Source organism: Mustelus asterias, chromosome 4, assembly GCF_964213995.1.
Source record: "Mustelus asterias chromosome 4, sMusAst1.hap1.1, whole genome shotgun sequence".
Lineage (NCBI taxonomy): Eukaryota > Metazoa > Chordata > Chondrichthyes > Carcharhiniformes > Triakidae > Mustelus > Mustelus asterias.
Window position 1 is genome coordinate 126,504,707 of NC_135804.1, and position 142,202 is coordinate 126,646,908.

At 45.6% G+C, this 142,202-nt stretch overlaps 1 protein-coding gene across 2 annotated transcripts; it reads left to right on the top strand.

The window, feature by feature from the left end:
* The first annotated feature begins 25,525 nt into the window (after positions 1-25,525).
* Positions 25,526-79,223, top strand: LOC144492391 (putative G-protein coupled receptor 174). Of its 2 annotated transcripts, none has more exons than XM_078210398.1 (3): positions 25,526-25,937; positions 35,935-36,063; positions 75,829-79,223. In XM_078210398.1, the coding sequence occupies exon 3, from the start codon at positions 75,886-75,888 to the stop codon at positions 76,846-76,848; it is 963 nt and encodes a 320-aa protein (XP_078066524.1). In that variant the 5' UTR covers positions 25,526-25,937; positions 35,935-36,063; positions 75,829-75,885; the 3' UTR covers positions 76,849-79,223. The 2 variants fall into 2 exon arrangements, with proteins under 2 accessions (XP_078066524.1, XP_078066525.1); XM_078210399.1 differs by having other exon boundaries at positions 25,562-26,002; positions 75,829-78,863.
* The last annotated feature ends 62,979 nt before the right edge of the window (positions 79,224-142,202 follow it).

Sequence of the window (142,202 nt, forward strand, 5' to 3'; positions counted from 1 at the left end):
AGCCTCAGATAGAAGGCAAACCTTGGCAGCCTGGCTGAAGAAATGCTGAATCAAGGCCGCCCTAGTGTGCCTGCTTCCCTGAAGGTTCCTCATTTCAGTCTCTTTGTTCTTGCCGTCTGCCTGTCCGGGATCCCCATCCGAGTCTTCCTTGGATTCCTCCTCTGAGGCAGATGCACCTGCCTCAGTGTCCTCCTGGTCTAGTAGTTCCCACCTAAACAGAGCAAAATATTGCAGAGCATAGCAGACAACAATGATGAGCAGAGCGGTGCATGCATTGGAGCCCCATTTTCAGCAGACTTGTTGTCCTCTTCACCAATACAGGAGGCATTGCAGCGATTGTATCTCTCCCCTCTCCTCTGCCTCTGTCCTCGTGTCCCTGAGTGGCTTCACCTTTTCAAAGGTAGCCCATGTCACCCAGCAACCATCTGTCAAGGTGAGCTGAAGTTGTGAACAGCCTTGGCACCTGTTAATGTCTCATTGCATTGTGGGATATCTCGCAGAAACCTTCAGAATCTAGGTGATGTCGACACAAACGATTTGGCCATTCAGCGATACCCTTCTTATTGACAATGGTGACTGACTGGCCAGCTGATATCTTGATGTCCACATAGGTGCAATCAATGGCACCCTGGATGTAAGGGAATCCTGCAACAGCAATGAAGCCTCTGGCCCACTCAGCCTGGCTGAGTGGTCAGCCCTGAAATGGGTGAATGTTCTCACCCATTGAACAGAGTGTTAGTGTGCAGCTGATTGGGAGACTCTGCAAAGATCACCCCCTGACCCCTGGTAAGATCCGGAGGCAAAGAGGTTTGTGCCACGGTGCCCTTTAAAGCCATGGGCATCAGGTGTCCACCCATACAATTCGAGGCTGTCTCCACCCAACCATCTGGCAGATGGAAGGGATGGTCTCTCTTGAAAGGCAGAGCCTTCTGCGGCACTGGACCTCGGTCATGTGGGGGTAGTTGGATTGTTGCCTGTACATATTGGCATCTGGATAGTGGTGTCCTCTGTGAGCCTGCCCCCCCACCCCACCCCCCCTCCCACCCCACTCTCCCTGAGCACTGTGCGCCAGCACCTCTCCGCTGAGGTCTCCTCTCTCTTTGTCTCCTGTCCTCCTCAGAAGAGGTGCTCCCTGATAAGTAGACTATACCCATCTGCAGAAATGCAAATGGAGTTGACCCATGTGTGGTGAACCACTGTAATACTGTCTGTATATGGGATATGCCTGGGAACGCCCCTGCTGCCTCAATCCGGGGCTCCGCCCTCCTCGGGGTATAAAGGTGGCTGCTCTCTGCCCCTTTTGCCTCAGTTTGGGTTAGCTATCGGTTTGGGAGTGCTTCTGTTCTTGTTAATAAAAGCCTGTTGTTCCGCAACATCTAGTCTTTGCGTGAATCAATGGTGCATCAATTTTATTAACAAAATTTTGAAATGGAGCAACTCCTGAAACCTGACAAATTGGACTTGGATCCGCAGGCAGTTGGCGCCTCAAACTCTTTTGATCACTGGCTGCGCTGTTTTGAGACCTTCATCGCCTCCTCCTCCTCCGTCGTCGTAACCGACATCGACACGTGCTCCACGCCCGCGTCAGCGCTCACGTCTTCGTGCTGATCCGAGACGCAGAGACTTACCAGGAGGCAATCGATCTCCTCAAGAGCCAGGACAACCGGCAGCCGAACGAGGTCTACGCCAGACACCTGCTGGCCACTCGCAGACAGCAGCCCCGGGGAATCAACTGAGCAATTCCTGCGTGAACTGCGTGCACTCGGCAGAGCCTGCAACTGCAAGGCCGTTTCAGCCGCCCAAAACGCCGACGACCTGATCAGAGATGCCTTTGTCGCGGGCATCAGGTCGACCTATGTCCGGCAGCGTCTGCTGGAACAAGGTGGGCTGGACCTGAAGAAAACTATGGAACTTGCCGGCTCACTGGAGGTAGCGTTCCGGAACCTCGAGGCCTACACCCCCGACTATGAGGGCGCACCGTGGACACTGCGACCGCAGCCATCGCTGTGCCCGGGAGGGCCGCAAACCTATGCCACGCCCCGTCCCGAAGCCGAACTGACCACTGCGGCAGTCCCCGGAGGCCCGAGGTGCTACTTCTGCGGCCTGGAGAAGCACCCACGACGACGCTGCCCGGCAAAAGACGCAATCTGCTCTGGCTGCGGTAAGAAGGGTCATTACCTGAAAGTTTGCAGGGCAAAATCGGCCCCCAGGCCCAGCAGCGCCGCATGCGATCCGCGGGAGGGACTGCCTTCGACGCCATCGACCGGGTGCGATCTGTGGGTGCCGCCATTTTCGACGCCAGCGGCCGCGTGCGACCCACGGAGGCCGCCATCTTGGACACCATCAGCCACGCGCGATCCATCTTGGGTAATGTCAGCCGAGTCACGGGGGCCGCCATTTTGGGAACCATCCACTGCATCGCTTTACCCGACAGTGGCCTCGGTCGAGTTGAACCAGTCCAGGCCTCACCAACTCGCCTGGTCGATGATGGAAATCAAGGTAAACGACCACACTACTAACTGCTTATTTGACAGTGGGAGTACGGAGAGTTTCATCCACCCTAACACGGTGAGGCGCTACGCACTGCCAGTACTGCCAATGCAGCAATCAATCTCCATGGCTTCGACGTCCCGGTCAGTGAATGTCCTCGGGTACTGTGTAGCAAATCTGACTACGGGGCACAGTGTACAACAAGTGCAGGCTCCTCGTGCTGCCACAGCTCTGCGCTGCCATTCTACTGGGTCTAGATTTCATGTGCCACCTGGGGAGCGTCACCATGGTGTATAATGGGCCTTTTCCCCCAATCTCCGTCCAAAATCCACAGCCAACAGACTAGCCACTGCGCACCACCTGTGGTCTCTCGACCCTCAAAGTCGCCCCTCCCTCGCTCTTTGAGCACCTCACCCCTGACTGCAAGCCCATTGCCACCAAAAACAGACGGTACAGCGCTGGAGATAGAGCGTTCATCAAGTCCGAGGTCCAACGCCTCCTCGGGGAGGGGATCATTGAGGCCAGCACCAGCCCCTGGAGGGCCCAAGTGGTGGTTGTCAAGACTGGGGAGAAACTTCGCATGGCCATTGACTACAGTCAGACCATCAACACGTAGCTGGACGCGTATCCCCTTCCCCGCATCTCTGACATGGTCAATCAGATTGCACAATATCGGGTGTTCTCCACCATTGATTTGAAGTCTGCATACCACCAGCTTCCTATCTGCCCGGAAGACCGCCAATACACCGCCTTCAAGGCAGATGGCCGTCTCTACCATTTCCTTCGGGTCCCCTTCGGCGTCACCAACCGGGTCTCGGTTTTCCAGCGTGAGATGGACCGAATGGTGGAACAGAACGGGTTGCGGGCCACCTTCCCGCACCTGGATAATGTCACCATCTGCGGCCACGATCAGCAGGACCACGACGCCAACCTCCAAAAATTCCTCCACACGGTGGCACTCCTCAACCTGACCTACAATAAGGAGAAGTGTGTATTCCGCACGCGCCGCCTCGCCATCCTTGGTTGTGTTGTGGAGAACGGGGTCATCGGCCCCGACCCCGCCCGTATGCGTCCCCTCCTGGAACTTCCCCTCCCCACCACTCTCAAAGCGCTGAGGAGATGCCTAGGCTTCTTCTCACACTACGCCCAGTGGGTCCCCAATTATGCGGACAAAGCCCGTCCGCTCATGAAATCCACATCTTTTCCCCTAGCGGCGGAGGCCCGGCTGGCCTTTGACCGCATCAAAGCGGATATCAAGAAGGCCACGATGCACGCTGCAGACAAATCCACCCCATTCCAGGTGGAGAGCGATGCGTCTGACTTTGCCCTAGCCGCCACTCTTAACCAGGCAGGCAGACCCGTGGCCTTCTTCTTGCGCACCCTCCAGGGCCCTGAAATTCGACACTCCTCTGTCGAAAAAGAGGCACAAGCCATCGTGGAGGCTGTGTGACACTGGCGCCACTACTTTGCTGGCAAATGGTTCACCTTGCTCACCGACCAACGGTCCGTTGCCTTTATGTTCAGTAACGCGCAGCGGGGCAAAATCAAGAACGATAAGATTTTGAGGTGGAGGATCGAGCTCTCCACCTACAATTACGACATTTTATACTGGCCTGGGAAGCTCAATGAGCCCCCAGACGCCCTGTCCCAGGGGACCTGTGCCAGCGCAAACCTAGACCGGTTACAGACTCTCCACGATGACCTCTGCCACCCGGGGGTTAACAGGTTCTTCCATTTCATCAAGGTCTGGAACCTGCCATATTCCATTGAGGAAGTCAGGTCTGTAACCAGGCACTGCCAAGTCTGCGCAGAGTGCAAGCTGCACTTCTACCGGCCGGACAGAGCGCACCTCATCAAAGCCACCCGCCCTTTCGAACGCCTGGGTGTTGACTTCAAAGGTCCCCTCCCCTCCTCTGACCACAACGTATACTTCCTCAACATCGTTGACGAGTATTCGCGGTTCCCCTTTGCTATTCCCTGCCCGAATATGACCTCGGCCACGGTCGTCAGGGCCCTGCACAGCCTCTTCACCCAGTTTGGTTTCCCCAGCTATATTCATAGCGACCGGGGTTCCTCTTTTATGAGTGACGAGCTGCGCCAGTACCTACTCTCCAAAGGCATAGCCTCGAGTAGGACCACCAGCTACAACCCCAGGGGGAATGGACAGGTGGAGAGGGAGAATGCGACAGTCTGGAAGGCCGTTTTATTAGCTCTCTGGTCTAAGGGTCTTCCAGTCTCCCGCTGGCAAGAGGTCCTCCCTGATGCGCTACACTCAATTAGGTCACTACTGTGCACGGCTACCAACGCCACCCCTCATCAACGAATGTTTGTTTCCCCAGGAAGTCCTCCTCGGGGACCTCACTGCCGTCGTGGCTGATGTCCCCTGGCTCTTTCCTGCTCCGGAAGCACGTGCGGACCCATAAGTTGGACACCCTGGTCGAAACGGTCCGGCTCCTCCATGCCAACCCCCAATACGCCTTTGTGGCGTATCACGACGGGCGGGAGGACACGGTCTCCATTCGCGATCTGGCTCCCGCAGGTACTACGTCCCACGGCCCCTCACCCCCAGCTCCCAACGTCGTCCATGATGCACCAGAGTCGCAGCACGCTCATTTAGCCCCCGTGTATGGCACGCCTGAGCCCCAGGAGCAGCCTCCACACACCCGGCAGTCTGAAGGCGCTACGGACGGCTCCACCGGTTATGGACTGGCGTCTGACCCATCACCGCGGCCTCCTGAACCGGCACCACGGCTGACATTGCGGCGGTCGCAGCGGCAGATCAAGCCCCCGGAGAGACTGAACTTGTAACTTGAATCAATAACTTGTGACTGTTGTTCCACCATCTCGCCCCCGCCGAACTCTTTTTTAAACAGGGGGTGAATGTGGTGAACCACTGTAATACTGTCTGTATATGGGATACGCCTGGGCACGCCCCTGCTGCCTCAATCCGGGGCTCCGCCCTCCTTGGGGTATAAAGGTGGCTGCTCTCCGCCCCTTTTGCCTCAGTTCGGGTTAGCCATCGGTTTGGGAGTGCTTCTGTTCTTGTTAATAAAAGCCTGTTGTTCCGCAACATCTAGTCTTTGCGTGAATCAATGGTGCATCACCATGCACTGTAGGTGCCAAAGGGTTGAAAATCTCAGAGAGATCTTACAAGACTGAAATGTCCTAAAAAGTCCAGACCTCAAAGGAAAGCAGTGAAAATGTTCAGAAACTTCAGTATAAGCCCAACTCAGCCAGCTTTTTGTTACAATCCCAGTTGATGTTTAAATGGATGGAAAGATCCCAGAATGGAACCCTGGCTCAAAAGACTTCTTACTTTGTGTTCATAAAACATGGTGGAACAGCATCACAGCACTGCTAATTAGTTTTAACTAAAAGAAAAAAAACATTTATTAAACATGCAAAAGTTAGATTACAATGCAAAGCTCCTTTACTCCCCCTTTATTTTAACAATTACACACAGGCTTTAGGATTAACACGGATTATAAAGAGCATTTTAAGATACAATGGCCTCATTAACACACAAGATGATTATGGTAAAACACACTCCTCTCTGAACCCAAGTGAATGTCTATGGATTTCTCCTCAAAGTCCTCCCAAATTAATCTTATACCATGAGTCACCTCATCTCACTGAACTCCAGCTTCCACAAGTGTCAAATTCCTCTTTTAAAAGTCACGCTTTCAGGTTTTATACCTTTCCCTTTGGGATTCCTTCGTCTTAAAGGCTTTTACACAAGCTCCGGTGTCCAGCCATGGATTTCCGGAATTATTTCAAATAGTGTCTCCCTAACTATAATAATTTATCATGAAGCTCAGCACTACTGCAGATATCCCTCTGGCCTCTCACGATCCATTGCCATTTCAACTCTCTGAGTTTACTGAACAGTAGTCTGCTCTAGTTCCCAGTTTCCTCTGTTACATTAACTCGAAGCTTCTTGGAAGCTTCTCTTCATTTGCCTAGTATCCTTAACTAGCTGGGTTTATGTCTTTGGCACCTGTTTTCTTAACCATTACGCCATAACATGGCTCTTCTTCGGGCAAGGCTGATGAAGGTGTGCCCTTTTTAGCCTTCTGAAACCAACTGCTTCCAGCAGAGCTGTGCTCCCTACCTATTTCCAACTGAAATCAAATTAGCTAAAGTCAAACTTAAAAGTCCTCTATCTTACAAGGCCCAATTGCTGATCAACCACTGCCGGTTTATTTATTCTCCATGCTGCAGCCCTCTCGAAATGCAATAGAATCACAGTTGGAATGGAAACCAACCCCCACACACATAACACCCTTGTCCAGCATGAATCTCAATAACCCTTTGAGGCACAGAAACAGTAAATTAAACCCACTTCAAACTATACTTTATTACTAATATTTACAAAAACAAACATAAATCCCTCTATGTTTAAAATAAAGACTATCTTTATTTTCCGAACACTTTCCTCCTGCTTGCTTTTATCCTACACTTGGATGACAAATTGGCGAAAACAGATTGCTCATCTGCCCATGCGCCACCCTAAAAATTGCACGGGCAATGTAAACTCCTGATTAATTGGTGTTTAAATCATTTGTACTGGCCGTCTTTATTGTCATGATGTGGAGATGCCGGCGTTGGACTGGGGTAAGCACAGTAAGAAGTCTCACAACACCAGGTTAAAGTCCAACAGGTTTATTTGGTAGCAAATACCATAAGCTTTCGGAGCAGAGCTCCTTCGTCAGATGGAGTGGAGATATCCACTCCATCTGACGAAGGAGCTCTGCTCCGAAAGCTTATGGTATTTGCTACCAAATAAACCTGTTGGACTTTAACCTGGTGTTGTGAGACTTCTTACTGTCTTTATTGTTGTCAGGCACACATCTGAAGTGCACTTGTACCCACTGACTAAAATATTGTGTGAGTGCGTGATCACGTCGAGATGCACACCCGACATCATCTCAGATAATTTCACGCGCTTATGGGTCCTATACGTGTCAGAACTTTTGATGTAAAATTTGAGCCAAAGACACTTCTGGTAACACTGGATGGCTGTTTCGAATTTCACACTTATGAAAGAGTGCAGAAAAGATTTACTGGGATGCTACCGGGACTTGATGGTTTGAGTTATAAGGAGAGGCTGGATAGACTGGGACATTTTTCTCTGGAGCGTAGGAGGCTGAGGGGTGATCTTATAGCGGTCGATAAAATAATGAGGGGCATAGATCAGCTAGATAGTCAATATCTTTTCCCAAAGGTAGGGGAGTCTAAAACTAGAGGGCATGGGTTTAAGGTGAGAGGGAAAGAGATACAAAAGGGTCCACTTCTGGCAGCTTGTTCCAGACACACACCACCCTCTGTGTGAAAAAATTGCCCCTCTGGATCCTTTTTTCACACAGAGGGTGGTGAGTGTCTGGAACAAGCTGCCAGAGGTAGTAGTAGAGGCAGGTACAATTTTGTCTTTTAAAAAGCATTTAGACAGTTACATGGGTAAGACGGGTGTAAAGGGATATCGGTCAAATGCAGGCAATTGGGACTAGCTTAGGGGTTTAGAATAAAGGGCGGCATGGACAAGTTGGGCCAAAGGGCCTGTTTCCATTGACTCTATGACTCTATGACTTTGTCTCAACTCAACTCAAAACTGGCCTCGTAACATCTTCTCCACTCAGCCACCTCAACTCAGCTCAAAACCTTTCCTTAAATATCCTTTTCCTTTTTCATCTCCAATTCCATTGTCCTCTAGCACCTCTTTGAATTCAATTTTTACAAAATATAAAGATCTTTCATGTTTTCATATTGCCTCCATTTGCAGGTGAAATAAAATTTAATAACCTTCACTTGTTTACTTATGAAATCTTTGTAAGTTGTAAAAGTCCCTTAAACTCCCCTTTGAAATATAACTGCTAAAAAGTCAAGTCCCTACATATCTCCTAATGCAACCTTTTAAAATCCAACCTGTTTACTTGTAAATCCTCCTTCATCATAACCTCTCATTATAAATGCAAGCACCTTGGGTGACATGGTGACATAGTGATAAGCACTGCTGCCTCACAGTGCCCAGGGACTGGGGTTCAATTCCAGCCTCGGGTCACTATCTAGGTAGAGGTTCCCATTCTCCCTTTGTCTGTGTGGGTTTCCTTTGGGTGCTCCGGTTTCCTCCCACACTCCAAAGATGTGTGGGTTGGGTTGATTGGCCATGCTAAATTGCTCCTAAGTGTCAGGGAACTAGCAGGGTAAATATGTGGGGTTAAGGGGATAGGGCATGGGTGGGATTGTTGGCAGTGCAGGCTCAATGGGCTGAATGGCCTCCTTCTGCACTGTAGATATTATTCTATTCTATGATACCTTTTATCTCTCAACACTCCCAGACAAGCTGTCTTTATTCACATTCATCCAGTTTAATGAAATCATGTACACATGCACAGACACACAGTCTTCTTTACAGAGTACCACTGTATTCCCAAAAATATTAAAAATAATAACATCCATTTTCATGAAGGTCCCACAAAAATAAATGACCAGTTAATCAGTTTTTGGTGGTGATTGGGGAAACGTACTCTAAACAGTAACATGGAATCTTTAGGTTCACATGGGTGGTCAGACAGAACAGTACAAAAGTTCTTCAGGATTGTACTTTAGCCTTGCCTTGGTTATGAATTGAAGGCAGCTCTTCACACTCACAACTCTGTGATTCAGAGGTGTTGCAGAACCCAGTTAACATTTCAGCGTTTCTTTTTACACCCCCAGTTATGAGGTTTTTCTCCTTAAACTGACTATCAAGGGAAGTGACCTCTGCAGTGCTGAACTAACCAGATTCCCAACTCCCCTTTCCAACTGGGGGTTGTCCATCTTGTATTAAATTTGGGTTCTCTGTAAAGTGGCTGGAGGATTCTTCACATTTGGGCCGTCAATGTCTCATTCCAATACTGGAAGCTCTCCAATATGCTTCTGCAGACTCTATTTGCCATAAATGGCCAGAAAGATAGGACCTTTTTAACCACAAGCATGGCTACACAGGATGTGATGAAATTCACAGTACATTCACATCATTTAAGATGCACATTTGTTTGGCAACTTAAAATTAGATTTCCTGTCTACTTGAAGGGAGATGGGTCTCAGTAGTTTAGCAAGGTAATTGATTGAAAGAAGGGTGATGCAATGATTTGTACATCATCACTTCAGTTCTCGGAAAGTGGGGGCAGTTATACACGTTCATGGTGTTTTCTTACCGATAGTTGCAAATGTCATAAGTACATGTAAGTCCACCATCAGCAATGGGATCATGTCCAGATAATCTAGTTCAGTGGTGTTGGTTGAGGGACAAATAATAGAATCATAAATTCCCTACAGTGCAGAAGAAGGCCATTTGGCCCATCGAGTCTGCACTGACAACAATCCCACCCAGACCTTATCCCCATAACCCTATGTATTTAATTCATAAGTTCATAAGATATAGGAGCAGAATTAGGCCATTCAGCCCATCGAGTCTTCTCCACCATTCGATCCTCTACCCCATTTTTCTGCCTTCTCCCCATAACCCTATTTACCCTGCTTACCCCCTTGACACGAAGGGACAAATTAACATTTTAAATATTGTGGGAAGAACTGATTGGCTCTTCTTTGCATGACACCATAGGATCTTTTATATTCACCTGAGAGTGCACATGAGTCCTTTATAGTGCAGTACTCCCTTACTAGCATGGAACAAAACAGAAGTTTGCAGTTTGGAATTATTTCTACTGCAATGAAAATGGAGGAACACACATGCTGGTGTTCCTCTAGATCAAGTTTGGAGTTGGGGTCCGTGGTCCATTGGTGTAACCCAATAGGTTGGAATGCAACATGTTGTGTCAGCTTGAGCAACCGAAGGGCTGATCCGCAAGTGTTTGTCACCCGATCTTTGTCTGTGGATGATCAACAGTTGAGAATTGAGGGGAGGTGAGTGGGGCAACTCAGACACTGCATGGACATACAAAGCGAGAGCTGGTCCTTTGATGGACGAAGAACGTGGCCAATTGTGTGGAGAGCTGCATATAATTATGTAAGCTGCAGTGCGATGTCCTAAGCTGGTTATAGGACCCTGTTTGTGATTTCAATCATAAATGGACAGATGATGTACTTTCTGTATCCTGCCCATTGACATGAGGAGTGGCTGAACCGATGCTCCTTTTTGGCACTCCACTAGAAGTACAAAAATCTTTCAGGGAGAATTCTTGTGGGGCAAAGCAGAGCAGAAATTCTCAGCCAAATGCCAAAAACAAATTGGCCACCTACTGCTGGCCCACCTTTGTTATCGGTGCAGAATTGGCTACCCAACCTCCCAGAATGCATCTGCTAGCCTGGCCATCAAAGTAGCCAGACAGTTTCTTGTACTCCCCCCACGCCCCCCACCCCCCTCCGCCTCTCCACCAGAACAGATCAGCTACAGTGGAGGTCCCTGTGGCAGCTCACTGAGATACATTTGAATATATCCCAAATATGGACACTGGCCTCAGGCGAGTACCTCCAACATTGCCACTCCAGTCGCATTGTGCTCATTCTGGGCAGAAGTCAGAAACTCCTACCTTTCACCTTATCTTGTCATTCCACATCGAGTTGTGTTTAAATCTGTTAGTTTGGAATACAGCAGTTAAGTGATTATGTTACTGGGCGAGTCATCCAGAGTCCTTCTGACTCCCAATATTTTTGAAACTGGAGTTCAAATTTTCAAAATTCACAATGGGAAGTAAAAAGATGGTATCAGTAAAAATAATCATTAACTGTCATAAAACCATAGCTATTTTGTTAATGTAATTTGTGAAAGGAAACCTGCCCTCATTACTCCACCTGGATTTAATGCCATTCCTACATCAATGTGGTTGACACTTGGCCGCCCTTTGCCTGACAAGACCCTCAGTATTAAATCAAGATAATTAGGAATGGGCAATTAATGCCACTTTGCCAGCAACACCCAGATCCTGAGAATGAATAATAAGAAAAAGATATTGAGTTCTGGATACATCTCAGTAAAGAACTTTAAAATCCATTTCCTGAAGGAGCAAGTTTTCAGAGGTAGTTAGTTTGAAAACACACCAAATAATTTTTTTAAAATCTTGGCTGGAGTTGAGCAGAAAGTGTGATGAAGCAGACAGTCGTGTGATGGACTAGGTGCTGTTATTAAATTATCCTTTTTAGACCGGGACGCAAAAGGTCAGCCTGCATTACGATCATTCCAATTATGTTCACCGTCTGTTCAATGTTTGCTTCCCTTTTTCTTCATTTGGGTCAGCCTTCCATGGTCGTGGCATAATGAGCTGCTTTTGATTCAAATTGAGGTGGTGTGGAATGGCTCAGAATTATGTCAATCAATTTTTGGAGGAAGTTCGTCAATTGTTGAGGATTTGGGGAACATATTGATGCAAAAATAAGAGCTGACAGGAAGGTGGACAACGCACCATGTACACAGGCATTTGCCCTAATTTATGTTTAACATTGCAACAGTTCTTGGCCTAACTTGATGGTCAGTCTTGAAGAAATCTGACATCCCCAAACGGGCTAAAACAAGGATGCTAAATGTTACTTTAGCCACAAAAGAGCTACTATGGTAAGTATTCTCCCTTTGAAAATATCAGAGGTAATTCAATACCCCACACAAAGGGTTAAACAAAATAGGAAAGCATCGCAATGTTAACTGACTTAAGTTGCATCTGCACCCACTGCCAACTGAGTGAAAGTCAATCCTTTCCTCTTTCACCCCTAAGGCTGTCTGTAACAAAGTGAATTAACGCTGTATTCCAATAGGCTCACATGGCCTTATCAGATTGTGGTCCAACGTTTCTGCAGGTTTGTGCAAAGACTGTACCCAAACTCTTCCTGTGTTATAAAATGTTGAGCCAAATTTGGGAATGATGCCAGTTCTCAGCAAGATTCAAGTTCTAATGTAAATTAACCCTCTGTTTATTAGCCAGTCACCATTGGGAAACAGCAGGCATGTTGGATAAAAAGTCACCGTGTGGAGCGAATGGGAACAACATATTGCTGCCCATTGGTGGTGGGAGTGAGCTTGAAGAATCAACCTCACCTTTGCCCTCGGTTTCTGCCATCCTAAATTATCTATGCTAGCCAGTGATTAAAAAAGCTACGCTGTATCAAAGCACTGTCGGATGCCTTTTGTTGTCACACTGCTAGCTTTACCAACGCTAGTGGAAACGATCCCACAAGCCAAGCAATGCATGTGCAAGGACTAAACATTAGGAGGGTAATGGAACAATGGTGATCTTTAATTGTGAGAGAATAATGGGTGAGGCCCATTAGGGCCAAAGGAGATGATATATACTTAGATGCACAGAGGAAGGATAGAATTTTTATGAGCACTTTGTATTGGTGTTTACTAATGAAGAGCATGTTATCAGTAGAAGTGGAAATAGTAGAGGAAATGGGTGGAGTGAAAATCAATAGGCAGGATGTAATGGAAAGGTTGGCTATGCTTAAAGTGGGTAATAAGTCACCTGGTCCAAATGACTTGCATTCCATGTTGATAAAGGAAGTGGGACAGGGGTGGCAGAAAGGCTTGCCACAATCTTCCAACCTTCTCCAGATATGGGGGAAGTGCCAGAGGATTAGAGAGTGGCAAATGTGACGCCTTTAGTCAAGAAAGAGTACAAAAACATTCCTAGTAACAACAGGCATGTCAGTTTAACATTAATGGTGGGCAAGATGTTACAATCCCAGGTGATGTTGTAGTTGGATGGGAACATATCAGAATGGAAACCTGGCTCCAAAAAACTTTTACTTTATTCATAAAACATGGAGGAACAGAGTCACAAGACCGCAAATTAGTTTCAACAACAAGAAAGAAAAAGATTTATTAAACATGAAAAGTTGGTTATATTGCAAAACTCCTTTACTCCCCCTTTAGTTTAACAATTGCACACAGGTTTTAGGATTAACATGGATTACAAAGAACATCTTATACTACAATGGTCTCATTAACAGACAAAGTCCCCTTTAAGCACAAAAGATGACTGTCGGGAAACATAATTCTCTCTGAACTCAAGTGAATGTCTGTGGATTTCCCCTCAAAATCCCAGATGATTTTTATACTGTGAGCCATTTTGTCTCATTGAACTCTGGATCACAAAAGTGAATTCAAATTCCTCTTTCAAAAGTCACACTTTCAAATCTTTGAAATTATGCTTTCCCTCCGCTGCTCCCATCAATGTTTCGCTTTCAGTTTTTATACCTCTCCATTAAGGTTCCCTTTGTCTTAAAGGCTTTTACACAACTTCTGAGGTCCAGCCACAGATTTCCACAATTATTTCAAATAATGTCTCCCGAACTGGAGTAATTTCTCACATACCTTAGACTACTTCAGATATCTCTCTGGCCTCTCATGATCCATTGCCTTTGATTTTATTGAACAGTAATCTGTTCTAGTTCTCAGTTTCCTCTGTTCTGTTAACTCCAGCCTTCTTGGTAATTTCTCTTCCTTTCTCTAGTTACTTTAACTAGCTGTACTTTACGTTTCTGGCATCTGTTTTCTCATCCATTGCTCCATAATATGGCTTTTCTTCTAGCAAGGCTGAAAGAGAGGTTCCCTCATTAGCTTTCTAAAACTGCTTCTAGCAGAGCTGTGGGATAATAATCTGCTGGGTTATTTACTCTTCACACCGTAGCCCTCACAGTTGGAATTCAAACCAATCCCTGCACATGCAAACACCTTTGTCCAATGTGAATCCAACTCTAAGTTTTACCCTTCTGTGCAAGCAACATTATGTTAAACCCATTTAAAACTATACCTTATTTCTAATGTTTACCAATACAAATATAAGTCACTTAAAACTACCTTTGTTTTCCTAATACTAAAGATTTATTTACACTGGTGTTACATCCACTTTACACAAACTTAACATGACAAATATCTAACCATGTAAGTTATTACCTCATGCAAGTACAATTTTCTTAGTTCACATTTACACATCATATTGCATAATTAGAATTATTTACCCAAATCGAAGACAATAACTTCAATAGCAACATCAGAATCTATACATGGTAACATTATCATAACTCAAGTCTTGTGTTTCTTTTTCTTCTGATTTTCAGTTTTCAACTCAGAAAAGAATGTTTCATTTAAGCCGACAGTGCAACTGTCCTTTTCACCACCTGTAGGCGTGGTTCCACTCTCAAACGCACTTTCCAATTCACGTGGTAAATTTGCATTTCGATTTAACACAATCAAAATGTCATTTTTGTGCATTAACACCTCTTTTCTTCTCTTGTGAAAATCTTTTAGCTGTTCCAAGAATACTTCTCACTCAAAATAGTGCCGTTCTCTTGCTTTGTTTATACTTTCAACTTTTCGTGATCTTGTCATTTCTCCCAATTGCATTACAAATGAGTTTGTTTCAATTCAGTTTGAGCCATGTTAATTGCTTCCCGTGAAGTTTCATATTTCGTTCGACTCCTTGAACCATTTTGCACAAGTTCTGAGCTATCTGACCCAGTTCTGTGGGACAGTGGGGGCGGCACGGTGGTACAGTGGGGGCAGCATGATGGCACCGTGGGCAGCACGGTGGCACAGTGGTTAGCACTGCTGCCTCACAACGCAAGGGACCCGGGCTCAATTTCCGGCTTGGGTCACTGTCTGTGTGGAGCTTGCACGTTCTCCTCGTGTCTGCGTGGGTTTCCTCCGGGTGCTCCCGTTTCCTCCCACACTCCAAAGATGTACAGGTTAGGTGGATTGGCAATGCTCAATTGCCCCTTAAGGTCAGGGGGATTTGTTAGGGTAAATGGGGATAGGGCCTGGGTGGGATCGTGGTCGGTGCAGGCTCGATGGGCCAAATGGCCTCCTTCTGCACTGTAGGATTCTATGATTCTATTACACAGTTTGAATGGTCTTTCGCAAACTATTCAGTTCCTTTTCTTCCAACTACTACATCTGATGTAGTATTAGAACGATCATTTTGTAATGTCAGCACTTCTGCTTGATAATTCATACTTTCCAATCTCAAAAGTACTTCAGTTGTTTCCTTATTGTCCATTACTGACTTTGATACTGAAGAAGGGAAAGGGTTAATGTTTTTTGTACTCAATGTATTTTGTACCTAAAGGGTTAATGTATTTTGTACCTAAAAGGTTGAACATTGTACTTAGAATGTATCACAAGCATAACCCTTCATTGTGGCTAATCTCCTCAGGTTTATACTGCTTTCCCTCAGGTTTATACTGTTTTTGACATGAATAAAGTTATTCTTGTTTGTACTGCTTCTGACATTAATACCAGTTAACTTTTATTTTTATAACAATAAATAGTCAAATGTAAATGTGAATGTGTTTGTGAAGTCTTACCTTTCCTACAAGTTTGTGTGTGGTTTGCGGAAGACAGCGAATCCATGGTGTGGAGCGCGATATCAGCCGTTTGAAGAGGAACTCCCGCTGGGGCAGCTGGAAGAGCGTCGGAACTTCAAAGGGGAACCGCGGGAAGAGCAGGAAACAGAAGACCTGCGCTTCATGTGCTGAGGATGCCAGATACACTGGTTTATGGTCAAGAAGCTATCAATGTATTTTTTGTGGTTGGTCTGGAAGCTTGTTTCATGACCAGCAGTTGTAAATTGTATTTCCGAGTCGTGACTGGTCTGGGGTTGATTCATGACCAGTATTAGAAGCCATGCTGTATATATATCCCCACTTTTCTGTGTTCAGAGAGAACTTTGGCTTCCGCTTTCAAGGGGTCAAGTTCTCCTGCAAGCCTGTGAGAATAAAGCCTTACTGTATTTTGACTCAGACTAGCCTCAGAGGTATTCTTACAGACTTCAATACATTAATGATATTAATTGATTAATTGAATCAGCTCTTTGCTCGACTGTATCAGTATTCAACGATGAATTTTTATTCACAGGAACAGCTTTCAAATTGTGACACTCCATATCTTCTTCAATCTCTTCATTTTGCTTTGAAGTTCACAAAACTCATTATCCTTCTCACAACAAAGTTCTAACAGTTTATGAGCTTTGCTTTTTAATTCTGCATTCAACCAATTATTCTGATTTACCTTCTTGTTCATGGCTTTTTCCACAATACTTCATAAATACTTCTAATGCTTGAAGTTCACCAAGTTTTCAACTGAACAACAACCTATGCTAAGTTTGCTTTTTCGAGTTTATCCTTTAGACAGTTCAAGTCCTCAGTCAAATGTTCTACTTTTATTGACTGATATTCAGCTGTTTTTGTGATATATGTATATGTATATATATATAGTGTTGCATGGGGAGGTGATGGCCTAGTGATATTATTGCTGGACTATTAATCCAGGAACTCAGCCAATGTTCTGGGGACCTGGGTTTGAATCCCGCCATGGCAGAAGGTGGAATTTGAATTCAATTTTTAAAAATCTGGAATTAAGAATCTACTGATGACTGTGAAACCATCGTCGATTGTCGGAAAAACCCATCTGGTTCACTAATTTCCTTTAGGGAAGGAAATCTGCCGTCTTTACCTGGTCTGGCCAATATGTGACTCCGGAGCCACAGCAATGCGGTTGACTCTCAACTGCCCTCGGGCAACTAGGGATGAGCAATAAATGCTGGCCAGCCAGCGACGCCCGCGTCTCACAAATGAATTTTTAAAAATGTTGAGTTTGGGGTGTGGACTGCCCCTTTATGAGTGCTGGTCAGGTGACCCCTGGGCAATTAGTTCTTCCCAGTGTGGGATGCAGTTGCGCAGTCTTAGACCTGACTCTGAATCAGTGCACACATCAGTAAAGAGCTCCCAGTGTTCAAGTTACCAAGCCTACCTTATGACACTTTATGTGTCCTTAGTCCATAGGAGCATGTATACCAACTCTTATCAGTTCTCTTTTCTCATTTGCAAACTCCTCTTCCAAATGTGAAATTTTCTGTATTAATCAGGGTTTTCCTTCATTTGCCTATTATCTGCAATATGTGTCTCATTTTCCTCCACAGTAGTTCCCAAACATTTGTTACCGCCATCATGATCAACTGCTTGAGAGAAAGTCTGTAAGAGTTTTAACACCAGGTTAAAGTCCAACAGGTTTATTTGGTAGCAAAAACCATTAGCTTTCGGAGCACTGCTCCTTCGTCAGATGGAGTGGAAATGTGCTCTCAAACAGGGCACAGAGACACAGAAATCAAGCTACAGAATACTGATTAGAATGCGAATCCCTACAGCCAGCCAGGTCTTAAAGACACAGACAATGTGGGTGGAGGGAGCTCTCCACCCACATTGTCTGTATCTTTAAGATCGGGCTGGCTGTAGGGATTCACATTCTAATCAGTATTCTGTAGCTTGATTTCTGTGTCTCTGTGCCCTGTTTGAGAGCACATTTCCACTCCGTCTGACGAAGGAGCAGCGCTCCGAAAGCTAGTGGTGTTTGCTACCAAATAAACCTGTTGGACTTTAACCTGGTGTTGTTAAAACGCTTACTGTGTTCACCCCAGTCCAACGCCGGCATCTCCACATCGAGAGAAAGTCTACCAGCTTCTGAGAGCAGCTAGGGATAGATGATAAATGAAGTCCTGAAAGCAAGTTTAAAAAGTAGAATCTATCAGCAGCTGTAATATTAATTCATGTTAAATAATCCCATGTCGGCTGTCACTGAAATGATCAATGGGCTGTGTTTTTGGACATCCCAGACATTGATAAATGCACTCTTAGGATAGTCATCCAGTGTGAAAATAGACTGAATTTTATTAACATTGCAGTCAGTTTCATGGCTTGGCCATTCATGGACTAACCTTGCAACCAAGCAAGCAACATTAAACGCAATCATACTAAATACACAGCTGGCTAGTTCCACTTTCAATATTTGTTTCTTCAACAGCACTTAAAAGTTAAAGTTTATTTATTAGTGTCACAAGTAAGGCTTGCATTAACACTGCAATGAAGTTACTATGAAATTCCCCTAGTCGCCTCACTCCGGCACCTATTCACGTCAATGCAGCTAACCAGTACATCTTTCAGACTGTGGGAGGAAACTGGAGCTCCCAGACGAAACCCACGCCAGCACGGGGAGAACGTGGAGACGATGCACAGACAGTGACCCAAGCCGGGAATCGAACCCGGGCCCCTAGCGCTGTGGGGTGGCAATGCTAACCACTCGCAAACCTGCAACCTCTACCATTTGGAAGAACAAGAACAGCAGGCGCATGAGAGCACCACCACCTGCAAGTTCTCCTCCAGACCACACGCCATTCCAACTTGGAAGTATATTGCCGCTCCTTCACTGTCACTGGGACAAAATCCTTAAACTCATTTCCTAATAGCACCGTGGGTGTGTTTATGCCAGAGGGACTGCAGCACCTCAACAAGATGGAGCATCACCACTTTCTCCAGGGCAATTAGGCACTGGTAGTAAATGCTGGCCTTGCCAGTGATGCCCAATTCCACCAAATGAATGCTTGTATTTTCCGGGTCTATTTTGAAGCGTAGTAAGCAGAAGACAAAAGGAATGGATTTTTCTCACACCAACATTGGGGATAAGGAGCTTTACCATGATGGGGAGTGTGGTGAATGCTTGGGGGGGTAGTTGGGGAGGGGGGATCTCAGGGGATCGATAAGCTGGGGGGGTGGGTGATGGAGGTCTGGAGGCCACCAGGCTTTAAGCAGAGGGCTCCCCTTGTCAGTAGGGGGCTTCTGGCAGTGACATTCCCCCCAACCCAAGATCCAGCTATGAGCTATGTTTATTTATGTGTTTCTCCGCTCAAGCTATCATCTGCCCAGCAGCCTATAAATTGAGGCCTGGTGGGAAAAGGCCCTTAAGTGACTATTAAGTGACCACAGAAGGATATTAATTTATTCAAGGCTGGGCTTCCTCCCCCCCTCACCTCCTCTTCCCTTAAGTTCCTGCCCGCCCCACTCTAAAAATCCCCACCTCACAGTGAGAGGGGAGCATAAAATTCTGGCCATGGTGTTTCCTAATTTAGTTCATCTCCTAGCCAGGTGAACTTCTATTGGCAGCCATTACAAAACATTTTCTTCCACCTTGCTGCATAGATGTAAATTCCAGTTGAAAATAGTTATTTTTCAAGCTTTGAGGAAGTTTCAGAAACTCTGAAACAGATACATGACCAGTTGCCATGCTTCTATCCCTATTCAAGGTCTCATGCTTGGTTCATTAGGGTTAGTGATTACTGAGCAGGGCTATTAAAATTCAAAGAAATACTCAAGTCCTACATGCAACTGACTCTGCTGGAAGATTTTTGAAGCAAGTGAAGAACTAGGATGACCACATGTCGAACCCTCCAGAAGTATAGATATTGTAGGAAAGATTTTCAAGAATAGACAATCTCATCAAGTGCCTAAGGGATAATCACCAGATCAAGGACAAGCACGCAACCAACTTCTGATTTCCCTAAAACATTTTTACACCTCTTTTACGACTCAGTGAATCAAGAACTATAAAAGTGAATTTCCACAAAGGTTCTTAATTGTATGTTGCTATCTTGGAAAGCTGTAAAACCCAGAAATCCATGCCCTTACTTCTATCCCATTGCATAAACCTTTAACTCAGTGTTTTCGCCTATCTTATATACTGTTTCTTGTGGGTCATAGAATCCCTACAGTAAAGAAGGAGGCCATTTGGCCCATCGAGTCTGCACCGACAACCATCCCACCCAGGCCCAATTCCCGTAGTCCCACATATTTACCCCGTTAATCCCTCTAATCTACACATCCTGGGACTCTAAGGGGCAATTTAGCATGGCCAATGCACCTAACTCGCACATCTTTGGACTGTGGGAGGAAATTGGAGCACCCGGAAGAAACCCACGCTGACATGGGGAGAACATGCAAACTCCACACAGACAATGATTCAAGCTGGGAATCGAATCCAGGTCTCTGTAGCTGCGACACAGCAGTGTTAACCACTGTGCCACTGTGCTGCCCTGTAGGGTTACATTTCCTTCTCCATTTTCCTGTAGTTTTTCCTGTACTGTTTTTGTGATCCCCTAGAAACCGATAACTTTAAAAAAGATAATTGCATTTTCAGTAACTGACTAGAAGGATCACACACGATTTCACATGTTAAGACTTTTACAGTATCAAATACATTCAAAACAATGTTGACTAGACACTACTTTTTTCCGGCAACCTAAACCCGAAATAACAGATATGTATACCTCATTTAACTTTTAAGGTGACCGAAATTCCCACGCCACAGTTACTCTGTGGACCTCTCATTCTCAGGGACCTGTCCAAAGCTATACTCAGCTCCAGATGTCTGGCTTCCTATTCCCTTTCCAGTCAGATAACTTGCAACCCCTGAAACTAGTTACATGGTGACAGTTAGCCTGGAGACTAATCCCTCTCATCAAAGCTCGGTGTATCTTCCATGGTCATTTAAATCCTCATGAATAGGGCCTCTTCAATCTGAGCTTGAGCTCCCACACACATTCTGAATGGTGCACAATAGAAACCAGCTGCCTCTATCTCTCTGCTCTCTCTATCTCAAATTCTTGCAGACTGACCTCTGTGTCAGGTTCAAGGGTATCTTAAGAAAAGTCCTGTAACTGATCGTACTATAGTTTCCTATGGACTTCTCCCTTCCTAAAGCAATCTTCATGGCAAAATGAATCACATAGGCCTCTTATAAAGGTAGAAGTATTAATTAGCTATCCTTCAGACCCCAACTCAATTCAATCTTGTAATTATGTGGACAGTTTAAAGTACAACCATTTAGAAAGCTTGTCATTCCTGACACCTCCCTCTTAGACTTGGAGACTAAGGGCGGAAATTTACCATCCTACCCACCATGGCAATCATAGCAGGCCGGACATGGACCATGCAAAGGTCCGTTGACCTCAGGTGGGGTTTTCCAGCTTTGGGATTAGCGCAACTGGAAAATCCCACCTTAATAGTCCACCCAAAGGCAGGACAAATGCTCTTCCCATTATCATTTTGCACCTTCTTCCCAGTAAGATAACTTGTACCTCACTGTCCCCATAGCAACCAAGGGTCCAGACTTGATGCCAAGCAGGAGTCGGAACAGGTCACATGACTGTACTCACTACTCCATTTTATCTCAAAGTAAACAGTTGTAAAACAGAACAAACTTATAAATTTCATTTTCGTAACAATTTTCTAAATCCTGTTTCTGCAAACTGTTGTGTAAGCATTCCAAGAAAAGGCAGTGCAAGGATAAAGGAATTGACAACATGTTTTTTCTGTATTTTAATTTCTCCAATTATGGCTTTTACAGAAAGCAGCTATGGTTAGATTAGAAATCTTAGCGAATCTAAAGAAATTAAGTGGGTTACTTGGAAAACTTAACACCACTAAATATGTGATGGAGAGATAAATGTGATGAGTTAAATATGTCCCAATGGAACACAGAAAAGAAGTAGAAAAGGATAAGGATTGCTAGACATTCACTGAAAGGTCCAATCAATAGGAATTATACAAAATTTGTTAAACTCCTATATCTATCTTCTGGAGATAAAATCCTACCTCAAAAGCCAATCATTCAAACCTCACATAAAGCAAATATCATTTGGAGTATTTTATGCCGTTTGTGTACCTTACATTTGTTGTGATGGGTTTCAGGAGGGGAGTCATTCTCCCTGACTGGAGAGGGAATTCACAGACATTGTAAGACACCAGAATTAATAGGAATAGATATCTTGGTACCGAAACCCGGGACCCCCTTGCAATGTGAGATTTAACAGGACTTAAAGGGAGTTGAGGAATGACTTTTTCCCACAGAGGGTGTTGTGTACATGGAATGAGCTGCCAGAACATGTGGGTACAATTACAACATTTAAAATACATTTGGACAGGTACATGGATAGGAAAGGTTTAGAGGGATTTGGATCAAATGCAGGCAAATGGGACTAGTTCAGTTTAGGAAGCCTGGTCAGGCATGGACGAGTTGGGCCGAAGAGTCTGTTTCCATGCTGGAATGTAGGGATGATGGTCATCTGTTGCGTTTTCATGACAGGAGCCTTATCACAGAGGGTATGTGCGCTGCCATCAGTCAGACGGAGTTCAATGCTCACAGATGCCATGTGAAGATAATGGGCTGCCCTCATTGGGTGTCCTCTTCATCCTGCAAGAATCTAACAGCAATGAGCATGACCCGAGCTCGTCTGCCATCTCTGGACCTCGCCAAGGCCTCATGGCCAACGTCTTGACCTTTGAGGACTTCTACAGCTTCATCCCCTTCAAGTGCCACACTCCTCCAATTCCTCCTCAGTCAGTTCCTCCCACCTCTCCTCCCGCCCCACCGTTATAGAGCCAGGTTGAGTAGGGCACAGCAGGTGGCCATGATGCGTGATACCCTTTGTGGATTGAATTGCAGGGCTCGACCAGCCTGGCTCAGGCACCGGAACCTCATCTTCAGCATTTGCCTGGTTTGTGTGTGACCAAAGTACGAGTTGCAGCATGAGCCTCGCTGTATCCTGTCTCAGCTGCACTCTGTGGCCTCTGCCTAGACGTCATCAGCCACATCTTCAGTGGGTAGCCATTGACCCCAAGGAGCCAACCCTGCAACCTCTGTGAACCCTGAAAGATAGTAAGAAGTTTAACAACACCAGGTTAAAGTCCAACAGGTTTATTTGGTAGCAAAGCCACACAAGCTTTCGGAGCTCCAAGCCCCTTCTTCAGGTGAGTCATCTTTCAGGTGAACCCTGAAAGATGTCAGGGATCTGAGAGTGGCTGAGAATGCAGGAGTTGTGCACGCCCCGGGGAAACTGTGCATACGCCTGCAGGATGCAACTCGTGTGGTTGCAGACAGCTGAACTGAAGCATTTGTAGTTCATGTAGCTGACAGCTTGATGCCACAGAGTTCTGCATGCCACATGGATGCAGCTGATGGCACTCTGCACCTGTGGAAAACCAGATATCTCTACCAATCCCATTGCTTTTTCTTCCTGTCTTGCCTGATCCCAGTCAAAATGCACAAAGTTGTGTGACCTCCCTAAGATTGCATCCAGGACTCCCTTTTTGTGCGGAGGCTTGTGAAATCCTGCAGTGGTCACCTGTGGAGCCCTCAATTAATGTGTACAAATTGAGCGCCGCATTCACTTTCAGCGATGCTGGTACTGAGTGCCCAGAAGAGCATCCACCCTAGCATCTGACACTACCAGAAGGACGTGGAAGCTTTGGAGAGAATGCAAAGAAGGTTCACCAGGATGTTGCCAGGTCTCGAGGGTGCTGGCTATGAGGAGTGGTTGAGTAAACTAGGATTGTTTTCACTGGAAAGAAGAAGGCTGAGGGGAGACCTAATAGCGATCTACAAAATTATAGTCAGAGGCTTTTTCCTAGGTTGGAAGTGTCAATTACAAGGGGACACAGGTTCAAGGTGAGAAGGGGAAAGTTTAAAGGAGATGTGTGGGCAAGTTTTTCATGCAGAAAGTGGTGGGTGCCTGGAAAGCATTGCCAGAGGAGGTGGTGGAAGCAGGCACATTAGCAACATTGATGAGGCATCTGGATGGGTACAAGAATAGGGAAGGAATAATGGAATATGGACCGAGTAAGGGCAGAAGGTTTTTTTCTTCAGTTTAGTTAGGGCATTATGATCGGCACAGGCTTGGAGGGCCAAAGGGCCTGTTTCTGTGTTGTACTTTTTTTTGTTCTTTGTTCTTATAAGCCTCTTTTTTTTTACCCTACCCTAAATCAGAGATGAGTTTTGAAATAAAAACAGAAAATGCTTGAAAAACTCACCTTGCACTGTTTAAGAGGGGGTGCAGCAGGCACAGCAAAATAGGAGGTCACTTTGGAGCTAATATCTTGGGCACAAGACAAAGGGAGTGCTAATGGTAGTACTAATAACTGAAGAAGGTGCTGATAGTGGTATAAAGGTAAGAGATTGGAATGTGTTAATAGCAGGACAAGGGTCAGCACTCTGTGATGCGCATCAATTGGACACGAGGCACGAAGCTTCGGTAAAAGAAGGCTTTTATTAACTAACAATGGAACTAACAGAACTTTAACACACTATCCCAGACTGAAGAGGTCCCGCCCGAGCAGGGGGTCTTATACCTCTCCCAGGAGGCAGAGCCCGACTGGGATGTGCCACAACGGTAACAACCACAGGTGTATCAATCCCACCCTAGCCCAACAACAACATTAGAACAACCCAACAACAACATTAGAACAATCCCACAGTGGGAACCAACGATGGTTCACCACACTCTGTGTAAGCAAAACTTGGGTGGCACAGTGGTTAGCACTGCTGCCTCACAGCGCCAGGGACCTGGATTTGATTCCCGGCTTGGGTCACTGTCTGTGTGGAGTTTGTACATTCTCCCTGTGTCTGCGTGGGTTTCCTCCGGGTGCACTGGTTTCCTCCCACAGTCTGAAAGACGTGCTGGTTAGCTGCATTGACCCGAACAGGTGCCGGAGCGTGGCGACTAGGGGAATTTCACAGTAACTTCATTGCAGTGTTAATGTAAGCGTTACTTGTGACTAATAAATAAACTTTAAACTTAAGAACAAGTGACAGATGGCCCTGCGGGGGAAGGGGTGGGGGTGGTTGGAACAAAAAAATTGATTGAGGGTCAAGACAGTGGAGAGAGTTGATGGTCTGAATTTGTTGAACTCAATGTTAAGTCAAGAAGGTTGTAAGGTGCGGAATGGGAAGATGAGGTGCTGTTCTTCCAGTTTGTCTTGGGCTTCAATGGAACATTTCAGCAGTAAGAAGTCTCACAACACCAGGTTAAAGTCCAACAGGTTTATTTGGCAGCACGAGCTTTCGCAGCACTGCCCCTTCAAATAAACCTGTTGGACTTTAACTTGGTGCTTACCAGTCCAACGCCAGCATCTCCACATCATGACATTTCAGCAGGCCATGGACGGGCATGTGGACAAGATGGTGAGTTGAAATGGCAAGTCAGGATCTTGCCATGCTTGCTGAGTGAGCAAAAGTATTTTTTGCTGTTCAAAGATAATTTGGCATAATTTAAAAAGAAATCCAAAAAAAAAATTTTTGCCGATTGTTTTCACCCAGTGGACATGTTTATTTATTAAATGTGGAAGGAACTCGCTCTCTTTTGATTTGTAGAAATCAGTTTCGGCCACGCCTTATTTTTGAACAGAAGTGGGGGGAGTTTTTGTACGATAATCCGGGCGGCTCAGTGACAAAGTTACGGTTTCAAGCCAAAACAATATCTGGTTAAAAGGGGAAAGCGAGTCTTTTTACGAAAACAGCGTTGTTCTTTGAGACACACGCAACATCTCTGGGGCGCTTTACAAGTTGTGGTTGCGCCCTGATGCTTTGCACCGATGCATTATAGCTCAAGATAACTAGTGATAATTGCTGGAGACGTGTTCAACACGTCATGACAGTTCAGACTGGCAGAGCCAATTCTGCTGTGGTTGCTTCAGCTTGGGCAACTTCCCTTCTGAATAGTGAGTGTGATCCCCGAGTGCTGGTGCGCTCAGTGGCGAGTCCACACCAAGGTGTGCCTCGCAGCTCAGAACACAGCTTCGTCCAGTTTGACTCGTTTGCCTGCCTCGGAGACGCTTCTTGCTCTGTGCAAGCGTGGGTGAGTGAACAACCTGCAGAAAAGCAGAACATTCAACCGACAGAATTCTGCTCACCAGCTTCTGTGTGAGTGTAAAAATAATGAAGGGCAGTTGAACCTGTTTAAAAAGTGGATCAGGTTGTAGTTTTAAAAAGAGAGTGGGTACAACGTTGAATGTGAATTCAGTATGATTGTACCACAGGGCCATTTCGAAATGTCAGTTTTGTTGAGGGTTGCATGTGAATTTCGAGCCGGGACATGCATCGAAGGGCCGGATTAAACATGAGAAGGAATAAAATTAGCATTGCGCGCGTCTTGCAACTGTAAAGCTTAATCGTGCATATAAAAAGGAAGTCTGAAGAATTGTGAGTCTGGTTTCCAAAATGAATATTTTCGAACAAGGGATTAAAGTTAGTTGGGCGCAAGGATTCTCCGTGCACATATTTAACAGCAGAAACTGAGCTACCTGCAATAGCTCCACTGGAACTGATATAATGAATGGCTCGGTCTAAAGTGGTATCTTGCTGTCAAACATTGCTGAATTTATTTTTCAAATTCTATACGTTTTTCCACATTCTATATGTGGATGCTGGGACAGTGAGTAAATTTAAAGAGGAGTTGGAAAGATTTTTAATTGGTAATGGGTTGAAGGGTTATGGGGAGAAGGCAAGAAAATGGGGATGAGGAGTATAGCAGCCGTGATTGACTCGATGGGCTGAATGGCCTAATTCTGCTCCTATATCTTATGAATTATATGTTTTTCCACATTCTAAATGAATTTATTTTCCACATTCTGTATGTTGGCACATTCATTGTTCAGTCCAAATTGGTTGGCACCATGTGTATGTGTGCTGTTCAAACCAGCTTGCAGAAGCGACTGATGTCATTGGGGTGGATGCAACTTTTAACCGCCGAAACACACAAAAGAAAATTCCTGAGGGAGCCTTCTGTAGGACTGAGAAGTTGGAAGCAGATGTTGACTTGTCTGCATAGATGCTGACTGATCTGTGCTGCTTTTTTAATGCTTTTTATGAAGCTCTTTAGTGTTTGTGGTTTCTCTTTCTCAATGTAAGTATTGGCGCGGTTAGCTGAGATGATCAGTGTGTCACTCAAAGTAATGGCAACAGAGCCAGTTCAATTCCTGCTCCCGCTGAGGTAGACTTGGGACCTGCCTCCTTGCCCTGCCCAAGGGTGGGAAACAATGGTAAACTAGCACTGACAAAAAAACTGCCAACCAGATGGCTCTGAATGAAACAAGAGCAGACAATGAGACAAGGACCCGTCTTCAGACAGAACACAGATACTATGTAACTGAGCATCTTAACGGTCATTCTCATATGGGGAGGACATTTACAGAGTCAGACCTGATCAGGTATCACCTACTCTCGGTTATTTATTAATTAATTTGTTTATTTATGAACCTCTCATTAACTGGTCCTTGTTTAAATAATAGAAAATGAACATACAAAATAAGAGTAGGCCACTCGGCCCATCAAATCTGCTCTGCCATTCAGTAAGATCATGGCTGGTCTGATTGTAACCTCAACCCCAGATTGCTGCCGACCACCAATAACGTTTCACCCCCGTGTTAATCAAGAATCTATCTAGCTCAAACTTAAAAATCATAGAATCATAAAATATTCAAAGATTCTGCTTCCACTGCCTTTTGAGGAAGAGAGTTTCAGAGACTCACAACCCTCTGAGAGGAAAATTCTCCTCATCTCTGACTCCAATGTAAATCATTCACTTTATCAGCCCAGATCTATATTTCATCCAATACATTTTTGGAAATAATTGGAATAGAGATTTCTCTTCTATGATTTACATTTACAACCAGCTTCCCATCCATACACTTCCCACTGCCTCGGAAAAGCAGCCAGCATAATTAAGGACCCCACGCACCTCGGACATTCTCTCTTCCACCTTCTTCCGTTGGGAAAAAGATACGAAAGTCTGAGGTCACCTACCAACTGACTCAAAAACAGCTTCTTCCCTGCAGTCATCAGACTTTTGAATGGACCTATCTTGCATTAAGTTGATCTTTCTCTGCACTGTAACACTGCAATCTGCACTCTCTCACTTCCTTCTCTAGGAACGGTATGCTTTGTCTGTATAGCGTGCAAGAAACAATACTTTTCACTGTATGCTAATACATGTGACAATAATAAGTCAAATCAAATCAAAATTTGAGATGGTTTTCCCCCATAGAAACATTCAGCTCCTTTTGCTAACATGTACTTCACACAAGAGTTATGCACTTTCTGGAGATCCATATCTTTTTAAGTGTCTCTTTTAACTGACACATGTCTGTATGGTGAATTAGAACACTGCCTGGAAAATAGAATCTTAAATAATAGATATTTAAAAGTTAATTGCATTCTCATCATTGTGTTCTGAAAGCCTAACCTTTACCCCCAGAATCACTACGCCACTACTTATTTCCAGTGTGGAGAACACATTTATCTATTTTCTGTGTGGGATTGAGAGGGGCACTATTTTATCGCTGGCTGCAGCTGTCATTGCATGGTTTGAGGAGGCAGAGCAAGCTATGGTCCTGAAATTCTGCCTTTAATGTCAGTCTGAAATTCCTCTGCTTGCTGTTTTAACAGTCAAGAACCATTTTATCTGAAATAGATTGGTGTCTCTGCTCAAAGAGTGGGGAGAGAAATTTCAGACCAACACAAGGTTCGTACTTGGGGCAGACATCGCATCAGGTCGAAAGGAAGTGAGTTAACACACACCATTGTCCATATCTTCTCTGGGAATGGTGAGGGAGATTCTTTAGAGTTTTAGGTTTCCCCTTGTTGGATCTGGGTTCTTCTCTTTAATGCTGCTATTATGGGAGTGGGTGGTGCTGGTGGGGAGTGTCTAGCCATCAAGAACGAGGGGTGGGTGTGATGGACAAGCTTGTCTTTTGCCCCCGGTTATTTTAAATGCCTGATGATTAAATTGAAAGGCAATCAAGTTGCAAGTGGTGGTACGGTGGCACAGTGGTTAGCATTGCTGCTTCACAGCTCTGGGGACCTGGGTTTGATTCTGCCTTTGGATAAGATGCTCATTCGGAGAGTTAGCGCAGATCCGATGGGCCAACTTATTTATTTAATTTATTATTAGTCACAAGTAAGGCTTACATTAACACTGCAATGAAGTCACTGTGAAATTTCCCTAGTCGCCACGCTCTAGCGCCTGTTCGGGTCAATGCACCTAACCAGCGCGTCTTTCAGACTGTGGGAGGAAACCGGAGCACCCGGAGGAAACCCATGCAGTCATGGGGAGAATGTGCAAACTCCACGCAGACAGTGACCCAAGCTGGGAATCGAACCCGGGTCCCTGGCGCTGTGAGGCAGCAGTGCTAACCACTATGCTATCGTGCCTTCTTTGCACTGCAGGGATTCTGTGGTTCTTGAATGAAGTGATCACATTCAATCAGGCAACAGAAGACAGCAGGGGCCATACTAAACACACAAGAGGATTATTACATCCACATTGAAACCACTGGCTTTAAATTTATTGTATTCCTAAATTTTCATGATCACTTTTTCTCACCTTGTAATCATTTTGTCTCCCTCCGTCCTCTGGCTAATGGAGCGGTGAGTAAGTGAATCATTAGCCACATTCATTGCACAGCTGGGACGATCACTGTGACAAATATGTACAAAACATTACTGAAAGGGTGGCAGACACCTGCGAACAGGAAAACCAAATAGTTCAATTCAAACCACACTGCATCATTTAACATTGGGAAGCATGGTGGGTAGATGGAGATGCAGACTAATGATGACTTAACAGAATTACAAAGCTGACTCAAGTGGCTGAATAGCCTACTCCTCTTCCTGTGTTCCTGGCTCTGATTTGTGCTATAAAATTCTGAGAAATATTTGTCAACATAACCCCAGGTTTACTTGTAGAAATGATTATATACATTTACAAAGGCTGCAAGGAGTAAGTGAGATTGCGAAGACGAAGTGATGTTACAGTGAGCGTCACAGACAACAGTGATCTTCACTGTCACTGGATCAAATTCCTGGAACTCAGAATCATAGAATCCCTACAGTGCAGAAGGAGGCCATTCGGCCCATTGAGTCTGCACCGACCACAATCGCACCCAGGCCCTATTCCTGCAATCCCACATATTTACCCTGCTAATCCCCGTGACGCTAAGGGACAATTTAGCATGGCCAATCCACCTAATCTGCACATCTTTGGATTGTGGGAAGAAACCACACCACCCGGAGGAAACCCATGCAGACACGAGGAGAACGTGCAAACTCCACACAGTGACCCGAGGCTGGAATCGAACCTGGGTCCCTTGTGCTGTGAGGCAGCAGAGTTAACCACGACGTCACAGTGCCGTCCTGCGTTACAGCACTGTGTGTATCCCTACACCACATGGACTCCAGTGGTTCAGGAGGGCAGCGCACCACCACCTTCTCAAGAGCAATTAGAGATAGGCAATAAATGCTGGTCTAGCCAGCAATGCCCACACCCAGAGAAAGAATAAATTAAAAAAATATATAGGTTGGAGTTTGAACAGAGTTGTATAGAAAGCTCCACCTTTCTTGTCAGTAAGAAACAAATGCACAACATTTGGCCGGGCACATTGATTACTTTCAACAATAATACTACGAGTTAATAATCATAGGATCATAGAATGACATAAAACAAGTGAGGACCACTTGATCCATTGTGCCTGTGTTCGCTCTTTGAAACAGTGAATAATATATGCTATCTTTAGAGATGAAACAGTAAGAAATACATGTTGGAGTTACACATAGACTGAAACTTTCACAACTGCTATAAGGCTGGTGAGTTTCATATCAGTTGTCAGCCCCCAGGTTGTGGAAGTGCAGCAATTCTACAAGGCCAGCTGGCTGTTATCCATCAGTTACTAGATTTTTGTCACATTAGATTATTTCTGTTGTTACACATGCCAATAAACACAGTAAGAGGTCGGTTTTCTTTTGCATAGTTGACACAGGTGATCATGTGGATGGAATGATGAGTAAGTTTGCAGATGACACCAAAATTGGTAGGATGGTTAATAGTGAAGAAGAAGAAAGTCATAGGTTACAAGAAGATATAAATGAGTTGATCAGATGGGCAGAGAAGTGGCCTGATAACTGTGAGGTGATGCACTTTGGAAGAAATAACAAGACAAAGGAGTATTTAATGAATGACAAGACATCAGGAAGCTCAGAGGAACAGATGGATCTTGAGGTACTTATTCACAGATCACTGAAGTAGGCAGAGCAGGTGAATAGGATAGTTAAGAGGGCATATGGAACACTTGCTTTTATCAGTCAAGGCGTAGAGTATAAGAGCACGGAGGTAGTGTTGGAGCTGTAAAGAACGTTGGTTAAGCCACAGCTGGAATACTGTGTTCCATTCTGTTTCCCCTCGCTATAGGAAGGATGTGATTGTACTAGAAGGGGTACAGAGGAGATTTACCAGGATGTTGTCTGGGATGGAGCATTTGAGCTATAAGGAGAGACGAGATAAGCTTGGATTGTTTCCTCTAGTGCAGAGAAGGCTCGGGGGGACATGATTGTAATGTATAAGATTATTAGGGGCATGGACAGGGTGAATGGGAAGCAGCTGTTCCCCTTGGTTCAGGGGTCAATCATGAGGGTGAATACTTTTAGGGTGAGGGACAGGGATTCAGAGGGGATGTGAGAGAAAAAACTTACTCGGAGGGTGATGGGAATCTGGAATGCACTGCCTGGGAAAGTAGTGGAGGCCACCTTTACAACCTTTAAAAAGTATTTGGATGAGCACTTGAAACATCTTAACATTCAAGGATATGGGACGAGTGCTGAAAAATGGGATTAACATGACTTTAGTAGTAGTTATTGTTGGTGCAGACTGAATGGGCTGAAGGACCTTTTTCGCACTGTACAACTCTATGACAACCTTTTGGAAATTAGGCCAAGGGATCTGAGAAGTGCGTCAATATTAGAAGATAGTCCTGGCGGCTCACATTAGTGTTTGCCTCGGAACCACCAAATAGAAAAGTTTGAAAACCACAGCTTTAGTTTGATGAGTTGCTATTATTATTGGCTTGTCTTTAATAAAGTGGATAACGGACAAAATGTGGCAGTGCGAAGGTTAAGATTTGAAAGTGGCACATCTGTTTCTTATCAAATACTTTCATGATCTCATTTGAGGTGGGGCGGCACGGTAGCACGGTGGTTAGCACTGCTGCCTCACAGCGCCAGGGACCTGAGTTCGATTCCTGGCTTGGGTCACTGTCTGCATTGAGTTTGTATGTTCTCCCTGTGTCTGCGTGGGTTTCCTCTGGGTGCTCTGGTTTCCTCCCACAGTCCAAAGGTGAGCTGGTTAGGTGGATTGGCCATGCTAAATTGCCTCAGTGTCAGAGCGACTAGCTAGGGTAAATACATGGGGTTATGGGGATAGGGCATGGGTGGGATTGGGGTCAGTGCAGACTCAATGGGCCAAATGGCCTCCTTCAGCACTGTAGGGATTCTATGAATACTTTATGTCCCATCGTTTAGCTGATATCTAATATGGGAAGAACTTCCACTGATATAATTGTCTTCCACATCCACATTATCTCCTAAAGTGCTTTACAGCTAATTAAATACATTAGGAGTGCAATCATCATTGTTCTGTAGACACATGCAGCAGCCATTTATTACATAATGAGGGCCAGCAGCCAACAAATTAGATAAACATAAAATAAAACAGAAAATCCTGGATAGATTCAGCAGATATACCAGCATCTGTGAAGAGCGAAACAGAGCTGATGGCTGAAATGTTACAGCTCCTTAGAGGGCAGGCTGGGCAGTGGCATGGGAAGTCGGTGAATGGTCTTTTCACTGCTACATTGTCTTGCCAGAGATGGGAAAAGGGGCAGGCAACCTGGCCACCTGGTGCCCAGCTGAGCCACTGACGTCACCAATTAGGGGCATTTGGTCAGTGACAGGTACCACATGGAGATAATGCCAGGTAAACCCTGGTAAAGTAAAGTAAAAGTAAAGTTTATCTATTAGTCACAAGTAGGTTTACATTAACACTACAATGAGTTACTGTGAAAATCCCCTAGTCGCCACACTCCAGTACCTGTTCGGGTTCACTCAGGAATAATTTAACCTGGCCAATCCACCTAACCAGCATATCTTTTGGACTGTGGGAGGAAACCGGAGCACCCGGAGGAAACCCACGCAGACACGGGGAGAACGTGCAGACTCCGCACAGACAGTGACCCAAGCCGGGAATCGAACCCAGATCCCTGGCGCTGTGAGGCAGCAGTGCTAACCAGAGTGCCACCCACCCACATAACCTCCCTGTTTGTTCCAGGTGGGCACTCTGGACCACAGAGGAGCTTTCCTGGCAATGGCTACCCCCTCACCATGGCCACCACCTTCCCTCAGTGAACTAACCTGCTGAAGCCTGGCTGATAAGCCCTGGTGCCTCCAGGCTCCAGGTGGCCACTATTAGTGTTGGCACTGGTGAGGGGACTGAGCTGCTGGCCTTCTGATCTGGCTCTTGTGGGTGGACAGCCATCCTTCCTTGGACAGTCGCGCCCGTTGGCACTGCTCTTGGCCCAGTGGCAGGACTCTTGCCACCTCGAAAAATCTTCAACTGGTCTTTGAGGCCTGTTTCTGACCAAGGGTCACAGATCTGAAATGTCGACATTGTTTCTTTTTTCACAGTTGCTGTCGGAATTGCTAAGTATTTCCAGCATTTTATTTCAAATTTCCAGCAGCTGCCATACTTCACTTTTGTAAATGTTCTAAACAACCAGTTAATCCATTTTCAGTCGCGTTGCTTGAGAGGTGAGTGTTGGCTGTTGGCCAGGTTACTGGGAAAACTGACCTGCTCTACTTTCAGTAGTTCTGTACTATCTTTCACATTCATGCCTTAACTTAGCATCTCAGCTGAAACGTGCCATCTCCAAAAATACGACACTACCTTCAGCGCTGCATCCTGTGCCAGCCTCGATTGGGTCACTGTTGCAAAACAGTTGCAGTGTGCTATTTTCGGAGTGCAGGGGCTGTTATGTTAGCAAATGCAGCAACCTTTCTGAAGCAGTACCGTTCCACACATAACCACGAGAGAAACCTCTAGTTAGTCAGCATAGAAACATAGAAGATAGGAGCAGGAGGAGGCCATTTGGCCCTTCGAGCCTGCTCCACCATTCATTATGATCATGGCTGATCATCCAACTCAATAGCCTAATCCTGCTTTCTCCCCATAATCTTTGATCCCATTCGCCCCAAGTGCTATATCCAGCTGCCTCTTGAATACATTCAATGTTTTGGCATCACCACTCTTTGAGTGAAGAAATGTCTCCTCACCTCCGTCCTAAATGGTCTACCCTGAATCCTCAGACTGTGACCCCTGGTTCTGGACTCCCCCACCATCAGGAATATCCTCCCTGCATCTACCCTATTTAGTCCTGTTCAAATTTTATAAGTCTCAATGAGATCCCTCCTCATTCATCTGACTCCAGCGAAAACCTAGTCAATTTCTCTTCATATATCAGTCCCTCCATCCCCGGAATCAGCCTGGTAAACCTTTGCTGCACTCCCTCGAGAGTCAGAACATCCTTCCTCAGAAAAGGAGACCAAAACTGCACACAATACTCTAGGTGTGGCCTCACCAAGGCCCTGTATAGTTGTAACAACAAATCCCTGCTCCTGGACTCAAAATCTCTCGCAATGAAGGCCAACACGCCATTTGTCTTCCTTCCAGCCTGCTGCACCTTCAGCGACTGGTGCACAAGGACACCCAGGTCCTGTTACACACACCCCTCTCCCAATTTACAGCCATTCAGGTAGTAATCTGCCTTCTTGTTTTTGCTTCCAAAGTGAATAACCTCACATTTATCCAAATTATACTGGATCTGCCATTGATTAGCCCACTCACCTAGCCTGTCCAGATCATTCTGAAGGATCTCTGCATCCTCATCACCATTCACCCTCCCACCCAACTTGGTATCATCTGCAAACTTTGAGATGTTACATTTTGTTCCCTCATCCAAATCACTAATATATCTATTGTGAATATATTGGGGTCCCAGCACTGATCCCTGTGGCACCCCATTAGTTACTGCCTGCCAATTTGAAAAGCACCCATTAATTCCTACTTTTTGTTTCCTCTCTGCCAATCAGTTTTCTATCCTTCTCAATACATTTCCTCCAATCCCATGCACTTTAATCTTGCATCTGCTGATGGATTTGCCCTTCTCGTTTTAACAGTCAGAGTCAAACCAAAATTGTTTCTTTTGGGGATTGACAGGTGATGTACCACAGGAGTTTGTAATTCCCGTCAAAAGATCTCACTTTTGACCGTTGCTTTGTGCGGAGTTAACTAAAGGATTGTCTCAATAAATAGCCTCAGTACTCCTGAATTCCGTCTCCTTTTGCTACTTAACTATTCCCTTAGATATAACTTACATTCGCTTTCCTCCATATGCTGAGGCTATATAGTAAGCTAGTATTCACTAGCAGCGCTGTGAGATATGTCTGATCAGAGATATTAGAATCAGTCTCTGGCATAAGTCAGCTATAGAGTGGGGGAGAAAGTTGGCTTGTTGGAAGTTGATATACTGACCTGTAATATATGTGTGTGAGGTTGTGACAATTTCCTCACAAAAATGAAATTCACCCCTTGTGAGTTATATAGATCCTTCACAGTTGTGGTCAAATCCAGAACGTGATGGTAATAAGTGGGTTGGTTAACTCGGGGCGGCATGATGACACAGTGGTTAGCACTGCTGCCTCACAGCGCCAGGGACCTGGGTTCAATTCTCGGCTTGGGTCATTGTCTGTGTAGAGTTTGCACGTTGTCCTCATGTCTGTGTGGATTTCCTCCGGGTGCTCCAGTTTCCTCCCACAGTCTGAAAGATGTGCTGGTTAGGTGCATAGACCTAAACAGGTGTCGGAATGTGGCAACTCGGGGAATTTCACAGTAACTTCATTGCAGTGTTAATGTAAGCTTGACTTATAGTAATAAATAAACTTTACCTTGCTTTTTGCATTGTTTGCTTTTTCAGCATTGTGCTAGCCCCCATCATTCACATTCCTGATACCAAACCTCTTCCATCGGTCAGAGCCAAGGTGCAGGTTTCCTTGTCGTTGGTCAGAGTTTCCTGTGGCTGGCAAGTGCCTAACCATCCTTGTAGGTAAGATACATATTCCTGTTTTTCCATTTTCTGCTGGTGCTTGAATTAACCCTGCGCCTAAAAATTAAACCCTGGAGTAGATGCAGTGCAAACTCACCAGAATGACATTGGAAAAGTAAGGATGGGACAAATTGCGTAGATTTGCCTTGTGTTCCCTTGAGAATGGAAGATTAAGGGGTGAGCTTAAATGGCACAGAAGAGGAGTTGAGGCCGGCAGAAATCAGAGATGATAGTATTCTATGACGGGGAAGGTCTAAAGGGCCCAGTGGCCTACTCCTGCTTTTATTTCTTGTGTTGTGTTCTTGTCTTGTGTGTTCTTGTGTTGTGTGTTCTTGTGAGCTAATTGAAGTGTTTAAGATGAATGATGGATTTGATAGGGCAAACTGTCTACTCTGGAAATCCAGATCTGGAGGTGCAACCATGCAATTTGAACTGGGCCACAGCAGAAGTGATCTGAAAAAGCATAACTTCACACAAAAGCTAGTGGAGATCTGGGATCCTCTCCCCCAAAAAGATGCTTAATTGAAAATTTCAGAGTTGAGATTGATCACATTCGTTTTGTTATATTAAAGGATTTGGAACTAATGCAGATTGATGGAATAGAAATAGATAATTTCCATTCTAATTGAATTGCAGAACAGACTTGAAGGATTAAATGACCTACTCCTGTTCCTCAATGTAGAAAAACATCCCTATCGACTCTGAGAGCCTCACTGCCATTTTATGCTCTAACGATCATTGACTGGCATAATGTGGGATTCTGCCCTCAATCGGGAGGATATCTCACCTTGGACAGCTGCCGAGCTATCAGATTGGCTGACAGCTCTCCAGTCCCTCCAGCAACAGCGCTGCAGTGGCTGGAAGAGACGCTGCACAGAGCTGCCAAGGTCCCAGGAACTGGAGGGGCAGGTAAGTGTCATGGGTTTGCTCCAGGGATGGGGAAGGCCTCGAGGGGGGGGGGGGGGGGGGGGGTGGAGGCGGTTGTGATGGGTGTGAAGGAGCATAAAAGTCTGGTCATTGGATCCTATTTCTGTCTGATTCTGCAAATAGACAGCATAAAACATCAGATGAGTAGAGCACTTCCAGCCTCACAATGCAGCTGGGTCATCTCATGCCGACAACTAATTCTTCAATAGTCTGAAGAAAAGCTGTCGCCACCCCCCCCTCCCGCCCCCCCCCCCCCTCACCCACCCCCCCATCCCTGCCCCCACCTGCCCCCCCGAATTATACCAGAAATGTAATATGTCATTAACTTTCAACTTTCAGACTATTTGAATAATTGGTCACTGCCCCTCGCCAGGGACATAATCAGATTTATGCCCTGAGAACCCCATTTACATTAATTTTATTACAGTTGAATATGATTAACCACCCCCTCCACCTTCTTTTCAAACCTCGCCAACATCTGGTCGCCTCATTACAGGAAGGATGTGGAAAAGATTGAAAGGGCGCAGAGGCGATTTACAAGGATGTTGCCTGGATTGAGTGGCATGCCTTATGAGGATAGGCTGAGGGAGCTCGGTCTTTTCTCCTTGGAGAGACGTAGGATGAGAGGAGACCTAATAGAGGTATATAAGATGTTGAGAGGTATAGATCGGGTGGACTCTCAGAGGCTTTTTCCCAGGGTGGAAATGGCTGCTGCGAGAGGACACAGGTTTAAGGTGCTGGGGGGTAGGTACAGGGGAAATGTTAGGGGGAAGTTTTTCACACAGAGGGTGGTGGGCGAGTGGAATCGGCTGCCGTCAGTGATGGTGGAGGCAAACTCAATAGGGTCTTTTAAGAGACTCCTGGATGAGTACATGGGACTTAATAGGATGGAGGGTTATAGGTAGGCCTAGAAGGTTGGGATATGTTAGGCACAATTTGTGGGGCCGAAGGGCCTGTTTTGTGCTGTAGTTTTTCTATGTTTCTATCAGCAAAGTTTACAACAAGTTCACCCAGAAGTGAACCTTTCATGGGGACCCTCAAGTATCTACGAGATGTGTATAGCCCTGGGGAATAGAGACATAGCCAGACAGTGCCAAACTGGCAGTGCCAGAGGCAGACCCCCTAGGGGACATGTGTATGTAGTGGAGAGGGAGAGCGCATTCAATGAAGGCGGGGAGGAAATGCTAGTGATGACTGTAGGGGTGGATGGGCAGGAGGACAGAGAGAGATGCCGGCATTGATGGGGGTGGAGCTGGAGAGCAATGCTGGTGTTGATCAGAGAGATAGGGGAGAGAGCTGCCGGCGATGACAATTTGGGGAACTGCGCGGGAGCTCCTAATACATAGAAACATAGAAACCAGAAGCAAGAAGCAGGAGTAGGCCATTCGGCCCTTTTAGCCTGCTCCATCGTTCATTATGATCATGGCTGATCAACAAATTCAATATCCTGATCCCTCTTTCTCCCCTTGTACCTTGATCCCTTTAGCCCCAAGAGCTTTTTCTAATTTCTTCTTGAAATCACACAAGGTTTTGGCCTCAAACACAATGTTTTGGCTTCTGTGATGTGGTCGGGGGGCTGGTTACTTTTAGCTCTTATCAAGGAGTCCGATCTCTGTGGAGCTACCTTTATTGGCATGTTTGGGCTCCTTCCCTCAAAATGATGACATGAAACACCTGTTCCTTTTTGACAAAGTGTCATAAGATCTGGAGAGAAACGTCAGTTTTCAGTCAGAACCTGACAATGTGCTATATTTTGGTAAGATTCCACCCAGTATTTATATGGCTGGTCCAATTCAGTTTCTGGTCAATGGTAACCTCTCAGGATGTAATGCCACTGAATGTCAAGATGGTTGTGCCAGTCCTGTGCTGCCCAGTATCATTACGCTCTTGTGGTGGGCACAACTCTACATCTGCCTCTGTCTTTGACCCACTGGATCTTGTGAAATCAGTTCCCCCAGTTTGATACGGTAGCGCAGTGGTTATATTACTGGACTAGTAACCCAGAAGCATTGACAAATCATTTGGAGGTATCAAGTCAAAACACACCACGGCAGATGGAGAATTCACATTGAATTAAAAGCCTGCATCCAAATTGGTGATTATGAAATCACTGCCTAGTCATATTTCACTCCTGTCTTTAAGGAAGGAAATCGTTCCTAACCCAGTCTGGGCTGCACGTGACTTCAAATCCACAGCAATGTTTTCTCTGAACTGAGCTGGCAGGATTACATTGTATTCAAGAATGTGGCCCTCCACCACTTTCTCAAGAGCATATAACGATGGGAAAAAAATGTTGATGTGGAGATGCCGGCGTTGGACTGGGGTAAGCACAGTAAGAAGTCTCACAACACCAGGTTAAAGTCCAACAGGTTTATTTGGTAGCAAATACCATAAGCTTTCGGAGCTTGCTGCTCCTTCGTCAGATGGAGTGGTCTCTTTTATCAGTAACCCCCACAGCTCTCCCCTGGTCTTGCATAATCTCACCAGCTGTTCTGTCTGGAGACAATACACATCTCTTTAACCTGTGTTTAATGTTCCCTCCAACCACATTATCTGTACCTTTTAAGACCTGGCTGGCTGTAGAGATTTGCATTCTAATTAGTATTCTGTAACTTGATTTCTGTGTCTGTGCACTGTTGGAGAACAGAGACCACTCCATCTGATGAAGGAGCAGCAAGCTCCGAAAGCTTATGGTATTTGCTACCAAATAAACCTGTTGGACTTTAACCTGGTGTTGTGAGACTTCTTACTCAAAAAATGTTGGCCATGCCAGCAATATCAGCATTCTGCGAATGAATAAAAAAACTGTCTTTACCAGAAAAATGTGTTAATGCTGAGAGATTTGATTGCTGGAACCTTGGCAGCCGGCTGTGTTACACTGGCTGTTGACCATCCTGCCATGCCTTCTTTCATGGAATGCCACTCCAAACATGATTCCCTTCTCAATTAGGTGGCAGCAGGCAATGACTTATTGTAGTTGCACTATTGAATTCATTGTCTCAGTTTCTTTTGGGAGTTGAAGCCTCAATGTGTGCTAATCCTCTGCTGAAGTGTGAAATTACACCTCTGGTTGCAGATAAGGACTTTGGTGCACCTATGGATGGGTACAGAGGCTGCTGGTGCAGCCAGACCCTGCTTGATTCTCAAACAACATCAAAAGCCAGCTGGTCACAGCACGATTGCCCTCTTCTCCTTCCCTCAAAATGCTGAGATGCTGGTGGCCGAGGGGCCACCATTGGGAAAGAAAGGCCACAGAGCAATTTAACCTGGGCTCCAGAAACCAGAATCAGCAGACAAAGGAAAGAAAGCCTTGTAGAAGTGGATTGGCCTTAAAATAGGAATTTAATCTTTTCACTTTGCCCTTTGTAACTTCTGCCTGCAGCTGACCCCCTGACCCTGAATTTCCATTATATATGGGCCTGATTTAGGACTGCCGACACTGATTAGACTCATTCCTACAGCATGGCATCCCACCTCCAATCACCTTGCTACCACATTGTTGCCTTTGGTTACCTGAGCATCCAATCCTCGTCTTGTACAGCCACCTCACCGCAACTATAAAGCAAGCATACAATTCATTTCCTGGCTCTTGGTTGTGTCAGTTTTCTGGAGATTGTGATCTCGTGCCGTACCAGCAGCAAAAAAAGATGGAGCAGACATCGTTACATCAGGCATGAATTTGAATTGTTTCCATTGGCATTTTCCCGCAGCCACCTCTAATCCCACCGGAAACACACGTCTGATACATTCCGACATTACAGCTCTGCCATGGTCAATAAACAGGCTGATTGGAGTTGGAGACTGGCTATGCTGTTCCGAGCGTTTCATTGTATAGAAATCCAGTCGAGGGCTCCCTTGCTTGTTTCCATGCTATTGGATCCTTCCCAGTCACTGCACAAGTCTGCCTCAAGGGAGTGATAACTGCTTTGTTTGTAAAAGACAATGCAATCATTACTACTAGCCTTGTGGAGGAGCAGCATTAACTGGACAGGGCACATGACCTTCTCTGGCTGGGTGGCTTCTTTCGAGTTCAAAGGCTTGCACTTGACACCCAGATCAAAACTGAGAGTTATCAAGACCTTTCTGAAGAAGGTGAGTTTGCATTTGGATAATATTAGGGTGTTATCTAATGACAAAGCTATTACTACAGAATGAGAAATAGGAAGTAACGGTGACAGCACAGGAGGAGGCAGGCTTTCTGCTAAAACAATGCACAGGTCCCATTCTCAGGGCGGCACGGTGGCACGATGGTTGGCACTGCTGCCTGACAGCGCCAGGGATCCATGTTCGATTCCTGGCTTGGGTCACTGCCTGTGTGGAGTTTGCACATTCTCCCCATGTATGCGTAGGTTCCTTCCGGGTGTTCCGGTTTCCTCCCACTGTCCGAAAGACGAGCTGGTTAGATGCAATGGCCATGCTAAATTCTCCCTCAGTGTACCTGAACCGATGCCAGAGTATGGCGACTAGGGGATTTTCATGATAACTTCATTACAGTGTTAATGTAAGCCTACTTGTGACACTAATAAATAAACTTTAAACTTTCCTGTCCTCTCCTGTAACCTCGCATTCGTCCTCTCTTCACCTGCATATCTTCCAATTCTCTTTTGAAAACCTCAGTTGAATCTGATTTCACTATAATCTCAGGCAGTATTCTAGAATATTATGACTCGTGTAAAGATTTTTTCCTCGAGTGCCTTTGGTTCTTTAGGCAAGTAACTTAAATCTATATCCTCTGGTCTTAGGGCCTTCAGCCAATGGGAAAAGTTTCTACTCTGTGCTCGGTGAGGGCACGGTCTAATTATTGGCTGTTGCCACTTGTTGTCCAGGTGCAACAAGTTATCGTGTCCTAAACCTACCCTTCACACACTATGATGCCTCATTCTGCTGTCATCACTGACATTGAAGTATTGCTTCAATATACTGGTTCACACCTTATACATTTCTACAAGATTCCTCCTCATTTAGTGCCTTTCAAGAACAAGGCCTCCCAAACTTGCTCTCACTGCTCATGCTGTGTGTAAGATGGTTGTGCAGTTCCCTAAATTTAAATCGCAGAATGCAGAAGTAGTTAGAATTAGAAAGATTGGGGAAAAATAGACATATTACGGGAAAATAGTGAATAATCTCAGAAATGACAAAAAAGGCGGCATCAGAGATAGCATCAGAAATAGTGCCAAAAATATTACCAAAATAGCATCAAAATGATACTAGAAATACCTTCTTGAAGATAGTTTTGCACAAGAGGCTACTATAGAATCCCTATAGTGCAGAAGAAGGCCATTTGGCCCATTGAATCTGCATTGAAAGAGCATCTTACCCAGGTTCCCCCCATCCCCATAACCCTGTGCATTTACCATGGCTAGCCCACCTAGCCTACACATCTTTTGACACTAAGGGACAATTTCTTTTAGCTTGGCCAATCCACCTAACTTGCACATCCTTGGACTTTGGGAGGAAAGCAGAGCACTCGGAGGAAACCCACACAGACATGGGGAGAATGTGCAAACTCCACACAGACAGTGACCCAAGGCTGGAATCAAACCTGGGTCCCTGGTGCTGTGATGCAGCAGCGCTAACCACTGTGCTACCGTGCATAGTGCTGACGGATATCGAGATCAAGCATCACGCACATTGCCCGATATGAATCAAGAGGAAAAGGAGTCCTTTTCCTCAAAACTGTAAGCAGTATTAATTTCGCAAGAATTCAATTTTAATATGGGCTGATTTGTGGTAGAGATTTAGTCAAATGGAAATTATGATTCACTTCATTCAAAGGGTAAAATATAAAAAGAACTGTATGGCAGTTCTATAAGAAGAAAGTAGGGGGTTGGATGTAGAAAGACCAGATTGCAATCTACGAGAATCAGGATGAAGTTCAACCTCTGCAGGAACATTTTGCCAGGCTTTGCTCTTTGGGTTTCAAAGTAAAGTTTGCTATCAGGTGACAACAGTTTATCTAATTTCACACAACTTCATTGCAATGTTAATGTAAGCCTTGTGACTAATAAATAATGAATAAAACTTAACTTTATCTTTAATTGGAATCTGTGTCAGCAACCTTGCTTGAATGTTGCAATTGGCAGATGCAGACTTCTCATCTTGCACTGGGATTTGAATGTTGGAAAGTAAGTAAATAGATGGTGTCATAATTCTAACGTACATTTAGCTGGTGGTAACTGTGCTTCCACCAAATATGAGTCTGATCCTTCTACATTCCCTCAGTGTGATGGATCACAGCATTTCCACATGTTTGCCCAGAAAATTTAAGACTGAACTTTCACTCATGGTAATTCTTTACCAATTCTCCAGAATGTTAATATGAGGAAAGCGCCAGAAATGTAGAGCTGAATATTTACCAGCTCCCAGGAGGTCGTCTAGGAGGCGGGTCAGCCAGTAAAAATTAAGGGATCCCAAGGAGGTCTGACAGCCAAATCACACCTGAAAAAGCCCTTTGGAGCCACTTTATGGTACCAATGACAGGGCAGTTTCATGCCACTTGGGGAGGCTGTCAGTTCACGGTGGCACAGTGGTTAGCACTGCTGCCTCACAGAGCCAGGGACCCAGGTTCAATTCCTGACTTGGGTCACTGTGCGGATCTGCAAGTTCTCCCCGTGACTGCATGGGTTTCCTCCGGGTGCTCCAGTTTCTTCCCACAGTCTTGAAAGACGTGCTGGTTAGGTGCATTGGCCATGCTAAATTCTCCCTTAGGGTACCCAAGCAGGTGCTGGATTTTCACTGTAACTTCATTGCAGTGTTAATGTAAGCCTATTTGTGACACTAATCAAATAAACGTTAAATTAAAAACTTTACCAGTGCCAGCTTGGAGGAAGGTCTTTTGGATCAAAGAAGGGGTTGGGGAAGAAAGCAGAACCAATGGCCCCAATGGCCTCTTGGCTTGGGGTTTCCCCTCCGCCCTTTGAATTTTTACATTTCACTCTGTGATCCCGAGTGCCCTGCAATCCTTAGCAGCAGCTGGCACCTCTGCTGGTGCTTGGCTTCAGAGGTACCAGCCCTGTGATTGGCTTGGCAGCATCAGGAGCCTGCATGCTGTCCTTAATTGGATGGCTGACTTAACAGGCAGTCAATTAGGAACTTGCTTGTTCCAGAACTGCTCCGTGGGTCCTGCTGCCAGCAAGGCTGGATTTGGGATCAGCTTTTGACCCCAACATCGGGATTCCCAAAATTCAGCCCATAGTTATGGGAACTGTGATATCTTTGCCTTCCAGATCCTGGCAAATCTCTGCCTCACCCCGGCCTGACTTTCGCCTTGATGACATGTGTATCTAACTGGTCATATGCTGAAGCATCACATGTTTCGGTTGCTTTAAATCACCCGTTGGCTTTCAGCTATTTATTTGGCTTTTAACCTTAAATCTAACTCCTAAATTTATGGAAATCACCAAGGTTCCTGATGGTCACTCAGCCTCAAGCCACTTGTCTGGATTAGTTAAAAGCAACTGTTTGGAAGACTGGTGAAAGTGGGTTGCCCTGTCCTCTGGCTTTAAGAGAATCTACGGTTGATCATTGCCACTGGCTGGGTGATATACATGTGTTGGGAACTAGCCATTGAATACTGCATTAAATACTAGCTGGTATTTAACTAAACTGAGTGTAACAGCAGCAACTGACTCTATGGCACATTCCTGAAAATGGCAGTTTTCCATTTCCACAGCCTTCTTTTGACCAGTGAGTTTTACACGTCCAATTTACCAGTGCATATATTAATGTTACATCCCTCCAGGAACTCTGGGTTCCTCCTGTTCAAGCCCCTATTTTCTCCTAGCCCCGCCCCTCCACCTTTCCTCATCCTACCACTGATAGCGGTGCCCGGAGCTCTCAATGACCCAAGCTTTGAAAGATTCGCGCTAACCTGCTTTGAATTTTCCAGAACACTCACTCTTCCTTTCTGACTTCTTTAAAGTCCACGTCTTTGACCAAGCTTTTGGTCACCTCAATCCTAATGGACTCCATGTTGATTTTGCATCCGATCGCACACCTGCGAAGCGGCTTTGGACGCATTAGAGATACAACATAGGTTGTTGTTGTAAATGTAGTATCGACATGTTCAGGATGAAAAGGCTGTAAACTGTGCGTTCTGATGGAAGGACCCAGGGCTGAGGCATTGGCCAGTTTTTCTCTTTCAGCTACTGATGTTCACCAAAGGGACTGCAGTGGTTCAAGAAGGCGGCATACCACCACCTTCTCAGGAGCAATCAGGGGTGGACTTATTACCTGGCCAGCAATGCCCACAGCCCATAAATGAATACAAAAAAGGATTGACTGTTTATTTTCACACCTGCTCCAAACTCATTCAGCTCCTGAAAGTTCTTTGCAAATAAATTGAACTGAAACAACCCTCATTTTACCTATTTGCCTCGGCACGGTAGCACAGTGGTTGGCACTGCTGCTTCACAGCACCCGGATTCGATTCCCGGCTTGGGTCACTGTGTGGAGTTTGCACGTTCTCCCCACGTCTGCGTGGGTTTCCTCCCACAGTCCGGCTGGTTAGGTGCATTGACCCGAACAGGCGCCAGACTGTGGCGACTAGGGGAATTTCACAGTAACTTCATTGCAGAGTTAATGTAAGCCTTACTTGTGATTAATAAATAAATTTTACTTTACATGATGTACTTAATGGCTTTATGATTTTTAATACTGTGTGGAATATGGCCCTCAACCACCAGCAGTAGTTAAATGTTATGCAATGTTCAAATGATGCAAGGATCACAAAGAGATATGCATTCTGCAAACTGCTAATTAGATAAACCGATGCTAAAAGGAAGTGTTCATTTTAAAATGACTAAACTTGAAAATAGGGAGTTTAAAGCATCTTTTAGAATATGTTGATCGCTCTATATTCCAATTCTGACTGTGGGAAACTTCTTATTCTCTGTATGCAAATTCTATCCATTTGTTTTGAAAGGATGCTGTTTGTGGGTGAAACTGGCAACAGCACATGTTTTTGCATGTTGAGGAGTGATTGCTGTTTAAAACTTCCAACTTTGCTGAGAGTGCTGAGTGAGCACTGACTGGTACAACAATATGTTGCTCACTGAGTAATTAACAACAAATTAGATGATAAAGAAATGCCACAGTCTGAAATTGATCATTCTTGTGTCTGTCAAAAACCCGCAGCAATGGTCAAACATCATAGCTGGCAGCTCACTTACTCTTGATTAATGAGGGGATCAGGGGTTATGGGGAAAAGGCAGGAGAATGGGGATGAGAAAAATATCAGCCATGATTGAATGGCGGAGCAGACTCGATGGGCCGAGTGGCCTAATTCTGCTCCTATGTCTTATGGTCTTACTTTTGCCTGGGTTAAGAGAAAGGAAGGGGGGCAGGGATGTCTCTCTGCTGGCTGCCTCCAAGTTCAGTTCCCCTCTCCTGAAGATTGGGTCACCTTCACGAAAACCAGCAGCAGCCATTCAGAATACCGTCCCAACAGCTGCCTCTGTGTGCAAGTTTGGACAGCCAGTGCGCAAGTCCAGACAGTCTGTACACCCCGTGCTCAGGGAGGCTGATATGCTGTTCACTGTCCTTATGGTTCTGACCAATGTCCAGGTATACCTTCCAGAGGATCACTAAATAACGTTCAGCTATTTCAATCTCCATTTCAGGCGTGACCGAAGCTATCAAGTTAGCAATTGTCACTATTCGATAGCACATTATATAGAGTCATAGAGTCATAGAGGTTTACAGCATGGAAACAGGCCCTTCGGCCCAACTTGTCCATGCCGCCCTTTTTTTTCAAAACCCCTAAACTAATCCCAATTGCCCGCATTTGGCCCATATCCCTCTATACCCATCGTACTCATGTAACTATCTAAATGCTTTTTAAAAGATAAAATTGTACCCACCTCTACTACTACCGCTGGCAGCTTGTTCCAGACACTCACCACCCTCTGTGTGAAAAAATTGCCCCTCTGGACACTTTTGTATCTCTCCCCTCTCACCTTAAACCTATGCCCTCTAGTTTTAGACTCCCCTCCCTTTGGGAAAAGATATTGAATATCTACCTTGTCTATGCCCCTCATTATTTTATCGACCTCTATAAGGTCACCCCTCAGCCTCCCACGCCCCAGAGAAAAAAGTCCCAGTCTATTCAGCCTCTCCTCATAACTCAATCCATCAAGTCCCGGTAGCATCCTAGTAAATCTTTTCTGCACTGGTTAAAATTATTCAGATTGCAAAATCTGTCAATTGCCTAACACTGTTCTATGTTCCACAGGTGACTGTAGAGAGTGGTTTTGTGTAGTGGAAGAGTGACAGAAGAATTCATTGTGACAGGAACATTTCAGTTTAGGCTTCTATTTCAAAAGTCATCTTTAATGGATCTTGTTAAGCAGGGTGTGTGGGACTAGATAAATTGTTCTGGCAGAGAGTGTCATAGGATCAACATGTGTGTGTGTGTGACCCTACCATTGTGCATGGGTGTTTCTATACATGTGTACGTGTTTGCCACAGTTCAAACTGTCATGTTACTGACAATCTTTGTGTGTGTGTGTTGGCCATAGTTTGAACTAGTGTGCTGCTACTGATACCCATTGAGTGTCTGTGTGTCAGTGTTTGTCACAGTTTGAACTGGTGCACTGTTACTGACAATCATTGTGCGTGTGGATGTGTGTGTATGTTGTATGTATCACAGTTTAAATTGGTATAGTGTTACTGACAGTGTGTGTGTGTGTGTGTGTGTAGTTTGTCACAGTTTACACTGGTGTTTGTTACTGATATTGTGTGCCTGGTGTGTTACTCTGGAAGGCATATACTTCAGAATCAAGATGTTTGAGGTTAACCTACAGAAATGTCTCATTGGAGTACATACTAATGACCTAAACCCACATGATTTCAGGTTGATCATTCCATTACTGTGTCACATGCACAATTCTTTTGCACCGAACAAAACACTTGATTTAGGTCATAATGGAGGGGGAAGTCAAACAAAGGTTAAAGCAATGCATCGCACTTCTCTCTTCCCATGTACTGAATCTTTGATCATTATTTGGAAGCAAATTCAAAAGACTTTTACACTGCTGGGAAAATGGATTGCATCTCACACACCATCTCAGAAAGATCGTTCGTGATCTAGGCAACTTTAATAAGCAGATTCCCGGCAGATAAGGTGTGAGCTATCAGTAAAAAACAGATTGAATGTATCTTGCCTGACCTCAGAATGTCTCAAAGAACTTTACACCTAATGAAATACTTTCTGAAGTGAAACCACAGTTATTTTGTAGGAACGTAACAGCCAATTTGTACACCGCACGGTTCCACAAACTTTTTTTAGTTGGAGCGTAAATATTGGTCAGGATATTGGGCTTTACTCGGTCACAACCCGTCACCCACTCTTCATTTCTATCAACGGACAGAAATATTAAAGGATCGCCAACTCAGTCAACACTGCCACTACTAAATATTAAAAATAAAGTTATTGAGGGTATATTTTTCTGATTTTATTGAAATTGGGGGGAAAAAATGGCCAGGATTATTAAGTCTAGAAATTCTAAACCATTAGCAAAGAGAAGAACATACGTAACCCACGACTACCCAAGATTTTGAGCTGAGGGATAAAATATATCAAAAACACAGGGTAAAAATTATTGCCAGAGCTTCCACTGTGCAAACAGTCAACCGACAATTCCTAGATTAATGTAGTAGATTGTTATACCTTTTCAAACAAATGGAGCAATGTTTCCATGAAAATAGCAGGGGGAACTGAATTACGCATTGACAGTTCAATTCAAAACCAACCTACATGAAACCTTCTCTGCCTATGTGACCCGAAATCAGGCAGAGCCAATCCAAAAGTGAGTGGGTGTCAACCGACAGCACATAACTGCCAATCGGCAAGCTTGTTTAGGCCCCAAGGATGGTTGGTGCTGGGGAGGAAATGCCACTTTAAAGCAGATTGGAATAAGGCCGCCACATTGCCTGGCCAGAGTAAAGGGAGATCTGTTGAGCTGTGGTTAATATTGAGCGACTGATTGGAATTAAATGGACTCCATTCCCCATCGCTCTTGCTAAATACAGCTTCAAAAATACAAGTGAAAGGACAGAATCTTCAAACCTTACTTCCCACCTCTTGGAAAGAGCTTCAAAGTAATCCCACTGCCCCGCTCTCCCCCATTGCTCTGTAATTTTTTTCACCATCAGAATTTATCCAATTCCCTATTGAATATTACTGCTCAACCTTGTTCCACCTCCATTTCAGACAGTGTATTCCAGATTAGAACGTAATCCGTATAGAAAAAAAAATCTCTTCTTGCCTCTAGTTCTTTTGTTAATTGAAGTCTGTTGTCTGTCATTACTGACTATCCTGCGAATGGAAACAGCTTCTCCCGACATAGTCAAACTCCTTCATAATTTTGAACAAGTCTATTCAATCTCCCCGAACCTCCTTTACTCTGACATGATCAGTAAGGGCGCTTTCTCCTCATTCTTGACCCCTTTTTGTTTTGTGTTTTCTTTTGCTTGTCCCAGCACAAACCCTCCCACCATTCCCCATAGGGCCATCTGTCACTTGGCCTTTAGTTTTGCTTCTACTGAGCACTGACCCTTGTTCTCCTATGAACACATTCTGTTATCTTACCTTTATGTCACTATCAGTACCTTTTTTAGTCTTTAATGGTGCTGTTAACACTCCCTTTGTCTTGTGTCCATGACATCTTTGTCACCCTCCTCCTAGCCCCGACCTATCCCTGGCCTTCTTTTCTGCTTCACCTCCTCTACCCACCTCGCCAACTTGGGCGGCACGGTAGCACAGTGGTTAGCACTGCTGCTTCACAGCTCCAGGGTCCTGGGTTCGATTCACGGCTCGGGTCACTGTCTGTGTGGAGTTTGCACATTCTCCTCGTGTCTGCGTGGGTTTCCTCCGGGTGCTCCGGTTTCCTCCCATAGTCCAAAGATGTGCGGGTTAGGTTGATTGGCCAGGTTAAAAATTGCCCCTTAGAGTCCTGAGATGCGTAGGTTAGAGGGATTAGCGGGTAAATATGTGGGGGTAGGGCCTGGGTGGGATTGTGGTCGGTGCAGACTCGATGGGCCGAATGGCCTCCTTCTGCACTGTAGGGTTTCTATGATATCATTCATTTCATTTCTATCCCTCTTCAGTTCTGCAGAAGAGTCATTTGGACTCGAAACATGAACTCTGTTTCTCGCTCCACAGATGCTGCCAGACCATAGAATCAGAGGATCTATAGAATCCCTAACATGCAGAAGGAATCCATTTAGCCCATGGAGTCTGCAGCGACTCTTCGATAGAACTTCTTGCCAAAGGCCCACCACACCCACCCCCTTCCTCCACTCTATTTCCGTAACCCTGCACATTTACCGTGGCTAGTCTACCGAACTTATATATCTTTGGACACTAAAGGGCAATTCAGCATGACCAGTCCACTTAACCTGCACATCCTTGGACTGTGGACGGAAATCAGACGGAAGAAACCCACGCAGACACAGGGTGAATGTGCAAACTCTGACAAACAGTTGCCCAGGGCCGGAATCGAACCTGGGTCCCTGGCACTGTGAGGCAGCTGTGGTAACCATTGTGCCATCATGAATGCCCCTAAACCCCCTGAACATTTCCTGTTTTTACTTCAATTTGCCCTGTTGTGAGGGCAATGAAGTGTAAACAAATTCAGAATTTTCTTGGTAACTGGGGGCCGTTTGATAGATTTGACAGTTATTGTGACAACTGTGGAGTTTGAGGAAGTTGCCTCATTTAATCTCATCACTGTCCTTTACATCTGATACCGCATACTGCGATTCATGGTTAATCTCAAATGCAGACAGGTTTCACCTAGTTAACCGCCATTACACGTGATCAATTCTCCATGGTTGCCGAAGGAAGCTAGAAATGCTTTTTTTTTAGTTACCAAACATCTCAGCTTAACATTTTCAGCTGCATGAAACATCCACTGCAAGGAATAATTACAAGATGCTCCATATGGATCAGATACTGGTAAAAGTTGGCACAGCCACAGAAATCCCCTGTAAATATTAGCAAGCTCTGGAGATCCCCTGTAACTATTGATTACTCATGATGTGGAGATGCCGGCGTTGGACTGGGGTAAACACAGTAAGAAGTCTCACAACACCAGGTTAAAGTCCAACAGGTTTATTTGGTAGCAAAAGCTTTTGGAGCGCTGCCTCTTCGTCAGGTGAGTGGGAGTTCTGTTCACAAACAGGACATATAAAGACACAAACTCAATTTACAAAATAATGATTGGAATGCGAGTCTTTACAGGTAATCAAATCTTAAAGGTACAGACAATGTGAGTGGAGAGAGCGTTAAGCACAAGTTAAAGTGAGAGACAGGACAGTTAGTGAGATTTTGCAAGCCCAGGCAAGTCGTGGGGATTACAGATAGTGTGACATGAACCCAAGATCCCGGTTGAGGCCGTCCTCATGTGTGCGGAACTTGGCTATCAGTCTCTGCTCAGTGACTCTGCGTTGTCGTGTGTCATGAAGGCCGCCTTGGGGAATGCTTACCCGAAGATCAGAGGCCGAATGCCCGTGACCGCTGAAGTGTTCCCCAACAGGAAGAGAACAGTCTTGCCTGGTGATTGTCGAGCGGTGTTCATTCATCCGTTGTCGTAGCGTCTGCATGGTTTCCCCAATGTACCATGCCTCGGGACATCCTTTCCTGCAGCGTATCAGGTAGACAACGTTGGCCGAGTTGCAAGAGTATGTACCGTGTACCTGGTGGATGGTGTTCTCTTTACCTCTATTATTTAAAGGGCCAGTCAATAAGTGAGGTGTTTATGACTTAGGCTTCGGCTGAGCTGGTGGAATTGTTGTGTTGTACTGATCTTTGAAAGTTTGGTGTTTACAGTCAGGGGTGGACTGAGGAATGCCGGACCCCCATATTGGGGATGTGGTGGCAATGCTTCTTGGTCTTTGCCTGATTTTGGGAGGCTGATGTGCCAGAGTTTAGATAGTCTTCCTTCACAGATAACCCTTGTGAAGAATTGATCAGCAGCAGGCATGTGGGCCAGGGTGCTTGAGGAACTCAGGAGGAATGTTGTCATGGCCGATAGCAGGCTTGATTTTTTGTAGCACGTTTTCCAACTCCACTGCAGCAAAGGGTTCAGGGCAACGACCTGAAATTGAAATGGCTTTGAAAGGCTCTCTGCTCAGTCTTTATTTCTTTTTTCACTTCCTTCCACAGAGTGCCTTTCCCATAAGGAGGCAATGAGTCATTACCTTGTTGACATTTACAGATGGTAGACTTGGTTGCTGGGCTGCTCCAAGGTGGTGTAGGAGCCTCCAGCATATTTGGCGGGAACTAGTGAAATTCAAGATTCCGTTAGTCTCTTCACATCTGGCTCGACCGTCAGAGTCCATGGACTCCATCGAGTGATCAGCTACATCTGGGTCACTAGTTTCTCCTAGTGTTGAAGGAGAAACACACATTCTTCTTCGGGACAGGGTGTGTACACTGAGCGATATCCCCACGGGATGGATTTGGTGGCCACTTTGCAGATGACTTTGCAGGGCAGCAGTACACCTGCTGTATGGGGATACGGTGGGGTGATATCAGACCAGACCCTCTATATCAGATCCTCTACGGAGGGATCTCCCCCCCACTATCTTGGGGACCTGGGATGGAGGGTGCTGCACGCAGCAGTCCCGTACAACCACAGTCTATACCGGTCCATGGGCTCCCAAGCGTGCCCTTTTTGTAACCCTGTGGAGTCCATGGACCATGTTGCATGTTATAGGCTGCACCCCCTTTTTAGTTTCCTCAAATACCTTTTGTTGATGTTTTGTTTGCACTTCAGTCCCACGCTCCAGATCTAAGGGCATCTGGCGCGGAGGGGAAGGAGGAGGACCTCCTCGTGAACTTACTCCCAGGTCTGGCAAGGTGTGCCATCTACAAGTCCAGGCAGTGGGCAACCAAGGGTGTCGTCCAACCTGACTGTCTGCCCCTCTACCGTGGCTATATTCGCGGCTGGGTGTCCCTGGAGAGGGAGCATGTGGTGTCCGAGGGCACTGTCAATGCCTTCCATGCCCGCTGGACACCACAGGGACTGGGGTGCATTATTGACCCCATTAATCACATTTTAATTTGATGTTTTTGTCTTTTGTTTTGGGTGGTTCCCCTCCTTTTGGAAGCTGCCCCTTTTGAGTCGTCCCTAAGTTAATTTGATTTTGTTTATTTGGTTGGCACCAATAGATGTCCCTGATTAAAGATCCAATTGAAGGGCCAATCAGGGAGCATTTGCCTTGTACTTAGCCAGGAGTGTCGGTTCCTCTGACACCCCTGGTGGTAGACTGCTAACTGCTAGGACTCTGTACTGCTGTTAGAGTTTGTAAATAAAGGGATTTTGGTGAAAGGACTTCTGACTCTGAAGACTTATCACACTTGTGAAAATGTGACGTTGTTCATTTTAGCAGGATGAATAAAAAAAGAAGCATATTATCTAAATGGTGAGAGATTGCAGAGCTCCAAGATGCAGAAGGACCTGGCTGTCCTAATGAATGAATCACAAAAGGGTCAGTATGCAGGTGCAACAAACCTAATAGGATTTTTTTTTGCAAGCGTAGAGAGATTATAATTCAGTTATAGAGGGCAATGGTGAGACTACTGTGTACAGAATTGGTCTCCTTATTTAAGGAAAGAGGTAACTGTATTGGGAGCAGTTCAGAGAAAGTTTACTCAATTAATACCTGGAGTGGGCGGGTTGACTTATGAGGAAAAGCTGCAAAGGCTAGGCTTGCATCTGCTGGAGCTTAGAAGACTAAGAGGTGACTTGATCGAAACACGTAAGGTCCTGAGGAGACTTGACAGGTTGGATGTGGAGAAAATGTTTCCTCTTGTGGGATAATCTAGAACTAGATCCAATGTTTAAATATAGTGGTCACTCATTTAAGACGGAATTGTTTTTTTCTCTCAACGATTGTGAGACTTTGGAATTCTCTTCCTCAAAAAGCAGTTGAGGCAGAGTCCTTGGCTATCTTTAAGGCAGAAGTAGATAGATCCTTGATAAGCGAGATGGTGAAAGATTATTGGGATTGGGAAGGAATGTGAAATTGAGGGTTAAAATGAGATCCACCATGATCTTGTTGAAATGCAGAGCAGTCTCTCGGGGGTGTGGCCTACTCATGCTCCTAATCCGTATGTTTGTATGTAGGTATTCCCTCAGAGTTATTGTCTTTCTCCATGCATGTACCTCTGACACTAGTGTCTCTATTGCAGGACCTGAGAATCTTTAAGCTCTCTGCCTGTCCTTTGTTCCATTTTCTTTCAATTTGATTGTTTCAATTTCAGTGATGTGCAGCCTGTAATTTACCAGTGCAACTTCCCTTTAAGAGAGGCAGACTGCCTTTAAGAGCAGGAGGCTAACCTTCTGCCAGCCTTGTGCTAGCCTTGCGTGGTATGAGTCATGCATGACTGTATGCCACAATCATGTAAATAAGAATGCAGCATGAAATTCATGATCTGCCTGCCAGCACCAGGGCTGGCATGGGAAGGTCATGAAAGGTGGCCCGTGTGCCAAGTCATGGCACAATCCAGTTTTTAGCTCTGCCACTTTCCATGGAGCCCCAGACACATAACGGCACAATCTCACAGAGCCCCAAGTACCCACCGCAAACATTGGCTTACCGTCAGAGATCCTCCCCTTTGTAAATATTAGCCCACTTTCTGCTTTCTCCAAGAGAGCGGCAAGGACTAACAAGAAGTTAGTCCTTGCTCTAACTTCTGAAAGTCACCCTCAGGCATTTTGCTAAAAAAACTGCCTTCTGTTGAGGTTACAACAGCAGAAATACCACACTAGTAATACAACAACATCTTTCATTTGTGTAATGCTTTTAATTTGGCAAAATGTTCCAGATGCTTTAAAATGAGTGCTTTTAAACATAACAGCTACTTTACTTGTTAGTCGGACACATTAAGTGGTCGTTTTTAAGGGACATCTCACAGTTGGAAGAAGAAGTAAAGAAGCAGAGAGGCTTAGAGAGGGAATATCAAAGCAGCTGAAGCAGCTTCAATCCAGATAAATGCAAAGTGATGCATTTTGGTAGAACTAACGTAGGGGGGAGCTATACGATAAATGGCAGAACCATAAAGGGTGTAGATACGCAGAGGGACCTGGGTGTGCAAGTCCACAGATCCTTGAAGGTGACGTCTCAGGTGGAGAAGGTGGTGAAGAAGGCATATGGCATGCTTGCCTTTATAGGATGGGGCATAGAGTATAAAAGTTGGGGTCTGATGTTGCAGTTGTATAGAACGTTGGTTCGGCCGCATTTGGAATACTGCGCCCAGTTCTGGTCGCCACACTACCAGAAGTACGTGGAGGCTTTAGAGAGAGTGCAGAGGAGGTTTACCAGGATGTTGCCTGGTATGGAAGGGCTTAGTTATGAGGAGAGATTGGGTAAACTGGGATTGTTCTCCCTGGAAAGACGGAGGATGAGGGGTGACCTCATAGAGGTGTATAAAATTATGAAAGGCATAGATAGGGTGAACGGTGGGAAGCTTTTTCCCAGGTCGGTGGTGACGTTCACGAGGGGTCATAGGTTCAAGGTGAAGGGGGGGAGGTTTAACACGGATATCAGAAGGACGTATTTTACACAGTGGGTGGTGGGGGCCTGGAATGCGCTGCCGGGCAAGGTGGTGGAAGCGGACACACTGGGAACGTTTAAGACTTATCTAGATAGCCACATGAATGGAGTGGGAATGGAGGGATACAAAAGAATCGTCTAGTTTGGACCAGGGAGTGGCACGGGCTTGGAGGGCCGAAGGGCCTGTTCCTGTGCTGTATTGTTCTTTGTTCTTTGAAGAAACTCAGTTTCCCCAGAACCTGATTTTCTTATCCACAATGTGCACAAGTATCCGGGTAGCACCGCACGATCATAAACTAAAGAATCATGTGCGTAACACACAAAGCGGTTGCTATACCAAGTAGCTGCTGATCGCAGACTTATGACGCAAAAGGCTGGGTGATGAAACCACAGCACAGGATTCAGACTTATGCATTGTACAGATATTAACAGCAGCTAAAGCTGCATCCTCTGCAGCTCGTTAGCCCAACTGAACATCAAAAGACATACAAACATCTTGAAACTTGCTCATTCATGCATTTTCTTTGCGGCGTGCCAAGAAGATGAAGCCACGGCTTACATATGAGATCTAAACAAACAAATTGTTATTGTGCAACTCATGGCTGGAAAGCTGTTTGTTATCCAATCTTCCTTCTCATTCATTCATGTTTGTATGCGTCACTGACAAGGCCAACATTTGTTGCCCATCCCTAATTTCCCCTGAGAGAGTAGTTTTGACAGTAAGAAGTCTCACAACACCAGGTTAAAGTCCAACAGGTTTATTTAGTAGCAAATACCATAAGCTTTCGGAGCACAGCTCCTTCGTCAGATGGAGTGGAAATCTGTACCAAATAAACCTGTTGGACTTTAACCTGGTGTTGTGAGACTTCTTACTGTGCTTACCCCAGTCCAACGCCGGCATCTCCACATCATGGGTAGTTTTGAGCCAGCTTCTTGAACCGCTGCAATCCATGTTGTGTAGATACACCCACAGTGCTGTGAGGGAGGTCATCCTAGGATTTTGACCCACTGGCAGTGAAGAAATGGTGATATAGTTTAAAGTCAGGATGATGTTTCACTTGGAGGGGGACTCCTACACTCCTCGTTGAATCAAGGATGATAATGGGAGGCTGTGAGGGTTACAGATTGTGTGTATGGAATACAATTCTGTTGCAGTTGATGGCCCACAGTGTCTCATGGATGCTGTTTTGAGCATCTATTCTGAATCTATTCCGTTTTGCAAGGTAGTAGTTGTTGCACACATAATGGAAGGTGTCCTCAGCGTGAATATTAGACTTCATTTCCAGAAGGATTGTGCAATGGTCAGTCTTGTCAATACTGTCATGGACAGCTGCATGGGTGACAGGTACATGGGTGAGAACAAGGCCAAGTAAACTGATGACATTTTCTCAGGATTCAGCCAGCTCGGTCAATAAGATGTGCGGGTTAGGTTGATTGGCCATGGTAAGATGTCTCACTGCACCAGGTTAAAATCCAACAGGTTTATTTGGTATCACGAGCTTTCAGAGCGCTACCCCTTCATCAGGTGAGTGCTACCACCAACGACTCACCTGATGAAGAAGCAGCGCTCCAAAAGTTTGTGATACCAAATAAGCCTGTTGGACTTTAACCTGGTGTCGTGAGACTTCTTATTGTGCCCACCCCAGTCCAACATCATTGGCCCTGGTCAGAGTGGGGTTACGGGGAAAGGGTGGGATCGTTGTCGGTGCAGATTCGATGGGTCAAATGGCCTCCTTCTGCACTGTAGGGATTCTGTGATAATAGTGGTACCTCTGAGCCACTCTTGCAACTGGGCATAAGTTCCCCACTTAAAGTACATTCTGTATCCTTGCCATCTGCAGTGCTTCTTACAAGTGGCGTGCAATATGGAGTGGTACTAATCCATCAGCTGTGGGAGGGTGGGAGGTGATGATCAGCTAGATGTTTAATTGCACGTGCTTGATCTGATTCTGTTAGATTCCATGGGATTCAGTATCAATTGGTGGGATTTTCTGGCCCTACCTGCCGCCAGGATCATCCAGTCCCACTGAAAGTCAATGGATCTTTGGTTGGGCCACCGCCCCCCCCCCCATACCCCCCTCCCCCCATCTCCTGTACTGGACCCCACCACAGCAGGACAATGTTGTGAGCTCCTTGGGGTCCTCCCTTCTGACTATAAACTATTGTACCACCACCTCTGATGGGTCTGACCTGCCAATGGGACAGGACATGCCCAGGGTGCTAATGGTGGTGGGTGGGATGTTGGCTGCAAGGGATAATTCTGTGAGCATGAGTGTGCCAGGCTGTGGGACAGCTCCGTCAATTGCTTCATAAGCCCCCAGATGTTAGCAAGGAGGACGATGCTGGGTTGACTGGGCAGGGTGTGCCATTGTGGTTTTCTGATGCCTAGTTCGATGTTGGATAGTCTCTGGTTTTATCCCTTTTTAACTTTTCTGTACTGTTTGGATATAACTCAAGAGGCTTACTGGGACATTTTTGAGGGGTGGTGGTGGGGGTGGTGGTGGGGTGGGGTGGGGGAGCAGCATGGGATGGTGAAGTGTCAACCACCTTACTGTGGATCTGGAGCCACAAGTAGGCCAGACCAGTCAGGGTGACAGATTTCCTTCCTTTAGGGCATTAACAAACAAAATAAGTTTTTAATGATCGTCATCATTATGAGACAGATTTCTTACTCCAAATTTACATAATTTAACCCAAATTCCCCTGCTGCCATGGTGAGATTTGAGCTGGAAGGAGTCCAGGCCTCTGAAGTACCAATTTAGTAGCACTGAACTGAACTGAGAGCTGATATTTTTCAGGCCAGATGAAAACAACAATGAAAGCCCTTGCAGTCCACACAGGATTGAATGTATTAGGAGTTCATAGAATCTATACAATGCAGAAGGAGGCCATTCGACCCATTGAGCCTGCACTAACAACAATCCCACCTAGGCCCTATCTCCATAACCCACATATTTACCCTGCTAATCCCCCTGACACTAAGGGGCAATTTAGCATGGCCAATCCACCGAACTCGCACATCTTTGGAGTATGGGAGGAAACCGGAGGAAACCCACGCAGACACGGGGATACCATGCAGACTCCACACAGGCAGTCACCCGAGGCTGGAATTGAACCCGAGTCCCTAATGCTGTGAGGCAGCAGTGCTAACCACTGTGCCACCGTGCCGCCACCAACACCTCGCACACAATCATTGTTAGAGCTGTACAGACGAACACTTTCTCTGACATTTACTGTTCTCAGGTAGTGTTAATCTTTCAGGAAATGATTCCAATGCAGAGTTTTCTGAGGAGAGCATCAGAATATTCACTTTCTTAAGCATTGCAGACCCTTGATGCAAATTGGTGAAATGATTTTTTTGTTGTATCAAGGCTGTACTCCTATGGCAGCTATCAACATCGAACAAAGCCTTGGTATGTGATGCTCTCTGTCATCACTCTTGTACCTGAGGTTCATTTAGGACAGCAAACCAACTGTGGTTAAGAAAAAGTGACAACTGTGAGATCACAATGAATCACCGCTGGCTGACAGTGTTTTATTCTTCACTTTCATCCTGTCTTCCAATCTCATTTTGTCTTCTCTTGTTTTCCAACCGTCACGGCTTCTCCGTAGCCTTGTCTCCAAGATGGTCCAAGACATTCCAAGAATTAAAGATTAATTTCCCAAGGGAAAGCTAAAAGCAGTCCAGGAGAAATATCTTAGGGGCCATTGAAAATGCAAATGGCCTTTCTTTTTCTTTGAATGCTTTTGATTATTAATTCTAAAAGTATTAGAGAGGAGAGACATTGAACTATTTGGCCTATTGTTAAGGATCTTTTAATCCAACAGTAGTGTTCTGAATCTGAACAAATGGGGTGGGGTCGAGTCAGAGTCGAGTCATTTAAAACCAAGCCGGCCTGGAACCTCCTTTTTCAATGGAGGTCGGATGAAGAGTTGGCAAGCAATCCATTTGGAGGAGGAGGGTTGGACATTTAAATATTATAGTGAGGTCACATAGATACACTATAAAAGATATTCAATTTTTAATTGATGGAAACTATTTCCTAGGCCTCAGGAAAACCCAACAGATGAAATGAGGTGGGATGGTCTGGACAGCCTTTGTAGCACTGCTTGTAGTTCTGAAGGAGCAGGGTTACTTCCTCCAGGCTCTTCAAGTTACTCAGTCAACTGCCCCAGTCACTATTTCAATATGCATGCTCCCTACACTACCATTGGAACAGTCCATTTGCCCCTCTGCCCGCTCTGGCTATTGTCGGCCAAGCCCCCCCCGCCCATGCCCCCGGTATCTGAGCCGCATCACAATCGGAGCTCCTCACAGTCAGAAACCCTGCTCTCCCATGATCGGGGTGATCAGAGACCCTGCGATGGGGCGCCCCCCCGACCCACCCTCTAATTGGAGATCTCCCCCTGTTCACCACCGCCTCCACTGCAATTGAGAGCACCCTGTGATTTGAACAGCTCCACCTATCATCAGGACCCTCTGCTCCACCCCCCCCCCCCCCCACCCCCCCGCCCCCCCACCCAACCTTCCCCCAATCCTCTCCATCGAGACCCTCTCCTGAGATGGTAATCTACTATCACTGCGCTCTGCACAATACCAGCTCCCTGTTCAGCTCAGTTATAGACTCAGGCTATAGGCCTTCCACCCAACAGGTCTCCCACCTGTCAATCAGCCTGGCTCTGGCTTGAAAAGTGACCAAAAATGGATGTAAAGTTGGCAAGTTAAAAACTGCAGGATATTCGAAAAATCCCTTCTTCCAAGTCCGACATAAAACCTCATTCCAGGGCCTGTTCATTTTCCAATTGGTGAGAAGGTCTGGACAGGCTTTGCTGCATTGCGAACCTTAGCACAAGAAGGTTATGTTCACCACATCTGGGGCAAAGTTTAAGCACATGACATTACATGTGAAGAGTTTCTGATCACTGAGTCAGCAGCAGGAGGTGCTAAGTATGCATCATGCAGCTGGCACAAGAAGAAACTGCAACAAAGCAGGTGCATCACCCCCAAATTCCTCTTTCACATCTTCCAAGAATCAGTTCCAGAGGGATTGACCACACGTGAACATGACTGAGAGGGTTGGCCCTGATATTCATTGGGCCAGGGTTTCGGAGTGGCAGGGAGGAGCCATGTTTGGGAAATTTGGATTTAAACTGCACACTGTGAGGCAGATGATCACAATGAGGGAGCCAAAGGGAGATTGTAGGGGTTTGGAGATGGTGGGATTCAGGCAGAGTGGGGAGATTGTGAGGGTGGCAGGGTAATTACAGGTCAGCTAGACTTCACTGCGGCCTGTCCTCCACCTCAGCAGTGGTGTAAATGCACCCACCTGACAGATCCCTCTCATCCCGCCTGCTTTTACTTGCCGAATGTCCTGAGCTTCATGAAACACGACCAACATGGGTTAATAAAAGAATCACTTAAAGTGCAGGCCTTCGAAAAGTTCCAAGGACTGACCTGTCTCCAGAGAGTGGGCTGGTCTTCTGCTTCTCGTCCCACCTCCTTCAGTACTGGAAGATGGCAAGTTCGAAACAGGTTGTATTCCGTAGAACCATAGAATCCCTACAGTGCAGAAAGAGGCCACCCAGCCCATCGAGAGTACACCAACTCTCTGAAAGAGCATCCCACCCAGGCCCTCTCCTCTGCCCTATTCCCATAACCCTGCGCATTTATCATGGCTAATCCACCTAACGTACACGTGTTTGGACACTAAGGGACAATTTTTTAGCATGGCCAATCCATCTAACCTACACATTTTTGGAGTGTGGGAGGAAACCGGAGCACTCGGAGGAAACCTACGCAGTAATGGGGACAACGTGCAAACTCCACACTGTCACCCAAGGCCAAAATCGAACAGAGATTGCTGCCGCTGTGAGGCAGCAGTGCTAACCACTGCGCTCCGGTTCCTGTTTCAGATTAACATTTTAATCTCCCACCTGACCCAGATCCATCCATTTTGTGTGGAGGGTGGGGATGTAAAACGACCCTTGTTGTTTCTGTTTTAAACTTCAAAATGAACTGAAACCCCAGATGTCCAGACGCAAGTTTCTGCAGCTTCTCAGCTCAGAATCTACAAACGAACTTCCTGATTATACATTTGAAATGACAAAGACCGCTCTCCTCAAGTGGATTTTCAGAATTTATGTACAACTGTCCCAAGCAGTGCCACTGATGCCTTTGTTTTTTTCCGCAATCTTTCCATTAGATATTGTTTGTTCCAAAAATTTGTATTAATAATAGAGAACAAACCTGAAGAAGCCTGGCCTGGATTAGCCAATCATATTGCAAAGAGCGAACCATTAAATTGATTTCTTAAAATTCAACACATTTCCAATGTTGGAATGGAAGTGAACTATGTTAGAGATCAAATTTCAATTATCTATAGATTCAAATTCCAATCACCTATAGATTCAGATTTCAATAAACTGGCAGACTTGGTCAGTAAGTTAAGCTGCTTTTTACTTTGCAGCACGATATTTCAGAGTGCCATCAGTTTCATTGCCACTGTGCTTGTTGTGGCACAGTGGTTAGCACTACTGTCTCACAGCACCAGGAACCTGCATTCGATTCTCTGCTTGGGCCACTGTCTGTGTGGAGTTTGCACGTTCTCCCCGTGTCTGTGCGGGTTTCCTCCGGGTGCTCCGGTTTCCTCCCACAGTCTGAAAAACGTGCTGGTTAGGTGCATTGAGCCGAACAGGCGCCGGACTGTGGCGACTAGGGGAATTTCACAGTAACTTCATTGCAGTGTTAATGTCAGCCTTACTTGAGACTAATAAAATAAACTTTAACTTTTAACGAGGTGAAGGACTTGTTCATCAGGAGAGAGAATAATTTTCTCCATCACCAACAACAATGTGTGTGCTTCTTCACCCACATGCATGGCAGCTTTCACGAAGGTAGCCCACCATGTTCTCTAGAGCAATTAGGGATGAGTAATAAATGCTGGCCTTGCCAGTGACACTCACACCCCAAGAACAAACAAAAAAGTCTTAGCCCAAATAAAACCAGCATTTGGGAGACTTCAGGTGTGTCACCTGTGCGCATTCAATTACTTTCCCACTGCCGGCACAGGAGGTGCTCAAAACTGGTTCCTCCCAAAACGTTGCTCGAATTGGTGGAGAGCTCCTGTTCTCGGCTAATATTTATGTGGAAGAAATGTGGAAGAAATGTTCACATTGATGCAACGTTGGGTCTGTGCCGACTACCATAAAGCATCGTGTCAGCCTGAAAACTCTGGGGAGGGATTCCCTGGCCTTTCCGCCACATGTTTCCCGCAGCAGGAGGTGGCGTGCCATTGACTGGTGGCGGAATCTTCAGGTCCCATCCCACACCACCAAGGAAACTTGCGGCGAGGGTGGACTGTCTGGTGTGAACAGCCAGAAAATTCCAGCCTCTGTCTATATACTCACCTTAACGTACTTCAGGACTTTGGGTATGATTCCTCCCCTCCCTATTCCCAGAGTTCTTTCTCTTTTCCCTGTGCTTCACTGGTACACTAACCCTGAGGGATTGTATGTTGCTTGTAATAATCTTCTTCTGTATACGGTTCTGTTTTATCCTTTATTTTTAGTCCTTCTTTTCTGACCCATGGTATGTGTGCACCCTGTCACTAAGTTGCATGCCTAAGGATGGAAATTCTCCCCCTCTGCCCAATACCTCACTGTCCACAACACCCCAGGATATTACTCTGAGTTAATGGCCTTAATATTAAATCCCATAGCCACACACTGCCTCACCCCTCTCGTACCCCTCCCACAAATGACAAACAGGTGTGGTTTGAATTTTTATTTAAATCTTTGTGATAGGAAAGTATTAGGCTATGGAAAGATTGAATGTTTCATGAACGTATTTAAATCAGGCTCCCACTGTGCAATTGAGAGGCTGATTTAAATTTACTGGTTGCTCTCAGGGTTTCCCAGGGCTTAGGAAACTCAGCAGCAAGTGGGAGAAGAGATCTATCAGCTCAACAAACATAGAACATAGAAAAGTACAGCACAGAACAGGCCCTTCGGCCCACGATGTTGTGCTGAGCCTTATCTGAAACCAAGATCAAGCTATAGAACATAGAACAAGGGAAGTTATTTTTTACAGCACTGTTAATGGCCAGGAAAAGCAGCAGTTCACCCTCAAGAAAACCTCCAGCCTCCCCTCTGTCTGTGGCTGTCCTCTTTGTTACCCTGCCACAGTCACAGATCTCCCTGCCCAACCCCACAAAGTACTCATACCTTCAATGCTGAGATCACAGCCAATCTCCCACCTATGCGCCTCCCCCACCCCACCCCTCTTGACCCTGATCTGCCACCTTGGCCTCCTCTGAGTGTTGGGGTCTATCACCAAAAGATGTCGACTCCCGCTGCTGGCTATCCCACCCTGTCCATTTGGGAGGCTGCTGGGAGAGAAATTGAAGTAAAAAATGATAGTGAAGTCTTGTTGTTCAATTCTGCAGGGCCTTTGCATCCTGGCTTTACTGCATTCATGTGGAGATGCCGGCGTTGGACTGGGGTAAACATAGTAAGAAGTCTTTATATGCCCTGTTTGTGAACAGAACTCCCACTTACCTGAAGAAGGAGCAGTGCTCCTGTGGTGAACCATCGTTGGTTCCCACTAGATAGGACTGAGCCAGGGTCTGGCCAGTACTACAAGTATGTATATATGTTGCTGTTGGGGTTAGGGATGGGTTGTTCTACTTGTTGCTGTTGGGGTTAGGGTTGGGCTGTTACACCTTGTATTATAGTTATTGTGGTACATCCCAGTCGGGCTCCGCCTCCTGGGAGAGGTATAAAGGTCACTGCTCTGTCTGGGACCCCTCAGTCTGGGATCGTGTATATAATTAGTAGCTTCGTTGTAACAGCAAATAAAAGCCTTTATTTCCTGAGCATCTCAAGCCTCGTGTGTGATAACGCGCATCAGCTCCGAAAGCTAGTGGCTTTTGCTACCAAATAAACCCGTTGGACTTTAACCTGGTGTTGTGAGACCTCTTACTGTGTTTACTGCATTTCCCAGGGAGTTTTGCCCTCCCCACATTCCTGGGCATCTATCTGCCAATCAATTTGAATAAACCAGATTGGATTTAAATGATAGTTTCACTATGTTTCACATAGTTGTGCTGAGATGAGGGGGAGAGGAGGAAAATGTAGCAAACTATTTATAACGTGAGATTGCTTCCTCACATTTTGTTGGGAGTTGCAGTTCCTGCTATCGATTGCGTGCTGCTGCTCCTGCCTGTGGTCGACTCTGAGACAGACCTGTTTCATCTTCAATCTTAACCACTATGGCCACAGCTTCAGAGTCTGTTCACGTCAGCAACACCCTGTGTTTTGGGGTTTTCTTTACTCTGGCATTGAAGGTAAGATCACAGTGACTGATGATCAGTCGACTATCAAGAGACCCTCAGTGCCTGACCTGATATAGCCCAACAGGGAACGTCCCTTGGCTTTGGTACACTCCAGAACCTATTCGGATTGGCTCATTTCAAACACTTCTGAGCAAATGGAATCCTCCGTGCTTTGTCACAACCCTATTTAAACTCATCCTGAAAGCATAGATCTAAGAGGGTTGAGATTCATCATCCAGATCTCTAAAAATCTCCTTATCATTTTCTCCTGCCAATCTGAAAGAAAGAGCTTGCATCATATTGTGCCATTCATGACCGCAGGGCGCCTCAAACCATGTTGCAGCTGATCTAGCAGACTCTTGAAGCGTCTGCTAGACCATCATTACCACTGTGGTAATGATGGAAATATTGTGATTAATTCAGCAGTGTGATAGTATTTAAGTGGCTGGTTGGAAGATAAATATTTCCCAGGACACTGGGGGGGCGGGGGGGGGGGGGGGGGGAGGAGGCGGGGGGATTATCCCTGCTGTCTCGTGAATAGCACCTTGAAATCGTTTATATCTCATTGAGAGGCCAAAAGGACTCCTAGCTTTGTGGTTTAAAGGGGTGATTATGGAAGGTGCCATATATATGGACTTTCGAAAGATACTTGATAAAGTGCCACATAATAGACTTATACAGAAAATAGCAGCACCTGGTATTCAAGGGGCAGTGACAACTTGGATACATATTTGGATAGGAGGCAGGGAGTCTTGATGAATAGATATGCTTCAGGCTCGAGGGAGGTGTGTAGTAGAAAGTGTGTAGGCGGCATGGTGGCACGGTGGTTAGCATTGCTGCCTCACAGCGCCAAGGACCCGGGTTCGATTCCTGGCTTGGGTCACTGTCTGTGCAGAGTTTGCACATTCTCACCGTGTCTGCGTGGGTTTCCTCCAGGTACTCTGGTTTCCTCTCACAGTCTGAAAGATGTGCTGGTTAGGGTGCATTGACCTGAACAGGTGCCGGAATGTGGCGATGAGGGGAATTTCACAGTAACTTCATTGCAGTGTTAATGTAAGCCTTACTTGTGACTAATAAATAAACTTTAACTTTAACTTGGTGGGGTCCCCCAGGAGTCAGTATAGAATCATAGGGGGTCACTTCTAAAATATAAGTCAGTTAGGGTCAAGTGAGATGTAAAAACTTTAAAAATCTTTTACGAGGCCCCAATCCACCTGATTCTGGGTTTAGCAGAGTTTGAAAAGAAGGCAGGCAGTCAACCTGGGGGATGGTTGGCCATTTAACTATCAGAACTATCATAATGAGACTGCATGCCTCACATTGAACTTGTTTCCTAGGCTGGCTGGGCCTCCCTGGTCTCAGGAAACCCAACAGTTCAGGATGCGGGTGTTTTGGGGCGAGGGCGTATGCTGTTAGTGGTTGGGGGGATGAAAGGAAAGGTATGTACTTTTACAGCACTGCTTGGAGGTCGGGAAAGGGTAAGACTGTTTCTCTCAGCTCACCGAGTTTGCCATCTTCCCTTGCCATCCCATCTCCCCCCCCTGCCATTGTGCACAATCAAAAGCCCACTTATCCTCCCTCCCCCCACAAACCCCAACATGCTCAGGGAACGAATCCTCCTTCTCCAAAACAATCACCAAATTAGAAGGAATGCACCCCCCCCCCTCTCCTCCACAACAAACCTCAGATTATCCCTCCCTCTTCATGCTCCTACTGACACAGCTATATTAGAATCACAAAAGATTACAACTCAAAAACGAAGCCATTCTGCTCTCATCAACTCTACGCTAGCTTTTTTGAAGAGGAATCCAACTTGCCCCACTTCCTCACTCATGCCCTGCATTCCACCCACCGCGCCCCCCTCCCCCCCCCCCCCCCCAACACTTTCTTGGGCTGGTTAGACTGGAAGGAAAGGTTGATGGGAAAAAATTTAGCTGAACAATGGGTTTCTTCAAAACAGAAAAGGTCCAGACACAGTCAAGGTAACCCTACAATGCCATTTGGCCCATCGAGCCCTCACCGACAACAATTCCAACCAGGCCCTATCCCCGTAACCCCACGCATTTATCTTGCTAATTCCCTGACACTAAGGGGCAATTTTAGCATGGCCATTCAAACTAACCCACACATCTTTGGACTGTGGGAGGAAACCGGAGCATCAAGGAAACTCACGCAAACAGTGGGAGAACATGCAAACTCCACACAGACAGTCACCCTAGGATGGAATTGAACCCGGGCCCCTGGCGCTGTGGGACAGTAGTGCTAACCACTGTGCCACCGTGCCGCCCATTCCCTTATAAGTGAAAGGTAGGGCAAACAAACCTAGAGTTCCCTAGATGCAAAAGGAAATAATAATTAAGATAAGGAAGAAAATGTGCTTATGATAGGTTTCAGTTAGAAAATACAGTTGAGAACCAAGAGGAATACAGAAGGTTCAGGGGGGAAGTGAAGAAGCATATTCGAGAAGCGAAGAGGGATTATGAGAAAAAAAATTGGCAGTCAACATAATGATGATTCCTAAAGTGTTCTGTAGGAATATAAATAGTAAAAGGGAGATACAAGGAGGAGTAGGGCTGATTTGGACTTAAAGGGAATTTACGCATGGAGGCAGGGGGCACGGTTGAGGCGTTAAATTAATACTTTGCATCTGTCTTTACCAGGGAGGTAGACACTACACAGGCCATGGTGGCAGAGGAAGAAATTCTGCCCTGAGAAGGGTTCAGAATTGATAAGGAGGAAGTGTTGATAGACTGTCAGTACTGAAAGTTGAGAAGGCACTGGGACTGGATGAGATGCATCCAAGGATGTTGAAGGAAGTGAGAATGGAAATTGCAGGGGCACTGGCCATAATCTTCCAGCCTTCTTTACACTCAGGGGAGGTGCCAGAAGACTGGAGAATTATATATATTACACCCCTGTTCAAAAAAGGTTGTAAGGATAGCCCGAGCAATTACAGATCAGGCAGTTTAATATCAATGGTGGGCAAGTTTCCAGAAAAAGTTATCAGGATGGAATTAGTAGTCACATAGAAAAATGTGAGTGGATTAGGAAGAGCCAGAATGAATTTCTAAAGGAAAAACCGCATTTAATTAACTTGTTGCAGTCTTTTGAAGTGGTAACAGATAGTGTCAATATGGGTAGTGCTGTTGATGTGGTGTCCATGGACTTTCAGGAGGTATTCAATACAGTGTCACACATCAGGCTTGTCAGAAAGGTTATATTTATATGGAATAAAAGGGATATGAGGACAAAATTAGCTCAATAATACAAATCAGAAATTAATGCTCAAGGGATTTTTTTGGGCTGGAGGAAGGTTTGTAGTGGTATTCCCCAGGGGTCGGTATTGTGACCCATGCTTTTCCTGATATATATTTATGATCTAGATCTTGGAGTAGCGGGGACAATTTCAAAGTTTGCAGATGATGCAAAGTTGGAAGTTTTGTAAACTGAGGAGGGCAGTGTAGAACTTCAAAAGGATATAGACAAGTTGGGGGAGTGGGCAGATAGGCGGCAGATGAAGTTCAATGTGGAGAAATGTGAGGTGATGCATTTTGGTAGAAAGAACATGGAGAGACAATATAAAATAAAGGGTAAAATTCTGAGGAAGGTGCAGGAGCAGAGGGATCTGGGTGTATAGATCATTGAAGGTGGCAGGGCAAGTGGAGAGAGCAGTTAATAACACACATAATACCTTGGGCTTTATTGACAGGAGTAAAGAACAAGATTATAATGAATTTATACAAGACACTAGTTAGACCTCAGTTGGAATATTGTGTACAGTTCTGGGCGCTACTCTATAGGAAGGGTGTAAATGCATTGGGGAGAGTGCAAAAAAGGTTTAAAGTAATAGTTCCAGGATTAGACACTTCATTTATGAGGGTAGATTAGAGAGGTTGGATCTAATCTCCTTGGAGAGAAGAAGGCAAAGAAGCGATTTGATTTTATAGAGATGTTCAAATCATGAGGGAGCTGGACAGAGTAGATAGGGAGAAACTGTTCCCACTCATAAAATAATCAAGAATGAGAGGGCACAGATTAAAGTGATCTGCAAAAGAAGTAAATGTGATGTGAGAAAAAACTTATTCACACAGTGAGTGGTTTGGGTCTGGAATGCACGGCCTAGAAGTGTGGTGGAAGCGGGTTCAATCGAGGCATTCAAGAGGCCATTAGATGCTTATTTGAATGGAAACAATGCAGGTGTTTGAGTAAAGACAGGAGAATGGCTTTAACTCATGATGCTGAGTTGGAGAGCTGGTGTAGACACAGTGGGCCAAATGGCCTCCTTCTGCACTGTAACAGTTCCGTGATTCTGTGAAGTCTTTATCTAATTCTTATTTGAAGGCTATTCTGTCTGTAACACCCACACAATCAGATAATGCATTGCAAATTCTAGCGTATAACAAAATTGCGAGAGTGAAGTAGGAAAGGAACATTAACCAACAAGACTGAGAAAAGAGAGAAAACAGAGATTCTACTTCAATTGAAACCTGTGTGTACCGAGTTAAAATCAAGCCTACATTAGATAGAGGGCAGGATTTTCTGTGTAACCCCGCCACTGTCAACATGGGTTTTCCGTTGAATGTGGCCAGAGAAACCATGACGGGGGTGCACCCTCAGTGGGACCAGATGATCCGGCCAGCGAGAACGGCCGGGAAATTCCGGCCAAGGAAAACACAGAAATGGAAAGAGAATTGCGAATAATGCTGAAACAGAAAATTGGGTCGAAGAGAAGATTACAGAGAGTAACGAGAAAGATAATGGGTGGGATTGTTCTACGGCCTGTTTCACGACGGCAGGAGGTGGCGCACTGCTCGCTGACGGCAGGATCTTATGGTCCCGCCATTGTCAGTGCGGTTTTCTGTTGAACGCACCCGTCACCACCGGGAAACCCATGGCACGGATGTGCTGTTGACAGGACCGTAAGATCCCACTGGCGTAAACGCCAGCAAGATTTTGGCAAAGGAGATAAGACAGGAGACTGACAAACAGAGAGCAGAATTGTCTCGTTTTTTGATTAAGTGTCAACTCACGTGGGAAAAGCAGGGTGCAGCAACCGGCTCCATTACCAGCTTCCCTTGTCATATCTTTAAACACGTGTAAATTAAGTAGGCGGGTCCCACGCACCATGCTGGTGCGATCAAGTTAGGCTGTTAGTGCTCTAATCTGGCAGTGTAATCTCACAGTTTTTCCACCAAATCAAAAATCCCCTGTTTATCTTTTCCACTCAATTGTTTCATGTGATGAACTACTCAGCACGTGTGGACAATCACTTGATTTTTATCGTCCTTGTTGCAGTTGGAATTCTGCTTCAGCACAAATTCTGTCTTGGTTAAAATTCAACCAATTGGGAAGCAAAGCAGACAAACTCTTGTACCCTTTTGCACAGATAAACCAACAACAGCATCAAAATTAGTCCAGGTTCATTGGCTAAGCTTCTTACCACAACTTCAGTTTTGGTATTTCTATATATAAGGAAACAGAGGGGCTTTCCTGTTGAAAAAAAGGAGAAATAGCTCATACTATTGCTGTTTCTCAAATCCGTGAGTGTGCCTACAGATTCAGGGTTATAACTGACAAAAACAAGGTAAATGATACCCACCTACTGCTTTGTAGAAAATATTCAGGGAGACAGAAATTAATCTGGGTCACGTTTTTAGGCCCTAACAGAGAGGTCTCGTCTGGCCTGGAATTGGGCCTCATTCAGGCTTCATCAGCATCTTTTGAGTGAGTATCCCAAGTAATACTCCCCGTGAAAAGAATGAACTCCAGCTTTCTGGTAAGTTCTGGCGAGGGGACTTGTGTCCTTGGTTGGGAGCGGGGGGCGGGGAGGGGGGGTGTGGGAGGAGAGGTGGGGTGGTGCAATGTGAAGTGGCCATCACAAGGACTGGGAAATCAGGAAGAGTGCTCTGGCTGCTGGGAGTTGCCAAAGCAGGCCCATGCTTATCAGGGAACAATCTTACACTGGGGTCCTGCGACAAGCATTAGACCTCTAAGAATAGCCAGAAATAGTGCCCATGACTTTAGCTTAGAACCGACAACTGCCACTTAAATCCACTGCTGAATTCATCACTCCTATTTCACGCACAGAAAAAGGGCACCATACAAATTTCTACCCCAGATTGTTTTATTGCCAGATAATACAAGCTCACTGCAAGTGACTGAAATACAGTAAATGGATGAAACATAAATGCCACTCCTGACTTCAGGACTGAAGGGTCGCTCAGTTGGACTTCCTTGAATCAGTTCTCACTGATCAGTAGAAGGAATATTTCTCTTAATGTGAAATGTGGGGGATGCCAGTGTAAATGGAGTCATTATATCAAATCATCAAACTCCTCGTTGGAAATGTACAATTTGAAATTTGTTTAGCTGAATCGATAAGAAAAAAAAAACATAATGGTAACTGCTGCTAACCAGATGTTGGAAGCATTACACAGAGATAAGTATGGTTGATGCGTTATCAAGTTTCAAGTCTTTTATGTTTCACATGAATGTTTGTGCTGCGATTGGTCACAGTATTCAAGATGTGGCCTGAAAAGAGCAGATGACATCCTATTGATTGGACGATATAGCTCAGCACTCTGTGTGGTTTGCTAACTGTTGTTCCATTGTGACACTGCTTGGTTTGCTATCGCTGCCAGATCTCTTTCTGCCTCTACACCATCTAATTTAATGCCATTTATTAAATATGCCAACACTGCATTGAACTTCTGCCACAGTTTTACTGGCTTGCAGATCTTCATGCCCAGCTGTTCTCCTAGGTTAGTATCATCACCGGCTCACATTGCGATTCAAAATCCAAGTGATTTCCAATCTGTGGACCTAGCACACATCCCTAGGGCACTCACTTCATCTTCCCAATCCACCAGCAGTCCTCCGATTAGAAACTGTTGATTTTTCTCTTTCAACCAATTCCCAATTATCTCAAAACATTTCCTTGGATAATCAATTGTCCTTTTGATTAACTCAACCGCAAGTCATCATAGTATGTGTTAACGTGTGCTAACCATGCCAATTTTGTCAATAATTGGACAAAGTAATAAATCCTGTTACAAAATCCAACTCAATCTGCCTTGTATTCTTAAAACTAAGATCGAGTTCTTGGTTATGAATGGAATTAAACTCTAACGGATTAATACAAAATTTGTAAATACAATCAGTTAAATTAATGCAAGCTCGTTGGTGGCAAATGTCAGAATTTATTTTTCATACATTATAGTTATTTCGCTCCAAATTTAATATCATCTGGAGACATGGGGGAAGAGAAAAAAAAAGCAAATTCCAAATAGGAGCTTAGAAACCAGAACATAGCTCAAATGCTCGAGTTGCATGACAGGAATGTCTGTAATGTATTGTACAGCTTTTCATTGGACTTTTATTTCTATTGTGTGCAGGCTGCAAATATAAGCTCCACTGTGGTGGACTAAGGGCATCAGGCACACACTGTTGGGGATGCCTCCATTTCATTCCTGGAGATAAATTTATTTCTCTACATGGATGACATGAATTCAACCTCATTAGCTCCACCCTTTGTTCCATTACCTCCATGACTTCTCTGTTTCAGTTGGAGCCCTGGGCAAGCCAGAACATTCTCCAGCTGAATATTACAGCATTAAAGCTGAAAGCATCCAGTTCAGTCCAGCTTCCATTTGAAACTTCACATCGAAGTTTCTCTTTCTCTCCATCACATACTCTGGGCAGCTTGTTCAGCCATAAGGGCACCATCCCTATTCATGGGTTAACCATTGATTCAGATCCCAAACCTGATCCATTAAATTCTCAGGACGTCACATGCTCGGGACCCTTCCTTAATCCCTAATTCACAAGCGCCTTGATTTACCTTTCCATCACTTCCAGGTTTAATTGTTTTGGACGCTCCTCATCTCCACACAAATCCCAGCCCATCCAGAAATCCACCTTGACTTCCATCCTGACAAGATCCCATGGGACTGCAGGTGTGTCTTGAGATGGATAGAAAGCTGGTTATCAGATAGGAAGCAAATAATTGGCATAAGTGGGTATTTTCTCAATTGGTAGGCAGTGACTAGTGGGGTTCTGCTGGGATATGTGCTAGGACCCTAAATGTTCACATTATGTATTTATGATTTGAAAGAGGGAACTAAATGTATTATCTCCACATTTGCAGATGATGCAAAGTCGAGTGGGAGGGTGAGCAGTGAGGAGGATACAAAGATGCTTCAGCACGATTTGGACAGGCTGAGTGAGTGGGCATTAGCATGGCAGATGTGGTATAATGTGGGTAAATGTGAGGTTATCCATTTGGTAGCAATAGTAGGAAGGCAGATTATTATTTGAAATGGTGTAAATTGAGAGAGTGGATACTCAGCAAGACCTTGGTGTCCTCGTGGATCAGTCGCTGAACTTAGCATGCAGGTACAGCGGACAGTAAAGAAGGCAAATGGTACGTTGACCTTCATAGCAAGAAGATTTGAGTATAGGAATAGGGATGTTTTACTGCAACTGTATAGGGTGTTGGTGAGGCCACACCTGGAGTTTTGTGTGCAGTTTTGGTGTCCTTATCTGAGGAAGGATCATCTTGCAATAGAGGGACTGCAGCAAAAGTTTATCAGGCTGATTCCAGGGATAGCATGATTGTCACATGAGGAGAGTCTGAGTCAGTTAGGATTGTATTCATTGGAATTTAGAAGAGTGAGAGGGGATCTCTTGAAACTTATAAAATTCAAACAGGAGAAATTTCTTTACCCAGAGAGTGGTGAATGTGTGGAATTCAGGACCACAGAACGTGGTTGAGGCAAAACGTTGTCTGATTTCAAGAAGAAATTAGATATAGCTCTTGGAGCTAAAGGGATCAAGGGATATTGGGGGCGTGAGGGGGGAGGGGGGGGCACAGTGGCGGGGAGGGCGGATCAGGACGTTGAATTTGATGACCAGCCATGATCAAAATGAATGGTGGAGCAGGCTCGAAGGGCCGAATGGCTGCTCCTGCTTCTAGTTTTTATGTTTCCAGATCACCGCTATTGTCATCATACCCACTCCGTGACTGTGTTCCACCCTCCCACCCTCTGAAATTGTTTCTCACCCACTATCCCATCTCACACCTTCTTTTGACTGGCATCTCTCTGTAAACCACTCTACCTTTCTGTTTCTCACTTCCTTTAAGACATTGCTTTGATTGTCTATCCTAAAATCTCCATCTTGGTGTCAATTCTTGTTTGATTATGCTGCTGTGAAGTGCATTGGGATGTGTCTTGGGTGTTATATTAATGTTATGTTGTTACTGTTGATTCGTGACATGGTTTCCATCCCCTGTGAGCCCCACCCTCGGTCAGTCTTCATGCTCTATGACGCCACCATCTGTAATTCACTTCCCAAACCACCCCTCTCTCACTTTCCAAATCCTATTGCTAACTCCCTGAGCAAACTTTTTAAAATAAAATTTAAAGTTTATTTATTAGTCACAAGTAAGGCTTACATTAACACTGCAATGAAATTGCTGTGAAAGAACAAAGAACAGTACAGCACAGGAAACAGGCCCTTCAGCCCTCCAAGTCCCCTAGTCACCACAGTCCAGCACCTGTTCGGGTCAATTCGCCTAACCGGCACGTCTTTCAGAACGTGGGAGGAAACCGGAGCACCCAGAAGAAAACCCACGGAGACACAGGGAGAACGTGCAAACTTCACACAGACAGTGACTCAAGCCGGGAATCGAACCCAGGTCCCTGGTGAGAGGCAGCAGTGCTAACCACTGTGCCATCAAACCTTCTCTCTGACCTACTGCCCAAGAGAGTCACAGAGTCATTTCAACACAGAAAGAGGCCATTCAGTCAGTTACATCCATGTCAGCTCTCAGTGGAGCAGTCAGTCTCACTCCCCTGTTCTACCCTTGTAAATTGTGTAACTTTCTTTTTCCAAGCACTGTTTTTGCCACCATTGCTGTGACTCTTTGCACTGCACCACATACAGGTGACATTAACACCATAAAATGTCCTAAGCTGTGTCACAGAAGTGTTATCAGTGACATTGGCAGTTATTTCTAACCGCAATAGCAACAGGTTCTTCTAATTAACTGGACGTAAACTTGAGCAGATGTTGGAAATGCAGGAAGTGGAGGAAGAAAGGTAAGGTTCGTGCATCACGCCAGGGACTTTTCAGCACAACCAAGTGAGATGTTAGAAATCAACTTTACAAATTAAACTGACTCGGGTGTGATAAGCCACAGAAGGCTGAAAACAAGGAACGGGCTCATTGCCACCTTAAGACAGGGCCGTTTTGGATGATTTGGTGTGTGAGTGGTTAGGATCCGGAATGCACTGTCTGAGATTGCGATGCAAGCAGATCAAATCGATGCTTTCGACAGAGAATTGAGCTTTACCCGATGAGAAATCAATTGCTTGACCACAGGGTAGAGGCGTGGGACTAGATGAGCTGTTTTTGCAGAGAGCGAGCATTGACACAAAGGCTGAAAGGTTTTTTTCTATGCCGGAACCACTCTCTGATTCTATGTAAGTGGAGGTGCAATGGTTGGGCCACGTCCCAAGAATGGAAACATTGTTCATAGCCCTGCACACAGAGGGACGAGGGACAGTAAGTTGAGAAAGACAGAGCAAGCCTTAGACATGCCGAGTGACTTATCATGAAAGAGATTAAGGTGACTGATGTGACCAGGTTGCTTAAAAATCGACAGCAGTTGGTAGAGGCCGGAATTCTCCGGCCTCGCTCGCCCCGCCCCCACTGCCAGCGAGAACATAATATTTTCACTCAGCCCAATCTCTGTTCAGAGCAGCGGGACTGGAAAATCCCAGCCGCGGGCGAGGTCGGAGAATTCCGGCCAGATCCCTCTTTGTTCACATTGCCGGTACTAAGCTGGCGGATAGGAATATAACGGTTATTGTGCGCGAATGCTATTTATCCGAGGGGGGGAAATAATGATTACCTCACAGGCTTTCTCTTTTTCTCTCAGCAGCTCGTACAGTTGGTAAGACCTTCTTCTCAGCGAACAGAAGCCTGACGCCAGGGAAAGATGTTCATGAATGAATCCAGTCTGTGCCCACAGAAACATTGGGAGAATGAGATACCCCTATACGCGATCGTCTATGGAATAATCGTTATTCCTGGCTTGTTGGGCAACAGCGTGGCCTTGTGGGTTTTATTTGGAAACATCAAAAGGGAGAAGAAGGCAGTGATATTCATGACAAACCTAGCCATCGCTGACCTGGCACACATGTTGTCCTTGCCCCTGAGGATCTTTTACTACATAACCAACAACTGGCCTTTTGGAAAATTCATGTGCTTGTTCTGTTTCTACCTTAAATTTCTCAACATGTATGCGAGCATCTTGTTTTTGGTCTGCATCAGCATCCAGCGCTGTGTATTCCTGATCTACCCCTTCAAATACAGTAGCTGGAGACGCAGATACGACGTGGGCCTGTGCTTTATTGGCTGGGTGGTGGTTATCCTCATGTGCATGCCATTCCCCATCATGCGGAACACAGACTCATTCAACAGCTCACTTTGTTTTGCATCTCTTCCTGTGAGGCAAGTCAACCTGGGATCTTCCATTGCAATGCTCACGGCAGCAGAGCTCCTGGGCTTTGTGGGGCCCATCATCATCATTATTACTTGTACCTGGAAGACTGCGCGGTCATTAAGAGAGAACAGCACGGTGCCCAACAACCTAGGTGGAAAGAGAGCCTTAAAGCTGGTGTTGATGTGTGCCATTGTGTTCCTGGTCTGCTTCGCCCCCTACCACATATTCTTCCTATTGAACCAGCTGACATGGTTAGACGTCATTACGGACTGCACCATGCGGAGGAATATCCATATCCTGCATTCAGTATCATTATGCATAGCCAGCACGAACGCCTGTCTGGACCCTGTCATCTACTACTTTGTCACCTCTGAGTTCAGAGAGCAGCTTTCACGGACAAGCAGCTTCCTCGTACGGAGCCGCCACTTGAGCAGAGAAAGCACCACGAGTCGATAATCTCCACACGGTTCAGATAGTATCAGACAAACGGTTTGGGATTTGTTCTGTCCACTGATCTGTCTTGCAACTGGTCACCGGTGGGTGTTCTAGAGGATCAGAAATCACTGTAATGTGCATCTAATGGCCAGTGATGTTTGGAGCATCATTCATCTCGCAACAATTGTTAATCCATTCCTTCCAAGCTACCAGAAATGGGAGCAACAGCAAATGTAAAGACCAATATAAGTCGCTAGTAGTGTTTGAACGATTTCTTAAACTTTCCTGCAATTGTGTGTTTTATGTACTACCTGCCTGATCAGCACAGATTCGATATACGTTTTCTACCACATTTACCCACAAGGACAAACGTTTGCATTGTAGCTTTCAATCAGACACCTGGACAGCGATTGTACTCAATTATTCAAATGCACGATAGGGGATTACCAATGCTTTTCTCAACAACATATTACTGCCTACTACCCATACCAAGGTCAGTGAACAGGGAGTCATTCATTCTGGTTGGAAATTGATTGAAATAATAGTAAGTAATGGGAATCATTTCTACAGGAAAACAAATGGACTGGTCATTTTAACCGGATATCAATGTGCAGTGTGCGGGCTGATATTGATAAGAGCTCGGAACTGATTCAGTGCCGGTGACACGCGCTTCAGGCCAGTTTCGTGATGTTTGAAGCAGTGTCGCGTATTCCACTCCAAGAGCAAAACAATTGTGGATGCTAATCAGAAAATCGGAATCTGAAAAATTGAGAGTTTTGCTCCTTTCCTGGAGCTCCACACACGATGCATGTGTATTCGGGGTTAAATATGTCTCTGCAGTTATAAGGAATTTCCCTCCAATTTGAGGGCATGTAGTTGCAGAAATGAAAATGTTTGTGTAATTGTGAATTGTTGAAGCAGATGGAAAGATTTCTGGTTTGCTGTTTTATCTTGCTGTTGCCATTTTGCACCAAGCAGATAAGCCCCAACATATCTGACCAATTAAACTGGCTTACGCTATTCCGAACCTTAGGCAGAAAGATTCCAGATGAGTTTCATTGACAAGAAACTGACCATAAAACAAAAAAAGAGTCAAACCCTAGCTCCATTTACATTGCAAAACACGACAGTTATTCCACAAATAAACAGAAGCTAACAACAAGAATAGGCCATTCAGACATGTTCCAACATTCCTTTTAATTTCTCGGACTTTACTCCATCTCCCTTGAGATCTTTTACCTGATAAAAATCTATCGATCACTATCCTGGAAATGTTTTTTAAAATTTTTATTCCATCCAAGGAAACAAATTCAAATTGAATCGAATTCATGGTCCCCACGAGAGGGACAAACAAAATCCAAGCTGACAAGATGAGGCACTGTACCCCATCCTGGGCTTGATCTCATGCTTCATCTTAGCCCAAAGGCCAAATTTCATTAGGCAAAGCCTCTGTTGAACCTCATTGGCTACCCTGATCATTGACTCTCCCCTAGCCTGGGAGATCAAAGTGCCTGATCATTGACTCTCCCCTAGCTTGGGAGATCAATGTGCCTGATCATTGACTCTCCCCTAGCCTGGGAGATTGAAGTGCCTGATCATTGACTCTACCCTAGCCTGGGAGATTGAAGTGCCTGATCATTGACTCTCCCCTAGCTTGGGAGATCAATGTGCCTGACCATTGACTCTACCTTAATTGACCCAGAATGCATCTCTCTCTTCTCCAGCTGAACACGTGACATGGTTCCAATTGTTCCCTCCACGATACAGTAAATGGCAAGAGACTTGTGTTTGCTTAAGAACATGATTGGCAATTGACTCCACCAATAATTTCAAGAATTCAGAACAATTACAGCTGGCAGCCTTAAAATGGACTTTAGCAGCAGAGTAGTTAGTGCATTGCACCTAATGTATAATGTTCCAGCTGAATAATATTAAGCAGCAAGTTTCTGATTTGCTGTGAGTTTTGTCGCATGATAGACATTGATGTTTTATTCATTAAAAAAAGGTTTAATTCGACTATGTTTTGGGCATTGCACATGATACATTTTTATTTTAGAAAGGAAAGCCTCACATGTTTCCTACTGATGCTAATCTAGTGAAAAATAACTGCACTCCAATTGAGAATTTACATTGATGAGACCTGGTGCTTTAAACGGAAAAGGTTTGACTGCAGCTGCAAGTTACTGCCACTAAACTCCTGTCCGCAGTCCAGCAGTGACAGGATGGGACCTAATAAATTTGCTTCACTGTTAGCGGGTTCACATCTAGCCTGCTGTTTCAGCTATCCGTTTTCAATTCTCTGACAAATCACTCTGGATGTTGCCAGTCCGGTCACAGACAGGGCTATTGAAGCTATTTTAAAGTTTGTTAGTCACAAGTAGGCTTACATTCACACTGCAATGAAGTTACTGTGAAAATCCCCTAGTCGCCACACTCTGGCGCCTGCTCGGGTACACTGAGGGAGAATTTAGCACAGCCAATGCACCTAACCAGCACGTCTTTGGACGGTGGGAGGAAACCGGAGCGCCCAGAGGAGACCCACGCAGACGCAGGGAGAATGTGCAAACTCCACACAGACAGTGACTCAAGTCGGGAATTGAACTCGGGTACCTGGCGCTGTGAGGCAGCAGTGCTAACCACTGTGCCACTATGCCCCATGTCTGCATGGGTTTCTTCTGGGTGTTCCGGTTTCCTCCCACGGTCCAAAGATATGCGGTTTAGATGGATTGGCCATTCGCAATTGCCCCTGAGTGCCAGGGGGACTAGCTAGGGTAAACACATGGGGTTATGGGGATAGAGCCTGGATGGGATTGTGGTCAGTGCAGACTTGATGGGCCAAATGGGATTATATGATATGATTCAGATTCCGGCTTGCAGGGAAACTAAGCAACTGGTATCATTATGAGGTTATACTTTTGCCGAGGGAATTAATCACCTTCGGTGAAACTTTGGTCTCCGTGATATCCAAAGTAAAGACAAAATAATCTTTAGACCAGGGGTGGGATTTTCAGCCCCCCCAACCTAGCCCCCACCCATGGCGTGTTTGCCAGTGGCAGAGACAACTTGTCATTGGCCGGTGGTGGGATCTTCCAGTCCCGCTGCTGTCAACAACATTTTGAATTGTTCACCAGCTACACCACCCTCCTGAAGATCCCACCGCGGGTGGGGGGGCGGAGCGGGGGGGAGCTGCTGAACATCCCACTGCAGGGGCCCAGGAAATCCCGTCATGGGAGTGGGGTGGGCTGGAGGGGGCGTACAGAAGATCCCGCCATCAGGAAGGGCTGAAAAATTCAGCCTTGGGTTGACGGTCTTATAATTTGCTCATTAGAATAGTCTTTTAAACATGCAGAAACCTCTGCACCACATTTAGAGTAATTTTTGGATGCACTATTTAAATTAAAAATGAGGCAAAAGTATTAAAGGACTGATTATGAAAAACAACACCCTTCCTTGGATCAATATAATACAATCAGTATGGATTATGGGGGCTGCTGGATCCAGGAACTGATCCCAGCCAAACTTCCTCAGCACACTGATTGTGCCAGTTAAATGCCCTATAGTTTCTTATTGAGAGTGACTTTTCCAGAGGTTTGGTATGTGAGAAGGGCAGGTAAATACTATTCTTTCACTCTGACCTCTGCAAGGAATCACACTCGGGGTGGCACAGTGGTTAGCACTGTGGCCTCACAGCATCAGGGACCAGGGTCCAATTGGGACCTGGCTTTGGGTCACTGTCTGTGTGGAGTTTGCACATTCTCCCTGTGTCTGTGTGGGTTTCCTCCCACAGTCCAAAGATGTGTGGGTTCGGTGGATTGGCCATGCTAAGTTGCCCCTTAGTATCAGGGGGGCTAGCTAGGGTAAAGGCATGGGGTTATGGGGATAGGGCCTGGGTGGGATTGTGGTTGGTGTAGACTCAATGGGCCAAATGGCCTCCTTCTGCACTGTAGGATTCCATAAAACACTCTTCCTTTGACAAAGCATAATCCTGGAGAATAAATACTAGTTGCATTTCTCTTTGCGATTCAGTTCATGTTTTCTTTATGAGTTATTTATCTTCAAAATGTTCAACATTTAGTCTTCATCCTCCACTGTTCAGGTATCAGCTTTCAGGTGTCACACAGACACATTTGCAAATTTCAGTCCCACCTTCAAAATAATAGAAGACACCCCTTATATCCTAGTGATTTACTCTAACCTTCGGAAGGAATTGGGGATTCACAAGCAGTCTACCAGTCTAAAAAGAAGCCTCTCCAAGAGAAATGATTTTCCGATTGACCTCAGTATCCTGCCATCTTACAGGTACTTGTCAACAACCATGGAACAGCCACAGCAAAATGTTAAATGGTCAGCTCCAACTCTTATAAATCTTCTGTGAGTAGCAACAAATATTCATTCCTGTTGTACTACTAGCCCAATAAACATTCAGAGAAAATTAATGAAACCAATGGACATTTCAGGAGAAGCAGTTCCATCTAAATGTTCAGGGAGAGCTACAACTGCCAGTGATAAATTGGATGTACAATCAATGGGATGATACAGTTGTGGGTGGACTAGTTGTAGCAATAACTAGAGGCTATTTCAATCCAGCTCTATTGCACTGTGATTTCTCCGGTTTGGCTGATGAAATGCTTGCAAGAAGGTTCATTCACTTTTGTGTTCTACTTTGGTAGCAATAATAGGAAGACAGATTATTACTTGAATGGGTGTAAGTTGAGAGAGGTGGATACTCAGCGAGACCTTGGTATCCTCGTGCATCAGTCGCTGAAAATAAGTGCACAGGTACAGCAGGCAGTAAAGGCAAATGGTATAAAGGCAAAATACTGCGGATACTGGATTCTGAAAAAAACAGAAAATGTTGGAGAAACTCAGCAGGTCTGACAGCATCTGTGGAGAGAGAATAGAGCCAATGTTTTGAGTCTGGATGATCCTTCGCCAGAGCTGATGGTCAAGGCAAATATGTTGGCTTTCATAGTGAGAGGATTTGAGTATAGGTATAGAAATGCTTTACTGCAATTGCATAGGGCATTGGTGCGGCCACACCTGGAGGATTGTGTGCAGTTTTAGTGTCCTTACCTGAAGAAGGATGTCCTTGCCATTGGGGGAGTACAGCAAAGGTTTACCAGGCTGATTCCTGGGATGGTAGGTCTGCCATATGAGGGGAGATTAAGTCGGTTAGGACTATATTCACTGGAGTTTAGAAGAGTGAGAGGGGATCTCATAGAAACTTATAAACTTCTAATAGGGATAGATGGGATAGATTCAGAAAGAATGTTCCCAATGGTGGGGGAATCCAGAACTAAGGGTTATAGTTTGAGCTTAAGGAGTAAATCTTTTAGAATTGAGGTGAGGAGAAATTTCTTCACCCAGAGAGTGGTGAATGTGAGGAATTCACTCCCACAGAATGTAGTTGAGCCCAAAATGTGGTGTGATTTCAAGAAGAAATTCAGTATAGCTCTTGGGGCTAAAGGGATGAGGGGAAGGTGTGAGGGAGGGGGGGGGGGGGTCAGGATATTGAATTTGATGATCAGCCATGATTATAATGAATGGCGGACCAGGCTCGAAGGGCCAAATGGCCTATTCTTGCTTCTAGTTTCTATGTTTCTTTGTTTCATTGGAGTCATGATACTATTTCAGGAAGGAGAGATATTTTTACTGATTTATATCAGCAGTGTGCCTATGCAACTGATTCTGTGCATTACATTTCTCTGCAATGAAACTGCCTGGGTAATGATTGCAAAACCAGCATTAGATTTCAGGCTTGTCCCTGCTGGTGTCTCAGTGGCTGGATTACTGGAGGAGGATGTGGTAGGGGCTGCATGAAAATAAGAAATATCTTGATGTTCGTCTATAAAACAGCATTGAGTTTTAACAATGGGGATCAATATTCCAGTATTGAAAAAGGTGAGCAACCAAACTTTAAGCAACCGTTTGCCAAGACGGGGATCAGAAACAGAAAATCAAGATAGCATTTGTTTACAGTTTGTGGTTTCTGCTGCAGAGCGTAAATTCTGCAAACGATGATTGTGTAAAGAAATGGCATCGGTAGATGACCAAATAAAGTCAAAGTTTATTTATTAGTCACAGGTAAGGCTTACATTAACACTGCAATGAAGTTACTGTGAAATACCCCTAGTCGCCACACTCCGGTGCCTGTTCGGGTCAATGCACCTAACCAGCACATCTTTCAGACTGTGGGAGGAAACCGGAGCACCTGGAGGAAACCCACACAGACACGGGGAGAACGTGCAAACTCCACACAGACAGTGACCCAAGCCGGGAATCGAACCTGGTTCTCTGGCGATGTGAAGCAGCAATGCTAACCACTGTGCCAGCATGCCCCCCCCGTTTATGTAAGGTTTGGATACAAGTCAACTGAGTGTCGAGGGCACCGCTGCAGGCTTGTGATGAGGGCCGAGTGCGCCAATGCAGGTGTGTGGTGAGTGCTGAGGGCACTGCTGCAAGAGTGTGGTTAGCGCTGAGAGCACCAGTGCAGCTGTGTGGTTAGTGCCGAGGACATCACTGCATGTTTGTGGTTAGCGCAGAGAGCACCAATGCAGCTGCGTGGTTAGCGCAGTGGGCACCAATGCATGTGTGTGGTTAGCGCTGAGGGCACCAATGCATGTGTGTGGTTAGCGCTGAGGGCACCAATGCACGTGCGTGGTGAGAGCCGAGGGCACCAATGCAGGTGTGTGGTTAGCGCCGAGGGCACCGCTGCAGCGAATCCAGATATGGGAATGGGCGGAAAGGGGACCATCATTTACTTGCTGGGAAAATTAGGCAGATGGTATTGCTCACACTCTTCAAAGCAGAACAGGGGAGTTATCCCCAATATCCTATCTACTCCTCACACCACACCGCGAAAGCAGATTATCTGGTCATTGTCACAATGTCGAATGTGACTTGCTGAGTGCAAACTGGCTGCTGCAACAGTGATTACATTTCAAAAATAACTGTCTGCAGAACACATTGGGACATCGTGAACCCCTGATCAGTGCGATATGCATTGAGGTATTTCTTCCACAGAACTGGACAACAAAGAAAAGTCCGCTGTGCTTGTGCCAACTCTTTGAAAGAGCTATCCCCCAGCTAATTCCCCTCTCCCACCCCCGATATACCTGTATGTTTTTCTTTTTCAGTATGTACCTAATTCCCTTTCAAAAGCTTCTGGTGTGCCACCCTTCCGAGCATTGCAGAGCCAAACAACATGCTGCATAAAATAATTTCCCCTCATCTGTTTTCTAGTTGTTTCATCAATTACTTTAAACCTGTACCACCAAGGGCGGCACAGTGGTTAGCACTGCTGCCTCACAGCGCCAGGGACCCGGGTTCGATTCCCGGCTTGGGTCACTGTCTGTGTGGAGTCTGCACATTCTCCCCGTGTCTGTGTGCGCTCCCTCCGGGTGCTCCAGTTTCCTCCCACAGTCCGAAAGACGTGCTGGTTACGTGCATTGGCCGTGCTAAATTGTCCCTCAGTGTACCCGAACAGATGCCAGAGTGTGGCGACTCAGGGATTTTCGCAGCAACTTCATTGCAGTTTTAATGTGACACTAATAAATAAATTTAAAACTTTGTTAAGCAAACCAACTATCAGTAGAAATATTTCTCTGGAAGGCATTTAGATAGCACCTTTTATGAGCTCAGGACATCCCAGTGTAATTTTGAAGTGTAATAGGAAACACAGTAGCCATTTTCACACGCCAAGCTCCCACATGCTTCTTAGGCAGTCCCTCAGGACTGAGGATGTCTTCCACTCTGGGGTTGTGTGTCCTCAGGTGACTGAAAAGTCCAATGCTGGATCCTCACACTCTGCCGCAGGTGGGGTAGGTATTGTTTGATGAGGCGGGTGGGTGGGCTGTTCGGATTTTGATCCGCTCCTTCAGCTCTTTGCGCTTGGCTTCTACCTGGGCCTGTTGGAGATGTTCAAGATGGTTGGCAGCTTTGCGGGTGCTTCTTCCCCAGTTTGGACAGTCTCAAGCAAGAGATTTGCATAAATCGGTGGAGATGTTGCATTTTTCAGGGCAAACTTTGAGAACATTCCTTGAAACGTTTCCTTGGCCCTCCTGGTAACCACTTGCCAGTACCAAGCTCAGAGTAAAGAGCTTGTATTGGGAGTCTTGTGTGAGGCATGGGGGTGATGTAGCCCGCCCAATATAGCTGATTAACCATAACCTGTGCCTCGATACTGGGGATGTTGACCTGAGAGAGGATACTGATATTGGAGTGCCCCTTATGGGTGGTTAGCACTGCTGCCTCACAGCACTTGGGGCCCAGGTTCGATTCCCGGCTTGGGTCATTGTCTGTGTGGAGTTTGCATGTTCTCCACATGTCTACGTGGGATTCCTCCGGGTGCTCCGGTTTCCTCCCACAGTCTGAAAGATGTGCAGGTTAGATACATTGGCCGTGCTAAATTCTACCTCAGTGTACCTGAACAGGTGCCGGAGTGTGGCTTCTAGGGGATTTTCACAGTAACTTCATTACAGTGTTAATGTAAGCCTACTCGTGACACAAATAAATAAACTTTTAACTTTAAAAAACCTATTCTGCAGTTGAATTGTCCCATAGACAGCAACATAATGGCAAACAGATAATTTGATGTTATGGTATTGGTTGAGGACTGAATATTGACCAAGACACCAAGAGAACTTCCCTGCTCTTCTGCAGTGGGATCTTTAACACCCACCAGAGAGGGCAGACAGGCCCTAGGATTCACATCCCATCCAAAAGATGGCATGTACAATGGAAATATCAATTCAGCTTTTGTTCTCCAGTCTCTGGAGTGTGGATTAAATCTGCAAACTTCTGACTCAGATGTCAGAACAACAGCCAACTCCAACGACAAAACTCGGGAGTGTAATATTCTTGTTGTAGATACTCAGCAATGACAAGTGTCTATAAAATGTAGCGATGCTGTTGCACAGTTCCTTGACTCTATTTAAAATAAGTTAATGGTTTTAAAATTAATTATGTAGACTGGTACAAAGAGTAGCTGACATGTAACTGTTCAGTGGGAGAGTCTGTCTGTATCGATGCTTTGTGAATGCTGACTGCTTTAATAAATGCTGATTCTATTTGGTGTGCACAAACAACTCTTCAGTTGATTTATTTTGCCAATGTTGGACTGCTGAAATGAGTCATGTTATTATCTGAAATTTTAACACCGTCATTCCAAAATTCCCTTCCACACAATTTTAACAGTGGTGTCTGTTGATTTAAAATGTTCCCAGTAAAATAGCAGAAACATTTGATGCAAACACTTCTACACTAATATGATACATTACCGGGAATAATAATTTGGTTTAGACTTTGGGCCTGATTCTCCCAAACAAATTCTAAGCGTTGAATTGGCGAGAAAAATGGTGTAATTCACGATTGTTTCTTCAGTGGGAGTTCAGACTCGAATCTCCCACATTCTGTGCACTGCAGAGGTCCCGATTGTGAATATCATTAAAAGCTCGGGGGTGCGGGGCCTATTCACGCCAGAGGCTGACAACACCAGAATCTGCACATGCGCAGTGTCCCCGAACTGTCAGACTGAAGCTTGCTGGCCTGCTCGATCAATGGCCAGCCCGGGACCCCCGCAGTGCTGCCCCTCTAGCGCACCCCTCCCCCCTCTCCATGGGCCGATTGTGGCCCGCACAAGCATTCCTGTGCGAGCCCCGACCCCCCCCCCCGTCTTGAAGCAGTGCAATCTCCAGCCCCCCCCCCCCAACTATCCCCACAGCAGTGACGATTCCGCCCCCCGCTGACCCCCCCTTCCAGAGGCAGACCCCCCTATGGGAGGCAGACCCCTCCCGGCAGACCACCCTCTAGCCCGCCCCGATCACTGGCAGCCCTCCATCTCTGATCGATCCTATCAGCAGAGTGGCAGCGGGAGCCCCCACCGATTGCCTCCTCGGCCCTGCCCACAATAGGCCCGGAGAATTTTGTGCCGGGCCCAATAATGGCATTTAAATAAGATTAGAAACAGATTTAAATCACTTAAACTAAAAGAGAAAACGCTGGAAAATCTCAGCAGGTCTGGCAGCGTCTGTAAGGAGAGAAAAGAGCTGACGTTTTGAGTCCAGATGACCCTTTGTCAAAGCACCTGTTAAATCACTGACCTGTCTTCCTGCTGGTTTCCAATGTGGTCCCGACCACGCCTGCTGTCCGGCTTTTTGAGACACGCATGCGTCGGGAACACATGGGCGAATCCCGGGAAATGGCCGACACGTGCATCTCCCATCCCAACATGCCAAAAAAAGTGCGCGTCGGGATGGGAGAATCAACGACCCATGGTTACATGGGTGGGATTTTATGGCTCTGCACATCCCAAAACTCCTAACTGCCCGAGGTCAACGGACCTTCCCATGGTCTTCCCCTCGCCCGCTCCGATTCCCGTGGCGGGTGGGACGGTTAAATCCCAGCCATGTATGTCCAATTTTTGCAAAGATTGTGAACACACGATTCCATTTCAGTTGAAAAGGTTAATAAAAAAGAAACTAAGCACAAAGTTAAAATAATTTTTGTTTTGTTTCTGTTCTCCTCTGCGTTCTCCACCAACACTACGATGAACTAGTTTCAGTATTTGGTAATGCATTGCCACTACCCAGCTCCTTATTACATATGGAACATTGCTGAAGTGGATATCTGTATGGAGGTATTCAGGATAGCATCAAGCCTGAGAATGTTGAATCTTACAGCACAGAAGGAGGCCACTCAGCCCGTTGTGTCTGCACCAGCCCTTTGAATGAATTCTCCAAATACTGTGGTCCCACGGCACTGCTCCTTCCTCATAGCCCAGCACTCTTCCTTCATAAGTATTTATCCAATTCCCTCACTGAATCTGCTTCTACCATCCTTTCAGACCATGCATTCCAAATCATAAACATGTCAAAGAAAGTTTCCTTATTTCTCTCCTTTTATTTGCCAATTAAATCTATGCCTTTTGACACCAATTCTTCTACGAGTAGAAACAGGTTTGCCCCATCTATTTCATCAAAACTCGTCAGAACACTAAACACTAAGGGCCTGATTCTCCCATCGCGATGTGCACGTCTGGTTGGAAGATGTCAGCAGATGTCAGCCATTTTGCGGGATTTGCGCATGCATTCCCGATGCATGCGCATCTCCCACAGCCGGAGAGCAGGCACAGTCGGGACCGCACTGAAAACCGGCGGGAAGACAAGGTAAGTGGTTTTAATCTATTTTTCATGTAATTTAAATGTGATTATTGGGCCCAGCGTGGAATTCTCCGGGCCCGATAGCATCTCCCACCTCACCAGGAGTACTTTACTCCAGCGGGGTTTCGAGTACCTCCCCACGTTTGGGGAACTAGCAGGAGACCCCGCTGGAGTGAAGGGGGAGCAATCGGGGCCCCCCCAGGGAGTTGGGTGGCCTGGGGGGTGGTGCTTCCTGGGCATTGGCACCCTGACAGTGCCAACCTGTGCCCCCTGGCACTGCCCATGGTGTCTTTACAGTTCATGGTACCTATTTGACTCCAGACCCACAGCAATCTGGTTGTTTCTTAACTGCCTTTGGAAATGGTCTAGTAAGTCATTGAGTTCAAGGGCATTGAGGGATGGGCAACAATGCTGGCCTTGGCTGAGACGCTCATATCCCCATGAAAGAGCAAAAAATAAATCACTGTTAAATCTGGTTGGATCACGGAAAGCACTGTTGGACCCTACTCTTGTCTGCTAAAACTCTTCATTTATCATCCTGGAATGCAAAGGTAACCCCTGGCGACCATTTTTAAAAATCCCTCTTCCTGTCTCCTCCACCCTCACTCCCAATAATAAGGAGGAGCTCATTGACTTATTTCACAAAGGTTAAGACCATTTGGATATTTCAGCTCCTTATCTCCCTTCCACTTGCCCACCAGGAGAAACTTCCTCATACAACTCTCTTCTGCCAAGCCCTGAACTTTCTCCCTAGCTTTTCTCCTCTTTCCATCATTCCTTCTCTGAGCTCATCTTGTCTATGACAGCGAGTCTCTGCTCCTTCGATTCTATTCCCATTGAAGTGTTGGATCACCCAACCTCCCCTCCTGGATCCCATGCATCCAATTGCTAACACTTCTCTCTCCCCTCAGCCGCCATCCCACTCTTCCAAATCTGCCGTCATCATCCCTTTCCTCAAAAAAAAAACCCCTTGACCCCACCATCCTTGCAAAGCATCACTCAATGTCGAACCTCCCATTCCTCTTCAATGTCCTTGGTCATGTTAGCACCTCCCAAATCCATTCCTGCCTTTTCTAGAACACAATGATGAATATTTCCAATATCCTTGTCACAATGCTGGAAAGTAAATCAAAGACACAAAATGACATCCTATGTGACAGTGATGAAGATAAACTTTCTCTCTTTGTTCTTCTTGACCTGTCTGAAAATATTGACATGGCTGACCGCACTAACCTCCTCCAACACCTCTTCATTGTTGTCCAGCTAGATGGGACTGCTCTCACCTGGTTCTGTTCCTATCTGTCTTTAAGAGTATCATTTCCAATAGCTTCACTTCCTACTCCAATACCATTAACTTTGGTGCCCTCCAGGGGTCTATCATTTGCCCATCCAATCTATCACCTTTGTGTTGTCACTTGGCAACATCACCTAAAAGCACTGTGTTATTTATAACATGTACAGTGATTGGCATCCAGCTCACCTCACCACCAAGTCCCTTGGCTCATCCACTGTTGCTGAGTTATCATACCAGTCATCTGACATCCAGTACTGGATAAACAGAAGTCTCTGCCAATTAAATATTGGGAAGACTGAAGCCATTGTCTTCAGTCCCCACTCGAAACTCTGTTCCCTAGCTACTGAGTCCATTGCTCTCCCTGAAACTGCTTGAATAACCAAGGTGGAATATTTGACCCTGAAGTGAACTTTCAATCAGAAATACATGCATTTCCATAATATTACTCTCATGGAATCATAGAATCCCTACAGTTCAGAAGGAGGCCATTTGGCCCATCATAAGAACATAAGAACTAGGAGCAGGAGTAGGCCATCTGGCCCCTCGAGCCTGCTCCGCCATTCAATGAGATCATGACTGATCTTTTCATGGACTCAGCTCCACTTACCCGCCCGCTCACCATAACCCTTAACCCTTTTACTGTTCAAAAATGTAATCTATCCTTGCCTTAAAAACATTCAATGAGGTAGCCTCAACTGCTTCACTGGGCAGGGAATTCCACAGATTCACAACCCTTTGTGTGAAGAAGTTCCTCCTCAACTCAGTCCTAAATCTGCTTCCCCTTATTTTGAGACTATGCCCCCTAGTTCTAGTTTCGCCCGCCAGTGGAAACAACTTCCCTGCTTCTATCTTATCTATTCCTTTCATAATCTTATATGTTTCTATAAGATCTCCCCTCATTCTTCTGAATTCCAATGAGTATAGCGCCAGTCTACTCAGTCTCTCCTCATAAGCCAACCCTCTCAACTCCGGAATCAATCTAGTGAATCTCCTCTGCACCCCCTCCAATGCCAGTATATCCTTTCTCAAGTAAGGGGACCAAAACTGTACACAGTACTCCAGGCGTGGCCTCACCAGCACCTTATACAGCTGCAACATAACCTCGCTGTTTTTAAACTCCACCCCTCTAGCAATGAAGGACAAAATTCCATTTGCCTTCTTAATTACTTGCTGCACCTGCAAACCAACTCCTTGAGATTCCTGCACAAGGACACCTAGGTCCCTCTGAACAGCAGCATGCTGCAATTTTTTAGCATTTAAATAATAGTCAATTTTGCTGTTATTCCTACCAAAATGGATGACCTCACATTTACCAACACTGTACTCCATCTGCCAGACCCTCGCCCACTCACTTAGTCTATCTATATCCCTTTGCAGACTTTCAGTGTCCTCTGGAAACTTTGCTCTGCCAACCATCTTAGTGTCATCTGCGAATTTTGACACACTACACTTGGTCCCCAAGTCCAAATCATCTATGTAAATCGTAAACAATTGCGGTCCCAACACTGATCCCTGAGGCACACCACTAGTCACTGATCGCCAACCAGAAAAACACCTTTTTACCCCCACTCTTTGCTTTCTGTTAGTTAACCAATCCTCTATCCATGCTAATATATTACCCGTAACACTGCACCTTTATCTTATGTAACAGTCTTTGGTGTGGCACCTTGTCAAATGCCTTCTGGAAATCCAGATACACCACATCCACAGGTTCCCCATTGTCCACTGCACATGAAATGTTCTCAAAGAATTCCTCCAAATTAGTCAAACATGACCTGCTCTTCATGAACCCATGCTGCGTCTTACCAATGGGACAATTTATATCCAGATGTCTCGCTATTTCTTCCTTGATGATTGATTCAAGCATTTTCTCTACTGCAGAAGTTAAGCTAACCAGCCTATAGTTACCCGCCTTCTGTCTACTTCCTTTTTTAAACAGTGGCGTCACATTTGCTGTTTTCCAATCTGCAGGAACCACCCCAGAGTCCAGCGAATTTTGGTAAATTACCACTAGTGCATTTTCTATTTCTCCCACCATCTCTTTTAGTATCCTGGGATGCATTCCATCAGGACCAGGAGACTTGTCTACCTTTAGCCCTATCAACTTGCCCGGCACTATCTCTTTCGTGATAATTATAGTTTCTATGTTCTCACCTGTCATAGCCTTCCTGTCATCAATTTTTGGCATGTTATTTGTGTCTTCCACTGTGAAGACCGACACAAAATACCTGTTCAATGCCTCAGCCATTTTCTCATTTCCAATTATTACATCCCCTTTCTCACCCTCTAAAGGACCAATGTTTACTTTAGCCACTCTTTTTCATTTTATATATTTGTAGAAACTTTTGCTATCTGTTTTTATATTCTGAGCTAGTTTACTCTCATAATCCATCTTACTTTTTCTTCGAGTCTGCACCAATCACAATCCTACCCAGGTTCCATTCCCATAACCTCACATATTTACCGTGCTAATCCCCTGAAACTAGGTCAATTTAGCATGGCCAATCAACCTAACGCACACATCTTTTGACCGTGGGAGGAAACCGGAGCACCTGAAGGAAACCCACGCAGACATGGAGAGAATGTGCAAACTCCACACAGACAGTGACCCGAGGCCAGAATTGAACCCAGGCCCCTGGCGCTGTGAGGCAGAAGTGCTAACCACTGTGCCACCGTGCATGCATGTTTTTTTTTTCACCTCTAGATTTGGCTATTCTAATGGACCTCTGGCTGGCCTCCCATACTCTACTCTTCATAAACTTGAAGTCATCCAAAGCTCTGCTGCCCACATCTTAACTCGCACTAAGTCCTGTTAATTTATTTCCCGCTCTCTCCCCCAACCTACATTGGCAACCCAAGATTGGCGATGTTTACTGATCAGTTTTTCGCTGCTGGTTTGTTGGTGTCTTCCATTTCTGGGCCTTGACATTTCACTTACATTGCTGAGCATTCTATCTTGTCTTAAAAGAAAATATACAATTTTAGTCCCTTCCAGTTTTGTTTCTGGCATGTTCTCAGAAGATGGACTCTGGAACCCACTTGGTCTTATTATACACCAGTGGCTGCTAAATAATAAATATATTTACAAATGGGAAATTAAGCTCTGAGTATTAAGCCTGCTCTCTGGTAATATAAAGCATTGTCGTGCAGTGCTATGATTATTGTAGATAATTAGGTTGCTGAGCTGTTAGTTAGTGTCAAGCCCTTGTGATGTGTGGGTGTTTTAGGGGCAATTTTAGTGTTGCCATATTTTTCTATCCCCCATCTAATCCCTGGTTCTGTGCGTCAGTCATTGGAAACGTCCATAAGGGCTGAAGTTCAGTCAACAGAGTCCAGGTCATAGAGTCATATTCATGGAATCATACAGTGCAGAAAAGGCCCTTCAGCCCATCGAGTCTTCACTGACACTAACTACCACTAAAGCCGCACTAATCCCAGTTTCCAGCAGGTGTCCCATGTCCTTGAGTTTTATGTTTCGAGTGCTCATCCAAATATGTTTAAAAGGTTGTAAAGTTTCCAGCCACTGCTACCTTCCCAGGCAAAGCATTCCAGATTCCCATCGCCCTCTGAATAAAATGTTTTTTTCTCAAATCCCCTCTGGATCTGCCCCTTACCCTAAAACTATGCCCCTTCGCAATTGACCCCTCAACACTCAAAAAGCATTGATTTTCCCAAAAAAAAACATTTTGGTTAAGTAAATCGGTGTGATCACATTGTGATTTTCCTGCACTTTGTTATTTGTTGGGAAAGGGGCGAGTTTTGCATCAGTTCTAAGTGGGACAGGGCCTAAACACATGGCAAGTCCAACTTCACAGAGATTGGGCACCGTTTCTAAAGGGCACCTCAATCTCAGTGAAACTGAAGATCCCCATCCTGCCCCAGGTACATCGGGACACCCCCATCAACCTCCTTCGTTGGATACATGCCCCCTCCCTCCAACTCCCAACATAGGTCACTGGCCTCATTTCTCCTTGCTCCGAACATAGATCACCAGAATCGGGGCCATCCCAATGGGTCCCCATCATTTCCTCCCACCCCTGGCCCCATCCATGCCCCATCATCTTCATACAAGCCTTCATGCATCCCCTCCAAATCCCCTTTCATGACCGACTCCTTCATGTGCCCCCCTTCATGTCCATCCCCTTCAGGCCCCACCGCGCTCAAGGGACAGTGCCAATTCCTTTGGCACTGCCCCCTGCCACCCTGGCAGTGCCAACCTGATAGCACCAGTTGGTATCTTTAGGTGGGCACTGTCAGGGGCAGTGCCAGGTGGGGTGCTGCCAGGGTGCCAAGGGGCAGTGCCAGGTGGGCACTTCTCAGGTGCCAGGGGACAGTGCCTGGAATGCCAGTGATTTCACTGAGTGACATTGGTTGAAGCGTTTGCTGGGGTACAGACTATGTTTGGGAACACTCCAGGATGCAAATCGGAGCCAGATTTCTCTACTCTCTGGTGTTGAGCAATGAACTTTAAAGTGCTCTGTGCCTCTCATGGCGCCAGAGATTCAATACATGTTGAGGCGAGAATCGAGAGGGGAAATTAAAATGAAAGCTTCACCAAGAAATCAGGCCAGATGGAGAAGAGATGGAACCAGAAAGGGAGAGAACCGTTTGCGAAAAGAGGAGTTGGGGTTTGCTATTGCCGGACTGCCTACATATAGACAATGGAAAACCAATGCCCGGCATTGGTAATCCATTCAGCAATGTCTCATGCAAGACCACCAAGATAGATACAAATTAAACCATAAAATGAAAAGAAGTCAGTAAACTTGCAGCATTCAGTCTCAGCAGCTGCACCCCTATCCTGAGATACATAAACGCTTGCTACATCAGAAAATAGATTTGCACACAGCTGAACCCATCCACATACACACTCCCACACATTGACCTTTACGAAAGACCAACTGAAATACATCTGAATTTTGGTTACTGAACAAATTGTTTATTGGACAAAGTCTGGGTAACAGAAGTTGTTGAAGGGAGAGCTGAGAGCGGAAATGAAAGTGAAGGCTTTGCGAAGAAATCAGACCAGATGGAGAAATAGACAGAAAGGGAGAGAGTTGTTTGGGAGAAGAGGAGTCTTGGTTTGCACAAACTCTTATTAGAATTTAAAGAGCCTTCACTGGGTCCGCACAAGGCGATCTCTCAAGAATTACTTTGCTTCCATGTACTGCAAAGTCAGCTCTCAGTTCCAATGACTGGATTGTGATTGGCCTGGGAGCAAGAACATGGGTTTGTCTGGAATTGTGCTATTGGGAAAACTAATGCATGTAAACCTCTACCCCAGTAGAGATTTGAATCATAGAAATCATAGAAACCCTACAGTACAGAAAGAGGCCATTCGGCCCATTGGGTCTGCACTGATCACATTCCCACCCAGGCCCTACCCCCATATCCCTACAGATTTACCCACGAATCCCTCTAACCTACGCATCTCAGGACACTAAGGGCAATTTTTAGCATAGCCAATCAACCTAACCCACACATCTTTGGACTGTGGGAGGAAACCGGAGCACCCGGAGGAAACCCACGCAGACACGAGGAGAATGTGCAAACTCCACACAGGCAGTGACCCAAGCCTTCCTTGAAAGACCTTCCTTTTACCGTCCAGTACTATGACAAGCAAATGGTCCATATTGTTCTTTGGGAAAATGGATATAGAATTAGTGGTCAAAGGCCTTCCTCCCAGCAGTCCAACACATCAAACAATGTCAAAACTAAACATCACAATACGCCAAGTATGCATAGCAGCCTATCAAAAATACACCGAAATAAAGCACAATTATCTTATTTTCTACAGTTACTTTACAACGTTGCTAAAAAAAAGCAACCTGAGTATGGGAAAATGTGGGCTATGCCTAGATAGTTATCGAATATGGGTTGCTTTTCCGAAATTGGGTCTAAATTGTTTGATGACCTGAACCCATTGCCTAACCTAGCAATGGGTGCCCAGAATGGAAAGTGCTCTATTTCCCAACATGAATATTCCTCTCCTTGACCAACACAAACTATAACAGGGTAAATATAATAGCGGGAGTAAGGGAGAAGAGAAGTTAAAAGGGGAGAACAACCAAGGAACCAATTAGACAACAAACTAAGCTGCCTGTAAAGGGGACTGAAAGAAATATTTTCCTTTCATTCATTCATTCAGTCATGCATTCATCCATTCACAGGATGTGGGCATTACTGACTAGATCAGCATTTATTGCCCATCCCTAATTACCCTTGGTGATAGTAAGCTGCTCACTTGAATCGCTGCAGTCCATGTAGTGTAGGTACACCCACAGTGCTGTAAGGGAGGGAGTTCCAAGATTTTGACCTAGCAAAAATGAAGGAACGGTGTGTGGTTTGGAGGGGAACTTCCAAGTGGTGGTGTTCCCAGATATCTGCTGCCTTTGCCCTTCTAGATAGTGGAGGTTGTGAGTTTGGAACATGTTGTCTAAGGAACCTTAGTGAGTTGCTGCAGTGTATCTTGTCGATGGTACATAATGTTGACACTGTGTGTTGGTGGTGGAGGGAATCAATGTTAAAGGTGGCGGAAACAGTGCCAATCGGCTGCTTTGTCCTGGGTGGTGTCAAGCTTCTTGAGTGTTGTTGGAGATGCACTTAACCAGGCAAGTATTCCATCACATGCCTGACATGTGCCTTGTAGATGGTAAAGAGGCTTTGGTGAGTCAAGAAGTGAGTTACACAACACAGGTTTCCTAGCCTATGACCTGCTCTTGTAGCCACAGTAATTATATGGCTAGTCCAGTTCAGTTTCGGGTCAATGGTAACACCCAGGATGTTGATAGCGGGGGATTCAGCAATGGTAATGCCGGTGAATGTCAAGAGAAGAAATTACAGATAAACACAAACTAACATGAACATTTTTTCCCACTTTTTATTTGGACCTAATTTCTACCTCTTTACTGAACCTTGTTCACAACTGCCACATGATTGGCCAGAAGGAGCGGTGAATCAGTGAAATTAGTTGGAGTGCCTTGGCTTTATTTTCCAGAAGTAGAGTATGTTCGCTATTTTGCAACACTTCTGTAGCAACTTAAACAAGAAGTAACAAAACTCCAGAAAGCCAGAAGTGTTTGGCTCAAAGTCAAGCTGTCAAGTACTTGATCGAGAGGGTGAGCTGCCCCAACAAAGCATCAAGTTGGCAATCTAGCAATACATGTTTCTCAAGATTCAGCGGAACACCTTTTGGGAAATTGGTCCACTGTACAATAGTTCGTGGGGTCGATTTTCTGCAAACATTAATGCATAAAGTGCACTCAAAATTGTGTTCGTTATCCAAAGTGAAGTTATGATTTTTTTTGATTTGATTTGATTTAATTTATTATTGTCACATGTATTAGCATACAGTGAAAAGTATTGTGTCTTGCGCGCTATACAGACAAAGCGTACCGTTCATAGAGAAGAAAACGAGAGAGTGCAGAATGTAGTGTTACAGTCATAGCTAGGGTGTAGAGAAAGATGAACTTAATGCAAGGTAGGTCCATTCAAAAGTCTGATGGCAGCAGGGAAGAAGCTGTTCTTGTGTCGGTTGTGACTGAAATTGCCATATGAAACTCAAGTCACAAACTTAAGACTTCCATGAAGCTATGCAATCACACAGCATTTTAGAACATTAATGGCTTTTCCCTCTTGCATGAAGAAATGTATCGAAGACGGTAATCTATTGCAGTTTAATTATTACATCTGAATAATGGGTTTATTACAAATTAGCATTTTTAATTTGTGGCTACTTCACTGGCGAGTAACCTCATTTTAATTTAAAATAACATTACAAAATCTTCATGGAACCATTTATTCATTTCATTGGTACATGTTAGCCAGTTTATTAGTCAATTAAAGATATATATGTTTTTAAGAACTCTTCATGATTAAGAATAAGGCTAGTTTAATTCCCTGAATTTGCTTAAAGGACTGTAAATTGTTGGAATCAGTGAAAACCTGCAATGGTGATTAATTCAATCTGAGACATGGCCCAGATTTGTGTGGGATGCTTTATAAATAAATGCAAAACAGAGTATGGAAACTCGATTTGTGCTGAGCATAACTTGTACTTCAGATTCTTTGATCCTCCACTTCCTGTTGTTGCTGCTGCAAGCAACCAAACGCTGCAGATTTCAGTAGCTCATTGGCTATATGGAAATGCCAAAATGACGATTAGAATAAAGCATCAAGCCGGCCCCAGACTCATGATGGCTGTAGAATGGTGACTGGAGCCTCCCTGGCTCAATCTCCTACAATGTAATTCCCTACATGTGGCAAAAGAACAGAATAAACTACAGGGCATCGAAGGGTAAAAGCATTTCTTTTTATACTATAAATACTTTATTTTTGAGAGTGACAATAGCCGGAATTCTCCGGACATTCACGTCCTGCTGCCACCTCCAGTGAGAACGGGAGAATTTGTTGCTCAGCCCATTCACTGCAGCGGGACCGGAGAATCCCAGCTGCGGGCGAGGTTGGAGAATCTGACCCAATGCTTTCAGTGAAAGCCAAGAGTTGACCAGGAATACCCTTGGTACATCATCAGAAATTATATCCTCCATAAAGCACCATTCATTTATAGTTCACATAGTCAGCTGGTTCTTCCTCAGTGACAATCCATGTTCCTGGTTGGCCCAGGTATAAATAAGGTATGGTAACATAAATGGTGGGACAACTCAGAGTCCTGAAACCTTGAGTTGCCTCCATGTATTGGGAATGCCTTTGGAGAAATAATTTGCAAAAGCCTTCTGTTCAAAGGGAGAGATAGTGTAGGTGACAATATGTCATAATTTGGTCAAGTTTTCAAAGTGGCAACCCATTTTGCACCCACTAAATCCAAACACGCCCCCCCCACCCCCTCCCGCCCCACCACCGCGCAGCAGATAAGTGTACATGAATTAAGTGTTATTTGTTAACACACTTTCTGTCTGTGTGACACAATCTTTGTCCAGGCAAGGACTGGCCCAGCCACAGGGTTTGAAATAATAACAATCCAGAGGATGAAAGTTCAAATCTCAATATGGCAGCATAAGAACTTGGAAATAAAAAGCTGGGAGCAATGGAAGTTACTATGAAAGTGTTGGATTGTCTTAAAGAAAACAACTGTGTCCTTTAGGGAAGGAAACCTGCTTTCCTTATGTGGTCTGGCCTACAAGTGACTCCAGTCTCACATCAACTTGATTGACTTTTAATTGCCCTTTGATGAGATCCAGCAAGCCACTTAGCTAAGGTTAACTACGAATGGGCAAGTTCTAACTATCCAGCCTTCAGGAGAACAGTGACCACAACACCACACAACCCTGCCACAGCAACCGCTACAAGACGTGTCGGATCATCAACACGGATGCCATCATCTCACGTGAGAACACCATCCACCAGGTACACAGTACAAACTTTTGCGACTCGACCAACGTTATCTACCTGTTACACTGCAGGAAAGGATGGCCCGAGGCATGGTACATTGGTGAGACCATGCAGACGCTATGACAATGGATGAATGGACACCGCTCGACAATCATCAAGCAGGAATGTTCCCTTCCTGTCGGGGAACACTTCAGCAGTCAAGGGCATTCAGCCTCTGATCTTCAGGTAAGCGTTCTCCAAGGTGGCCTTCAAGACACACGACAACGCAGAATCGCTGAGCAGAAACTGATAGCCAAGTTCTGCACACATGAGGACGGCCTCAACCGGGATCTTGGGTTCATGTCACATTATCTGTAATCCCCACGACTTGTCTGGGCTTGCAAAATCTTACTAACTGTCCTGCAATTCACACCTCTTTAACCTGTGCTTAACCCTCTCTCCACTCGCATTGTCTGTACTTGTAAAGACTTGATTACCTGTTAAGACTCGCATTTCAACTATTATCTTGTAATTGAGTCTGTGTCTATATATACCCTGTTTGTGAACCCAATTCTCCACTCACCTGATGAAGGGGCAGCGCTCCGAAAGCTCATGCTACCAAATAAACCTGTTGGACTTTAACCTGGTGTTGTGAGACTTCTTACTGTTCCTATCCCAGTCCAACGCTGGCATCTCCACATCACGAGGAGAGAAGCAGAGCAGTGTCAGTATCAGTGATTCCGAGCTGAAATGACTTAAAGTTAATGTTCCTCATGAGAAATGCGCCAGGCACAAGCTCCCTGTCCTTTGACCAAACTCTCAGCTTGATTAGTTTGGTTTGTGGAACCTTATTTTGACAGTAAAGCCCAAGATCAGTTCTGTGACTGCGGCTTCCAGTTCAGAGCTCTCACCTTCACAGAAGCTAGAGTCAAAGGAGCTAAGGAGAGATTTGGCCTATTAATAATAGCATCGAGTGAGGAGCCTAACTGTCCTTTATATAGCTGAGTGGATTTGGGGCTACAATTCCAGGATAAAGGTCAGGGTAAATACCATATAAATATATGATTATCACCAGGTACAGGTAGAATATTGAAGTGTTACACCTTTGATTACTTGTTCCACATAGACAATCAAGGGTCAATGTATTCCTGCTGTTTATGAGGATTATCTAGGTGTCACCAATATTACTATTATCTAATTTCAATTTTGACCATTTTTTGGTTTCTGCTCTGCTCAAAACTACAAGCAAAGTTGTTCAACTGTAGAGACATAAACTCTATAATCCAATAATATGATCAAATGCCATATGATCATGTGGTTAAACCTCAGGAAAGCTTTGAACTGGAGTTGGGTATTTCAGGGCCCAGATTTTCATGGAGTCATGGAGATTCCACAGCTTATCTAAAATAGAGCAGGGACCTGGATCCACAAGTCCCAACCTCATTTCTGACAGATTCTATTTTCGCTGGTGGGGGAATGAGGCAGCATGTGATTCATACATAGAAGAAACCTAAGCTCAGAAGGTTCATTTGAACTCATTGCTGACTTCAAACAGACTCCAATTTTACTGGAATGGAATTATCCCACTTTATGGCTTTTTTTTTAGACAAAATGTGAATGCTTGTAAAGGACAGCTAAGTGTGTGTAACCTGTCAAGCTGTCAAATTTTTAAATGGCCAGCCCTTTAATTTTAGAAAAAAAACAGCCTGTCTATGTCAGAGAGTTAAAAAAAAATCTGTGCTTGCAATTTCAATAGATGTTTGGTGCCATACAGCTGAACTTCCCCCACAACCTGTCATTATCATAGTATGGGAATGTAAGTTTACAGTTTTATTGGCAGTTCCAAGAGGTTATTAAAGGTTAGCTGTCTTTGATGATTATGAAAATTTGTTTTTATAAGAAGTTGAGCATTTGAGGAGATTTAAGTGCATTAAATGGGCTTTAAATGAATAAAAGTGCTTTTTTGAGATAGTGAAGTTTGTAATAGATTCCTGAAACTTTATATTATTTAATCCCAGCATGGCTCCTGAGGTCTGCACATAGTGGGTGCCAGTTAAGTTGGCATGGATGGTGTAAGGGCAAAGGATGGTAAGTGAGGGAGCCTGAATTGACATTAATTTTGCATAGTGGTTATAAGATGCCATGGTCTGAAATTGCAAGCACAGCTTTTATTCAACTCCCTGACATAGGCAGGCTGTGTTTTTCTAAATTTAAAGAGCTGGACATTTAAAAATCTGACAGCTTGACAGGCTCCACAGACCTTAACTGTCCTTTACAAGCATTTACATTTGTCTGAATGACAGGGCACGGGTTGACATGGAGGCTGTGAGTGGTCATGGGGGTTGAGTGAGGGGGGGGGCATAGGTAGACATGGAGGCTCTGGGGGCCATTGGGGGTCAGTGGTTGATACAGATGGGGCATGGGGGGAGGGGAGTCAGGAGATGAGGATGAGGCACAGAGGGCTAATATTGAACAGCAAAACTGGGACAAAGTTCCAGAGAATTGATGTGGGTCTTTTAAGCAGCCTGTTTCAGCACTTGGCAGCCTGGTGCGAGTGACTTCCTCCGATCTGTGTTTGGGGGCGGCAGATGCAATTTCAGCATGCAACCCATCTCCCACCACCAACTCCCACCGGAATGAAGATTCCACCATTTGGGGAAACTTGTTCCAAGGTGCGTGCAGTGAGTGGGTAATTTCCCTGATTCAGCACACCTGCCAAAGTGTGTAAAACATTAGGACTTCCTGGGGGAGTTAAAGCGTTGAGTAAGCACAAGTCTTTCTTCTTAATTTAGTTGGGCAGATGCACAGGTTAAAGAGTTTATTTTTCACAGGTTGCTAAAGGTGTGTATAGAGCTGGCTGGGAGGGAATTCCAGAGGCAGGCTTGAGGGTGGCACGGTGGCACAGTGGTTAGCACTGCTGTCTCACAGCGCCAGGGACCCCGGGTTTGATTCCCGGCTTGGAGCACTGTCTGTGTGGAATTTGCACGTTCTCCCTGTGTCTGCGTGGGTTTCCTCCGGGTGCTCTGGTTTCCTCCCACATTCTGAAAGACGTGCTGGTTAGGTGCATTGACCTGAACAGGCGCTGGAGTGAGGCGACTAGGGGAATTTCACAGTGACTTCATTGCAGTGTTAATGTAAGCCTTACTTGTGACTAATAAATAAACTTTAATGGCTGATGGATTGGTCACCATTGGTAGAGAGAGAGAGAGACATAGAGAGAGGAGTAAGCAGGTTAGTGTTAGCGTGGCAGAAGGGCATTGCTCAGACGGGATGGTGTGAGGACAAAGCTCCTGAAATCAATTCAGCAGAACTCCGGAAAGGAGTGTAACTTGACAAAGATGTAAATGTTCAAAGTTCAGGTAAAGACCCTTCGTTAAAAATAAAAAAAATCATTTTACACCTATCACCTTGGAAGATTTGTGGCCATGTACACATCTGATTTTCAGTGATTTCTTTTGGTGTGTAGTTTATCGTTATTAGTGTTAATACTTCAGGGGCTCTGTTACTTACCCATTAATTATTTGCTCTGTAAGGGAGTGTTCTTATTTCTATACTGTAACTTTATACATTGCTCAAACTCGCATTCATTCTCAAGCTTTGGATTATTTCTTGCTCTATTTGAAAAGCAGAGCTCACTTCTGTCCTCTGCTGGCCAGTTGATCTCATGGCACTTTCCCTTTGCTATTTTTGGTGGTTTTTCCTTGCCCAATTGCTATTTAGAATCTGTTAAAAGTCAGCAGCACGAAGTGTATTTTTGACCCAGCTCGTTAATCGAGCAATCACAAACCAATCCCAGTGCCATTCTATCAATCCCGGACCCTTGTCTTCTTTTACTTCAAATATCGATCTATTCTTCCCTTTAGGTTGTCTGACTAAATCTCTCCTTTTGCTAAACCGTTCCACACACTAACAAACTCTCTATAGATCAGGTCGTTCCTGCCATACCATCTCCTCACTCGCTTACTGACAATTTGAATCAGTGATCCTTTCCCAACCAGCGGAGATATTGCAGACAACCCCAAAACTGGCGGCCAGCCACCTTGGACCTGACGCCTGACCACCCCAGATCTGACCACCCCGGACTTGGTATCTGACCACCCTGGACCTGGTATCTGACCGCCCCAGACCTGACATTTGACCACCCCGGACCTGATATCTGACCACCCCTGCCTGACCTGATCACTCCTGACGTAACGTCTGACTACCCCAGACCTGGTGTCCAACAACCTTGGGCCTAACTTATGACCACCCCAGACCTGACATCAGACCACTCCGGATCTAATGTCCAACTCCCCTGACCTGCTCACCGTAATAAAATCATTTGTCATTTTAAAATATCAAACCTCTCACATCATTTCAGTGGGAAGATTCCCTCAAGTCTCTCCTCATCCCTGGAATCTTTCTAGGGATAATGATTCAGTGAAGCACTTTGAAGTGGTTTATTTGATCAAGACATTTCAGGCACATTTTGTCGTTGTTTGTTTTGTAATTTGAGATTCCTTGAACTTTTTCACCTGTATGTACATTGGGGGGACAAAGAACAAAGAAAATTACAGCACAGGAACAGACCCTTCGGTCCTCCAAGCCTGCACCGACCATGCTGCCCGACTTAACTAAAACCCCCTACCCTTCCGGGAACCATATCCCTCTATTCCCATCCTATTCATATACTTGTCAAGACGCCCCTTAAAAGTCACTACCGTATCCGCTTCCACTACCTCCCCCGGCAACGAGTTCCAGGCACCGCTACCCTCTGTGTAAAAAATCTGCCTCGTACATCTCCTTTAAACCTGGCCCCTCGCACCTTAAACCTATGCCCCCTTGTCATTGACTCTTCCACCCTGGGAAAAAGCTTTTGACTATCCACTCTGTCCATGCCTCTCATAATCTTGTCGACTTCTATCAGGTCTCCCCTCAACCTCCGTGATGCGCGATTGATTCACACGGGAGGCTAGGACGTACCCGGGAATAAAGGCTTTTATTCACAACAAGATTGGAGCACACTACTTAACAATACTATCCCAGACTAAGGGCTACTAGGAAGTAGCAGTGACCTTTATACTCCTGTAATAAGGCGGAGCCGAATGGAGTGTACCACATAAACAATGATAACAGGTGGAACACCCAAACCCTAACCCCAACAGTAACAAGAGTAACATATGTACAAGTACCCATAGTGATAACCATCTATGGTTCACCACATTCACCCCTCCTTTAAAAAAACAAAAGCCGGTGGGGTAAGGAGACAATACGAACTGTCCATATGTTCACAAGTTCAGCCGTATCGGGGGTCGGCACCGTCTCTGCGACCTCCGCAGCACTGGCTCCAGTGGCGGTTCTGGTGACCGTGGTGACGACCCTCTCTCCGAGGTGGTGTCCAGTGACTCCTCCAGTTCCTCACACGCCTGTCGACCTCGAGGTGGCAACAATCTCCTGGACTCAGGCAAACTGTACACGGGAGTACGAGAATTAAGTTGAGGTCCCGATGCTGCCCGCGCCGTGTCAGGAGGGGAGAGAATGGGCAAAGGAATCCTAACCAGGGGTGCGGGAGTGACAGGGGTTACCAGGTCCCCTGCAGGCGCCAGATCTCTGATAGAGACCGTGTCCTCTCGCCCGTCAGGATATGCCACATAGGCATATGGTTGGCGTGGAGGAGATGGACCTGTTCAACCAAAGGGTCGGACTTGCGGGCCCTAACATGCCGCCGCAGGAGGACAGGTCCTGAGTACGTCAACCAAGACGGCAGTGAGGTCCCAGAGGAAGACTTCCTAGAGAAGGTAAACATCCGCTCATGTGGGGTAGCGTTGGTTGCCGTACACAGGAGGGACCGGATTGAATGGAGCGCATCAGAAAGTACCTCTTGCCAACGGGAGACTGGAAGACCCCTAGACCTTAGCGCCAGTAAAACAGCCTTCCAGACTGTAGCATTTTCTCTCTCGACCTGTCCGTTACCCCTAGGGTTATAACTCGTAGTCCTACCTGGGGCAATTCCCTTAGAGAGCGGGTATTGCCTCAAGTCGTCGCTCATAAACAACGAACCCCTATCACTGTGGATATAACTGGGGTAGCCGAACAGGGTAAAAAGACTCCGCAGGGCTTTGATGACCGTGGCAGAGGACATGTCAGAACAGGGGATGGCAAAGGGGAATCAGGAGTATTCGTCAACCACGTTGAGGAAATACACGTTCTGATCTGTCGAAGGAAGGGGCCCCTTGAAGTCGACACTCAGTCGTTCAAAAGGGCGAATGGCCTTAATGAGGTGTGCCCTGTCAGGCCGGTAGAAGTGCGGCTTGCACTCTGCACATACCTGGCAGCTTCAAGTTATCGACCTGACATCCTCTATGGAGTTGGGCAGATTCCGAGCCTTTACAAAATGGAAAAACCGAGTGATCCCCGGATGGCAGAGATCATTGTGGAGGGCCTGTAACCAGTCCTCCTGCACACTGGCACATGTTCCACGCGACAGGGCATCTGAGGGCTCACTGAGCTTCCCCGGACGGTACATGATATCATAGTTGTAAGTGGAGAGTTCGATTCTCCACCTCAAGATTTTATCATTCTTAATTTTTCCCTTTAACGTGTTGTTGAACATGAAGGCCACGGACCGCTGGTTCGTGAGCAGGGTAAACTGTTTGCCAGCCAAATAATGGCGCCAATGCCATACGGCCTCCACAATGGCCTGAGCCTCTTTCTCCACAGCGGAGTGCTGAATTTCAGGGCCTTGGAGGGTGCGAGAGGAAAAGGCGACGGGCCTGCCCGCCTGGTTAAGTGTGGCGGCCAGGGCGAAATCAGATGCATCACTCTCCACCTGAAAGGGGATGGACTCATCGACAGCGTGCATCGTGGCTTTCGCGATGTCGGCTTTTATCCCTTCAAAGGCTGGGCGAGCCTCTGCTGTCAGGGGAAAAGAGGTAGATTTTATGAGCGGACGGGCTTTGTCCGCGTAATTGGGGACCCACTGTGCATAGTACGAGAAGAAGCCTAAGCATCTTCTCAGTGCTTTGATGCTAGTGGGTAGGGGAAGTTCAAGGAGGGGACGCATACGGTCTGGATCGGGGCCAATGACCCCGTTTTCCACCATGTATCCGAGGATTGCTAGGCGGTGCTTGCTGAATACGCACTTCTCCCTGTTATAGGTCAGGTTCAGGAGAGTCGCAGTGCGTAAAAACTTCTGGAGGTTGGCGTCGTGGTCCTGCTGGTCATGGCCGCAGATAGTGATGTTGTCCAGGTACGGGAAGGTAGCCCGTAGCCCGTTTTGGTCCACCATTCGGTCCATCTCACGCTGGAAGACCGAGGCCCCATTAGTGACGCCGAAAGGGACTCTTAAAAAGTGGTAGAGACGGCCATCCGCCTCAAAGGCCGTGTATTTGCGGTCCTCTGGGCGAATGGGGAGCTGGTGGTAGGCTGACTTCAAGTCGATGGTGGAGAACACCCGGTATTGCGCAATCTGGTTGACCATGTCAGATATGCGCGGGAGAGGATACGCGTCCAGCTGCGTGTACCTATTAATGGTCTGACTATAGTCTATGACCATCCCGGGCTTGTCTCCAGTGTTGACCACCATGACTTGTGCTCTCCATGGGCTAGTGCTAGGTTGAATGACCCCTTCCCTGAGGAGCCGCTGAAGCTCAGATCGAATAAAGATCCGATCCTCAGCACTGTAACGCCTGCTCTTAGTTGCGATGTGCTTGCAGCCTGGCACGAGATTTTCGAATAGGGAAGGCGGGGTAATTTTGAGTGTTGAGAGACCGCATGTGGAGCGCGCTGGACAATTTGGAGGCTGCTGTTCTCCCACTGAAAGTGGAGGGAGTGGCCCATCGTTCCGCAGGGTCACACTCTTCAGGTGGACCATAAAGTCTAGCCCCAGGAGTACCGGAGCGCAAAGGTGCGGTAACACGAGGAGCCTGAAGTTCTCGTAGACTGTGCCCCGCACCGTTAAGGTTACCACACAGCTCCCAAGAACGGGGACAGATTGGGACCTCGACGCCATGGAGATTGTCTGCCTGACAGTTTGCACACGGAGAGCACACCGTTTCACTGTATCCAGATGGATGAAACTCTCCGTGATCCCGCTGTCAAACAGGCAATGCGCCAGGCGCCCGTTTACCTCTATGTCCATCATGGACTTGTTGAGTCTGTGAGGCTTGGCCTGGTCCAGGATGATTGACGCCACTGCTGGATCCCGAGTGTAACTGCAGGCAGCTGAGATAGCCGACGACGAGGACCCCTGCTGGTCTTCTGCGGCTGGTGTCGACCAAAATGGCTGCACCCACGAATCGCACGTGGTCGATGATGTTGAAAACAGCGACACCCGCAGGTCGCACGTGGCTTGCATCGTCGTCATAGGAAATGGCGACGCCCGTGGATCGCACGTGGCTGAAGACATCGACGAGGCCGGAGACGAGGAGATGGATCCTGGGGAGTCACACGCAGCACTACTGGGCTTGGAAGGGGTCTTTGCTCGGCACACTTTTGCATAGCGCCCTTTCTTTCCACAGGCGGAGCAAAACACCGTCCTGGCCGGACATCTCTGGCGAGGATGCTTCGCCAAACCGCAGAAATAGCACCGTGGGCCTCCAGGAGCTGCCGCAGCCGTCAGGTCTGAAGTTGAGAGCATTATCGCGCAGTTCCGAGGAGCCGCTGAGTACAGTTGAGGCGGTGGCTGTGCTTGCCACGATGTTCCCATGTGGTCGGTGGGGTAGGTTTCGAGACGTCTGGAGGCCGTTTCCATTGCATCGGCCAATTCTACCATCTTAGCCAGGTCCAAGTTACCCTGCTCTCGCAGCCGCAGGCGAATGTAGGATGAGCCGATTCCCGCCACGAACGCGTCCCGAATAAGATCGTTGGTGTATTGAGTAGCCCGACACCTCCTTGCAGTTGCAGGCTCTGGCTAGCTGTTGAAGTTCGCGCAGGTACTGTCCCGTAGTTTCGCCAGGCTGCCGCCGTCGAGTGGCTAATAGGTGACGAGCATGAATTTCGTTCGGCTGTTTATTGTACAGCTTCTTGAGTAATTCGATGGCATCTTTGTAATTTTGGGAATCGCGAATTGATGCATACACAGTGTCGCTCACCCTGGCGTGGAGGACCCGCAATCTGTCGGCGTCGGACTGGACTGCTGTCGAGGCCTCAACGTAATCCTCGAAGCACTTCAACCAATGGTCGAAAGTATTCGACGCCCCAGCGGCACGCAGATCCAAGGTTAGCCGATCGGGCTTCAGCATCTGCTCCATTTTTTTTCCTTCGAACAAAATTTTCGGTATTTTGTTGTGAATAAAATTGATGCGCGATTGATTCACATGGGAGGCTAGGACGTACCCGGGAATAAAGGCTTTTATTCACAACAAGATTGGAGCACACTACTTAACAATACTATCCCAGACTAAGGGCTACTAGGAAGTAGCAGTGACCTTTATACTCCTGTAAGAAGGCGGAGCCGAACGGAGTGTACCACATAAACAATGATAACAGGTGGAACACCCCAACCCTAACCCCAACAGTAACAAGATTAACATATGTACAAGTACCCATAGTGGTAACCATCTATGGTTCACCACACTCCGTCGCTCCAGTGAGAACAAACCAAGTTTCTCCAACCTCTCCTCATAGCTAATGCCCTCCATACCAGGCAACATCCTGGTAAATCTTTTCTGTACCCTCTCCAAAGCTTCCACATCCTTCTGGTAGTGTGGCGACCAGAATTGAACGCTGTATTCCAAGTGTGGCCTAACTAAGGTTCTATAAAGCTGCAAAGATTGCTATACACTGGGTAACACTACTGGGACAGGTCAGGAGCAGTCAGGTTTTCCCTGTTCAAAGAACATATGAGTGCAATGTGGCTGTAGACTCCATGTACTTGATTCACATTTACCACTTAAAACTGGTCCAAAGAGACAAAAGTTACAACTGAAGAATTTTATGCAACTTAATTATTATGGACAGGAGAGGAACAGTTCAAACTGTACTATTTCCTCTTATGACCCTTCCCTTAGCTGGTGGTGTCCTGATTTAATATTTTAAAAGAATGGCATGTTTTCCCAATACTTCCTTATATTTTGTGATCCCATGTTACTAATAATCCATAGCATACCTGAGTTAGGACTAACTCAGAGGGTTAATTTATTTTATTTCAAAACCCAGAAAAAAAGGACTTTCTCCACTTCACATTCTCCACACTCACAGAGTAAAAGTGGATAGAGAAAGGGAGTTTTACAGTTATAGAGACCACAGAAACATAAATATTAGTTCACGTGAGGTCCACAGTCCAAATTCAGAGTCCAAAGGATGTTTCCCCTGAGGTAGGATTCTGTTCCGCTGTGTTTCTGGCTGGCTAAACAATATGAAAATCCATGAATTCAATGATGCTGCTACACAAGGGGCTTTCCTGTGTTTAGCCCTTGGCAGGTGTTGATCAGAGACCTTTCGAAACAAGCAGTCTTTGTGGTGTTGCGATTGCTTGCCCAGCCTAACTATTGGTGTCCTGCCCAGTCGATGCTAAAATAACAGTCTGGCTGTGAAGGCCAAAGCTGTAATATGAAACTGTCCAAAAAGATCAGAGGCTTGGGTCATGTGATGTTCCTTTTCCACAATGACTTCAAAAGGGATGTTTATTCATCATCTGGAATTGACTTTGGTTTCAGGACGAATAATGTCTCAGCCATTAGTTGTTGAAAAAGGTGCCATCTATGTTGAGAACCTGTCATTGGGGAAGTCATTATCTTAGCAGACCCACTGACTTATCAAATGCAAATGGAATCCCCATAGTTCCCTTTAATATTGGTCTGTACAATCCCAAGTGTGATATGAATGCCCAAGCAATGATCTTGACAATGCAGCCCATCACTAGATCTACTTGTCGCTCATGATAGCACAGTGGTTAGCACTGCTGCTTCACAGCGTCAGGGACCCGAGTTCGATTCCTGGCTTGGGTCTGTGTGGGGTTTGCACATTCTCCCCGTGTCTGTGTGGGTTTTCTCCCACAGTCTGAAAGACATGTAGGTTAGGTGCATTGACCCAAACAGGTGCCGGACTGTGGCAACTAGGGAATTTCACAGTAACTTTGTTGCAGTGTTAATGTAAGCCTTACTTGTGACTAATAAATAAACATTCCTTTGAATTTCCTAATTGCTGCTTTATCGCAGTTGGATTTTGCATAACTGGGGGTATAGAAAGAATGGCATGACCTTTAGGAAAATCAGAAACAAACCTGTGTATCCTTGTTTGTGCGTCACTGAAAACCAACATGCAAATACAGCAAACAATTAAGAAAGCAAATGCTTTGTTGGCCTTTATTACAAGAGGGTTTAAGTATAGGAATAAAGATACCTTACTGCAATTATATAGAGCATTTGCGAGACTGCACCTGGAGTATTGTGTACACTTTTGGTCTCCTTACCTAAGGAAATACTTACTTGTGTGAAGGTTAGTGTTACTTTATCAAATATTTTTGAGAATATGGAGGTGTCCTATAGAAAAGGTTGTGTGTCTGTTACTGTGTGTACCTGATTTAATTAAGCTGGGGGAAGGTTTTTAGAGATAGCTTGTCTGAAAGGGTTGAGAGATAAAATGGTAAAAGTGCTGGAGACATGACTTTGTAATGAGAAGCTCTGGTGAAGTGGATTTATGAGTAAATAGGTTAGGTTTTAAAAGTTACAGCTGTTAAATTTCAAAGGGGGTTTTAAGGAACTTCTACCACTTGCAACAGTTTCATAAGTAAAAAAGGAAATGTTTCATTTGGTCTGTAAGTTGAAGCAATAGGAAAAGATGAAAGATCTTTATATTTTGGAAAAGTTGAGATCAAAGTGTTGCTAGAGAAACAGAGAACATAGGAACAGGAGTAGGCCATTCAGCCTATGGCGCCTGTTCCGCCATTTAATGAGATCATGGCTGATCTGTGGCCTACCTCCACACATCTGCCTTTGGTCAATATCCCTTAATACCTTTGCTTAACAAAAAAAATCTATTTAGATAAATCTGATCTAGCATCAACTGCCATTTGTGGAAGAGATTTCCAAAGTTCTACTACCCTTTGGGTGCAGAAGTGCTTCCGAACATCTCTCCTGAATCGTCTGGCCCTAACTTTTAGACTATGCCCCCTAGTTCTGGAATCTCCAACCAGTGGAATTAGTTGATCTTTATCTAACACATCTTTTCCTGTTAGCATCTTGAAGACTTCAATCAGGACGCCTATAACTTTCTAAATTATAGAGAAAACAGGTCTAATTTGTATAATCTCTCCTCATAATTAAATCTTGAAGTCCAAGTATCATTCTTGTAAACCTATGTTGCACTCCCCCTGAAGCCAATTTATCCTTCTTAAGGTGCGGTCCCTAGATTTGCTCACAGTACTCTAAGTGGAGTCCAACGAGGGCTTTGTGTAGCTGCAGAATGACTTCTGCACCCTTATACTCCAGTCCTCTAGATATAAAGGCCAGCATTCCATTAGCCTTCTTGATTATTTTCTGCACCTGTTTGTGGCATTTTAAAGATCTATTCAGCTGTACCACCAAGTCTCTTTGGACATCTCTATATTTAACTTCATTCCATCTAGAAAGTACTCTGATCTATTCCACTTCAGTCCAAAATGGATAACCTCACACTGGCTTAGATTGAAAGCCATCTGTCACAGTTTTGCCCGTTCACCTAGTTTATAAATGACTCTTCGTAATGTTATGCTATCATCTACACTGTCCATAATGCTGCCTAACTTGTGTCATCAGCAAATTTAGATATATGACTTTCTATGCCATTATCAAAGTCACTAATAAATGTGAACAATTGAGACCCCAACACAGATCCTTGTGAGACCCATTAGTCATATCCTGACAATTTGAGTACCTACCCATTATCCCTACTTTCTGTCATCTGCCACTCAGCCAATTTCCCAGGCATGCCAGTAATTTGCTCTCATTTCCATGGGGTTCTACCTTAGTTAATGGTCTCTTATGTGAGACTTCATCAAATGCCTTCTGGAAGTCCAGATAAACAACATTCATAGACACTCCCCTGTCTGCTACCTTAGTCACCTCTTCAAAAAGTTCAGTGAGGTTTGTCAGGCATGATCTACCTGTCATGAATCCATGCTGGCTCTCCCTGAATAACTGAACATTTTTGAGGTGTTCAGTTACTCTATCCTCGATTATAGCCTCCACAAATTCCCCACCACAGATGTTAAGCTAACTGGCTGGTAATTCCCTGGATATCCTCTTTCTTAAAAAATGGAATGACATGAGCAATGTTCCAATCCGGGGGACAACAGCTGTCTCTAGGGAACTCTGAAAGATTGATCTTGATGTCCCTTGCAAGTCTCCTTTCATAATCCCTTTGAATAGCTCTTATAAGCTGCTCTGTGACGCTTTGTTGGTCTACCTAGGTATCTTTCCCATTTGGTAGTATCTGTGCTAGTTTTTGCATTTTTGTAAGTCCTTTCTCCTAGTTTAATGCTGTCCCTTATCTCTTTCGTTGTCCTGGGTTGTTCTTCTGTGAAGTGGGGCTTTTCCTCCTGAGTGGTATAAATTAGTTCTGTATTGCATTTAATGTTTCTTTAAATATCCTCCATTGTTCTTCAGTTGCTTTATCCATCAGCAGATTTTCCCACTTTACTGTGGACAATCTCTGTCTCATCTCATTAAAGTCATCCTTACCTAAATCTAAAATACTAGTAGCTGATTCATGCTTTTGCTTTCAAATTCTACATTGAACATGTTATGATCACTATTTGAACAAAGAACAAAGAAAATTACAGTACAGGGACAGGCCCTTCGGCCCTCCAAGCCTGCACCGACTATGCTGCCCGACTTAACTAAAACCCCCTACCCTTCCTGGGACCGTATCCCTCTATTTATTCATTTGATAAATGTTCTCGCACAATTAGATTACTAATTAAATGCAGCTCATAACTCATTACTAAATCCAATATTGCATGTCCCCTTGTTGTATCCAGGATATATTGCTATCGGAAACTTCCCAGACACACTCCAGAAATTCATTACGTTTCTGACAGCTGCTTCACTGATTTTCCCAATCTGTGTTAAAGTTAAACGGCTCCCCCGCCCCACCAAGAAAAATGTTGAGCTGTGGTGCCTGTGTGAGGAAATGTCCTGAGACCAGCTTCAGAATCATAGAATCCCGACAGTATGATGGGCCATTCAGCCCATCAAGTCTGTACTGACCACAATCCCACCTAGGCCCTATTTCCACAACCCCACACGTGTACTCTGCTAGTACCCCTGACACTAGGGTCAATTTATCATAGCCAATCCAGCTAACCCGCACATCTTTGGACTGGGGAGGAAACTGGAGGACCCAAAGGAAACCCACACAGACACGGGGAGAATGTGCAAACTCCACGCAGACAGTGACCCAAGGTCGGAATTGAACCTGGGACCCTGGCACTGTGAGGCAGTAGTGCTAACCACTGTGCCACCGTGCCATGCTTTGTGCTGCAAGAAAATGCAACATCTGAAATAGCCATCCAGTCAGACCAAAGTCTTTGTTTCAGAAAGCAGTTTGTTTTCTGAACTTCCACAGCAGAGTGGAAGTGTTTGAGAAATCATGTGGTATACCTTGCCTTGGGGAATATTACTTGATTTTTAATGATTAAAAATCTATAAGGGCATTGTTGCCAAGAAGGTGTTTAATTGTATGTTCTGACCAAATAGTTAATTTTGGAATGTTTTGTAAGACTGCTTAACTGTGTAACTTTAATTTTGTGTGCTGTAGTTTTTTCTTGAGAATAAATCCTAGGTGTTGCTGGAGTTCTATGCTTCCATAGTTCTTTCTCCTCATTTTCAAAGTACAAAAAACAGGTTATAATCAGTAAGACAAGTTTCCCTTGGGGATTTGGCAACTATCTGCTGTGGTTGTAACACTTGTCATAGAGAGAGTGCAACAAAGATTCATTAAATTAATTCCTGGGATTGTCCTATGAGGAAAGGTTAAATAGACTGGGCCTTTATTCTCTCGAATTAAGAAGAATGAGAAGTGATCTCACACAAACACGCAAAATGTTTACAGTGCTCGACAGGGTAGATGCAGGCAGGATCTTTCCCTCGTTTGGACCCCCCCCCCCCCATTCGCTGGGGTGAGGGGGGTCTAGAACCAGAGGACACAGGCTCAGAATTAGGGGCAGGACATTTAGCACTGAGATGAGGAAGAATTTCTTCACTTAGAGAGCGGCGAATCTTTGGAATTCTCAGCCCCAGAGAATTGTTGAGGTTCAGTCATTGAGTATGTCCAATGCAGAGATTGATAGATTTCCACATGTTAAACACATCAAGGGATATGGGGATAGTACAGGAAAATGGTGTTGAAGTATTAGCTCAACCACAATATCACTGAATGGTGGAGCAGGCTTGAGGGGCTGAATGGCCGACTCCTGCTTTTATTTCCATGTTCTTAAACCATCAAGGTTTCGTAATGTTTAGAGTGAAATCTACATTAGTTAATTGTTTCATCTTTAGACCTCGTAAGTAATGTTTTCTTGAAAGCATCAAAGCCCAGAAGACAGTTCTGTGATAGAGGGAATGTTGTGCTCTGGCCAAAGTGGATCTTTTTGGATGTAGGGACTGATTGTGCAATGACATCAGTTCCTGTTTTTTCATATCTTTCTTCACTTGTTGGCTCTCAACACAGAGTTTTTTTTGAAAAGTTAAAGTTTATTTATTAGTCACAAGTAAAGCTTACATTAACACTGCAATGAAGTTACTGTGAAAATCCCCTAGTCGCCACAGTCCGGCACCTGTTCGGGTCAATGCACCTAACTAGCACATCTTTCAGGATGTGGGAGGAAACGGGAGCACCGGTGGAAACCCACGGAGACACGAGGAGAACATGCAAACTCCACACAGACAGTGACCCGAGCCAGGAATCGAACCCGGGTCCCTGGCGCTGTGAAGCAGCAGTGCTAACCACAGTGCCACCATGGGGGTGGCAAGGTGGCGCAACGTGGCCGTAGACTTGGATGGTAACATTTCGGGCAGAATCTCATCAACCCAGTGGTGGCAGGGTTGGAGGCGGAACTGGGAGAGAAATATGAAACGAGCGCAATGGGTTAGCTCTTCAAAGCAATTCCCTTCTGGGAAATCTGGTAAGGCCCTGCCAGGGAGCAAGCCTGTGCTTGAGGTTGCCACGAGGTGAAGGATAGCAGCATGAATTAGGCCACATGGACAGTCCATGCATAAATCACTCCAGCTTCTCTTTTATCCAGTTTATTTTTCCCAGCTCTACAAAGATCTTTCCTTGGCTCCGAACTTATTGGAAACAGATTTTACAGATTAACCAAGATTCCTATCTCATAAATAAACAAGATTATTTATATCTGGCAAGTATAATATTATTATATCTGACTTGAGCTGATGGTGTCAATGACCCCATTTCCCAGAGGGACATGGGAAATGGGGACCAAATTATTTTATTCACACCAGAGACAGCAACGACCTTTTCATGTACAAAGAATCTCAGAGTCCTTACGCCCATTTTTCCTGATGACCTAATACGTTGTGGGGATTTCATCCATTGTTTGGACAGAATTACCATCCAATTGTCTGCTGGAACTAATAGGTAAGCAAGCTGTTGTGATTGTCATTCTTAAACTATCTGGTTGACAGGGTGAGCTGTAAAATTAGTATGTGGTGGTTGTGTTGGCAGGCATTGTAGAGAGGGTGAGGAAATTATTTCACCAACAGTGAGTGAGAAAGTTTTTAAAAAGTCAATACACAGATATCCATGCATGCTAAGATTCTGACTGTTCCTTACTAAACCAAATCAAAAGTTGTTTCTTTCCCAGAGATTTGTTGATGTGTATCAGATGTGGTCTGTGAATTAACTTAATGGATTGCATTGAATAATGTTCCAGTGTGGTGTGTCTCATGAGTTGGTTCATGGTGTACAGCACAAGTGTCACACTGTGCCTCGCAGCTTAGCTCCAGCCCCAGAGTTGAAATCTCTCTAAATACCATCTGTACAGAATTCCAACATCTATTAACTCAGAAATATATCACAGATTCCACAAAGACCAACACATTCATTTACAACCCAGTGAGGTCAGTTACATGTTCACTTGTTGGGTTTTCATTGTCCTGACACTACATGTGAATGGTATTCACTGACGCACTCACACATACACACACACACACTCACACATACACACACACTCACACACATACACACACACACACACATATACACACTCACTCACACACGCACATACACACACCATTTTCTGTCCATTGCCCTTGAGGGAAAGTGGTGGTAAGCCACCATCTTGAAGCAGTCTAGGTTGTATACGTATACCAGCAGTGCCGTCAGGGAAGGAGTTCCAGGATTTTGAAGCAAAGAGAAAGGCTGAGATTCTCCCAAAAAATTCTAAGTTCTCAGTGTGTGGGAAAATGGGAGTAAATCCCGTTGATTTTTTCAGCATGATTTCCAGAATGAATCTCCGACACTCTGTGCATCACAGAGCGGGGATCGGTGCATGCGCAGTGCCCCCACCCCCCCCCCCCCCCCCCCCCCCGCCGCCCCCCAACCCCCCACCCCCCCACCCCCCCACTCCCACTGCCGATCTCCAGATGACTGGCCAGCCCGATTGCTGGCCAGCCCCGCTATCCCCCATCACTGGCCTTACGACCCCCCCTCTACCCCTGATCACTGGCCTCCTGAACTTCCCCGAGCCAGCCCCTATGTACCCCACTGGCCAGCCCCAATCTCCCTGGTCTCCCTCCAACTGTTCAGACCCAACCCCCCCCCCCCTTTCCCAATGGCCAGCCCCGATGTCTCCCCCCCCTCGCTGCCGCCCGGATGGCCAGCCCCGATCGTTCCCACTCCCTCCCTCCCCCACCGATCCCAATTAAAGAGTGGCAGCGGGTCCTTCCCCCCCACTGATTGCACCCCCCCAATAGGCCCTGACCCCAGTAGGTCCCAACCCTTTCTGGCCCCACCCCCTTGGCAGTGCCTGGTGCATGGCAGGCAGTTCTGAGGTGCCCTTTGGGCAATGCCAGTTTGCTCCTTGGCTGTGCCAGGGTGCCAAGGGACACCGCCCCCATTCACCCCCGACCGCCTGGGGGGGCCTTAATGGCCTCTCTTCCCTCCAGCAGGGTCAGGTCAGCTGTTCCCCGTTAGTGGGGAGCAGTAGTACCCCTGTTGGATGGAACCACTTCTGGTGGGGGTGGGAGGTGGGGGCGGGCAGGGGGGTGACGTTAGCAAGCCCAGAGACTTCAGTCCCAGACCAGCTTATGTGAATTACCATGACATTTCCACAAAATAATCAGCTCCGCGCCGATTTCTGGCACAGAGTTAATTGCATCAGGAATCTTTGCCTGGGAGATGTGCGGAGGACGCGATGCCCAGCGGGAAACCCGCAAAACGGCCGCCACTGATGTCTCCCGGCCTGCTGCATTACTCGAGCAGCGCAGCGTACTGGGAGAATCGCTCCCAATATATTTCCATAGATAAAAGCAAATTACCGCGGATGCTGGAACCTGAAACAAAAACAGAAAGTGCTGGAAAATCTCAGCAGGTCCGACAGCTTCTGCGGAGAGAGAATAGAGCCAATGTTTCGAGTATGAATGATTCTTCTTCCAAATCAGGATGGCGTGTGACTGGGAGGGGAACTTACAGGCAGCAGCGCTCCTATACATCTGCTGCCCTTGTCCTTCTGGGTGGTCGAGGTCAGGGAGTTGAGATATTGGTCGGCTGCTGCAATGCATCCTGTGGGCATCACACACCCTTGACAGAGGGACTGGGGAATTAAGATGATGGATGCACTGTCAAACAAGTGATTTGCTTTGTCCTGGATAGAACCAAACTTATATATTCCAAATTATCCCTCAGGCTGACTCTCCATCCTTTTACCATCACCACAGGAAAGAACCAGAGGACTTGCCGGGAACATTAACTTTATTATCCACAGAAATATAGCTCCAATTGAAAATGTTGACATTTTAATGCAACACTGATCGACGTGGTAGACTGTCAGCTGTCGGAAGTCTGGCACTGCAATTATTTTGTTGTAAATACTGACTCATTGTTTGAATAAATGCAACTCTTGTGACCTTGTGTTTTAAACTCAGAAATGCTCAACTATAAGACCATAATTCTTGGTATATTTAAATGAAAAACATGTTTAAGCGAGAGATCTAGATTTACGTATTTAGCTTTAATGCAGACAGAAAAACACGCTACACTCCTATTCCCAGAACTCTGGTTCTACTTCACCTCAGCCTGGCGGGGGGTAAATGTCTTCCCAATCTGCAGATGGTGGTCACCAGACATGAACAGAGTTGCACACAAGCTTTTCAACTAACAGAGAGAGAGAGAGTTAGAGTCAGAGCAGAAACTCAACCCACCAGGACGTGGTGAATTTGAACCCCGGCATACAGGGTGAAAGGTCGCTGGGTGTGCTGCTTAACAAAGTGATGTGACTTTGAGTTTGAGGCCTAACATTTCCTCTGGAAGATTTAGCCAACGGGCTCATTGGGTAAGCGTTTGCCTGTGGGCTTCAGAACCTCACTGTCTGGGTCAAATGGGGGTCAGAAGCCTAAACAGGCACTCGTCTGTGATTCTTCCCAATTAGTGGCCAGACGGCGGGTTCACTGCCCAATTAAAGATGGTGATTGGGCGCTCGAAGGGTCATCAGGAGGTCCTCCAGCCAGGGCAGGTGGAGGAGGAGGGCACCCCAAGTTGGAGGCGCTCTCCCTTGTTAACTGTTTTTAATCTTAAACCTAAAGGAAGACCTGAACGGACCTACCAGGCCATCGTTGTGGTGGTGGGCTGGGTGTGTGGAGGGGTGGGGGGAGTGTAGGGGAGGAGGTGTGGTGGGGGATAGGGGGAGAGGTAGCAGCGGGTGTGCAGGAACCCTTCCATTGTCAGCTTGCGGCTGTCACTGAAGCCAGGTGGGCTGAGAGGATCTCTGGAACTGTCTGGAGAGTTGCCCCCCATGCCCACCCCAGTCTGGCACTGAGGTGCCACCTCCAGTCAGCTACCCTGTACCCCACTGCCTGCGAAGAGCTGGAAAGTTCCAGTTGGCCTGTTCCTATCGGCATTAGGTGGCCATTAACCGGATCAATTGGATATCCACCACCTGAAGGTGGATCACCCTCCCACCAACACCCCCCACCATTCGGGTGTCTGGGCAAAAAGCTCGGAGTGGGATGAAGTTGGGTGAGTAAAATTCCATGCCTGCCCCTCTTTGTACGCAAAAAACTTCAGTCCGTTGGCTGTTGTGAGTTTTTCCACATTCAGTTTAGGTTAAAGTTTTGATCAGTGCCCCTTGGGGATTGTAACCACCCTTCAGTTTTGTAAAGCCAAAGTTTTTTGTAAAGCTTATTTATTAGTGTCACAAGTAGGCTTAAATTAACACTGCAATGAAATTACTGTGAAAATCCCCTGGTTACCACATTCCAGCGCCTGTTCGGGTACACTGAGGGAGAATTTAGCATTGCCACTGCAGCTAACCAGCATGTCTTTCGAACTGTGGGAGGAAACCAGAGGAAACCCACACAGACATGGGGAGAACGTGCAAACTCCATACAGACAGTGACCCAAGCTGGGAATCAAACCTGTGTCCCCTACTCCCTCTGCAATGTGTCAGGAGGGAAAAGGATGATGGGAGGAGGTGAAGAAGTTTAAATTCTCTACTTTAACCCAATTTTATCACCTCCAGCTGGTTAAAAGCAGTTAAGAGTTGAGGAGTTCTCTCTGCTCTCCTATCCCTTGAAGCAGATTTGCTAAAACAGATTAACTGGTCATTGCTGTTTGTGGGATCTTGCTGTGCACAAATTGACTGCTGCATTTCCTGCATTACAACAGTGATTTCATTTCAGTAGTAAGTCATTGGCTGCAAAAGGCAGTGGGGCAAACTGAGGTCCTGAAGTAATGACACAAGTGCAAACCCTTCTCTGTAATTTTAAGGAGCCATCTCTTCCAGGCCAGGGGGAAGTGACTGGCCTCTCACCACTCACACGAACCGTGCTGCTGGGCGGCGGGGGAAGGACTATCGATCAGTTGCACTTAATTTTGTAAAAGTTAGATTGGTCTAACAACCCTGAATGCCTTAAATAACAATCAGAAAATGCTGGAAATATTCAGTAGGCCTCGCCCCGTCTGTGGAGAGGGAATCAGAGTTAATGTTTTCGGTCAGCAAATCTTTAAAAAGTTATCTTCAAAAGTCGCTGCACTGAAGCATTGAAGGTCCTGGGAAAAGTGTGCAGCCGGCATGTAGAGGTGGGCAGCGGGTCTCCCCCTTGAATTTTATGGGGGATGATTTGATTTGAATTGATTTATTATTGTCACATGTATTCGCATACAGTGAAAAGTATTGTTTCTTGCGCACAGAGAGAGCATACCGTTCATAGAGAAGGAAATGAGAGAGTGCAGAATGTAGTGTTACAGTCATAGAAAGAGTTGGAATGAAGTTTGAGAAACATAGGACGAGAGTTAAAGATAGAATTTGAAGGTATGCTGGGCACAGCTTGCAAGAAGGCGACTGATTAAGTGGCTGCCACAGGCTGACATTCCACTAAGGATGGTGGGACCCCCCGCCCCTAGAGCTGCAGCCCTATCAGAGGGGCCTCTTAACCCCGTCATTGGAAAAATTCCATGCCAGTAGGACCAGGCTGGGAATCCAATCCAACACAGCTCCCTGTGATTTCCAGCCTGCCCTTATACTTCATGGTTTCTTTACACATCACCATGCCTCCTCCTGTTGTATTATGGTGCCACCACTGAACACCATATTGTGTTATGGGTTTGTTTGATGTCTGATTGAGACTTGCATGTTTTAACATAAACCATTTATTGTTAATCTTTAGCTATGTACAGATCCCAGTTAATGCCATGCCTGTTGCTGCTTCTCTCGTGCAGCTCATTTCCAGAGCATTCTTTCTGAGTCGATTACCATGTGACTCGATGTATCATACCATGGTTGATGCTATTCTCCAGTCCCATGTTAACCTTAGCTCTATCAAGCACCTTTGCATTACGATGACATGCAGGCACACACAATACCTTCCTCCCTACTTCATCTCACCCTATCAGTATGTTGTTCTATTTCTTTCTCCCTCATGTGTGTTTGAAGGTTTCCTTGAAAGGCATCTATACTAATTGCTTCAACTATTCCTTGTGGAATCGAATTCCACATTCTAACCTCTCTCTGGGTAAAGTAGGTTTTTCTGAACTCCTTATTAAATTTACTTATAGTTATGCCCCTGATTTGGCAATTCGCCAAAGTTGGAAACATGTTTTTTATGTCTACCCTACTGAACCCCTTGATAATCTTAAAGACCGCTATCAGATCACCACTTGAACATTCTCTTTTCTGAGAATACAGTCCCAGCCTGTTCAATATTTCCTGATAGATATAAATTTTCAGTTATGGTGACAAGCTTATAAATCTTTTTTGCCCCTTCACCAGTACCTCTTTATCCTTTTGTTAGTTGGAATTTTTGAATGGACAAATTGGAAGAGCGTTAGAATAAACTGTAAAATCATGGTGGCAGTACCAAAATTTGACAACAGCAATCAATGTAGTTTCATGGTCACTATTGCTTTCAATTCCAGATTTATTAATTGAATGGGTTCACTCTCCCATTTACCATCTTTCTCTTCCAGTAAAGTCGGTGTCGAATGAGCCAATATCACCCATGTTGGGTTATCACAGAGATAACATTACCTACAATCGGTGTTGAAATTAGGGAAAATTTAGGATATTTGTCAAGGGACAGCGTAAGATGTGCTAAAGATCCTTGCTCATTCATTCTTACATTTAGATTTATAATCCTGTGCTGATCTTTGAACTTGAATGGGCTGATAATGTGCTCTGATTTTTGTCAGGATATAATGGAAAAAGAATGATTGGCAGCTGAATTTCTTTACCATTTTCTGTGTAACCCTGGTGTAGAACAAGCACAAGAAATATCAGACACATAGGGCCCGATTTTACCATTGCGTGCACCCGTTTTCGGGCGCAAAAACTTAGTAAAGTCAGGCGTGAGACGAGTAGCACGATCCGCGTCCGCCTCCGCGCTGGTTCCCACTTTACCAGGGCCCGAAAATGGCCGCGATTGGGACCGCACCCGAAATGGGCACGACAGCCATTTAAATGTATTTGCATGCATTTGAATTGACTTAATGGGCTGCACGCCCAACTTTACCAACACTTCCCCCTTTACCACCACGTTTGCCCATCCAGAATCGGCGCAAAACAGACATGCTCCATATAAATCCGGCTCCGGCGCTCCATCTGTGAGGAGGTAAATGCCTAACGTCCGACGTCTCTCTGCTGCTTACGGGGGTCCTTTCATTACGGCTATTTTCTTTTTTGGGTCAGTGGGGGCTCTGCGGGTGTGTGGGGGGGAAGTGGGGTCTGCTGCCACTATGTCCGTGATCAGTACAGGGGAAGGGGAGTGCACTGCCACTCTCTCTGAGATCAGTGGAGGGGAAGGGGGGTCTGCTGCCACTCTGTCTGAGATCAGTGGGGGTGAAGGAGGAGGGTGGGGGATCGCTCTGCCTGAGATCAGTGGGGGTGACAGGGAGCAGTGGGGGATATAAAAGGGGTGGTTGTTATTTGTTTTTTCATGGGATTTGAGCTTCACTGGCAAGGCCTAATTGATCTTGAACTGAACAACTTGCCAGGCCATTGCAGCGGATAGTTAACAGTCAACCACATTGCTGTGGATCTGGAGTCACATGTCGGCCAGACCAGGTAAAGATGGCAGATATCCTTCCCTAAACAGATGGGTTTTTACAGCAATCAGTGTAGTTTCATGGTCACTATTGCTTTCAATTCCAGATTTATTAATTGAATGCAAATTCCACCAGCTGTCACCCCCCAGAGCATTAGCCTGGGCTGATGGAATACTAACCTAGTGACATTACCGCAATGCCGCCATCCCCCCCCAGCAAAACCTTCTCAGGTAGAAGAGTAACCAGTTAAAATGCTTCTGATATCAGTGCACTTTCACAACCTAAGTGAACCTTGCATTGAAAAGGACATCCACAGCGACTGAGCACCTCCTCCTCATTTTCCTCCTCCTCCTCCTCTTCCTTGGATTCCTCTGAGGAGGTTCCACACTTTGTTCCTCTTGCTGGCCCACAATGCAGAGCACAGCACAACGTGACCATTCTGGGCAGGCTGTCTGGGTATGTATTGAAGGATGCTTCAGAAACATCCAGGCGTAGTTTCAATATGCCAGTGGCTTGCACAATCACACATTTGATAGTCATTTGACATTCACTGTCATGCTAATGGGTCTCGTTGGTCAGGTTTTGAATGTGTCAACAGCCAGGTTTGAAATGGATATCTGTTCAGCTTGCTTGTGGATCTGAGGATGTGAGGGAGCTCGGACTGTCTCAGGACAATAACCTCAAGTCAGCTCCCTGGAAATCTTGCACAATGTGAAGAACAATCTTGTTTGAGGCTGCACGCCAGCTTCACAGTGATGGAGTGGAAGGCCTGGTGATTGATGAGAATTCCTGGGTGATCAGAGGGTATTTTAGTTTTCACATGTCCAGTTGGTGACATCCTCCACCTGCCAGCTAGCCTGAGACACAAAGCTGAGTTGGCCACTTATTCTGATTGTCACCACGGCAGATGATGGTGAAATCATAGCTGGCCTTACCAAACAGACTATTCGTAAGCTGTTAAGTGCCATTTTCTGACTCGAAGAACATTGATACATCTCTGGCAGAGCACTGGAAGAATCCAGAAGCTTAAACATTGAGGGTGGTGGTGACTTTGACAGCCATTGGTAGCACATGGTTGTCAGGTCCAGCAGGGAGCAAGTCTTTTTCTAGGAGGCTGCACATGTTGGCCAACACTCGACGTGGCAACCTGAGCCTCCTGAAACACTGCTGCCCTGACATGTTAAGGGAAGCCAGCCGCTGGCTATAGACCATGTGGCATTAATAGTGCTTCCTTCAAGTTGCACTCCCTCTGCTGCTCTCCCTTTGGTTAATTCATTTCTCTTCAGGTTTCTCAAGTACAGGCAGGTGGTGATTAAATTGGGCATACAGGTCCACGGATCCCTGAAAGTGGCACCACAGATGGATAAAGTGGTCCGGAAGGTATACAGCATGCATATCTTCATCAGACAGGGCATCAAGTATAAAAATTGGCAAGTTATATTACACCAAAAGAGAAAACGCTGGAAAATCTCAGCAGGTCTGACAGCATCTGTAAGGAGAGAAAAGAGCTGACGTTTCGAGTCCAGATGACCCTTTGCCAAAGCTGTCAGAGCTGGAAGATTTTAGCTGTCAGCTTTGACAAAGGGTCATCTGGACTCAAAACGTCAGCTCTTTTCTCTCCTTACAGATGCTGCCAGGCCTGCTGAGATTTTCCAGCATTTTCTCTTTTGGTTTCAGATTCCAGCATCCGCTTTTATCAAGTTATATTACAGTTGTATACAACCTCAGTTAGGTCACATTTGGAATATTGTGCGCAGTTTTGGTCACCACACTACCAGAAGGATGTGAATTCTTTGGAGAAGAAGGTTTGCCAGGATGCTGCTGGATCTGGAGGGTTTTGGGTGTGAAGAGAGGTTGGATATACTCAGACTGTCTTCACTGGAAAGACGGAGGCTGAGGGGTGACCTGAAGGAAGTCTACAAGATTATGAGAGGCATAGATAGGGTGACTCGCCAAAGGTTATTTCTCAGGGTGGAAGGGTTGACTACAAGAGGGCACAGGTTTAAGGTGAGAGGTAGTAAGTTTAAGGGAGACGTGCAGGGAAAGTTTTTTACACAGAGGGTAGTGGGTGCCTGGATCGCACTGCCAGTAGAAGTTGTGGAAGCAGGCCTGTTAGTAATGTTCAAGATGTATCTTGATAGATATGTGAATGGGAGATGAACTGAGGGATAGAAACCACATATTGGTGCAGGCTTGGTGGGCTGAAGGGCCTGTTCCTGTGCTGTAGTGTTCTTTGTTCTTTGTAAATTGGTCCTCATGTGAGATCTCTCAATGTCTTGTTGATTCCATTGTTAAGGTTTACTACATCTGTAAATGGGGATAGCTGGGACTCTGGGGGTGTTGGAGTAGGATTGACTGTGAACTAAGTCAACAAACTCTCCCCAGCAAAGAAAGCAGCTATCTCTTAGTTTTAACTTCACAAACCACTGTGGATCTGATTAACAAGGTCCAATCTATAGGTAGCCAAAGCACCAGCCAGCCTGCCATGATTCAAGAAACCTCCAGCAGCCTACTGTGAAGAAACCTTTTCCCACTGTCAAATAAGAAAGCAGCTGAGTTCTGAGCACTTATTTCCACAAGATTAATTTAGGCCCTTCAACTGACATCATGTTCTCATCTTTCCTTCGTTGGCAAATTTCCAGAGGTTGGGATACCCATGCATAGGCACAGTAGGATTAGTTCCCATCCCAATGGCAGGGAGCTGACCACCACTGTTCCCATCACCCGAAACGTCTGGGCCACTTTCAACTCAAAACAGCGACTAGCACCGGACCAATATCAGCTTGTCACTGTGACCTCACTATAGGAGGAAAGGAGAGGAAGGAGGAAATTGTGTACAAGATTAATCAGATAGAAGAACGCATCTAAAACCTACCCCCATCCTTTAACAATTCATCAATTCCTTCCCCAAAACCTTAAATCCACTCTGTTCCTACATTGCTGCGTCTGTACTAACAGAGTTTCAGGACATGTCATTGCTTCGGTGCTTGCTTCTACTTTCTCCATTTAATCAACTCTCTTTGAGTGTAACTTTCCACAAAATCTTCTTATTTTACTGGTGTAAAATGTGTCTGAACAGGAGCTGGGGTAAACCAATTGAGGTGGTTTCAATGGTCAAAGGAGATGATGGGGTAAATAGCATACTATTTTCTCTTGTGCGGGAAGCCAGAACAACAAGGCATTGACTTAAAATTAGGGCGAGGGCATTCAGGGGTGATGTCAGAAAATTGTTCTTCATGTAAAGGGTAGTGGAAATTTGGAACTCTCTGTCACTAATGAGCTACTGAGATGCGGTCAATGGAAAATTTCAAAGCTGTGATTGATAGCTTATTGTTAGGTAAGAGTTACAGAACCAACGCAAATAAATTGATCTAAGATACAAATCAGCCATGATTTAATTGAATGGCACAGTCAGCTTGAGGGGTTTATTAACCTACTCCTGTCTCTATATTCCTAAATTTAACAACAGTGGAATGAAAGATTGTACAAGCAACTTAATCATAATTGGATAGTTACAATATGGAGTCTTTGAGGCCTTCTCAGAACCCTGATAGCTGGCACTTGCTCTGTTTATACTTCTGACCAATTATAAATAAAAAACAGATCAATAAAATTTATTTATATTTTATCATGTACATTTAAACACATCCCCTTAAACAGACTGAACTCTCCTCCTAAAATAGGGGAACTTCATAAAATGAAAATAAACCATGGGTGGAATTCTCCGACCTCGCCCGCGACTGGGATTCTCCAGTCCTGCTGCAGTGAATGAACTTCTGGCTGGGCGTCAAATTCTCCGTCCTCACTGGCAGGGGTGGCGTGGGACATAGGAGAATTCTGGCCCATATCTTTCGGAGGCAGTTAGTTTAATCACAGCCTGTGTTTAAAAGTAAGATTACGACTGTATTTAATTCTGGTAATATGTTCTGTGTAAATTGTAGTAAAACACCTTGCCCTGAATCTTGTTCTTGCTGGGTGTGCATGACTAGTGGAATGTACATTATATGTGCTTCCAGCTGCTGCCATCCACTTCCACCCCCCACCCTGACAGCGATTTTGTGTGGGTTGGCCAATTAATGGGTAGGGGGAGTCAGGGGGGGCGGGGGGGGGGGGGTTTGTCTCTGAACGCTGAGATTGGGGTGCCCTTTAAAAACAATACTCTGATCTCTCTGAAACCAGGCTGGCCAGCGTGTTTGACATTTGGAATACATTTGCATTGGAAAGGTGGCTGCATTCCACTTGATGTGGAGATGCCTGCGTTGGACTGGGGTAAGCACAGTAAGAAGTCTCACAATACCAAAGTCCAACAGGTTTATTTGGCAGCACAAGCTTTCAGAGCGCTGCTCCTTCATCAGGTGAGTGAGGACTTGTGTTCACAAACAGGGCATATAAAGACACAAACTCAATTTACAAGATAATGGGTGGAATGCGAGTCTTTACAGGTAATCAAGTCTTAAAGATTATGTGAGTGGAGAGAGGGCCAAGCACAAGTTAAAGAGGTGTGTATTGTCTCCAGCCAGGACAGTTAGCAAGATTTTGCAAGCCCAGGCAAGTTGTGGGAGTTACAGATAGTGTGACATGAACCCCAGATCCCGGTTGAGGCTGCCCTCATGTGTGCGGAACTTGGCTATCAGTTTCTGCCAGCGATTTTGCATTGTTGTGTGTCGTGAAGCTGCCTTGGAGAATGCTTACCCGAAGATCAGAGGCTGAATGCCCGTGACTGCTGAAGTGTTCCCCGACTGGAAGGGAATACTCCTGCCTGGTGATTGTTCAACAGTGTTCATTCATCCGTTGTCGTAGCGTCTGCATGGTCTCCCCAATGTACCATGCCTCGGGACATCCTTTCCTACAGCGTATCAGGTAGACAAAGTTGGCCAAGTTGCAAGAATATGTACCGTGTACCTGGTGGATGGTGTTCCGGACTGTGGCGACTCGGGGAATTTCACAGTAACTTCAATGCAATTTTAATGTAAGCCTTACTTGTGACTAATAAATACATTTTAACATTAACTATAGGTCAGTATTCACCCAGGTGGTCAGGTTGGATAGAGCCTAGCCTAGGACCACACACCATCAACAGGCAGGAGGGTGAGAAGGGCCTTTTGGGGGATAAACTACACGTGGCTGTGAGGTATTAAGCTCACCGTGTGCCTACCTTGTCCTCCAGCCAGTTGTGAAGTGAAGAGTGAGGAAAGTTGGCGTGCCCAACAGAAATGAGGTAAGCAGGAAAGATGGGACTGGGGAAATCCAGTTCATCCCACTCGGTCAATGATTGCTGTTGTTCTCAACAATAGCCTGCCAGTTGGGATGGTCTACACACCAGACTGACAGGCTTCTTGGCTAATGACCCTAGAACTCTGGTCCTGATGATTAGCAGCTTGTACACTGTCCTCTCCCAGGCCCTTACACTCAGCAACACCTTTCTCAACTCCACCACAATCACCTGGGCTCCTCCATTGCCTTCTTACCCAGTCATCTACTTCCTTTCCTTCCTATCACTGGCTTCACCTCATCTCTACCCCTATCATTACAAACCATTTAATCCTTGCATCCTTCCCCACCTCTCTCCACTCACTTACCTAATGCTGAACTTGGCATCCACTCTCATTTTGTTGTGATTGGAAGCCTCCTCTCCCATTTCTTTGTCCCCTCTGTTCCTCCAAATTATATTGTTTGCCATGGAAATCAGCCAGTGATTCATTATTGCCCATTTTCCATTACTGGCTAAAATGGAGTTCCCCCTTCAGACTCCAAATTCAGCTAAAAATGGCAAAGCTCTGATGTTCTGTATAAAAAGACATCAAAGCCAAAGCTTTTGAGGGAAGTAAAATCTTTAATCAAGGCATTGTACGTGGACAAAAGGCAATTTGTCCCATCCTGAAACTGCCTCTTTCCCACTGACATACTGTGAGGGAGAGTAGTTGAGATCCAACAGGTTTTAGATTGGACAGTCACTGAGAATGGGTGTGAGGATCATGATGCTATCTTAAATGCATGTGGGATCAGATAGGCATGGCCAGAATTCCTGTCCTAGGGTTTACAGTGTCATCAAAAGTTCAATGCTCTCACATGAGTGGTTAAGGTCAGGCCAACTGCATCACTAATCTCACATATTACTCAATTCACCACAGCCCCTAGCTCTCATAGAACATAGAACATTACAGCGCAGTACAGGCCTTCGGCCCTCGATGTTGCGCCGACCTGTGAAACCAATCTAAAGCCCATCTAACCTACACTATTCCAATATCATCCATATGTTGATCCAATGACCATTTAAATGCCCTTAATGTTGGCGCGTTCACTACTGGTGCGGGCAGGGCATTCCACGCCCTTACTACTCTCTGAGTAAAGAACCTACCTCTGACATCTGTCCTATATCTATCACCCCTCAATTTAAAGCTATGTCCCCTCGTGCTAGCCATCACCATCCGAGGAAAAAGGCTCTCGCTGTCCACCCTATCTAATCCTCTGATCATCTTATATGCCCCTATTAAGTCACATCTTAACCTTCTTCTCTCTAACGAAAACAGCCTCAAGTCCCTCAGCCTTTCCTCATAAGATCTTCCCACCATACCAGGCAACATCCTGGTAAATCTCCTCTGCACCCTTTGCAATGCTTCCACATCCTTCCTATAATGCGGCGACCAGAACTGTACGCAATACTCCAAGTGCGGCCGCACCAGAGTTTTGTACAGCTGCAACATGACCTCATGGCTCCGAAACTCAATCCCTCTACCAATAAAAGCTAACACACCATACGCCTTCTTAACAACCCTATCAACCTGGGTGCCAACTTTCAGGGATCTATGCACATGGACACCCAGATTCCTCTGTTCATCCACACTGCCAAGTATCTTACCATTAGCCCAGTACTCTGTATTCCTGTTACTCCTTCCAAAGTGAATCACCTCACACTTTTCCGCATTAAACTCCATTTGCCACCTCTCAGCCCAGCTCTGCAGCTTATCTATGTCCCTCTGTAACCTGCAACATCCTTCCGCACTGTCCACAACTCCTCCGACTTTAGTGTCATCCGCAAATTTACTAACCCATCCTTCTACGCCCTCATCCAGGTCATTTATAAAAATAACAAACAGCAGTGGCCCCAAAACAGATCCTTGCGGTACACCACTAGTAACTGAACTCCAGGATGAACATTTCCCATCAACCACCACCCTCTGTCTTCTTACAGCTAGCCAATTTCTGATCCAAACCGCTAAATCACCCTCAATCCCATGTCTCCGTATCTTCTGCAATAGCTCACCGTGGGGAACCTTATCAAATGCTTTACTGAAATCCATATACACTACATCAACTGCTTTACCCTTATCCACCTCTTTGGTCACCTTCTCAAAGAACTCAATAAGGTTTGTGAAGCACGACCTACCCTTCACAAAACCGTGTTGACTATTCCTAATCAAATTATTCCTTTCTAGATGCTTATAAATCCTACCTCTTATAATCCTTTCCAAAACTTTGCCCACAACAGAAGTAAGGCTCACTGGTCTATAATTACCAGGGTTGTCTCTACTCCCCTTCTTGAACAAGGGGACAACATTTGCTATCCTCCATTCTTCTGGCATTATTCTTGTAGACAATGATGACATAAAGATCAAAGCCAAAAGCTCTGCAATCTCCTCTCTAGCCTCCCAGAAAATCCTAAAATAAATCCCATCCGGCCCAGGGGACTTACCTATTTTCACACTTTACAGATTTGCTAACACCTCCTCCTTATGCACCTCAATCCCGTCTAGTCTAATAGCCTGTATCTCAGTATTCTCCTCGACAACATTGCCTTTTTCCTGTGTGAATACTGATGAAAAATATTCATTTCGCGTCTCTCCTATCTCTTCGGACTCCACGCACAACTTCCCACTACTGTCCTTGACTGGCCCTAATCTTACCCTAGTCATTCTTTTATTCCTGACATACCTATAGAAAGCTTTAGGGTTTTCCTTGATCCTACCTGCCAAAGACTTCTCATGTCCCCTCCTGGTTCTTCTTAACTCTCTCTTTAGGTCCTTCCTGGCTAACTTGTAACTCTCAAGCACCCTAACTGAGCCTTCATGTCTCATCTTTACATAACAACCTGTATCAACTAGTTCTCACACCTGGAATTCACATGCATCACTTCATTCTCGCACATTTGCAAACCTCAAACCCACATTTCACAGCTTGTATACATGAGCAACCATACATTCATGGCAGCCACATCAGCTAAGCATGTTACATCACGCGGTGGAGGAGACAGGTGCACCCATATTTTAAACCCCAATGGAGGACATAGTGCTGAAACAGTCATTGGTAGCCAGCATGGCTGAAACTGTTGGAGATGATGGTATACTCTTAACTTTTAATTCATTCATGGGACATGGGCGTCGCTGGCAGGTCAGCATTTATTGCCCATCCCTTGTTGCCCAAGGGCAATTGAGTCAATCACAATTCTGTGGCTCTGGAGTCACACATAGACCAGACCAGGTAAGGATGGCAGACTTCTATCCCTAAAGGGCATGAGTGAACAAGATGGATTTTTCCGACAATCGTCAATGGTTTCATGATCATCAGTAGATTCTTAATTCCAGATATTTTTTATTGAATTTAAATTCCACCATCTGCTGTGGCGGGATTCGAACCCGGGTCCCCAGAACATTAGCTGAGTTTTTAGATTAATAGTCTAGTGAAAATACTACAAGGTCATCAGCTCCCCTTAATCTTCCTTCTCATATTCCTTTCTCCCTCATCCCACATTCTCGTCCAACTGGAAAACCTCAGAGAGCCTGACAGTCCACCTCTCTTCTCACCACCAACCACTGCCTTTCAGAAGTAGAATCATGGAATCATACAGTGCAGAAGAAGCCCTTTGGCTCATTGAGTCTGCGCTAACACGGACGGCACGGTAGCACAGTGGTTAGCACTACTGCTTCACAGCTCCAGGGACCTAGGTTCGATTCCCGGGTTGGGTCACTGTCTGTGTGGAGTTTGCACATTCTCCCCGTGTCTGCGTGGGTTTCCTCCGGCTGCTCCGGTTTCCTCCCACAGTCCAAAAATGTACGGGTTAGGTTGATTGGCCAAACTAAATAGCCCCTTTGTGTCCTGAGATGTGTAGGTTAGAGGGATTAGCGGGTAAATATGTAGGGATATGGGGGTAGGGCCTTTGTGGGATTGTTGTTGGTGCAGACTCGATGGGCCGAATGGCCCATTTCTGCACTGTAGGGTTTCTATGATTTCTATGATTAGAAACACCTGAACTCCAACCTAATGCCATCTGCCAGCACTTGGCCCACAGCCCTGAATTTTATGATGTTCTAAGTGCCCATCCAGATACTTTTTAAAGCAAAGGAAGATCAAGAAGAGCTTGATGATGAAGACACACCATTACTTGATTTCACGCTGTATATATCTTGGAGTTGAGCTTGGAGGTGGCGGCATCTGCATGTGGTGAGACATTGGGCACAAGTGTGCTGCATCCAGGAAAGGGTACACAGATAACCCAAGTCCCAGCTCCCTGGATGGTGAGGACACAAGCTGCCTCTGCTGCAGACAACTTTGATGAGGACTTTGATAGACCAGGTTAGAGAAAAAGGCTGATACATATACACATCAAAATGTTCGGTGGAATGGGAATCCTACTAGACAGCCAGGATCCAATGTCAAAGTGCCTGGAGAAGGCCAGCACCAATTTGACATGGAACGTCACACAGAACTTGGAGCCCAATCTCTCCAGCATGAAACTGGGTGGACAGCTCCATTTGCACACTTAGCCAATCAACCACAACAAAGCATCCAATGGCCCAGGTCTCAACTTCAATCACAGCACAGGCAGCAGCCACCCAGTGTCTGAATGCAAGAGTGGAAGTCAGGTCTGCTCCCACCAGCTCTGGATATTAATGTACAAAGGGGCTTCCACGGTGTCAAAGCAGTCCTTCAATCTGTCCTCCATTCAGTTGCTGCATTTGTTGAGGCACAGCCACAGAATGAACCTGGTGTCCTCTAACAGATTGACAGCATTCATGCACCCACCCTCATAACTCCGACAATGCCAGCCAGCCAACATTGCTGCACTGAAGCCATGACAATGCAGCCTGAAACTGGGCCCTCCAAGCCTGAGGATGACCTCCGAGCTGCCGGAGGTCATCCTGGAATACCATGTGCAGTCTCCTGAAGTGAAAGCCAGCAGCCTTCCACCAGGCCTGCTTCAAACTATACGACACCCTATAGGGGCATTCTGACTGGCAAAGGTACATGGGAGAAGGCACTGAAGGAATGGACAAGGCCGAGAGCTTCGATTTTGTACTTGATTTAATTTGTAAATTTGGTTAAAAATGTGTATTATGTGTTGGCTTTTCGTTTTAGACCATAAGACCGTAAGACATAGGAGCAGAACTAGGCCACTCGGCCCATCGAGTCTGCTCCGCCATTCAATCACGGCTGATATTTTTCTCATCCCCATTCTCCTGCCTTTTCCCCACAAACCCTGATCCCCTTATTAATCAAGAACATAGCTATCTCTGTCTTAAACACACTCAATGACCCAGCCTCCACAGCCTTCTGCGGCAATTTTGCACTGTGGTGATTGGACACTGGTGGCCAGTGACAGAGGGGAGTAGGGAGTGTGGAATTCTTGGTGACTGAGGAATTGAGGTTGCAGTCATCACACTTGAATTGATTCTTTGCATCCAGTCTGTGCAGAAAGGGACTTTCTTGTTACAGCCTCAGTTTCTATTCCTCAAACTTCCTCGTCATCCTCTTTATCTTGCTCTTCAGCATCTCATCCACTAGTTGGTAGCAAGGGGTGTTGGGATAAAGCTATGAATCTTCGGGCCCACTCAGCTTCAATTGAGAGCCTTTCTCCTCACCCTCCTTCTCCTCCCTCTTCCAGCATCTTGTCCTTCATGGTACAGCCGCCGTTCATTTTCTCAGTTATTCTTGATTCTCAGGCGAATGCTCACACGTGCACCTATTTCTGGTAGCAATTGGTACAGAAGCCTTGGAATCAGCAAGTTGTCCTTCACTATCTGCCACACCATTCGCTGCGGATATTTAAAACTTGAAACAACTATGCTAAGCAGAAAAAAAACACGCAAGGTTGCAGCAACAGTCACAGAATCATAGTCAGAAGAAATAAAATGACAACTAAACAGTAAGTAGTTGATGATCCCTTTAAATAGGGTGCAATGGGGAAGGGGAGGAGTTCTTTATGCTGCTCAACGTACAGCTATACAGGATATTGGGACTGCGGTTGGAGCGGAGGGGGGGGTGGGGATCGAGATTGCCGGGGTGGGGGGGCGGGGTGGTGGAGATCGAGGGGGGCCGAGGGTGGGGGGGGGCGCGTTGAGACTGGCCCAGACACATCTGGGGGGTCAGCGACTGGGCCGCGGGGGGGGGGGGGGGGGGGGGGGTGGGTGGGGGCGGTCAGTGAGGCAGTGATGCAGGTGTCATGGGGCTGGCCAGCCGTCAGGCTGAGCAGCGATCGAGAGGCCAGCCATGGAGGCTACTGCGCGTGCGCCGATCTAAGCGCTGACAGATTGGTGCATGCGCAGTGGCCCGCTCAGCGCTATGCTGCCACCGGCCTCACCAGCGGGAATAGGCCCCGAGCACAGGTTTTCGTGTGAATCATGCGAGTGCCCTCTGCAGTGCAGAGTGTGGGAGATTCATTTTGAAACTCCTACTGAAAAAACCCAACGGGATTTACTCCAGTTTTTACGCAAATTCAACACTTAGAATTTGTTTGGGAGAATCGCCCCCATTTTGTGGTACTTGGCATGTCCCATGACAGCTCCCCGCCCAATCGCTGGCCAGCCCCATGACCCCTGCATCACTGCCTCACTGACACCGCCCCCCCCCCACGGCCCAACCGCTGACCCCTTAGACGTGTCTGGGCCAGTCTCAACACACCTGCCACCCTCAGCCCTCCTCGATCTCCACCACCACCCCCCTCAACCCCGGCAGTCTCGATCCCCACCTTCCCCCTCCCCCACCCCCCGCCCTCCGCTCCAACTGCAGTCCCGATATCCTGTATGGAAGCCATTTTGGAACCCAAAGGGGGTTCACAGTGCCTACAAAATGGATGCTGATGAGTCCAATTAACCTTCAGCTGCCAGCTTAGGTACAGTAGTCTCAGACAGCTCAGACCACGTAAGGTTTGCTCACCTTAAAAGGACATTACGAACCGGTTGTGCCTTACAAGAAACTGATAACTTCATGGTCACTTTCCCTGGTACAGGATTTTCATTCCCATGATTTTTCAAAAGGAAGGGGTTCAAATTCTCAAACAGTCCTGGTGGTCTGTGAGCTCACATCGTCTGGATTATTACTCCGGCAACAGAATCGTGAGGTTTTCATACCCCAGGAATGATTACTATTCAGTGAGATTAATTTGCAGTTTGTCAGATATTTGTACATATCTGGTCCAAAACAGACAACAGCATGAAATATTTATCTTTCCCTCCCTTTCCTATGTACTTTTAACACTTTGATCTGCTATCTCCACCGTTATACTGACATCCCTGAGGTTTTTGCAGCAGAGAGTGGTCACAAGTATCAGAGTCTGTTTTTTAAGCTAGAACTGGAGAAACATTTCAGAGACATTTCAGCCTCGTCAGGGGGAGACGCCATAAAGAAGGGCCCCTAATGCAGACTAGGGATCATGATTCCTCTTGAGGGCTGTGAACCACAACTTTTTAAAATTTGTTCCAACTGCATTAACATTGCGGAGGAGCAGGAGGTGCTTATCCTCACAATGGAACCAGCCAGGTCGGGAACGCCAAGTGAGGTCCTTTGACCTGAACCATCCCACTCCCTTCAAAGGCCCTCCAAAAAATCAGGCAGCCCAGGAATGGGGTTGGGAATCCCGGAACAGGGACCCATCTGACGTTTTTAAAAGTAATCCGAATTTAGTGTCAATCCAGCCCATGAAATCGGGATTTGAATTCAGTTCAATGGGAGGTGTAAATTCACAAGCAGTTTCATGTTGTGAATGCCTATAGGAGAGACCATTCCATCCACAGTTACTTACATTTTAAGAACTTTCCAGAAGCATGTTTGGACTTGAGTTAAACTTTTATCCATCAAGAAAATACAAAAGGTCATGTAGGGACCCTCAGCGGCCATCTTGGACAGAATTTCGACCACTTTTTAAAATGTCTACATTAACTGAATTCCTAATTTTGAAGTTTAGGAATATGATATCTTTACAAAGCATAATACAGGATAGTAAATGGTTTGACAAAAGGTAAATCTGGAACCTATCTTTGAGCCAAATTACAAGAATAGAACTTGAGGGCCCTAATTCAAACTGACAGAAGATAAATTCAGGATTGATGTCAGGCTGTTCTTCAGACCAATATAATCAATTGGAATGGATGCCGGTTTGGGTATTGGGAATGTAAACCTAGGAGTCATCACTGGATTCATTGAGTGGGGCCTTTAGTGTCTCCCCGAATGTGTTTAAGATCGGCCCTATGGCTGCCTTTGCCCATAGTTAGCTTGTGTTAAAATTAGATAGACGAGGACCATGAAATTGATGGATTCAAAAGCACTTGGAACAACAACATTGTTCCAGTCATGAGGTAAAACATTTTGAGCTGTTAAATCTATCACTACATCAGCCGAACAACAGAATAAAATGGCAATGGTAGTTGAAGCAACTTTTCAAAAGAACTAAAGTTCTTAGCACAAGATACATTTCCACCCTTTTCAGTGGACATGATAGTTTTAACACTATTAACCTACTGTACACTGATGATGTATTGTCTTTTAGAGACAGCAAGAGAGAATGAGGACAGCATTGGGATGCCAACTGTGATAACTGTGGGTGGCACGGAGGCACAGTGGTTAGCACTGCTGCCTCACAGCGCCAGGGACCCGGGTTCAATTCCGGCTTCGGGTCACTGTCTGTGTGGAGTTTGCACGTTCTCCCCATGTCTGCATGGGTTTCCTTCGGGTGCTCCGTTTTCCTCCCACAGTCCAAAGATGTGCAGGTTAGGTGGACTGGTTATGCTAAATTGACCCTAATGTCAGGGGGATTAGCAGGGTAAATATACGAGGTTACAGGGTTAGGGCCTGGTTGGGATTGTGGTCGGTGCAGGCTCGATGGGCTGAATGGCCTCCTTCTGCACTGTAGGGATTCTATGATTCTATGATAAAATGTATTCCTGGAGATCTCATCACATGACTTGCTCCCACATTCCAGCCAACATATCCATCCTTGTGACACACGGCCCTTTCACTCCAATTAGAATGCAAAAAGATTCATTACCAGATTGGATAATGTTTGTCTGTCAGCGAAACAGCTTTTCCCCCCATTTTCAATGTTTTTATACCTGATGGAGAGAAGGAAATGTTCAAATAAAATGGCAAAGAAAAAGCAATTGTTTTTAACGTCTATGTTTGCACATTGCAGTGTTCAATTCCTGGAGACTCCAGGTCAATCCTAGAGCAGGAAGTGTTTGAGATTGGGATTGAAATGCAGCACCGAGAGCAGTGAAGGGGAGGTTCACCCCAGAGTGGGCACACACAGCGCTTTATCTAACCGCATTCCTTCAGAGCTGATCATTTTGTTCAGCTTTGGCACTGGGTGAATCATCCCTGACTATACCACCAGATCAAAATTAACCAGCATTTGGCTTATATTATGTTCACCAAATTTGGCATGTCTGCTACGACTCTCACCAACTTTTACAGATGCACCATAGAAAGCATTCTTTCTGGTTGTATCACATCTTGGTATGGCTCCTGCTCTGCCCAAGACCCCAAGAAACTACAAACGTTCGTGAATGTAGCCCAATCCATCACGCAAACCAGCCTCCCTTCCATTGACTCCGTCTACACTTCCCACTGCCTCAGAAAAGCAGCCAGCATAATTAAGGACCCCACGCACTCCGGATATTTTCTCTTTCACCTTCTTCCGTCGGGAAAAAGATACAAAAATCTGAGGTCACGTGCCAACCGACTCAAGAACAGCTTCTTCCCTGCTGCCATCAGACTTTTGAATGGACCTACCTTGCATTATGTGGATCTTTCTCTACACCCTAGCTATGATTGTAACACTACATTCTGCACTCTCTTGTTTCCTTCTCTATGAACGGTATGCTTTGTCTGTATAGCGCGCAAGAAACAATACCTTTCACTGTATGCTAATACTTGTGACAATAATAAATTAAATCAAATCAAATCAAGAACACTTTACTGCATTCAGTTCAGGTTGTATCACTGCTTATCACAGCGAGTGCCCCATTGATGCTGCTTCACTGATGGGGCAGTTCTTCATGGCTTAGTGCCATTCACATTGCCCACGGTGCATTGCGTTCCATTCCAAGAAAGTGCTTGTGCAAAACTAGAAGCTAGAGTGACCTTAAAAAACGAAGTTAATGCAACAAGTTCTACTAAAAATGCAGGTCACCAGTACAATTAGATCCCAGGGAAGACAGCATAGTTCTTCAGTTCAATTTAGGGTTACTTAATATCTGTCTCTCACTCCTTCAATGCAGCATAACTGAAACAGATGTGTTCCATCTGATCTTACTGATTTTAGCTGCTTCCTGCATTCTGTAATTTAGGAATTTAATCAGTTGAGTTATATTCCAGGAACGCCATTAACAGTTTTCGTCTGAAACCCTTGCGTCCCATTTGTAGTTTTGACAATATGTCTGCTTCTTCAGCTGAGTTGTGTCAATACTTATAGAAGGGGACATTTTTCTGCTTCAAGCATCCGGTCTTGGGATCAAGCACTTAGGTCAGAAGCAACTGAGAACTCCCTTTATTCTGTCTGTACAATGCGTTAACCACCCCACTCTGTAACATATCTCACTATCACAGCAGTCTGGGCTTGTCCAATGCTCACGATGATTCTCAGCAAAGCTGTCAGTTTAGAAATAATTCTGTACTTGTGGATCTACTGGAAAATGGAAAAGCCACAAGGGCAAGACTTTTCTGAACCTGAAACAGCAACCCAACTCAAGAGCAAGAAAGCAAGTCTACAGACAGCTGGAGACTGAGGTCCAGTCAAAAAACCCTGACCCAAAGAACAGATAGTGGTGGAGAAAGCTCAGGAGACCCAGCAACTAGTCAACAACCATGAAATGCGAGGTTTCTACAGCTCAGTCAAGGCCACCTACAGCCCAAGCATCCAAGGCTCCACCCCACTCCTGGCCAAAAATGGAGAAGTGCTCATCAAGAACACAGAGGCAGTCAGCATCTTTAAAGTATTTAAAGTTTATTTATTAGTCACAAGTAAGGCTTACATTAACACTGCAATGAAGTTACTGTAAAATTCCCCTAGTCGCCACATTCCAGCGCCTGTTTGGGTCAATGCACCTAACCAGCAAGTCTTTCAGAATGTGGGAGGAAACCCACGCTGACACGGGGAGAACATGCAGACTCCACAGACAGTGACCCAAGCCGGAAATTGAACCCGGGTCCCTGGTGCTGTGAGGCAGCAGTGCTAACCATTGTGTTACCATGCTGCCCCATCTGCTGGAAAGAGCATTTCAAAAACCTCCTTAATAGAGACTCTGTTTTCCATGTGAGTGTCCTTGACTCCATGCCACATCATGCTACCCATTGCCATCTCCGCCCAACCCCAACCCAGCACAGGGGTAGAAAAAGCCATGCAACAACTAAAGAACAACAAGGCATCTGGAGCAGATAGAATCCCTGCCAAAGCACTCAATCATGGTGGAGAAGCTCTATCGGTGTGGGTATATGAACTAGTTTCTCTTATCTGGAAGGAGGGGAACATATCAGGAAATCTCAGAGACACTGCAATCATGACCATCTTCAAGAAAGGTGACAAGTCCGACTGTAGTAACTACAGAGGAATTTCCGTCCTGTGATCCACAGGGAAGGTCATCACGAATATCCTCCTTAATTGTCTTCTCCCTGTGGCTGAAGAGCTTCTCACGGAGTCATAATGCAGGTTGCCCCCACTCAGGGGCACGACAAACATGATCTTCACCACGCGGCAACTGTAAGAGAAATGCAGGGAACAGCACCAACGCTTGTACATGGCCTTCCTTGACCTCACAAAGGCCTTTGACACTGTTGACCACCAGCGATTATGGAGCATCCTCCTCCATTTTGGCTGTCCCTAAAATTCGTCACCATCCTCCTTCGCCTGTTCCACAATAATACGCAAGCCGTGATCCTGACCAATATGTCCATCACCGATCCAGTTCATGTTTGGACTGACATCAAGCAAAGCTGTGTCATCGTATCTTCTTGATTTTTCATGCTGCAATGCTCTATCCCACTCTCAGCAAGCTCCCCGCTGCAGCGGAACTAAACTACAGAATAAACGGGAGCCTGTTCAACCTGTGCCACCTGCAGGCCAGGTCCAAGGTTGTCCCATCCTCTGTCATTGAACTACAGTATGCAGATGATGCTTGCATCTGCGCACACTCAGAGGCCGAGCTCCAAACCATTGTAAACTCCTTCACCGAGATGTACGAAGGCATGGGTCTTACACTAAATATCCACAAGGCTAAGGTCCTCTACCAGCCTTCCCCCACCACACAGCCCTGTCCCCACCATGGACCATTTTCCACACGTTGGGAGCTTACTGTCAACAAGGGCAGACATTGACAATGAGGTTCAATACCGCCTTCAGTGTGTCAGTGCAGCCTTCGGTCACCATGGAAGAGAATGTTTGAAGACCAGTACCTTAGAATCGGCACCAAGCTTATGGTCTACAGAGCAGTAGTGAAACCCACCATCCTATAGACATGTGGACTATATACAGCAGGCACCTCACAACCCCGGAGAAGTACCAGCAGCACTGCCTCCGCAAGACCCTGCAAATCCATTGGCAGGAAACATGCACCAATGTCAGTGTTCTTGCTCAGGCCAACATCCCCAGCATTGAAACATTGGCCATGCTCGATCAGCTCTGCTGTGTGGGCCACATTGGCTACATGTCTGACATTAGACTCCTGAAACAAATGCCCTACTCAGAGCTTTGACATGGCAAACACGGGTTGGCAGAGGAAATACTTCAAGGACACCCTCAAATCGTACTTGAAAACATACAACATCTCCACCGACACCTGGGAATCCCTGGCTCAAGACTGCCTGAAGTGGAGGAAAAGCTTTGAGGAAGAAGCTAAACACGTTAAGTTTCATCGCTGGGAGCAAGCTGAAGCCAGTCGTTGACAGCGAAAGGAGTGTGTGGCAACCTGGGCACCCCACCCACTCACTCCTCCATCTGCCATCTGTGCTGCCGGAGATGCAGACTGTAGCTCACGCATTGGACTGCTCACTCATCTGAGAACTCACTTGGAGTGTGGAAGCAACTCTTCCTGACTCTGAGGCACGACCTAAGAAGAGGCAGAGAAGGGATGGGGAAGTAACGCTGGTCTTGCCAGAAATGCTCACACCCCATGAAAGAATTTTTTTCAAAATGTGCAGAACAGAGCAGCTTGAGGCATGAGGTGGCACAGTGGTTGGCACTACTGCCTTACAGAGACCCGGGTTCAATTCTGGAAGACTGTCTGTGTGGTGTTTGTACATTGTCAACGTGTCTGCGTGGATTTCCTCCCACACTCCAAAGATATGCAGGTTAGGTGGATGGGCTGTGCTAAATTGCCCCTTAATGTCCCAAGATATATAGGTTACGTAGATTAGCCATGGTAAACGTGTGGGGTTACGGGGATGGGGTGGGCCTGGGTAAGATGCTCTTTCGGAGAGTCAGTGCAGACTGGATGGGCTGAATGTGCTCCTTCTGCACTGTATGGATTCTATGGGAGTAATGCCCTCCTCAGTCAAATAATTTATTTGCTGACATGGTCACAGGCATGAAGAAAGGCCAATTGGGCAAGCTGGAAGATGGCTTGTTTTACCAATCATATTGTACCCCAGCAACAGCTCAGGAAGGGATTGGAAGGAGGAAAATGGTTTTATCCATTGATCATCTCTGGGGTCCTATAGGATCTGACATGATAGGATTCGAACATGCATTCCCTCAATTATTAGTTCAAACCTCATGATTATTAAGCCAGTAACATAAAGACCACACAACTGTACTCCTAATGTTACTTCTTCCAATGTACCGTCAGGAGCAGGAGACACCCTAATGAACAGATAATTTACTTTTCTAAATATCACATAAAATCGATTTGTACCCTTTATTCAACTGGTTGGAATCTGTCTCCACCTGCTGGAGGTGGTTTCAATTCTCAGATTTTTGGCAGGTTTTACTTTGGATCTTTGGAGCTATTAATAATAAAATGTGATTTCCTTTCCTCTACAAACATCCAGTGATGTGATAATCATTAATAAGCAGCTCTGCATATTCTACAAGTCCTGCATCGAGTCAGGTGTGATGTGACAACTGATACACATGAACTTTATAAGCTAATAGCTAGTCTTCAGTGATCAGGCTGCATAATTGTTAGGCGCATAATTTAACTGATTTCCCTCCTTCCAGTTGAAGTCCCACGTGGAGGTCACAAGAAGAGACTTCTGATCCCTCGCCTGGTGTGCTTATATGTCTGCAATAGCTATATGGGATTCTTTGAAACACAGTAGACAGAAGAATAATGATCAGAACCACAATAAGAATCTCAGATTTTATGAAGTTTCATGGCAATTCCTTAATTTCTATGGTCATTTTCTGGTGTTAACTCAGAAATTGGAAAATATTGTGAATTAGAAACCAACCGTTGCTATAATAGGATCGCCAGGGACCCGGGTTCGATTCCCGGCTTGGGTCACTGTCTGTGCGGAGTCTGCACATTCTGCCCATGTCTGCGTGGGTTTCTTCCGTGATGTGGAGATGCCGGCGTTGGACTGGGGTAAACACAGTAAGAAGTTTAACAAATAAACCTGTTGGACTTTAACCTGGTGTTGTTAAACTTCTTACTGGGTTTCTTCCCACAGTCCAAAAGTGCTGGTTAGGTGCATTGGCCATGCTAAATTCTCCA

What these genes read in the sequence shown, in the direction of transcription:
- LOC144492391 (XM_078210398.1), top strand. Translation starts at nt 75,886, where the DNA reads ATGTTCATGAATGAATCCAGTCTGTGCCCACAGAAACATTGGGAGAAT.